Here is a 144,179-nt window from a genome sequence, read left to right as displayed (position 1 = left end):
TTTCAGAAGGACTTATCTGCTGGAGCCCTGAACAAGCATTCCTCTACTGGAAAAAGTGCTTAATTCTGTCTAGTTTTGATCCTACCTGGCTTTTCTATGTGCCAGAAGTCTGTGTTGTTCATCTTTTCAAACCTCAGAAATATAGTAATGAATCTACCTGATAAATATTGAAGTTTCTGTATGCCTATAGCCCCACATGGGCTGCCAAGTCTCCTGCTTTTCTCAAGGAACAACAATAGCCCTTTTCCTGGAAGTTTTGTGTGCTCTGCTCCTCCCTCCTTACAGACCTGATAACCCCTGCTATGACTTCTGAAGGGCTCCCTCAGAAGTCCAAGGACAGTTGATGGTAAAGCCCAGAGCAGTTCATCAAATGCAGAGGATGCCTGGACCAGGGAATGGCAACTAGCTTTCTAAAGGCCCAGCTGCAACAGACGAATCTATCTTAGAGCACAAACATGCAAAAGGTTAGTCCTCATGTCACATCTCTTACTCCCACACGCCATTTTCCTGTGTGAAGGGCAGAACACACCTCATCCGGTGCTGGCTGCCCGAGAGCTGCCCGTTCCAGCAGGCTCACCCAGCAGGCAATGTGGAGACTGTGGTATTTCCAGACAGCGATTTACCCCTCAGCCCTCTGACCGCCCAGTGCACAACAAACCTTATTCCTCCCGTGTTTTCCTCTGGCAAGTGCTTTCCAAACCCAGGGCCGAGGTGTCAGGGATGCCCCAGGGCTGGTGAGCCATGGGCAGGAAACCCACCTGGCTCCCAGTGGAAGGGTATGGGACCTCAGTGCTCATTAGGAGAAATAACTCACTTTTCTGAGCAATCCTTTTCTAAGGGCATATTTGTCTAAAAAACTACTTACTTTTCTGATGTGCTTGTTTGCTTAGTGTCATGCAGGAACCACAGTTCTAGTGCTGTGCTTTAGTTAGGAGGCTTTACAGGCATCCTTCCTGCCATTTAAGCTGTTCATACTGCTTCCATTAATAGCATGATGAAGGTCAGATGTTGAAAAGACACCGATATCACATAATGTCCACACCCAGCATCAGCAGAATAGAGCAGTCAAGAGCAAACCAGCTGGGTGTGGAGGCCATGGTCAGTGTATGGACATATTTGTGAAGTTACCTACAGAGCAACGCGAGGTTTTTCTCTGAGAAGAATGTGCTGATGCAAGATGTCCATGATGAATGATCGAGCCAGGCCTTTCTGGCTTCCCAGGGAGTATGTGGGTTTGTAAACTACTCACATGAAAAACTTAAATCTTGCTCTTGAAGAGGTAACAAGGAAAAATACCCAGGTGTTCTCTGACATTTCTCTTCCTCCAGCTTCAGAGGGCAACATCTTGCCTTGAACATTAATTCTCCTGGGACCTTTGAAGGAAGTCAATATCATATGCTGATTACCCAATGAAGAACAAACTGTTGTGCCCTGAATGAACTTTGAGTTGCTTAGGGTTTTTTTCTGTTGCTGACAGCTAGTCCTTCTAATGCTTGTTGTATTCCCAGCCTAAGGTCTTTCCAGAATGCTTTTCCTCAGCTGATCTTCCCTTTAGCTCCTTTAGTCCTTTGCAACTTCACACTTTCAAACATAAAAAATTTCCATGTTGATCATTTAGATGGGGCACTATATTGCAATGTTCTAGCAGTATTGTCTTCAGTTCAGCAGTAAATCATGCAGCTCCAGGATATGGGAAACCATGGACACAATTTCTGATAACACACAGTAGTATTCCTTTCTTGTTGACCTTGATTTCCCTTTCCTTCTAGCAGAGCTGTGTGAAAATGTTTCTGATCCAAAGGCCACATTTTGAACTCCTGTGGCTGTCATCACTGTAAGGGAGAGAGAAGTCAAGCAGAGAAAGTGTTGTGGGCACAGCAATCAGCAGCTGCATTCATTTCACCTACACCTCTTGCAGTCCTGTCCCTCAAGTGCAGAACATCGTGGCATGCCCCTGCCAGGTATTCAGAGACTGAAATAATGCTAGGAAGGGGTTCATATAGAGAAAAAGCCTGTATGAAAAAGGCAAGTGATACCTAGCTGACATGTGAACCAGTCCTGTTAATATCTCCCAGTCCTGTTTAATATCTTTGTCAACAATCTGGACGAGGGGATCGAGTGCACCCTCAGTGAGTTTGCAGATGACACCAGGCTGGGTGGGAGTGTTGGTCTGCTGGAGGGCAGGAGGCTCTGCAGAGGGGTCTGGGCAGGCCGGACCGATGGGCCGAGGCCAGCGGTGTGAGGTTCAACCAGGCTCAGTGCCGGGCCCTGCCCGTGGGTCACACCAGCCCCAGGCAGCGCTACAGGCTGGGGCAGGGGGCTGGGAACTGCCCGGTGGGAAAGGGCCTGGGGGTGCTGGCTGACAGCCGGCTGGGCATGAGCCCCCCGTGTGCCCAGGTGGCCAAGGGGCCAGCAGCGTCCTGGCTGGTGTCAGAAACAGTGTGGCCAGCAGGGCCAGGGCAGTGACCGCCCCTGTACTGGGCACTGGTGAGGCCGCACCTCGAACCCTGGGGTCAGTGTCGGGCCCCTCGCTGCAGGAGGGACGTCGAGGGGCTGGAGCGTGTCCAGGGAAGGGCAGCGGGGCTGGGGAAGGGGCTGGGGCACAAGTCCTGTGAGGAGCAGCTGGGGGAGCTGGGGGTGTTCAGCCTGGAGAGGAGGAGACTCGGGGGGAATCCTATCGCTCTCTACAGCTGCCTGAAGGGAGGCTGTGGTAAGGTAGGGGTTTGTCTCTTCTCACAGATAACTAGCAACAGGACAAGATGAAATGGCCTCAGGTTGCCAGGGGAGGTTTACACTGGATATTAGGAAAAATCTCTTCACGAAAAGAGTAGTCAGGCATTGGAACAGGCTGCCCAATCACCATCCCTGGAGGTTTTTAAAAAATGCATAGATGTGATGCTTAGTGACATGGTTTAGTGATGGACTTGGCAATTCTGGGTTAAGGGTTGGACTTCATGATCTTAAAGATCTTTTCCAACCTAAATAGTTCTACGATTCTATGATTTGTATTTCCTGGCTGCAGTTACCTGACTCTCAGGGCTACAGATGATGATTTTCTGCTGTGCAGCCAGGTCTGTGTCCATCTTCTACAGTAACTCCTGTTTCACCATGGATATCGGCACTTCCCTGTCTCCAAAGAAGACAGCATTTGCCTTGGATTTGCGAGATTTCACATGCTAACCTGATATAATGGTTTCCTCTGTAAATTTTGGCACACATGAACATTAATGAGATATAGGCTTTGTAAATATATACTTAAAAGAATTTGACTGTAGTCAGAATAAGAGGCATCCTGGAGACATCCTGCATCAAGAGCTTAGGGGAGATTTTCCACATATAAAGAGCATAAGAATGATTTTATGGTTGAGGAACTAGAGAAAGACAGAGAGAGGTTTAGGCTCCAGCTTTGCTGCAGACCTCTGGTCCGACCTGAGCTGAGTCATTCATTCTCTTTCACTGTTTGTTGTTCGGAAATGTGCAGAATTAATGCTTTTTTCTTTCTTTCTGACTTTCCTGTTCAGCCCTGATTTCTCAGATTAGAAAACCTTCTACTTTATAATTCTCTTATTTTGCATTTGTAAAGCTAGAACATGAGTGGACACTGAAGTACAGCTGTATTACTCATAATTACTTTGTCACTTCTATGCTTCACTTGACAAGGAAGTCAGTGCTGCAGAACACCCAGTTAGACACTGGTTTAATACGATTTATTTATAACTGTTCAACAGGCCTGGAATAGCGGGAGTCAGCAGCAGCATGTAAGCAAGAAATAAGAAATTTTTTTCTGAGGATGTCAGACCACTTTGTCTGCTGCAAGAAAAAGATCTTAGCTTTGAGGGGAAGTCACGCTTGACCAACTTGACAGACTTCTATGATGAAATGAGTGGCTTGGTAGAAGGGGATGTCGAGCAGTGGATTTTGCTTACCGAGACTTCAGTAAGGTTTTTGACACTGTCTCCTGTAAGTATGGGCTGGATGAACAGTGAGGTGGACTGAAAACTAGCTGAATGGCTGGACCCAGAGGGTGGTGATCAGTGGGACAAAAATGTAGTTGGAGGCCAGTAACTGGTGGTGTAACCCAGAGGTCAGTAGTGGGGCCTATCCTGTTTAACATTTTAATAATCTGGATGATGGGGCAGTGTACCCTCAGCAAGTTTGCTGATGGCACCAAACTGGGAGGAGTGGCTGATATACCAGATGATTGTGCTGCCATCCAGAGGGACCTGAACAGGTTGGTGAGATGGGCTCACAAGAACCTTATGAAGTTCAACAAGGAAAAGTGCAAAGTCAATTGTTGGCAGAGCTTTCCTTCAAAAACTGATAATGTGATCACATGCTAAGAAGGGGCCTGTGCAGGAATGGTGACATGCACTTATTCAGGAGCCTGCAGTTCTGGAAATGGAAGAAACTCTTACACTTTGTCACTGCAGAGTTGTCCACAGAACCACAGAATGGTCAGGGTTGGAAGGGACCTCTGTAGGCCATCTAGTCCACTATACAGGTTGCACAGGATTGTGTCCTAGTGGGTTTTGAATGTCTCCAGAGCAGGAGACTCCACAGCCTCTCTGGCCAGCCTCTTCCAGCGCTCTGTCACCCTCAAGGTAAAGCAGCTCTTCCTCATATTCAGATGGAACTGCTTGTGTTGCAGTTTGGACCCATTACCCCTTGTCCTGTTGCTGGGCACCACCAAAAAAAGCCTGGTCCCGTCCTCCTGACACCCACCCTTCAGATGTTTTATGCATTGATAAGATCCCTCTCGGTCTTCCCCAGGCTAACCAGGCCCAGCTCTCTCAGCCTTTCCCCATAAGGCAGATGCTCCAGCCCCTTCATCAGCTTTGTAGACCTCCACTGGGCCCTCTCCAGTAGTTCCCTGTCTCTTGTGAACTGGGGAGCCCAGCGCTGGGCACAGCACTCCAGATGGGGCCTCACCAGGGCAGAGGGGAGGACCATCTCCCTCCACCTGATGGCCATGCTCCTCCTGATGCACCCCAGGATCGCATTGGCCTTCTTGGCTGCATGGGCACACTGCTGGCTCATGGGCAACTTGCTCCCCATAAGACATTCTGCTGGGATATACCTCTTAAAAATTTACATTTTCCAATTCATATACTTTCTAAAATTTTCTTAGAAAACTATTTTACTACCCAAGTCATGAAGATTTTTTGCCGCTTTATGTCTAAATCAACGCATTTCAAACCTGTGAAATTAATAAGGCCCTGTTGCTGAGGCTCCAGTGATACACAGGGCCATGGGGAGTGGTTTACAGCTGGTCTCTGGGACATCCGTGACATACAGCTTTATAGTATTTTTCAGTTCTAATTTGATGCTCAGAGAGCAGGGTGATGAGCTGAGTAGTGCCGCTACCTGCTCCAGAAAGCTGCGGTGCATTGCGGACGGGACGCACAACAAAGTCTGGTTTAGGATGGCAGAAGACAGTGGAAGTCAACGTAACTCCTTTGTACTTCCAACCAGGACTTCCAAGCCATTTAAAAGGCCACCCAGAGAGATTGTGCGCCCAATTTTATTATCAAACAAGTTTACCTGGCTGCTGGCAACTGAAGTGAGTGCTTCCCACTGACATTCTCACTACGCCCTGCCAGGAGTTACTGCCATTTCCTAGTCCTGTGAATTAAACTAAGTAAGAAACGAACTAGATTAGTCATATAAGGCAGAATATAGTCAAGTCAGCTCTAGGATCTGGAGCAACGGGGGTGGTTGGGCCGACTGGCCCCCACGTTGGTGTCAGTGTTGTAACCACGATTTCTGAGTGATGTTATGGCACTGGAATGTCTCTCCACACACCTTCCCTTCAGATACAATACTTTTTGACTGTCTTAAACAGTAGAAACATTTTTGGATATACGTAACTAGAAGATTGGATGGAGAGTTGAAGAAGTGTCAAAATTGACAGTAGTATTTTCAGACTTTTCCTCCTATATATTGGCATAAAACAAAGTCTATAGCTTAAGAAAGTTAAAATTAAATAACCACTAGAAATAATTTTAGAAAAGAATTGGAGTTGAACTTTTTGTATTTACAATTTTAATAACACATTTTGAATTCACTATTTAAATTTTTGCTATTTTTTTTTTTAGCAAAATAACCAGGTTTAGTTTTCACATGAGTTTAGAGATGGAGGTGGATACTGACTGCACGTCCCGTTTTCAGGGGATGAAGCCTCATGCCCTGAAAAGACACTTGTTCTAAATGAAACCAGCTGGAAATACTTGCACTTATTTTAACTTCAGTTTTTCCTGGTTATCTAAAAAGATCACACAGTACTTGCTTAAACAAAACATTTTAAAATGCACTTGTCAGCCATTCTATTCCTCCTGTAGCTGAACACTTTGTTGTTTTATAATAAATGGTGACATTAGTTCATATCATGTGATTAAAAAGGATTCACCACACATTAGAGCCCATAATCGCAGCCTATAGTCTCATTTTAACATTTCTCACTGGCATATCCTACTTGACCCTGCTTACTGCAGCACTTCTATTATGCTGTCTAAAAGGACAAGAGGACTGAACAGAAACAAAAATGCAGGGGTGAACATTGCTTTCACACTCACAGCTATGTGTTCAGTACTATTATAGCTCTAGATGAATAGAAGAAATCTGGAGTCTGGCCAACACCACTCGACAGAAATCTCCATCTTCCAAAAAAAATGTCCTGATGTGTTTAAAATACACTGAACAACTAAACCAGCGAGCAAGAACCTTCTTTCCCAGAAATACAGGACACCCTTCAAGACAACCTGATCTAACACAGTATCAGCTTCATACTTTACACACTGTCACTGTTTAGTGGTGTTTATGTTCTTTCTTGGCATGCTGGTAATATATGATGAGGATAAATATCAAAAGGTTGAAGGCTACCAATTAGATCTTTCTGTCTAGGTTTGTAATAGGTAATGCAGTGCTGACATATTGCTTAGGAAAGAAACGAAGCTGTAATGAAGCAAAAGCGCACCTTCATGGTTCAGCTTCGTTGATAACATCTGGAAGATAGTTTTCATGTCTCTATTGAGTGACACAACCAACCAAACCAGATCTTTCCTGGTTTAGTTCTTTCTTTTTTCCTCTGTTTCTTTTAAGAGATCTGCATATCAAAACAACGTGAAAACATAAGGTAGCGAGGTGCTGCCTGAAGCTGTGCAAAACAAGCTTTGCTAGAGCTGAACTGCTGGCAGGTTTGTGCCATGGGCTCCCAGGGCCGGCGGAGGGGCAGGGAGGCTGCTGCCCAGCTTGGGGTGCTGGGGGGCGGGAGGGGGGCAGGCAGCCCTGCTGCAGGCGAGGGAAGGGGGCTTCGCCGCTAGCCTGTGGGGATCTGGCACCGTGTGCTGGTGCCACAGCCTGTTCGTCTTGTGTTTTGCCCCAAAAGCTTTCAGGTGGAGATATGGTAAGGAAGCCCAAGCTCCAAAGAAACCTCAGCCTGAGGTTTATCACAGATATTTCTGTTTCTCTGCTACTCACACTTAGTTATCAGTACTCATCATTACTCATTTAACTCCTAATCAGTCTTAACATTTGCACCTATCAGTTTTCTTCACTTGTTGCCCTCTTTTACTCACTAAAAAAAGCCTATCTAGGAGCCTGCATTACCCTTTTCACATTGCCATCGTTTATGCTTGTTTTTCCCCTTGTGGCCTGTCTGATGGGCGTCACCTCCTGACAGAACTGAAGTGGCAGACTGTGACTGTGAGGGCCAGCATCTGATGTCCATGCTGCTTCCTTCCAGGCTCTGCCACCCACCTGTCCACTGCAGACCTGCTTGAGCCAGGGCTGGCTCGGAGCACGGCGGGTGCTGTCTGCCTGGTGCCTCAAGGCTGGGGATTTGGTCTGGGCTTTATTTTATTTACCAGTTTTAGAATCGCCATAGAGAGTAGCAGGTCTGAATTAAAGCTGTTGGGCAGGTGCATGGTGTGGTTGCGGTGAGGCAGTAAATGTCCCTCTGTCCTTGTAACCCTGCTTCTGGGCCCCAAGCATGGCCACCTGCAAGCTGCCATGTGACACCTTTGGCTGAGACAATGATCTAATTCATCTTCTGAACCAAATCTTCTCCAGCTTTGCTGAAATCCAGGTGCTCAATAACGGCCTGTGTCTACCTAAGAGCAGTTCCCCTTCCTGAGGAAAAAAATCCTGATCCATCTGAATCACAAGACCTCAGTTTCTTCATTTTAAAACCCTACTCTACAGGGCTTATCGCTCCTCTCTCAATTGCTCATGTTTTCTTCTGGGAAGAAAAGACAATCTGTTCCAGTGGCCTCTTTTTACATTGCAAAATTATTATACAAACAAAATTTATACAATTATATTGCAAAAATTATACAAACAAAAAAGTTATACATTGCAAAATCAAGCTAGACTCAGGCTTTAACCAAACCTCTCATAGTCTTCAAAAAATGTGTACAAACTCTGTGCACAGAACCACGAGACATTCCGACATATTTTACACCTCCCCTGGGGGACTTTGCTTGGGTTTTCAAAATTAAACAAAATCTTCCCAGCTAATTTTGAAGAAGGTAGTTATTCTGGCTGGGACTTTTTTCACATTAACGTATTTTTTGTTGTATCTTCAAAAGTCCAGGTTCCAGGGCTGCCTTACAGTGGATCTCTTTTATTTGTTCAGTGTGGCTGATGATATCCTTACCTTTCCATAGCTTTCACAGTTCTGTTGCATCATGGCTCTCTTCCTACCTGGCTCCAGCCCCATGGGCATCAGTCAGCCACCATCCCTTTTGGTTTGCACTTAATCCACAGAGCTTTAACATGTGAAGAGACTGGTGTGGGAATCGGTGTGACCATTCCTGCAGCTGTCGGAGGCTTCCTCCCCACAGAAAGGGAGCCCTTTCTCATCTCCTGCCCACCAAACCCAGATCCTTGTGCTGGCTACCACAAAGATCTTCCATTTCTTCCAGAATCCATACCCTCATGGTGTAATTTTACCATTGCATCAGCATTTATTCAGTAGAAGTGATAGTTAAACGATCATTTCAAGCAGTATCTAAGTACTTATGTGATGGTAGTCATGGCAGCATCCAATCTCCTCCTGCTCTGTAGCACCCAGGCAAGGAAGGGAAACTTCATTCCTTTGGTTTTCCGGGGGGGGTTCTTTGTTTGTTTGCTCATAGCCATACAGAAAAGCCATAGTGCAGCCAGCTCAGGACACCCACGTTCACATGGTCTATGAAAACACCAGACGTGATATGGCTATTAACACGGAAATATTCCTCTAACACCCCTCCACAACAGCTTCTTGATTTTGACAGGTCAGGATATTTACATCTATTACATTTAGAAAAAGAAGTAGAGAAGATAAAAAGATAAGAAGATAAAAGAAATAGAGACCCTGAGAATTATTTGGGTCATTTAAACACATTTGTGATGGCATTCAGCTTGTCTGCGAGGAGAAACAGGCACTTCTGCAGTGTGATTCATCTGATTTGCTTCAGCTATCTGCACTGGGATTTGCAAAAGAGAGCGCTGTGCCCCAAAACTGCCTGTCCTCTTACTGAATTTGGAGGGAGCCAAGGGGGTGAGCTGTGATGGAGACCCCAGCATCGCAGGAGGGGACTTCTCTCCTCACAGCCCTTAATCACTGCTCTGTTAATGGAGCATGGTGGTGATATAAAACACTGAGTGATGTTCAACCTCTCTCATTCCAAGAGCCATCACCATGCTGCGTTCTGGTCTGAAAAGCCACAATGTTTTTTCTGTGTATCTTCAAGTCACGAAAGGTATCTGTTATCCAAGTATCCCCCATTTGAGCCTGCAGAGAGCCTAGAGCAGGTCAGGCTGAACCCATGAGGTGGCTGCCAGCAGGCAGCAGAGCACTGGCTTTCAGAGTAATTTTTTCCTTTCATTCCTTTGGAATGATTTTCTTTAGATTTGGTTCTTCAGCTTTCTGCTTCAGTCACCAGTGTCACGAGCGCTGGATAGGCACCCCCAGCCTGAGACCCCATTCCCTCCCCAGCCTCCCCCACATCCTTTTCCCTGGTCAGTGGTTTGGGTGGCTCCAGACCACACCATTCCTTACTGCTGCTGTCCTGAGTCACCCGGGTCTCTCATCTTCAGTTAGGAGTTATACATTCCATTATAACTTCTTCCTGCACCTTCGCCTGAAAGACCCTGTTCCTCAGTTGTGATGAGTGTCTGTGGGGCTCGAGCAGAGACAACTTAAGGCCACAAACACAACGCTGCTCCAACAGTGATCCCAGAAGTGTGCACCTTCTTTTTATTGTGATAAAGTTCCTCTTCCCTGATGAAAAGCATTCCCAGCCAAGACATGCTCTCCATAAAACACAGAAGGAAACGTGGCTAAGGCTTCCTCTGGCCTGCAGACTCTACCTGCTCTGGGCTCCAGGGCCATGAGCATGGCCAGTCTAGGCCAGCAATTTCTCCTTGCAAGAGTACAATCGCCTTGCATGCAAGGGAGGAGGTGGTGATGTTGAGTGCGAGTCATCCCAATTCACCTCTGAACATTTCCCAAAACCGCCACAGACAAAAACTGCAATCACCATCCAAACCTGTCCACAACATGGTGCTCCCATATATGCTCCTGTGTGCATGTTGCTCCAACATGTGGTGCGTGGTCCTCAGCGTGGTGCTCCTGTGTACAGGGTGCATGGTCCTCAGCGTGGTGCTCGGGTGTACATGGCACATGGTCCTTAGTGTGGTGCTCTTGTGTAAGCTGTCCATTGTCCTTATCATGGTGCCTCTGCAGTGTGGTCATGGCCCCCGGTGCAGTGCTCCTGTATCCATGGTGCATGGTCCTCAGCCTGGTGCTGCTGGGACTCTGCACGTGGAGGGAGCTCGGCCCCTGTGTGGCTGCTCACAAAGGAAGGTTGGGAAAACTGCACTAACTTTCACATGAGATGGCAGAGCATTCCCATCAGGCTGGAACCTTTCCTATCTCAGACCCAGCCACCCCTCCCAGGCCACCAGGACTTGGTGCTGTCTCCCAGCACCTCTACTTCCATGCCGAGGGAGTCAGATGTCAAATCATCATTGCCCAGGTCATTCTCCTCCAGGCCAGGTGCCCCCATGGCCCATGGCTGGGGGGGAGCTGCAGGTCTCCTGCAGGACTCCTTTGCTTTGCTTCACTTCTTCCTAGTCTGTCAAATATGAAAGAAAAATGTGCAGTGTAAAATTCCCACCACCCTTGCCCCAACTGCTTTTTAATTGTACATTTTTGTTTGAATTCGTCTGGTCAACATGGGCTGTGTCTTGTCCCGATTTACTGTAGCACAACTGTATGCCTGGAAAACAGCAGCATTGCAACAGAAGTTCAGGAAAAGAAGGGAGTTGAAATTAGATTACTGTTTTCTCGCTCATTCTTAAATCAAATTGATTTTTTGAGATCTTTTGGTTGTTAACAGTACTATGTAATTAGTGTATCTCATTTCACTTTAATATGAAACCCTCTGAGAACTGCATTGTTCATGTTCCTGAGTTTTCACGGAGTTAACAAAAATGTGGTTACATCAAGCTTTCATTGTGTGTGGTGTCGATTATGCACCGCGGGCTTTGTTAGGCACTGGCTGTGCGTGCACCCACGTGACCATCTCAGACACTTCACACAATGGCATAAAAAGGCTCTCGTCTTGTCAGCAACACCAAATTTGTTGAAAAAAAAGAAAGAAAAAGATTTCAAACAATTGCCTCCTGTTGCAAGAGCATATACTTTAGTAGATAGCTCTGATGCATCATTTATCTTTTAATGCAATTGACACAGTATCATTTTAGGTGCTGACAGCATCACATATTATTTAAGAAACTGATTTTCATTACCTGAATTCATATATGAAAATAAAATCATCACCAACTGCCACGGACTTGTGTAATTCTGAAATTTTCCCAATCTGTTCTTGATCATGCTTGTCTGCCTCGCTGAGAAACGCATGATGGCCACACTGTGGTCTGCCTTCCCTTGTACATCACAACCTATTTTGCCTGGCACTGCCAGTGAGATTCCTGTTTAGCAAAAATCTCTTTTAAAACACTTGGAAGATTGAACAGCTGAAAATTATGTTAACAATGAGGAGAAATTACAGAGTAGCATTATATGTAAGGTACTTGCCCGCTGACACACACTGTTTCTTCTGTGAAGATGACTGTTGAACTTCTTCTGACCTAAGTCAAATCTGGCAGAGACTGCAGCAACATATAGTAAACAGAGTTAATGTTCCCACAATACAGAAAAAATCTAACTGATTTAAGTCTCACTGTAACCAAGAAACATAATCACCATAATATGACCACTGAGCTATGTCCAAAGCTCATGGAAACCAATGTTACTGCTTTCCTTTCCTACAGTCACCACTGGATCAGGACCTCCTGGCAGCAGGCGATGCAGCTGCTACGAGATGAGCTTCTTACAAAGGTTAAAAGACGTGTAGTATTTTTGTATTAAAGAAGTACGGTTTGATACTGGAAAGAAATACAATTATTTTGCCAAATGCTCAGTACTAAAAGAACATTCTCTGTTAAAAGAAAAAGTCTATTTGTCTCAGGTGTGTTATACTTGCTGAGAGATTGCTAATGAACATGATCCTGGTGGGAGAATCACAGAATCATTGAAAAGTTGGAGACCTTTAAAGATCATCTAGTCCAAACCCCCCTGCAATGAGCAGGGACATCTTCAACTAGATCCTGTCCAACCTGACCTTGATAATTTCCAGGGATGGGGCACCTACCACCTCTCTGGGCAACCTGTTCCAGTGATCATTTCTGCGGCCCTCCTCTGGGCTTACTCCAACAGGTTCATGGCCTTCTTATGCTGAGGGATCCAGGGCTGAATGCAATACTCCAGGTGGGTCTCACAAGAGTGTAGTAGAGGAGCAGAATCACATCTCTTGACCTGCTGGCCACACTTCTTTTAATACAGCCCAGGACACGGTTGGCTTTCTGGGCTCCAAGCACACATTGCCTGGTCACGTCCAGCTTCTCATCCACCGGTACCCCCAGGTCCTTCTCTGCAGGGCTGCTCTCAAGCCCTTCATCCCCAGCCAGGGTTGATACCAGGGGTTGACCCAGCCCAGGACCCTGCACTTGGCCTGGTTGAACTTCATGAGGTTCACATGGGCCCACTTCTTGAGCTTGTGCAGGTCCCTCCAGATGATACCCCATCCCTCAGGTGTGTCAACTGCACCGCTCAGCTTGGTGTTGTCTGCAGGCTTGCTGTGGGTGCACTCGATCCCACTGTCTATGTCACTGATGAAGATATTAAACAGTACTGGTCCCAATATGGACCCCTGAGGGACACCACTTGTCACCAATGTCCATCCAGATGTCAAGCTGTAGACCACTACCCTCTGGATGTGACTGTCCAACCAATTCCTCATCCACCAAACAGTCCATCCATCAAATCTGTATCTCTCCAAATTGGAGAGAAGGATTTTGTGGGGAACAGTGTCCAAGGCCTCACAGAAGCTCAGACAGATGACATCCATAGCTCTTCCCTTGTCCACTGATGCAGTCACTCCATCGTAGAAGGTCATGAAGATCGTCAGGCAGGGCTTGCCCTTGGTGAAGCCATGCTGGCTGTCTTGAATCACCTCCCTGTCCTCCATGTGCCTCACCATAGCTTCTGGGGGATCTGATCCATGATCTTCCCAGGCACAGAGGTGAGGCTGACAGGTCAGTAGTTCCCGGGGTCCTACTCTCTACCCTTTATAAAGATGACTGTAATGTTTTCCTTTTTCCCATTGCCAGGGGCTTCACCTGACTGCTGTGAATTTTCAAGTATTATGGAGAGTGGCTTGGCAACTACGTCAGCCAGTTCCCTCAGGACTCTGGGATGCATCTCATCAGGTCCTATAGACTTAAGTATGCTCAGGTTCCTCAGGTGGTCATGAACCTGATCTTCTCTTACAGTGGGAAAGACTTTGCTCCCCTGATCCCCATCTTGTGGTCAATCCACTTAAGAGGTGTGGGAAGAGAGATTGCCAGCGAAGACTAAAGCAAAAAAAGTTGTTGACTACCTCAGCCTTCTCCTCCTCCATTGTTACCAGTTTGCCAGTCTTGCTGATTAGAGGCATACGCTTTCCCTGACCTTTTCTGGCTGACATACCCGTAGAAGCCCTTACTATTCTTTGCATCCCTTGCCAAATTCAGCTCCAGCTGTACCTTGCCCTTCCTGACTCCATCCCTACACAACTAGGCAATGTCCCTATACTCTTCCCAGGATACCCATCCCTGCTTCCACTGCCTGCGTGTTTCCTTCTCGCCCTTTAGTTTGACCAGTTGGTCTTGACCCAGCCATGCTGGTCTCTTGCCTTCCTTGTGTGGCAGTTTCCCACTGTGCCGTTCTCTGGTTTCACATGGTCAATCACCACCAGGCTCTCTCGTAACCAGCAAACAGGCGATGCTGTGGCAGGTACAGACCTCTGTTCCCCCTGGCTTGGAAATGCTTCCTAGCTTGCCAAAGAGTGCTGGTTTTGGCTGGGATAGAGCCAGTTGTCTTCATAGTATCTAGTGTGGGTCTATGTTTTGGATTTGTGCTGGGAGTGTTGATAACACAGAAATGTTTTTGTTACTGCTGAGCAGCACTTACACCGAGCCAAGGCTTCTTCTGCCTCTCACACTACCCCACCAGCGAGTGGGCTGGGGGGGCACAAGGCATAGGGAGGGGACCCAGCTGGGACAGCTGACCCCAACTGACCAAAGGGGTGTTCCATACCACGTGACATTGTGCTCAGCATATGAAGCTGAGGGAAGAAGGAAGGGGGGATGTTTGGAATGATGGCATTTGTCTTCTTAAGTAACCATTAGGCATTACCCAAGTAACAGAACCCTGCTTTCCTGGGGATGGCTGAGCACCGGCCTGCTGATGGGAAGGGGTGAATGGATTCCTCATTCTGCTTTGCTTGCACACACGGCTTTTGCTTTACCTATGAAACTGTCTTTATCTCAACCCAAGAGCTCTCACTTCCACCCTTCTGATTCTCTCCCCCATCCCACCAGGGGAGGTGAGAAAGTAGCTCCGTGGGGCTTCGTTGCCAACTGGGGTTAAACCACAACACAAAGAAGCAAAGGCAATTTGAGGAATTTGCACTGCAGTTCAAGTAAAAGCTCCCTGCCTCTCCCTTGTGAAACACCTTCTTTTATCAGGTTTCCAGTGCTTGTATCATGCATTTAGTAACTAGCAGAAGGAATGGACCTGTTTTGTATTCCCAGTGTTCATGGGTCTCACTATCAGGGCCAAAGGAGGGTTGTCTCACAATATTCCCACTAGCAGAGGGGAGTATTAGCCCTTAGAAACCCACAGTGATGAAGGTGGGAGGTGGGTGGGTGACACAGGGTTTGGCCCCAGGAGTAGCTGTTTGGTGGTGGCCTGTGCTTGTAGCAACACGGTGAGAGTAACATGGCAACTCCCCAAATCCCTGACTTGGTGCAGAAAGGTTTGTGGTTTGATGAGTGGGTTCGGCGGGTTGCTCTAGGCAAGTTTAGAGGAATTTCATATGCCTGGAAGAACACATGAAAAGAAACCAGAGCAGCCCTGCAAACGGTCAGGCAGTTGTGAAAAGGGAGACTATTTGGGAAAATAGTTTTGCTAGCAGTCACTTCACAGACTCCTTTTCTCCATGAGCTCAGGGTGAGCTCTTGGGAGTAGAGAAAATATGCTGAGGTCCCTGCTCTGTGGCAGCCAGAAAAGGCCTCTGTAAAAAGGTGCTGACAAGTTTCTGTCCTCCCTCCCTTCCACTTTGGCCACCCAGGCTTATGCCATACAGTAAAGCTGGTGGCAAAAAATGCTGATGCACCAGTCAGCAACTAGTCTAGTCCTAAAGGGCACGTCCAGGTGCACCTCGGGTTGGTTGGTAGTCACCAGCCAGTCAATTTTCTTTCAGGCCACATGGGTCTACAGCAAGGATGGACCTTCTCCAATTGATGGGGCTCCACCCAGTCTGTCAGAGCAGTCATGTTTTGGCATAGCGCAGGCAAAGTCTCTAGGACAGATAAAGTGTAAAATGAGCACAGCTGGGGGTCAGAGCACGAAAATAAAGGAAAGGAAACCTGTGCTTTCTTCCCTATCATGGCCACCACTTACGTGTTGTATTCAGTAACAGTTTCACATACAAATTCCATAAGCCTTAAATCAGTTGTGTAATAATTTAGAAAAATATAGGCATTTCTTTTGTTTGTTGGCTATTGGGTCCACACCACTGATAAGTCACGTAGATGCCTTCTCACAGAGGCTATTGCTGACCAGCTCAGTTCCAGGGAGTGATGTAAACTACCATGGGAACAACTCCGAGATGAGATTCCTCACTTGATGAAGGATGCACTTGTACTTCCCTCTGAGCGTCAAACATCAAGCAGCCCAGGTAGCATTTCCTCTTTTTCTATGATACTGCAAATTACCTGCGGGGCGGGGGGTGCGGGGTAGGGGAGTGGGTGGGCAGGAAATGAAAAAGAGAAAAGAAAAAAAAAATAGAGTTCCTCTTTCAAGATCAGCATTCCTTAGCCAGGCTTTTTTTCCCATTCACATAAGACATACCTCAGTTTGGGGTAAGCATAAAGGGCTGCCTTCTAAAAACATCATAAATATGATTATTTTTTAACCAATGCCACATACCAGCTGAAGAAATCTGCTGCCTCTTACCCCTGTTAGAGGTACAGTTTTGGATGAATTGCTGCAAGACAGCAGCACTTCTGGTATTTCTATTGAAAATGAGGAGGTGGGGAGTCTGGGTTGCCTGGTGGGCAGCAGAACATCTCCAGAAGTGTGCAGGGGGCAAAAGAGCAATCACGACTTCGTTCAACAAGTTTGACACTCGAGGCAAACAAAACAGCCCAAGTTCTCCATCTCAAAGATCTGCTGTGTGCTGGTCAGAAAAATACCAAGAGCCATAACTGTTTCTGACATTGCCTCCTGTCACATATTCCTTGCCCTGACCACAGAAGTTTCCTTCTGAGAAAATGTATCTTAGTGAAACTGATAGCAAACATGCATGCTACATGTGTCTGCCGTTGGGTGACGCTTGCCCTCACAATGATATTTATCACCTGGTACGTCCATAGGAAATCAGCTTTTACTTGGGAATTCTGTATGACCAAACCCAGTTGCTTGTGCATGGAAAATGATTCATGAAAAGATGAGGTTCCTGTGCTTGATCTCCCCTCCTGTACCAAAGAGAGATTTTTCTCAGAAGTTAAAACATTGTGATGACAACATTGGGGTTTCTTGAATCGGACCAAATTAATCTGGTACCTTGCTGGGCATTCCGGGATAAACCCTTCCTTTTGACCCTGGCAATATTGCCTTTCTTAACCACAGACAGAGAAACGGACCATTTATAGAGTCCAAGCCATGACTTGGTATAGTCATGATCTCAATTTGCAAAGCACTAAAGCCGTTTCGAAGGCCTTCACTACCGTGTTAGTTCCCTTTCTGAAACAAGAAGCTTGGATCTATTGATTCCTCTAGCAATAATTGAGCAAAACGACTGTCATGAACTAGAAACAATGGACTACAAATGCTCATCTTCAAAATGCCCTTGAAGGATTCCTAGCACTCTCCTTGGTACCTGTGTTTTCTGTAAGATACAGTTTGGGAAGCTGAATGCCAATTTCCCCCAGAAGTTGAGAATCACACAATCCCAGGCTGTGGCAGAGCTTTCAGAGCTGCATTCGAATGACCCAGCTCATGCCAAATTCCTTATCCCTCACAGGCACTCCTGAGGTCTGCCAGGGGCACTGCCGTTAGGGCAGGCTTCTCTGGGAGATGTAAAAAAAGACTAGAAGAGAGGTTCTCAGGCATGGCTGGTGCATGTGGCTACCCACTGCCAGAGACACCCATAAACACATTTTGCTTTTAGTATTTTGCTCTTTTTAACATTACGGCACAACTCTAACAGGCACCGTGATGCAAGTGAGAAATCACAGCAGGTTCTGGATGGATATACCTTCAGGCTCTGCTGGCACAAAACATCAAAACCCTGCCAGGACCAGTATGCCCCAGGACTGCAATGTTAAGGCAGATCACCTCCTGCAAATGATATATAGGAGAGCAACACATCTACACTACAGCTCGCTGTCTTCAGCTCCCACCCTGAAATCCATTAACATCTGGGGCATCTTGACATGAATCTGGACTAATGCCCAAATCTACCCTGGAGATTTTGGAAGGAGGTCTCACACCATTCACCCTCCTGGCCTTGCAGGCTCATGTGGTTCCTACCACAAGCCCTGCAAGATCTGTGATGTCCCAAGTCTCCTGATGGCTGCTTCCACCACTGGAAGCCTGTAGGCAGGGTACACTGGTCACCCTGTGGCACCAGGGTGGAGCTGTCACTGCTTTGCCCCTTGTGAGTGGGAATCTCTTCCAGCAGGACATGGGAATTACTTCATTAGTGAGAAGGAACTAATGGACAGGAGCAGCCAAACACAAGAGAACACAACAGTGGGCTGGAGAGGCACTTTCCAGGGTGGGCACCTGCAATCCTGCCGGCCAGCAGCATGGTGCTGCAGCTCCCAGCCTCTTCCACCAGCCCAAATGCAGCCCCTGTCAGTGCACCTCTAGTCCATGGTGGCAGTGGGGATGCCAATGGCACCAAGGAATCTTTTTCCTCCTAGTAACTCTCATCTTGGAAGACTACAGCAGCGCAAGACAGCTCCCCCTTGATGCAGGAACCTCCTTCCCTGTGCTGGGAATGGCTGAGCCCTTGGGAAGGCAGAGCATGAAACAACTCAATAGATGGTCTGGCTCCTCTGAGACCCTTTTGCACACCTGTTTCTCTCTGCACTACAGAAATCTGTCCCAGGGTGCTGCTGGAGGAGTAGAAGGAGCTGAGTTACTTGCTTAAAAAAACAACCATGGGCGTGCATTTAAAAAATACAGAGTGATAAAAAACTACATTGTTTCTGCGATTTTTCTCCTGATGCAAAAAAACTATCCACCCTTACCTACAAGACTTAGCACGGCTCCCCTCCAGGGATCACATCCCAATGGATTTCTGTGGAGTAGCAAAACATGCTGTGAAGGGGGGGACTGCTTTTTTCTTGTTAATTTTGAATTCTTTCACTTTGACAGTTGTAGTAACACCCTTGTAACTCATTTCCTCCCTACTGAGCTTAAACAGTCTAAATTGCTCAGTCTTTCTTCCAGAAAATCCTTTTCACATCTTTGCTAGGCTCTGATCCTTAGAAAGTTCAGTAATTGCAGCACAAAGGCCAGTCTCTTGTTAAGCTGACTGCAGAGCTACCAAGGAATTTTATAGGATTCTCTCTTACTCTGGCAACGTACTGAAACTTAACTCACCTAACTATTGCCTGTGGTTCTGGGGATTTAGTTGATGTGAGGAGTTACGTGCTGACTGGAACCTCCTCCTCTCTTCCTTTGTGGGACTCTCCAGTTGAAGCTGAAGGAGAAATCACATTATTTCATGATGAGACACCAATGACACAGACATGAATGTCCACCCCTGGGGATGAGCAAACCTTTTTTTTTTTTTTTTAAGCATGTAAAAATAAACGTTGGGCTTCACCTAAGAAGTACTTTTTGCCTGAAGGTCAGCAGAGACTACTGCTTCAGTGTAACAGGGTCATCTTTCTGAATGAACAGTCATACATATATGAATACCTAGTGCAATCTATAGGTATTTAAGTATATCACTTCAAGTACATTGTCTATAGGAGCTGTCCCAGATACAAGAACATGCGTATGAACAAGCCTGTACATTGCAAAAGATACCTGGGCTCCCGTCCTCCAGCCAACCTGAACTCAATGGACACGCTGGTGGAAATTCAGATTATTTCCTTTTCAGTTCCTGCAGCCAACGTGAAGCCCATCAAAGACTGCCCTTCCTCCTGTTCTCTTTCAAAACTTGTCTTTTTTCATTTATTATTTTTTAAAACCTCCAACTTCAATCCCGATAAGATCACTGATACAGCCAGTACTCATCAGGAAGTTTTATTTCTTAAGTTAATGAATAATCAGACTGTAAATCTTTTGATACTTATTCTTTTGATTACCACCATAGAGTTGTTACATACTAATGTGGATGTCATGTCTGGGGCTAGAGAAAAAGACAAAAAGAACATGTTTTTAGATGTAATGAGGAGGGAAGACTTCTGGTATATTTTTTTTTTTTTCCCCAGAGATACCAAGGCTGATGATTTTGCAGTAATGGTGGGCCCCTTCTTCTGCCTTAGTCAAACCGCTTTATCCTAAGCTGAAAAGCTTCCTCTTCACTTCCAGGTAGGGTATTCATAACAGTATGAATTAAAGATTAGAAATGCAAATACTACACTTACGTTGCCTTGCATAATACCTGCTGAAAGCAGAAATCATTCTTTGTGACTGGAGGAAGCATACCACTTAATCAGAAAACATACTAAGAAATAAATAACATTTCATATTTTAAACCAGTAAAGCACTTTTAGTGGTTTGGCACAAATGAAATGTCAGCAATTTAAATTACACAGATGACAAGGATGTTCCTGTTCATTTCCCAAAAAGGACACAGAGGTTGCACGTTTTACGAACCAGAGCTTTAGTGTAAAACCAAAATATAGAACTTACAAGTATGTAGGTGGATTGTATGTGACACAACCCACTCCCCCACGCCCACCCCGCTGACTGTGAACCAGGAATGATTATTTAAATAAATACATACATACAGAAATAGAGGAAGAAGATGTTAATACATGCAACTCTCCTGGTACTGGAGAGAAGACCTATCCTTGAGTTCTTCTGAGAGGAATCTAAACAGCCTGCTTGTGTTTGGGAAGAACTAGCCATCAAAGCATTTTTTTAATGATTTTTTTTTGAAGTGTACAAACTCAAACTCCGCAAACAACCGCAGCTCAAGGAAGGAGCTAGTTTAACGCTAGGTTTTGTTCTTTCCAGACCTCTCAAGCCCAAGGTGCTGGCTCCCCTGCTCAGCACCAGCAGGCCTGAATGTCCAAAGCTTTCACCCCCGCACAGCTGTAAGCACTGGGAAACAGAGGGACACGCATTTGCAAGTATCTCCCCTTTTGTCAAATGCTCACCATTTTGGGTCAAAGCAGGTAAAAACAGTACAATAAAGATTTAAACTTGGGAAGCAATTCTGGGACGCTTTCAGCACTTGTGTCAGGAAGGCAGATAGCAGCTTTGCTGCTGCCTTGAGATCACCCCCTGCCCCAAGGCACAGTGGTAGCCAGAAATGGCCCTCACCAAGTGCCACATGCCACTCCTCCAAGAAACACCACATCGCAGAGAAAGAAAAACTCAGGTCATGTTCAAGTCCCATTCATATTCACATGCTTGGAGGTTGAAAAATTATTTGAACAAGGAATCAAAATTGAGCTTGATCTTCCAATTTTCTTTATTTGCTTTTTGTGAACATCTGCAGAAATTGTTCTGCATAACAGTGTTTCCAGGACTGCCACCAGTACTGGTTTGCCTGGGTAAACCCACACGTCATGAGGGAGCAAGAGAGTCCATGCAGCTCTTCCCAGCTATGACAAACAGGAGGGCTACCCTGTGGCTCCTTGCCCGTAGCCAGCTCTCACATCCTCCTGCGAGCTACAGAGGAAACAACCGATGGCATCCTTGAAGGATTTTTCCAAGGACTCTGCTACCTTCAGAAATTATCTCCTTTCATTTCACAAAAAAAAAAAAAAGGACACTGGAGATAGAAAAACATTTGATTGAACAACTTGTTGAAGTGCTGTGATGCCCAGCAGTATTGGTACCTGGGACGCAATACAGTGATTTAACTGTACCCTTCCCTACCTGAATTATACACTTGCAAATGTGCCGTGACTGCTGCATTGGTGGCTTTGCTCCATAAAGACAACTAGTTCTTGGGTAAGGAAATAAAAATATTTCCCAGATATATGTGTTTGGAAACACCAACATATAGATATCCTGAAAATACAACTAGCCAGGCTAAGCCCTTTTAAATATATACCACATCTCCATGTCCACTGACAGCATACAGCAGCCACCGAGTGAGATTCTTCAAGCCAGGCTAACACGGCAAAAGTTGGAACAGGTGACAGAAGCTCAAAAGGCACCATCAGTGTGCGAATTAAACCTGCACTTCTAAACCTCATTATTGTTCTAAATGGATACAATCAATCTTTTCTGTTCCTTCCCGCATATGTGCTTACTCCCCCTGCCCACCAACACCAACATTCCTCACCACCACAGGTCTCTCCCCTTCCTCCCCGCCCCAAGCTCTTCACCATACTAGCATCTCACTCAAATCTTTTCTGTTGGTTTTTTTGTTGGGTTTTTTTGTTTTGGTTTTTTTTTTGCCTGGGAGAAGGGAGGTTTTTGTAAAGGTAACATTAAGGTGCAATTACGCCTTACTAAGGGATAAGGAAGAGGTGAAATTATCACTTCAGCTCCTTCCAAGTCCAAGACTCCTTTCGCACCCACTCACAAACTCGGCTCACGTTGCAGACACACATTTTCCATCACAGACCAACATCTAGAAACTCCGAAGCGCCCAGGAGCTCCCTGGCAGCACAGGGCAGAGCAGGAGAGACAGCAGCAGGCGCGGCGTGGGTCCTGCCCTGCCCGCAGGCAGCAGAGGGGCAGCGCTGCCCACCGGTGCCCGGGGCCCTACCAGGGCTCAGCCGCTTGCCAGGGGCTGGTGGCAGGGGCTGCTGGCTCCCACCGGGGCAGCACGAGCAGGCACTGAGCAGGCACTAATCCCCACGTCATCTCTGCGCATCTGCAAGATGCCTGCTCTGTGCTCACGGGTGTCCAAAGAGATGGCTAATTAGCGTTGCAGGCGCTAACGCCAGCCTAAGCTTTGAAGCACATTCCCCATTACACGCTGGTTTCAAGCATCCATGCCACGGCTTTTCAGGTTTCAACATTTCAAATTTAAAAGCTGCCAGAGGAAATATTTTTTTGTCACCCAAGAAACTGGAAATGGCCACACTTCACCAAGCCCCTGGGGACAGCGTGTCCTGCCCTGCGGCCACACTCACAGCCCTCAGAAGACACAAACCCTACGCCGTAACGCAAACGTTAATGGTTCCAAAACGTCGTTAGCGTTTGCTGTTACAGCCCAGAGACTCTTGTTTCACATACGATGACAGAACAGCCTCTTAAATCTTGATGACTTCTTGGACTTAGAAGCTTTCAATTTCAGTTTCATTGGAAGCCCCCACAGTCCTCGGTGCAAGAGAAACCAAGAAGCTCCCACTCTGCATCATGCTCAGTCCTACATGTAACACATACCACATGATGCACAGCAGGAGTGTAACGAACTGAGAAGTGAATGTTTTCAGAACTGGAAATGAAAATATTTAACTGCAATTCCTAACAGTAACAGACAAAAATGGGAAAGCGTAAAAGAAAAAACCCAAGCTTCTATATAATAAACAAGGTCAGCAAAAATGGAAATGGGTTGAGTGCCCACCACCACTCATGCTTTTTCTCTTCCACTCCACACACCACCTCCTTTTGGGACCACAAGGTTTATGGGCCACCCGTTTTCCCCACCTATTCACACAGCCTCACAGCAGAGTCACACATACTAGGATTTTTTTTTGCTGCATTATAGTCACACTGTGAGCATTTTAAAGATAATTGATACTGCAGCACACTGGACTACTCCACAACCACAACCTTTTGTTGAATAAAATTTAACTGCCATAATTTATGCTTAGTTTAATAATTACAAAAAGCAGCACTTTCCTCAATGACTGTACATAATTATTTATAGAAAAAAAAAAAAAAAAGACGACTAACAAAGCAAATTTATTTCCTGACAACGGCACGGATTTTCCACGATTTCTCACACTGAACTATATTTTCTATGTAATTTGCCTGCTGCTGCCACCTGATTTCCTTCGTATCTTAAGGCTACCATTTCACCTGTGAACTGCTCAATATTGTATCACAAACCGAAGGGACACAGAGCACACGCTGGCATGATTTGAGAAGTTTGGGAACTCCTGCCTGGACTGGACCGCACCGCCAGCGCCACCTGCAGGGCTCTGTGCGGGCACAGCAGCACAGTCCCCGTGCCACGTTTTTCAGGTGAGCCCTGCCAGAGCTGACAGGAATGGCCCAAGCGGCCAGGATGCCACTTCACACCCTCCGAAGGCTGAAAGCAAGGACAGGTTCCCGACATGTATTACTACCTTGGAAGCTCTGTGTAGAAACACGGGGCATCACGTTTCCCTGCACGGTAACCTGCAGGTAACTCCTTGATACCAACCTGAATCTAGACCAGCTGCTGACAGTTTTACAAAGAAAAAGTATTTGCCCTGAACTCCTACTATAAAATTGCATGTCTTTGCTTTTTCAGAACTAAGGCCTTTTATTGCTTTTTGCATCACCATTCAAATTTAGGAACAAGATGCATACAGTGAACCATGACGCATTCTTGACTGTAATACCTCCACAGTTTACAACATCCAATCTAAATGCACCAACTGCTTGAAAAACATTATTGCTGATGATGGAATAGCTCCACCTTCTGGGATAGAAGTTATTTTCTTGACAACCACCTTCGTATTTCCAACACTGATATATATGCAAAACTTTCCATTTCAAAACCTAACAAATATTGTTACTGATGGAAGGTGGAATCTTGGGTAGAAAATGGGAGGAATTTAGGATAATAATGTGATTTCTGATAAACTTTGGGAAGCATTATTTTCTAATGACATTCAAAACACATGTTCATCGTTCAACCTGCCATATTAAAAACTGACATTACTTAAGAATAGCTGTAATCTGATTATGAGAACAAGAATTCAAACTCAATGTTTAAGACAAAACACTCAACACACTTTAGTTTTGATTTAGCGTGCTTTAAGCTTCACATTAAAAGTTTGTAGTTTTACAAAAGTGTGTTTGTGGTTAAACATGGTCATGATCAGGGAATGACTGACACCCTGCTGAAGTACTTGAACTCCAAGCTACAGGGAAGGGGGTGCAAGTGATCCTTATTGCTATTTATCAAAACACTTGAAATATTTTATTTAAACACACGTTTAAGTTAAGGACACTATGTGTTTCAGGCAGGTAATCAGTAACAATGATTCCCATATGTAAAGTTTAACTTATGGTCAAGTCAGGTGTTCAAGTGGACAGACCAGAACAAAACTATGATTACAATTCCTGATTTCATACTTTTATGTATTATGGGCACATTCTGTGGCTGTTGCTTGAAAAAAAGCAAGTGTTAATGAAGTAAGTTTTGTGTCTTCACTCACAAAGGGAAAAGGGCACTGAAACCATTAGTGATCTGCTCACTGCTGCTGTGCAGTATTTCTTGTTTTCACAGGAAGGGTAGAGCCACCAGAAAAAAAAAAAAGAAAAATTAAACATATACATCTCAATCTACTTTTGGAATAGTGGTATATCTAAAGTTAATACACACTCACGGACACGTAAGATTAGCAGAAATTTAAATAAAATTGCTTAACCAAACAAAGCAACTGAAGCTTTATTTCTCTATATAGAAAGATGCATCCCTATGTGTGTTCTTTTAAGCTAAGGAAAATGAAAAAGCCATGCAGCCCTTGCAAGAAATAAATCCTCAGGTGGTAATATATATACATAGAAAGTTTCCCCTTTAGTAGATGATTCCTCTCAGCAGATGCTTAATGCCATTTAGGAGAGCCAAACTTATGACTACTTTAGAGTGGAATATTCTACTACATTTTTTTCAGTACAACAGCAAACCATTGCATGAACCACCATACTGCTCGCATCAGTTAAACCAGACCAAGTAACAAAAGTTAAGCAGCTAAACGTGTATCCGGAAATCAGACTCCTTATGCAAAGTAAGCACAATGAAAGGATATAGAACAAATGAAAGGACTTTTCTTCAAAAAAAAAATCATCTTTCCATTTTCTGCAACTTCACATCTCATATGGCTTTTGAACGGAGGCATTGGGTAAAAGAATTTTCCCACCCATAGTCAAGTACTGACTGTATTTACATATAACAATGCAAGGACAAACAACAAAAGTTAAAAATTTAGCATACTGTATTACTTTACATAATACAGCATAAAATCCCTTCTAAGGCTACAAAGGACAGATTTACAGTAATATGAGGTACTGGTATTTATGGTCAGAAAAGTAAAGATGGAAAAGAATTATGTAGCATTGTCATCAGACATTTCTTTTTCTTTTTTTTTTTCCTTTTGTTTTTTTTGAAGGGTTTTTGGTTTTGTTTTTCTTTTTTACAAAATACATGTCTTGATGACCACATGCTTTAAGCTTATATTCATTTATTTTTTTATATATATATATTTATTTATTATTTGTAGGGGCAATTGAGAGAGAGTCACAAATAAGGAAAGGACACTAAGGTTTTAATAAGGGCAACAAAAAAAAAAATAATGTTTTCACCAGAATAGATTCACATTACAGTACACCAATATCGACAGCATTCTCTTTTGTCTATTTTTGGTACATAAGATGGAATCTCTCTACATAACCTTATAAGGCTTCAGTAACTAAAAAGTAAAAAACCTATTAGTTTACAATTCATTTAAAAATTCTGAAAGACACAGCAAGTTCTAAACTTTAGTAGTGCTACCCATACACAACCATCCGGTTTAAGAACCCATTAAAAGAGCCTCCTTTCAAGGGAGCTTCCAACAGCAGATTTGTGCAATATGAATGTCTCTTACTACAAGGGAAAAAAAAATACACATGGAACATTCTCATTCATATTTTGCAATGTAAAAAGTTACAAACATATCTAATCAAATAAATAATAAAAAAAAAAGAATCTGAAATGTGTTTGTTATGTATCCTAAAACCACTATGCAGAATAATGGAAACTTTCACTCACGGACTATTTACATGGTAATACCCAGCTGAGGGTACACACTGCTACAAAACTCATAAAACAAAGGGTAAACTTGAAATATTTTCCATAGTAAAGGTCTAGCAGCATGACTATATCTAATGCTGTTTGTTTTCTTGATGGTTTTTGGAAGTTTGTTTTAATCTATGTCTTCATCCAGTTCATAATTGTCTTTATCATAAATATCTTTTACTAGAAGAACCCGTACGAGCATATTTTCCAAAGTGTTGCGGTCCAGTGAAGTCGCAGTGTACCAGATGGGACTCTCTGCAGAGACAGAGCACTCTGGCTGCAGATAGAACATGTCTGTCCTCTGATTCAGATTCTGTGGGCTGCAAGGGGGAAAATACAGGGGGTTAGAAAAACACCCTCACAAGATAAAACAGTATTAGCAGTTTCAATATCCCGCAAAACCAAAACTCTTAACTGTACACCTCAGCAAGTTACCAAAAAAAAAAAAAATTAACATGGAGAAATGTGGTCTCGTCCATAGAAGGAGCCCTGCTGGGTCTGGCCCAAGCCCAGCCAGTCCCACCTCCTCAGAGCAGCCAAAAGCAGGTGCCTGGGACTTAACAAGCACACAGGAGACCACAGACTCTTCCAGCTTTCAAAAATTTGCAGATCCAGGACTTGCTAAACCAGACAGTACTTGCTAGCTATGCAGGAACCACTGATCGACGTATTTTGGTATCAGTAATTACTTGCACCACTGCCTGATATGGCTATCTCTGCATGTGGAACCTGGGGTTCCCTCGAAAATCAAGGGCAGCAGTTCTGCACAAAAATACAAGAAGGTGGTAAAATCCATCCTTTTATTTTCCTTGAAAGGCTGGTCATTTTAAGTCTTAAAATCCCTTAATTCCTGACGCACTATACTTTCAGTTTGATCCAGCTCAGACACATAATCTAACCCACTACACAAGACTCCTTTAAGGAAATTCTAGTATTTTGTCCATTTAGGCAAGTTTCAGAAAATAATTTGCAACCCTGCCTGTGGAAGTGTTCATTCATGCTCCCTCCTTCATAAATACTGCAAACGTCAGGAGTCAACTCCATTTCATGTGTCTTTGGTAAAATTTTTACCAGCTCATCTTCCCAAACTGGCTGGTAAGGTATCGGGTGCTCTTCTTCACCTGCTAGGGGAAGTGTTGGCTTGTTCTGTTCCCACGTAAATCAGATTAAGAATCAGGTAAGAAGCAAAATATGACTGTTCAAAATATTCTAATAATTTAAATATTTTAATCTCCTTCCTACATTTTTGACAAGCCAGTATTTTTATAGGAACAAGCAATGATACAGTCTCGATAGCTGTGAATGAGAGGATCTGGACAGCTGCAGCTGTCCACTAGTTGCCAAGTATATGTCAAACAGCTAGCATTACCTTAAATTTTACAATAGCTTTACAGTATTACCTTAAATTACAACAGCAGTTTAAATTTTGCAATAGCTTTTAAAGTGTAAAATATTTTATTAAAATTATTTCATGAAAGGCGGGAGGTGTATGTTATTAGAAGTGGAACCAGGAAAAGCAGTCTGCTGCTCTAGTTAGCAATGGTGACCAATATCTGTAAGACAGCAGGACTTGAAACCACTCCATAAACGATACTCCAAGTGAGCTTAAGTGCCTTCTTCTCCCCAATGTTGAGATGTTTCTAAAAATAAAAAAAAATATTTGTTCTCTCCCCACTACTGGCTGTGTAACTCAGTTCAAAAATCCAGCTTCAACTTTTTAACGATATACCCTCTCTGAACCATGACCTTTTGTGTGAAGGCAAAAAACCCCTCCCTGCAACAGTCAGAACTGAGTTTATGAAAAGCAGGTCCTTGCATTAACGGACCACAAGCTTCTCTTTAAATGCTTCTTTCTATAACATCACATGCTTGCACTTCTACCTACACTGTGTGCAACTTCTTCACCTTTAAGAGTAAGATGCTGTTTCCTAACACACATTGTGTCTCACACTTCATTTGATTTCCTGTGTTGTATACACAATGTGATTTTATTCCTTTGGTATCACTTGCCTGTATTTATGTAACTACATTAAAATCAGTCGCTTGAATGGCTGTTCTAATTAAAGAAAAGTATTTCCCCTGAAATCCTGTTTTCAAACACTACCGAATTATTGGTTTTAAGAGTTGCCAAAGCTTTTCTTTTTAATGTATTAATTTCTGTGCAGATTGGAAAGTAACAAGCTATTCTAAATGCTGGGCTACTGTCAGTAGTATCTTTTCTGCTACAAAATATTTTAAGCACGCTTTCAAGCTACGTATCTCAAAAGCATCTAAATTTCAGATTCCTGATGACTTAAAATGAAGCAAATGCATTGTCTCAATCCAATTTTTACTGAAGAGACAAGGACCTCACAAATGTAACCCTCAGCAGTAAAACCTACCAGATCCCTTGCTGGTAATGCTCTGCAGAGACACTTGGTGTTTCCGGTTAAGAAAACTGAATGATACTATCACTGCCAGATGAAGTCCTTGACAACTTACACTGAAGTACTCTGCTGCTTCCACACCTTCTGCATGCCTTGTCCAGATACAGAACAGGAGATTTCAATGCTTTCATTTAGGTATTTTTCAGAAGATTTCAATCCATTCCCTTTACTTGGGCATCTTTCATGTTGCATAAAAATATTTGCCTTTTGTACCTAGGTCTACCCCAGACCACTTGCACATCACCCTGTAGCATGCTTACCTTTTAGACAGATAGCATTCAAACATTTTCACAGGGCATCTAGCCGGATCAGACGTGTTTTCAATTTGTTCAAATATTGGTTCATCATCTTCGTGTTTCCTTTTTCCAGTAGTAATTTTATCTTTAAGAAGAAAATCAAGATCTAAGCTATAACTTGAAGTTACTTTACATTTTCAGTAAACTTCCCAGAGTGGGCAGCCCACCAAGTACCGCAATGCGGTTGCCACAACTATGCATATCTGCACACTGGAAATGCAACCCACCGCCACAACGAAGTCACAGCATTTAGCATGGAGACCAGTGGGCTCAGGGGGATCATTTAACACAGAGACCCTGCTGTCTCCATGGACCACGCACTCTGATTATAAAGATTGGGGAGCTGAACTGCTCAGCTTTACGCAAAGGCAGACCTCTGGCTCCTGGCAAGATGCTCAGGTGTCCCTCACAGGATCACAACGTGGATGCTCCTGCAATACTAATTTTCAACTGCCATAGTACCTTCACTATCAGCTCTGCACAGGGAAGACACTTGGTATCGAAGACAAGCTTTGCTTTCCATTGTTAGAGGATTTTTTTTCCACTGTCTAAAAACAGTGCCAAAAGAAAGTCTTAAGTGCTGCTCCACTGTCTTCAGGCCAAAGTATTTAGTGTTAAAGTAGAACAGAGTATTCAGAAGAGCAACTGGTGAATGTGATCCTAGCTGTTTAATCCTCCAAAGGTAATCTTCTTCAACTCGAGAGAATATTGATCCTTTAAAAAAGAATATTAGAGAGAATACAATGGATTAGCACACCAATTGTCCAGGTGCAAGAGAATCAAGTTTCTGTTTACCATAATATTTAACAAAAGGATCATGAAAAGCCTCTAATAAGCATATTTAATTGTATGTTCACACCCCCAAAACCACCTCTTAAAGACAGACACTCACTGTTCCAGTAAGAGACGGGTAATGGGAAATACGAGTATAGGCCATTTCACACGGAACGTATTTCTGTTTAATTACAACAGCATCGCTTACAAGCAGCTCCATCACGTTACTACATAAAACCAAATGTTCAAGGGGCTAATCTTAAGCCCTTCATAAACAGCGTATTTTTAGTTCATTTTATTCTGCTCCGGCAAGGTGTTTGAATAGCTATACCTTCTTCTTTCTTACTACTAATGGATATTTCACTTGGAAAGCGCTTCTGGACCATATCAGGGTATAGGGAGGACCCTATACAAAGGCGCTCTAGAGCTATACAGAGAAAAGACAGTGCCAAGGAGAGAGAGGAAAGGGGCTGTTCAGGACATGGCCTGTAAAGAGAATTGTGAGGAAGATGGAAGAACAGTGGATCCTGCAGTTCAGCACCGACATTGATCTGCTGGGGAAAATTCCTGTTTTCTCCATGAACTAATGATCCTTCTGAGCAGAAGCTCCATAGAAGAGAGTCCTCCCAACCAGCTAAGAAAGGCTAAAATACACAACTCTTTAGCCCTACCCACACACAGCCCAGCACCTGCCTGCCTACCTGCTTCCCATTTGGGAAAGGAATTGGAAAAAAAGTAAATTCTGCTCAGGTTTAAAGTACAGGTCAAAGAGCAGCTGTTTATCCTAACTTTCTTTCCTAAAAATAGATAGTCAATTTAAGCTTAACAGGCAGTGGCAGACTCAACTCTTGCAGCATGGATTACCAAGAAACAGGACAGTAAGAACATGTGCAGTCTTAAATGAACTCTTAGATGGTATCTTTATGATTTTTAATCAAATACTATTGCAATGCATAAAATGTTTGTATATATCTACATGCTTAAGAATACAGAACTATTAAGAGATGAAAAACATACATGACCAAAAAGAAAATTACCATCTGGAAGTATGCTTGGTTGCCAGCTTCTAAGGATTTTATTTAATTCCTGTTCAAACGTCTGGTAGATTGGATCAATAAATATGTTGTCTTTTCGATTACTTCCATATAAATACTACAGAAAAGAGAGAGAGACAATATTTACAATTCCAGATTAAAACAGTTCCTGTGCTATAAGGTGGTTCTTCAGTGCAATGCTTGCACTTTTGTAAAAAAAACACACACAGTTAGCTATAAAAATAAAGCAATGACACTTTTCCAATATTTAGCAGTTAAAAGTTACCTCCAATATAATATATGTTGTAAATGTCTGACTGAATATAAATAAAAAATTAATTACAACTTGACCATTGTTCTCTAAAATTTCCTAAGTGCAACACTGAGTCAGTGAATAGGGAGTTATTAAAAAAAAAAAACCAACAAAACAACCAACCAAAACCCACAAACCCCAAATCCATAACTAATTTATCTCTTCCTCCACCTAGATCTTCAATGAAAAAAACCCAACCATTTAGCAACAATCTGCCACTTTAAACGGGAACTCTGGACACTGACAAAAGCACCTTCAACACACAAGTGAAAGCAAAAAACCACTCCTGTGTATTTGTGGTAATGATATACAGCAGTGCAAGAAAAATGATAGGATGGTGCAAGGCACCCGCCTATTCTACAATCAAATTATCCTAACCCGCTTGATCTTACAGAAACTCTTTTGAACCTTTACCAAGAATTAATGGCTGAGGGATACACTAGTATTTGATGCTATCCTCTCTGGAGACACTTGTAAGAAACGGAGGACTGGCTCCTTAAATTTTCCGCTTCAGTGTTATCTGTGCATGAACAAGCCTGTTGTTAGTGAATACAATAAAAATGACAGACAAAAAATGTACTCACTTCTGGAAATGGCATCTGTTTCTGTACACGTAGTTGAAGTAACATTAAACACAGCACTTGTTTATACTAGGCTGTTCAGCATACCTTGACTTTCTTATCTTTGCATTTAGTTTTATAATAAGGAAAAACGAGTAAATACCTTTCCTACAAGTCTCCAACACATCTTCATTTAGATAAATATATATAAGTTTAACTAACTCTTCAAAGCACAATATTCCCCAAGATGTGCTTGCTTCTACATACCTCAGTTTTGATTTTCATAAAGCAATTCTAAACCAGACAATACAACTCACTAAAAGCTTCACTAGGTTTGCCTCTCTGTTACCTGGCACATTTTTCCTCTATGAATTTTCTTTTTCTCTGGTTTGCATTAAAGACACTGAATGCTGGCAGTGGAACTGAAATTAAGACTGAAATTTGGTTCAAAAGTAATTCCCACACAAGCTTGTGAGAACTCAGCTGAAAATATTTCCGTTTCCTGGTTCAGAATAAGTGTTTGGCTAAACCTCAACATCCCCAGCAGAAACCTGTGAAGCATCCTGGACCATTAGCACTGCAGAATCTACAAAAGAACGATGACATGTTGCAGTCTTCCCTGGCACACAACACCTAACATGCATCCACAAACCTTCTTTACCACACCATAACATTGTGCTCTGCTCTCTACAGACACTAGCGGACCCAGGATCAGCCTTAGTTGTTGCCACCTGAGATGAGTTCTGTGGAAACCACAGACACCTTCAGGCAAACATCTGCCAAGCTCCATCAGCCTGAATTTTGCCCAGACAACCCCATTATTATGGGTGGGTGGGGGTGGGTGGGAACGGGGAACGAACAAAAAAACCCAAAACCCACCAAACCCTCCCAATCTGTACTGGGACAAAGAACGAAGGCCACGATGCAGCAGGGGAGCAAGGCAGGCTAACGCCTTCTGCCAGAGGAATCCTCTCCACTAGATGCCCACCTGACCATGCAACAACCTTTTTCATTTTAAGTGTGCTGTTTTTTCAGGATCAGTACTTCAAAGTTACCAAAACCATTACTGAACCATTTCTGGCCCGAAGCAGAACAATTTCAGCTGCAAACGAACCTGAACTGAGAAAATGTATCATTTGACTCAGGGACCAGTTTGCTGGAATAGATTTTCCAAGTGCTTCCCTTAAGAAAAAGTTATTTTACGAAGTCAAAAAGCCAACTGGAGATTTAAGACTCCTGAGCACCTCCCCTGCGCTCAAACCGTGTTACTGCCATGAGGAAAAGCTCCAGCCTGAGCCCGTACTGGGCCACAGCAAGTGCAGTAATTCTGGCGGAGAGGGAAAGTGCTCTTTTTCTAACCTAGGGCTTCCGCATTCTCTTCCTTCAAAGAGAAACTTACTCTAAGTCAGCAAAATATTGATGAACTTTGGCACAACTTTAACCTTAAATGGCATCATTTAAACTCCTCTGAGCCCCTTTGAGTTAAACAGAGCCAATACCTTTTATGCAGTAGCAGACAATTTATTCTCTTTCAGGAGAGTACCCACGTCAGGGTTGTCAAGATGGAAAGAAGTACTAAGAAAATACCAGAAGGCAACGGACTTTTGTTGCACACTGCAACAACTGTGTTGCATTTAGTGTACCATTAACTGGTTTAAACCTGTTTCTTTGAGAAGGGTAACGCGTAGGCATATACATCATACAATTTGCCATCCGCGCACAGATGCTGGCTGCAACCCTTGACAGCTCACATGCTTGCATGTTTCTGTCCCTCCCTCACTGCCCGCCCTTGTGAAATGCAAACTCCTCAGAACAGGGCACATCTTCCTACCAGTCTGAATAGCAGTGGCACAACTGGGCTGAATAAATGGGGCTGTTAACATCGCCTGAATTAAATACTGGACACTAAGTATAAGCATAAATTACAGTGAAACAACTGCAAGTTATTCCTCTAATGTTCCAGTGTTGTGTATGTGTATTAGGGCACGTGAATATTGTGTTGTGCTACACAAACTTTGGTTATGATGCGCTAGAAAAAAACAAAAGTTGTAAAAATAACTAGTTTTCACAGTAGACAAAACAGACTATGTCAAAGGCACAAAGAGAAAGGTGAAAAAAGAGAAAATATTAATTTAATTCCATTTTATAAACACGTACCTCACACTGTGTATTGTTTATCAGCTTAATAAGAGTATTTCCAATTCGACAGAAAGATACAGAGACACAGTTTGTCATGCAAGTGCAGAAGCAGAAAGCTAGTTGAATTTGAAACATGCCTTGTAGCAATATTGACTAAAACGCCAAACAATAAATGGTCGCCGCTCAAATTTCAGTCATGAGGTAAAGGTATCAAGTAACTCCCTAATTTTGGATACTCGGGATATGGAAAAATTAGTATAGGTACTATTTATTTTAAAAATATTTTGATTAAAAAAAAATTGTTAATTGATTCTCTGCCTTAAGTATGAAGCACTTTAAGCAGGACTGCAAAGCCTGTGAGCAGCTTGCTTTCCACATCATATGCAATTTTTAATGCCTTTTAGCATGAATGAAATGTTGTGTTCTCAGCTCTGAACACTGCTTATTTTATCTATGATTTGCCTTATGTACCAAAAATTAAAAGACACACTCTGCTTAAAAGGTAAGTTGCAGAATAGCTTTTCTAATTATCTAGTGATACGTTATTGCCTTCACAAATGATACCCCTAAATTGACTCCCTTTATCTTTGAAATACAATGTAATTACAATTTGCCGGCAGGGTGTATGTCTAAGACAGTCGATGTAGCAGAGTTTCCTGCACTCCACAAAGTAAAGCCTGACTGCCCACAATCTGCAATATTCAGTACATTACTCTGCCAAAAAGACACTTCAAATAGCTCATTTCCACTATGTGCTAAGTATCTGAATTAGTAAAACATTTACAGATCATGCCTTGTTTCATTCTGTTTTTACATTAAGCCATCTTTAGCAACCAAAATGAAGCACAGCATTCAGAAAACCTGTCATTTTAAACTGCAAATTCCTTGCTTTAACCCAGCAAGAAGCTTAAAATTATTACAGCATACCAGTTTGCATTTGAGTTTTCATGATGGGTCTGCAATCCCATTTTCTATACAGACAGCTTTCTACAATGTGATTTACACAGCAGCCTCTCTGTGTTCCAGATCATAGCCATTATATTAAGAATAGCTCCTAGCCAATAAATCCACATTATCTCCATTCTTCCACTGAAATGGGTTAGTCAAATCAGTAGGTCTGCTTCCCAGCCTCTACTAACCTCCTGAATCCCAAGACACAGATAATAGATGCTGTCAGGTGCATAGTTCTCTCCATTTGGCCTTCGAATTTCATTGACAAAATGTGTCAAACCATAGTTTAACTCAGCTGAAGTATGTGATAATAGATCTTCCTTTAATTTCACAGACTTTACTGTAAAATAGAGAAAAAATGCTACATTACACAACAGAATGATTACATGGTGAGGGTAGGATGGGGTATTTTTGGACTGGAAAGTGGGAAACTGGCTTGTTGTCCTCTCCACTAACCAATGAACAAGTCTAAAAGCACCAAGTACTTGAAGCACTAGGTCTGTATTAAAATAAACAAGGCTACCAGAGTAAAGTCTAGTTAACCAAATGCAGTTATCACCACTGACGAACGCACTGTCATGCTGACATGCACTTCTCTGAAAAAGCTGAGTGCAGAAGTGGCCCAAGACTCCGAAGCGAAGACAGTGCTGTAGAGGGAGACCTTCAGGGGAAATGGCAGTTTCCAAAGATCCAACAGTGTAATGCAAAGGTTCTAAGACGCATGTGGGAGCTGAAGAACAGCAGGAGTAGCAGCAATCCAGCAATCCCCTTTTCCCTCACGGTGCCAATGTACACACAGAGGAGCACTGCAGAAAGAGCAGTGAAGCTCCACAGGAGCAAAGGCCACCTCGTGCCAGAGCTCCACAGCCAGATAATGCCAGCCTCAGATGCTCTCTTTCCAGCACAAAGAACAGAAGAATAGGATGCCCCTCCCTTGCAATTTAGAAGTCCAGAAAAGCTGTGAACTCCAAGGCAAGTTAAAATATGAGGAAAAACAGGATACAAACAAACAAAATAATCAAAACGGTCCTAGAAAGTCAGAAGAGGCAGAAGGGTGCTGTCCTGGCTTGCATGAGAAGCATGAGACCCAGCACACTGAACTAAGTAGGGAATAGTAGTTAAACAACATAAAAACCCCAGACAAACCGAAACGAAACAAAACAAAGAGTTTGGCAACTCTGTGGTAAAATAATCCCAGTCATTGTGGGAACATTAGGCACATGTGAAAACTTACATTAGAAATTCCAGCTGAAAATCAGACAAGTACAACAATTCTCCCTACCAAGTAAGAATTGGGATGCCAGATTTTTGGAAATACTTACTTGATTTCAGTTCCTCTAATTCTGGAAGCTCTTCGTCTAAATACCGAGACTTTACCCAGTGCTTCCATGCATTTACACCATACGTATATTTGAATGGAAAACTACACTCCGAGTTTTCAGAGCTGTCATCGTGAGACTGGTATTCTGACACTGCTTTCCTCTTCACCCCCTGCCATGGAAACACAGTGGTTAACACCACTGGCAGCAATAACACAGAAGCCGGGCAGAATAAGCAAGCTGCATGCCAAATTACAAAATGTTCAGTGCAAAGAAACACACGCTTCATTCAGTAGGTAGTTTCTGTGTTGAACATACTTCTAAGGACAGTGTTCACTTAAGCTGACAAATGTTTCTAATTCACCTTTAACACTGGTTCCTAATGCAGACAGAATAATTTTTGATAATGGAGCTGCTGCGTTGGTTACATCATATTAAGCAACAACCACATGATGCACCAAATAATTCAGTGTATTTATAGGATTTCATTGTGTTAATGTGCAGAAAGATACAATTGCTCAAATCTGTGTCAGAAAGTCAACATTTAGGTTCAACTGAAGCCATCAATGAAAAACCCAGCACTGGTCCCAAGTTAAAGTATGTCCAGGAGTGGACATGTGGATAATGTCCAGTGGATAATACCAACAGTTTAGACTCCAAGTTTAAAACCAGAAAGATATATTTTTTCTTAGAAGTTGGATGGGTCTTTTTTTAAAGCTATGATACCCGCTGTAGTTACTGCAACAAAACTGTTTCTACTTTGTGCCAGGCACCAGAAACTTTATTTCTTGTTAGCTTCCTTCTAAATAAAAGAGAATGGCTTATTTATTTGCAATATCTAAAATAAGTTTTTTGACTGAAAATAGTATCTGGGAAAATCACAAGCAACTAAAAAAGTGGGGGGTTTAAACTATTTTATACAGGAGATGCTACAGTTCCCACTATAAGCCATGGTAATGCAAACATTCTTCCATTTTACTATCAAATTAAACCAAGACTGTTTTGTTCAAACCAGAAGAGAGAAACGCATTACTAAGAATACACAAATTATATACACACTAGCACATCACGTCAACAGTTCTACAATGTGAAGCAAAAATGGGATCACAATTTAGAAATGACACTCCTATTTAACCAAACAGTTAACTGCAACAGACAGGACTGAAATAACTTTATTATTTGAAACGTATCAACTTATATCATAAAGATAGGGTATCAGGTATGAATAGGCAGTAACACATTTTAGATCAGTATGAACACTAAAACCCGAAACCCCAGCATATTATTGCCCTCTTAAATTTTGTGGGGTTTTTAAATTTTTTTTATTAGCATGACAAAATTACCTTCTTTTTAGACCGAGGCCTTGGCTGTTCCTCATATTCTTCCCCAAAAACGGGAGGTAACAAAAACTCATTTTCTGTATCAAGCTCCTCAGTTGCTGAAAATACATTAACAGAAACTTACTTCTAAACATCTTTTGAATAATATTGACTTGGAAAAAAAACCCCAATGAACTGTATCAGTGTTCATTAACATAAGGGGTCCACAAAAGCACATCTATAAACATCACCAAAGATCGGATTTCAGTAAGAGGAAATAAAGCTATTCTTTTGAAAGTAAGGCAAAGCTATCAAAATGTTTACTTCTAAACAAACTGTAAAGGACACAATGCTCAACATTTCCAAGCACTATCTCAAGTCTTGATGGCAGCATTTCTTACTACGGACTTTAAACAATTTTTCCTGCCTAGGCAGTCTTCAGTATTAAGAAGTTGAAGTTGTAGTGAGAATGAACTATTATAGAGAGAAATAAGTGGAAAAAATACACATTAACTTACTACAGGCACTTTTGTTCATTTATTTCCATAATTTCTACTCATGTTTTGTATTTTATATAGCACTTTATACTTGGTTAAAAACTTTCAGGCAACACAGTGGAACGAGACAACACATGAATGGATTTAATGTTGCAAGTTTCACCTTTATTTACTTTACTCAAGATGGTTCATCCCTCATTTAGCCATCAAACAATGTCTTCATTCAAAACTGAATGCTCTTCTAACTGGCTGACTTCACCACCTTACTAAAGACACCATTCAAACCGGCCCAGAGGAAATAAACAGCACTCGCGTGCAAAGTTTTGAGAGATCCGCCTCAGACTAAACACCAGTCCTTCTCCTGCTACCACAAAGAATCGTAACTTGGAAGCGCTTCAGTGCAATTAATATCTATTACAAACTGCTATTATTTAGTATTCAACTTTTTTTTTTCTTCCATGGCTTTTTTTTTCCTCATGTATTGAGCCTCACTTATATAGAAAGTTAAAAGTCTAGTATACATCTGGCTAATAAACTCCCTAAGACTAAGGTCAGACTAAGTCCTAGACTTGGCCTTTAAATCAGACATACAGCAAACTGGGAAACCCAGTCTGGGCATCTAGTGCAGATATCCACAGCACAAGGCAAAAGGAGCCTTTCAACATCAGCTAGAGAAGCTATTCAGGGGAGGTATGAGAGATACATGTCCAAGAGAAGCTATGTTGACGCAGACACTAGCTACAGCCAGGAGCTTTCTCAGATCTTGGATTGATTAGAACATGGTATAAGGAAAGAGTCACTGTTGCCTGCATTCGATAGAGCGGTAGAAATTGTAATACATAAACCCAAGACCTTCTTTCAAGAAAGATCTCAAAGTATTGATGTTCCTGCTAATTCAAATAAGGCTACCTTTTTCAAATACAGGTACAAACATTAACAAGATACTAAAAGGCGACACCAATGATGTGCAGCACACCAGCTTACAATTTTCTAACAAACCTGAGTGGGAAATTTGCCCTTTCGCCATTTCTGCTCTAAAACACCACTTTCCATGGAAATACCTAGTGACCGAAGAATGCATTCGTTACTGTTACATGCCATCCGAGCCTTTGAGCCTTCAAAATAGCTTTGTTAAATCCACATCCAAAACCAAGTGGTGCAGTCAAGTTCATCTGTGAAAGGTTAACTCCCCTTTTTCTTTGAATTCTGTTTCAAATACTGTATTTTAAACGATGGAGGAACTAATTCAGGAGCCTCCAGTCTTGCAAAGACATTGCAAAGCTTTACTTAACAGTCAGGTGGATCTTGCAATCAAATAAAGCTCCTCTGAAAGGATGATGAAACAAGGTACAATAGTTACCCACAATGTCTACTTCACAATATTTATTAAAATGACAGAAAAAATACCTCTTGGAAAGTCTATTTCAATATCAAGGTCTGGCTCATATGGAACATCAGGCAAGCTTGTCCGTGCCTCTGTTTCTGAGTTCAGAAGATCCGACTCTACTATTACACCTGTTTAAAACAAAACAAAAAAAACCCACCACAAAACTCTTGTTATTTTAACCAACACATGCAATCCATGTGTTGGTTATTTTTCTACACGATTCTGCCTGCAACAGAACAGACTTTCAAGTCTGTGAAAGAGATCCTACAAAAGTAAACAAGGCAGGCAGAGGGAATCAAAAGCTTGACCTCTTTCCAACATCTGGCAAAGACAGATTTCTCCAAATTCAGTTCTCTGCAAATGAGCAAGCTCTGATCCCATAAATCTACTCATTTAGCTAGCTTGTACTTAACCAAAAGAGAACAAGGAACTGCTAATGGCAACCTTGTAACACTACCAGAAAAGCCCAGCTTTAGTGGGGGAATGGCAACAGTGTGGAAGAGGATGTGGCTCCTGGAACTGCAGCACCACTAGCCTCCTATACACCAGGCTCAAAGTGTAAGTTCGTGTCATTTATCAGCATCCTTTGAGACACATTTAGAAAGAGCTTAAAAAAAAAAAAAAAGAACAAAAATCTAGTTTTTGGAAGAGAAGGCAAATTCTCCTGGGAAGATACAGAAGAGACTTGAGGATTTTGGCAGGCAGAGACGGGGAAGAGGGGCAGAGGTAAGTGCACTGCAAAAACAGCATTACAGATGTGCAGGATTTTTTGATCTTCAGCTGTAAAGCTGTCTCAGACAGTTCTGTCCTTTTAGGTGACCTGGTTGGATGACAAGCCATTTCAGCATCACAACTCAAATGATGTATCAGCTGAAGCATTGCTATCTAGAAAGAGATGATCCTTGCAGGTCAGGATCAATCAAGAGCAAAAGCTTCACCAGGTCACCTGGTTTTGTTGATCACAGTTCCACTTGTGCAATTTATGTTTCTCTTAGTTTTAACAGTCCATGCTTCCCCATACCTGACAAAAAACGTGCCTAGTAATGCATTACTACAAAGGGATGAGACCTCTGTACAGAGAAGTTGGGTTCACACCTGTAAGCCACAGCTACAGAGATCACTTTCCCTAAACTTCTGAGTTGAGTTTTTCTGGGAGGATAAACACAGTGGTTTTGGTTTGTTTTGAGTTATGCTGGGAAGAAAATGTGTTTGTGATCCTGGATGAGTGCCTGTCATCAGCCATGGAGCTGGCCCAAGCAAAGGGAATGCCTGTGTTTTTAAAGACAAAGGTCTGGTACAGCACACCAAAGCCACGCAACATACTTCGGAGAGTTTTCTGTATTTCAAATGCGCTAAAATTATCTTTTACAATATTTAAATAATTAAGATTTCCACTTATTAACAACTCAATTACGGCACGGTACCAACCAGAATCTTTCAGTAAAATAAAAAAAAAACCAAACAGCTCCTCTCTTGATTCACACCCACACATACACCTCAACGCTCCAAAAAATCAAGAACTCAGCAGGAAACTCACTGGTCACATCAGAAGCTTCAGTTTTTCCATCATGTTCAGGTGCCATCTCTGACAAGTTCAGTAGCTCAGTTTCCAGAGGATTTGAGGGGACTTTTCCCCTCAGCTCTTCTATTGCTGCAAGGATTTGCTCACTGCTATCCAGAGTAGTGGGTAAAAAAACTGGAACTGGCACCTATGCAGACAGGGAAGAAGAGATAATTAAAAAAGAAAAAAGCATCAACAGCAGTCAACAAACTCTACATCCCTCTTCTAAAAGACACTGTTAATACAGAGAACCATATTCCTTCAGTGTGGGCTAACAAAAGAATGTTCACACGTTAAAAAATTCAATATAAATTATTGATAACACAAGTGAAAGCAGGAAAGGATAAAGTTAAGCATGACAAAATACAGTGGGTCAAAATAAGAACAGAAGGGACTTTGGAAATTCAAACCTGCCTGACTATAACTTCAGACTAACAGTTTGGACAAGTCAACATCCTATTTTAGTGGCTTGCTGGTAGAACACAGAATTTTAGGAATTCAAGGTTTTTTCCACCATTTGGATGAGATTTGGCACTTAAGTGCTAACAAATTTAATTTACTTTCTTTTGCTGGCACAAGTTTCTTTTTTTTTACTTTTCTTCCTTCTGTTTATCCCCCTCTACCATCCCTTCCCAAGACAATCTTTCAGTTTCCCGTTTACCAGAACAAATCTTGCTATTTAATGCTTATTGAGCAAACTCAAAAGCATCACTCAGAATTGTTCCTAAAAATCTCAGCAGCACAAGATTTTCACACTGAAAGCAGGCAGATTATTTCCTCAATTTTAGTACTTAAGTGCCACTGTCACACTTCTAATGCCTTCCCACTGAACAGGGCTGCAGCACCCTGCAACCCTTTAGATGGAACAGAATGAGAACAGTCAAGAATACAAAGTGGTCCCACACAAGCATGTGAATGGATGCCGATGTAAACATGAAGCTGAAGTCTCACTTACAGGAACAGGAAGCGTCGTAGGAACAGGAACATTTTGACTATACATATTCATAGGCACCGGAACATAGACAGGTACAGGAATAGGCACTGGGACATACTCTTTTTTCCAATCATCTTCTATTAAAAGAAAAAAGAAAAAGGCAAACACTGCCAGGTACTTAAATATATTTTACACCTGCAGTTTAGGGAAAAAAAATTAGAATATTTGCCGTGTGTTCCAAGGCAGTGACAGTTGAAAAAAAAAATCTGCGATGAAGAAATTAGTAGTTCCAGTACAGTTCAAGAGTTACCTGTCTGACAAGACTTCGTCTGCATATGAGGTTTACAGTATGTGGCTTTCGTCATTGTCAAAGGCTTGCAGAGAACTGCCTTGTTCTTCATTTCTCTGTTAGGTGTTGGAGAAGGTGGTGGTGCTGAGCCCTACAGACAAGCAAATAAGACAATGTGCTGCTACACTACACTGATTCCAACACAATGTTCTTGATTTAATGTATCAGTTGATACTTTTCATATGAGATACTGAAGAGGAAGCTCACAACAGCATAAAACACCAGCACCAACTATTATTATTTAATTGCAAGCTACTCTACATTTCTAGTAACGAGCTGTAGCTACCAGGAATGTAACATAGTTGTATCTTGCTGTCAGGCCTAGCACTTTGACAACTTCTGGCTCATTTTCATTTATTTTTTTTTTAAAGTTTAAGATATTATTTTTTTATATTCTTGTTTAAATGGAATTGCAATTTAAGCTGTTTTATAACTTCAAAATTAATTTTAGCTGTAAAAAGAATTCACTATAAGTAGCATAACAAATTCCTGGCTCAAAGTCTAACCTCCCTGAACTATGCTATAATCCAAAGATTGCATTTTTTATTTTTTTTTAAAAAAAAGCGTTTCTGAAAATATGTCCGATTTTTTAATCCTTAAGTATGAGCTTCGAGCTCCCCCTGCTGGCTCTACAATAGTGACAACAAATACTTGGGAATATCCCATAATGCTCAAACTGCATCCTTACAGTCAACGAGTAAAAAACCCCACATCTCGGTCCAGACATGTTTTTTGTCACCTAGCACCTGTTTTAGAACCTGATTTACGCAGCACGACTGTCACTTATTTGGTCATATGCAGTAAGACTAGCCCCACATATCCTTTTAAACATGGAAGGGAAGTCAAGTCACAAGAACAGCAGCAGGCTTTATTTAACAGGTGTACATTTTCTAAAATAAAAAAAAAAATTACTGTATCACACATAGCTTTTATATGCTCTTTAAAAATTTAGGGAATGAATTAACATCATTAAATACTAGATGTTTGTAACAAGACAGTTTAGCTTGTCTTGTGTCTCTAGTTACCTAAGCAATCTTGTTTTGTCTTTCATTAATCTGTTTTATAATGCCATCAAAGTACTTCCACTTAAATCTAAAATTCAACTTATAGCAGCCTATCTGCATTAAAGAAACTAGTCCATTTTTTCATGGAAATACAGGCAGTTCCAAGATCTTCCATCTGATAAACTGAGTTTCAAACAAAATACACTAAACTAACTGAAAAAAATTATTATTAATAATACTTCTGACAAGCTGATAAAAACTGAAACGCAAAAACGAAGGCCGCTGCTCCACTGATGATTCCCACCCTCCCAGACAGTGATCCTGCAAAAGGTTATGCTTCCCTACTCTATCACCTGCAGCAAAGTCAATCAGACCTTGAGCACCAATTATTCTGCTCTTGGGAATTATAATTTAAGTTCTGAAGCTTTATTTTCAGCCTTTCATAGCTGAGATACAACCTTAATATTCTAACTGACCAGTGAAACTCTATTCCCTTTCCACACTCCATATTCACATATTTAGACTGATTAGGTGTGTTTAAGATACGCATAGTTGTGAATCAAGTTTTAAGCAACACTTCCATGCACTACAGATGTAAAATACATGGCTGATATTTTGGTTTTCCAAAGTGTCCAGAAGACACTGAAAAGACAAAATATGAATATTTAAAAATGTAATTTCAACTAGTGATGTGAAAAAGACTAAAAGCCTCCATAAATTTAGCTTAGTATCATGCAAATATAATAACTTTTTTTTAATAGCATCGTTTAAGCCATCAGGATCTCACATTTTAAATACATCTGATTGTATTATATGTATGTTAAATATATATACTTACTGTTATTTTTGTTCGGGGGGTTTGACAGCCCTGATCTAAAAATATAAGAAAACATTTTTAGAAAATTTTTTCCCTTTTTCAGAATCAAAGCAAATTTCAGTTAAGCAACTCAGACAACTTCTATCATCAGGATAACATCAAATTAACAGCAGTGATTAGTACTGTATCACAGGCAAGAGCTGCATGGGAGACTTCTCATTCACAGGCACCTCACCACTACACAAAGACAAATGCTCATCAATGCTCCATCCAGATGTGAATACAGCCTCATTCAAAAAAGTAAACACCGAAATGTTCAAATATGAAAATGGCTGTAGAAAGAAGTTGCATTGCTACAATTGCATTAATTAAAAAGCTGATTTATTTGAACTTTGCCTCACTTGCCATTTAAACCACGTAAACATGCATTCAGCCCCATCAGCAAATTTACATGGTACCTATTGCCAACAAAAATAAAGCAATGTATTCCTCTTATATAGATAATTTAATTCCATTCCCATTTAGTTCCATTTCATTTATTTCCTCTTAATTCAATTTATTTCTTTTTTCATTCCTGGTGCATTTGTATGCTCTCTGTGATCAAAACACATTTTGAAAATAAGTGTTTCCACAGAGCAAGTAATGACAAACCAGAGCACGACGAGAGGAAAACATTTTCTGTCCCCATGATAATACAACAGTAAAATTACACTTAACCTAAAAAGATGCTTCTTAAAAAGCAATTACAAAACTGTTTGATTACCTGACAACGTTTCAGTTCTTGAAAAAGCAATAAAATAAAGAGCTAAGATAAAAAATAGCAAGCAGCTCAATGATGCCTCTGATGCTAAAATAAAAAAGGGTAATCTCTAACACAGTTTATTACAACAAATAAATAATTCATGCAGCTTTAAATTTTTCATTTAAAGGAAGCATCTTGTTTGCCATTTAGCATCCATAAAGCAGCACATACCATAGTGTAAGTTCTCGGGTCCTTTTTGGGTTGCCAGATTTGGTTCGTTTTGTTGACAGTAGAAACGGAGCAAGCAGTGCTGGTCACAAAAGTGTTTCATTTCACCACGCCACTGCACTTTCTCTTTGAGAGTTCCTTGAGACTTACAACAGTCACATCGTGCAGCCTTAATGCAAAGGAAGATTTTGACATTTTTAAACAAGCCTCCAAAAAAATTATTTCTACATTTTAAAAGGTTTTGTTTTTAAGAATACTGAAGAATCATTACTGCCACACAGTCAAGTTTCGCTCAAGCAAGCTCTATGATAGTTACACTACCTTCTAACCGGTGTACACAGGCACATCTGCCACTTTATTTTCAATTGTTTGCTGGGGGTTAACACCCAGAATGAATCATTAAATCTTTAAAAATTGCTCACCTCTAGACAGTCAGCAAAAAGTGAATTTTATGCATCAATTTTAATTAATTCTACTTAAGCATTCTCCAAAACAAGAGCAGAAAGTGACTGAGACTCCTTAATGGCTCTCCTGAACTGACAAGTAGAACAGGGTTTTATCCCCCCGAAGTTTGGTGGTTTCTTTGTTTTAAGTGGCAAACAGAATCACTTCTCTGGGTATCAAATTGAAGCACTTTCATGTAAATAACTTTTATATTTTCATTCTTTTAATAGTTTGGCAACATGTAGATTCCAATTATTTAGTTCATCACAGTTTCTCTATGATTTATAAACAATAGCTTTCACACTAAAGAGGTTTCCACAAAAATCTAGTTAGCACATAACTTGAAACTCAAAACTTTGTTCATATGTATCCCTAGCTAAACATTTAAATAAAGTATCTTTCACCAGCCTACACGATAATTTCATGAGGCATCACTAAGACAGACATTGCTTTTCTCCAAAATAGATTCCACTGAATTTAATCAGCCATGCTGTAAGTAATTATCTGAACGGCAGTAGCCCCAGTTTCAGACCTTCAAGTGAGCAAAGAACTGTTTGAACTACTGCTCCCCCGATATTGCCTGCAACCTCCATTCTAAAGCGGTCCTTAAAAAAAAACCAAAAAGCTTTACAGAATCTCAGGAATCCAAAATAAGTCAACCTAATAATATAGCCAGGAGAGAAAGAGGGAAGTTATGATAATATGCAACATAAAACATTCATACATAAAAGCATACACAACATTGCAGTTATGCACAAGGTTCTGATGGCTAAAAAAAGCCACAAAGTTCCAACTGTAGTTCTCATTACTCCAAAAAAAGTACGAACAGGCCAATTAGTTCCAATTTAAAAGGTAATTAAGTGTTGAGTTCCTTCTCAACTTGATCAGTCTGGCACCATGCTCTGGCAACACAGAAAATTCAGCTCTCAGTTGTAATCTTCAAATACTTAAGATGATACACCGAGAGACTTGATTCTAACAGTACAACCAGTTCTAAATTGGAAGCAACTGAAGCTGTAACTTCAGGATCAACTCACACCAAGTGCCAGGTGCCCCTGGAAGGGCAGATATTTCTTCCCCGCTCCTCCGTGCAGGTGTCAGCAGTAGTGCTTATGCACCTGTAGGTTACACAAGGGCAGGGACCTTCCAGCACGGCATTTCCCTCATCCTCCCTCAATTTTTATTACATTTGTCACTGTGACTTTCGGCTGATGCTGACCCACAGTTCATTTTGCAGCAGAGATATTCTCAGTGGGATAAAAGAGCAAGTAGGTTGTATTCTTGGAAGGGAGCGGGGAAGAAGATGAAGTGTAAAGTGTTGCCAAAATAGCCTAGATTATCAGTTCAGGGAAACTGTGAATTCACACCTTTAATGCAAATGCATCTTTCAAAGCCACCAAAAGGCTGAAATACCAGTAGAAAAAAAAGATAAAGTATCATTCACTCTAACTTTAAATCTCAAGCCCACCTAACACTGATTAAGAATGACAGCTGACCTGTGTACGGAAAAGCCCACATATTCTAACCTGCTACGCGCTGCTTGACTATCAAAGCACCACTATCTGCTCAACTTTCTCACTCAAAGAAAAAAAAAGGTGACAAATTTTGTCAAATGCAGCAACTACAGCCCTCCCGCAATTGTTTTCTCCCTCCCCTGTTCTGCTTTTTTGTTTAGATATTTGAATAAGTATTACTGTCTCTCCTAGGCTGCTACTAAGGTATTTATGTGAAAAATATTTTTGTTTGCTTCCACATGGAAATTACTCTTCCTTAGCAAGACCAAGATTCTTTTATAAGGATGCTTCACTTCGCATCCCTGCACCTGCTACACTGGAGTTCTACCATTTCCATAATCATGGTAGCAGTCAATACCATACATCCTTCCATGCAATGAACCTTCCTACTATCTGCCTGCTCTCCCCAACTTCCCTGACCATGAAAGTTAACTGAAAGCAGAAGTGTGAATTCATGATCTTTCTGCTTTTTCCTTCCTTCCTTCCCCTTTCTCTCTGGGTAACTAGCACTACATGTTAATTGAATCTCCAAAATACCTGCCTTCAGGTATTTTGCTCTATTTCTGTGTTGCCAGAAGTCCACCCATACTCTCTGTGATTCAATTACACATAATTTCTTTGCCACTCATGACTGCTTTTTAGCCCAAGACTTTTCCCCAGTCCAACTTCAACACATTCAAATGGGCATGGTGTTTAGTATAAATCACTAATGTTTTCCCCAAACTTGGTTTAAAAACAATTTTTTCACATGTGGGGCTTTTATTGACATTTTTAATCCCCCCCTGACCTGTTCCTAAATGTTCTCCAATGGTTTGGATGGCTACTAATTTGACCTAATCTCAGCTGTCTACAGTAAATAAGCAGCAGGAGATGTTTCCAGAGAGTGACTGACTATAGAAGAAGGGAGATCAGCTGTACCGAAACAGTGCCTACTTGAAATTGAGATGCCTAGATATACAATGCCTAAACTTGGACAAGGTAAATTCCACAAGGTTGTCTTGCTACCTTTACCATTTAGATCAACGCTGGCTCCACAGTTTCAAATTGTACCCCTGCTGACAATCACTGCCATCTGAGCTCACCAGCCACAATGATTTTTCTATTCCTCAGACTAATTCCCCACCTCCTACTTGGTCTTTGCTGAAGACACCTGACCTCTGCTGGGTACACAGTCATTGCTGTACATGCTCAGCCCAATCAATACTCCACTGTAGCCTGGAATGACCTGTAAGCGCACTTCAGCTGTGCTATTTTCAGCAATGTTTCACAATGTATATTTAAAGAAACATGTTTCTGTGCTGATCTCGGAACTGTATACTTTTTCAAGTTATTTTCAATGCTCTAGTATAAGTAACATTAAATGATTGAAATTCTCATCAAACATGAGGCTACTAAAATATTTATATAGACATTTCCTAGATATTTTTCAGATTAACATCCAAACCATGGCATGCAATTGAAGTTTACAGGAGGAGCTCCAATAACTTGGGGAACTAACCTCAAGACACCAAAAATGTTACCTCTCGTTTTAAAAGATGCATGGACACCATACAGCAGAAACTTCCTTAGAACTTGGCACCAACTGATAACTGTAGCTGCCACCCAACAGACGATTAGGACTAAGCTATTCTTTTACATTTCAATCCCTCAAATTAGGTTTGGAGAACACTTCTAGGTAAGTTTGATATACTTATAAATAACCGTCTTCTACCACTGCTACCTTCTTCTGGCTTTTTGAGAATAGAATTTTGGCATTCAGGGATGTTCTCCCATAATACTTAATTATTTTTAAAAGTTAAGATGTTTTCCAGATACTATTACATGAGAAAGATGTGCCCGTAAAAAAAAGAGTAGACAAGGAAGATGAAGAAAACACTTGCTTAATGAACACAATGATGGTGTTAAAACATTACTACAGTATTGCTACTTATTTCTCTTCATGTATACATTCATTGGAACTCCAGGGTAACACGGGACATAGTATAGATTAGACAAAGCTCATACATATGTGATTTTATTCTTTTAAAAAGCTCACAGACAAAACAGCAAATGAAGTACAAGTTCAGGGAGTGGTTCGTATCTGTTCTGTCTTCCTGTACTTTGATCATTATCTATTTATAGCTAGATAAGAACACCAGTTAACAATGCACTACCAAACCTAAGGTATATGGAGTGTCTTATAGAAGAGGGAGAAGTTACCAGCAAGGATGTGGAGGGGAAAAAAAGACAATTTTAGCAAAACATGCAACTTCCCAAAACCTATTACATGCCTTCCCCATGTAATAAATCCCAAACTTTTATAACCAGAACTGAATTAGGCAAAGGCCTTAAGAAGTATTTGAAAAAAAATTACTATCAAGAATTCATCATCACGTAATGCTAGTCCCTCTAGCAAGTAAAAGATTAAAGAAGTAAAAACACCTAACACTTCAGTATCATCAAAAGTATCAAAAGTTGTTACTCATCAGCACATCTCTTCAGGTTAAACTGCCATCTCATAGCATCATGTCTAACTTTCCTCTACCACAGTACCAACAGCAGTACCTTCAGCAGACTTAACGGGCCAATTATGTTATTGCTTTATCCCACAGATCAGAGGGATAACCTCAAGTCAAGAGTTTTCAAGTGGTTCTCAAATCTGAATCAGAAATCAAAGCTTCCACAGAAGTTTATGTACATGAAACTAGTTTGGTAGGCACACTTCCAGACTGTATTAGATTTCTAAAGCACACCAAAGCGTTATTCAGTTCCCTATCAGAAGGCACTTTTTACCCACACCCCAAATTTTAAGACATATAGATTAAATATTATTATATGAAGTTAACATTTTAGTAGGTTTAAGAACTTTGTAGCCAAGCTTTATCACCCTATTTTCACATGACACAGGAGAAACACATTCTGGTCTTCAGTAGTTTTCTTTCAGGAATGTCTAACAGGACCCTACATATGTTATTCAAAATGAAGACTTTATAATGTTTGGCTGTAGCATTTCCAGAACCAGCCATTCTAAACCAACAGTATGTCTTCAGATTCTCTTCTTTTATGGTAGGCAAATCATCTTGAATTACAGGACTTCTATCCAGCCCTCTAACACTGCAACCTTCCAAGCTGTCTACAGAGTTTTAGGAAGATGATTAATTTTGTACTGCCTTTTTTGCAATTGCATCCACAAGTGTAGTTCTTGTTTTAATATTAGTGTAGCTTTCAGGGATGTTCACACCAGAGATCAAATATTTTATCCATGACACTAATCGCAGGTTAAAGCCAGTCCAATTTCACCTTTATTTCTTTCAAAAAATAAACCCAAAAAACCTCTTAACATGAACTCTTTGTTGGTTGAGCTTCACAAGGTAGTTAAGCTTCCAGAGGTTTAGAAATACCTGCCATCTGTTTGATTTAAACTTTTATTAGAAATCCATTTGGTCTTGCTTTTCCCTTTGGCATCCTTTCCACTGGGAAATACTGAACAATGAAAGCCTCTGCACTTCAAACTGAGAGAAGGGAAAAGGCAAAAAAGGAGGCAAAAACAGGAACAAGAAAAACTAACCTAGTTTATTGTCAGTCAACTCAAGGTATCATCCAGCTCCTATTAACAGTGTTTTCAACATTCTGAATACACATTTAAGAAGGTCTGACAAGAAAACTATGGTATCATTTGAGAAGAAAAAATTGGAATTGTAAAGAAACAAATATACATAGTAGTTTCTTGGTTTTCTGTAACTCAAGACTTCCTTGCCAAACGAATTAATAAAATCAGATGATAGAAATGCTGCTCTAAGATTTAAGAAAACTCAAGCCATGAAATTAATACATTTGCTTATTGTATAGCAAATGCTTTGCTGAAGTAATCCATTTGCTGCACAGTTCTTGAGATATCCTCATATGTGCATTTTTTTTTTAACTGCAGAGCTCTCATCAAAAATTCTGAGTTACTTGCCTTGTAGTACCAGTCCTGAAATTTTTTACAGCACTCTTCACTGCAGAAATCTCTCACTACACCATCAAGTTCCTTAGTTGCTCCCTTTTTGCACAGCTGTGAGCAGTAATTACAAGAAACACATCTCAGTCCTAACCGTCTTGCAAAGTCTTGTTTATATAGCAGCTTGCAGCCTGGAAACAGATTTTAAATATTAGGAACAAAGGAATTTTTACAGAGAGATATCACAGTTAAGAATTAAAAATATTGAAAAATAAATGAATACAACAACAGCTAACAATTGGGGCTTCAGACAAATTCAGGTTGCATAACAGACTGTATTTCAAGACATTTTTACCTGAATACCTTTCCTGCACAAATCTATGGTTTCATGTGGCGTCCATATCTTTTTCAAAACACTACGCTTGAATCTGTGCTTATCAAATCCCAAATAAACAGTCAGAAAAAATACATACTTTTCTTTTCATGTAGATCCATGCAAAAGCATTGACTTGGAATTACATTGCTCAGTTACACATTCTCAGAATGCTAGATATCCAGAAAATGACAAGCAGAAATTTTAAGCCAAACACCACCATGCACTAAAACAATACCCTATCTTCAAGGATCAACTTATTTCTATTACTACTTTTATTCGTATCAATACAACAAACCACTTAAGACCACTTCATTTTTAAGAACGCTAATAGGTACAAGATGACCTAAGAACCGAGGCATTTATTAAAAATTAGAACTATAAAGTAAGCAATGATCAGTACTGAGAATAATTATGCAATCACAGGATTTTACATATTAAATTTGTTTAGGATTTCTATGCAATTAATGTCTTGTATTTTCTTTTCACATCAGGTGTTTGGTTTTGGCTTTTTGGTTTGGGTTGTTTTTTTGTTTTGTTCTGGTTTAGATTTTGCATTTGCTATGCAATCATAATTTTATGGTTGCCATAATGAGAGCCATATTTTTCAATAATGTGATCCTCCCTCAAACAAATTAGAAAAGATATTCTAAGATATTAAATGCACTGAAAGATGAATACTGTAGCTATTGCATAGGCAATTTTGAGAATATAATGTATTTAAACTACCTCAAATCTAGCGTCTATTCAGCTGACGCCTGTATCATCCACTCTGTATCTCTTTAATTGTGCTAATTTTACAGAAGAAAACAGTATGAGAAGACGAAATAGCTGTTTATATTAAACACTGGAGGGATGAGAAAACATCTACACAGACCTCCAATCTAAGTACTGCACCTTTTTTTATGATCTCTCAAATATCACAGTACCACCAAAGACCAGAACTCAAGTCTTCCAAGTGCCCATTCTGCTATGGCATATCATCTAACACATGCAGACTTCTTTACTTCTGTTATGAAACTCAATATGTAACATACATGCTGCACCTCCTCTGGCATACAGAATACAAAAATACTATTTTTACAATGTATTCAGTATTTCAAAGAAATTACTTGTACCGTTGCCTATTAGGATAGAATTGCCTATGTGTGCAAATGAGATACAATTTTTAAAATCACTAAAAGCACAAGAAAACAAGTGGAAGCTGCAGCAGGCAGTTATCTTCCAAAAACAGGTTACTAAGGAATTTTAACTCGCAATGCTAAAAACTTTACTAACAAATTAGATTTGCTAGCAACGTCAGAACAACTGTAGAATATCGTACAAATAAGACACTATAGGTAGTAAGTATGTTATAAACTGGTGGGGTTTTTTTAGTTATGTATCTGATTCTTTAACAACAATATAAACACACAAAACAGACAGTGCAGATTTCAAGTGCCAAATCAAGCAATCATCCTTACAGTGCAACTAATTTGGATGTTAAATGCGCCATTCTGAAGGAAATAATAATCCTGAAGATAGTAGTGTATGCAAACTATGAAAAGCACCCCTTAAAGCACTGAAAATTTCTTGCCAGTATTTTTTTCTGATAGCTGTATCCCTCATTATTGTGCGGGGCACCAGATTCTTTTCAGTTCTCTACAGTTCGAGATAGCTCAGCACGGCAATGTACCCTCCTCTTCAGCTTTGTCTTAGAAGAGCCATTCAGTGCTGCACCAACCTTTCAAGACTATAGATTCGTAGTACTCTACCATCAATGAGGTGAGCTATGTGCACCTGGCTAAATAGTCTACAAAAAGGAATTGACCTTTTTCTTGGCCGCTAGACCACAGGAAATAAAACTGAAGATGATACCACTGTTAGATTAAAAGAAAAAAAGAAAAAGCAACAGGTAAGAAATTTTCCATTTGAGAGTCAAATATCTTCCACATCTCCGCGACTCATGGAAAATAATGAGCAGTGAATATTAAATCAGGGGAAACAAAACGTCCAGAATTCCAGCCCTTAAGACTAAATGCCTGAAAGCCACGGGGCTCTTTATAGACTGGTGACTGCAGGGCTTCTTGCTGAAGGAAGCCTCTACAGAAGACAGAAAATCCATCTTCAAAAAACTTCATGTTGACAGAAGATTGTTACAACCCTGAAGACCTCCAAATTGGGTACAGGCCTTTCCTTCTGCAACATCATGAGCAAAATTCTTCATATTTGTCTGATACTATTTTATGTCTTTGTAATAGGTAACTTAATCCACCTGATCACAGAACATTTGGTTGCTTCAAAATCTTGCCACTTCAGACAAAGGGAAAACAAAATGCCTTTATTTTTATAGCATGTATTTTAATTAGGTCCTTGGTGCTCTGTGCATACCTATGATATAACTTTTTATTATAATGCTATGGTTTTGATTAGAATAGTAAGACGTTCTTTGAAGTATGGAAAAAGGTATTCACCTTTGGCAAAACAGATTCTAAGCTTAAACAACTTGGTCTTCATGGTACACAATGTAAATCCTCAATTAACAGAGCAGCAACATCCATGCTGCCTTTGCAGATGTGACCAAGAAGTGGGCTTTGACTGATAGTATGTTGAGGTTGAGCAATATCAAATGCACCAGTTTTCTGACCTTGCCAATATTAACACCAAAATCCTGAGGGTTTGGTGAGCCTAACCCCCGTGGTGACTTGAGTTTTGTGGGTATAAACACTGCCTAAGGCAAACAGGTCACAGCCCCAACATTTTGAACAAAAAGATAGAAGTAAAAGCCTAAGTTCCTCAGGATTTCTGCTATAACACCAGACATAAGTTACAGTGTGACCACATGGAAATCTCTAGTGCTTTACAGTGACACTAGGAGAAAACAGCTCTTATCTGGAACAAAAATGTAACTGCAGGTCATTTCATTCAAGCTACACAGGTAATCAATTACGTTCTTTAGCAACATTCTAACAGACCACCACCCTGCAGGTCAACTGTCTCAGACAGAACAATAAGGAGCATTTTCAGATAAAGTATTTCCTACTCAAATCTGAACAAAAAACCAAGCAGCTGAGTACCTGCTAAATCAACGTAACACATCCTTAATTGTGCTATTAGAATTCTGCCTTCCAATCAAAACTCACCTCAAAACCTACTCCTTCCAACAGCCCTGAACTTTGGCTCCCCACATCAGCTCTAGAGAGAGGGTAAGGACTGGAGCACATGCAACAGAAGCTTACTGACAGGACAACACACGAGAAGTTCCTCCAAACCTTTTCTTCAAGTGTGTTCCAGGTCAAGAGAGCATCCCTTCTCTTGGCAGACCCAAGAACTATCTGGTCCAGTCCTGCAGAGCTACCCACAGTAGGAAACCTGCTTCACTCGACTATCTGCAGCCTCAGAGCAAACAAGCTACTAACAACCTGACCCTACTCTACCAGCAGCAACTACCTGGATGAGGGAAGTTCTGTACATTCAAACAGCTGTGAAAAAGGAATGCTGAACTAAAAACATCTCCCAAGTCCTCAACACCAGTTTCTTTTTAGAAGATGTTCTTCTCTGTACTATAGAAAGCAACTGTTCCATCCTAAAAGCAATTAATTTTTTACCTTGGAAAGGCTGTACTACTAGACTCCCTTCTTCTCCTTCAAGCAACATACAAGACTTGCTGCTCTCTCATCTTGGAATAACTTCAACTGTTACCCTTTAGCAACTTCATCTAGAGAAGAACAACAACAGGCCTGTTGTATGACAAACCACCTGTAGTATCAAGCAGCCTGCAGCATCACAGGCTAGGTCTGGAAGATTTCTGGAGCTATGTTCCATCCACATCTTTATGCTGCCTCCATCTGCATTGATTTGAATGCAATAGCCCCCTCTTCCATACCCACATTCCTATCACCTGCTGTCTGTGGCTTCATAATAAACATCACTATCCTTAGGAAAACAGATGCAATGCCACCAATTTCAGGTCCTGCTTGGTTTACCGTTAAAAGAGACCCCATCTTCTCTGAATAACAGAAAGACTGTGTATCCCACTTCCTTCCTCGTCTTCTGCTTAAGAATATTATTTTATTGTTCAACTCAACTTTTATACATCCTCAGTTTATCCTACTATTTTCTAATGTTAGATACTAGCTCCTTCCTTTCTCCTCCCTCCTACTCCCCTCCAGTTAATGAGTTTTTGCTTGTTCCTAAGTCTTTTCAAGTTGATTATCCTTTCAGGTTAATAAGAAACATCTTTATAAGCTTTCTTCTTCGTGTGCTTATAATCTCAGCACCTTAAAATGCCATCAGTCCTTATCTGCAATATTCCATATTCGCTTAAGTAACTGTCTCAAACCTCTTCAAAGACTTAGTGGAATTGACACTGAAGAACACCAATATAACAAGAACTCCTGCAGTCAAACAATGCACAGGATTTCACTTTATATTCTTTACCATGTTAGAAATTAGCTCTCCATGAACCAAAAAATCTCAAGATTCAGCACAGCTTGTACTCAAAATTTAGGTGACAATACATTAACAGTATCAACGTTCTCCCTCTACAGACAGAGGCAAGATAAACAATCAATCTCTTCCTCAGCATAGTTCTGCCTTTTGACTTTTTAAACCACAAGAATGCTGCCAAAAGTATCAAAATCCAGGTTAACAAGTTAAAATTTTCAAGTAATTCCAGAAGATACACATCCAACAAGCACTCATTGGAAACTACATCCACACGATCAGACTCTTCCGTAAGTGAAACACTGCAAGAACCAGCTCTTTCACGTGTGCTTGTCTGGAAGGTGTAGACCTGTGCTCCCCTTCAGCATAGCCAAGGGCCTTCACTTGGTGCTTCTGCAGCAAGGGAGCCTGTTAAATGTTTCATAAAGGACTCTTCCCATTTAAATACGCTGTCTTTTTTTGTTGTTTTTTTTTTTCTTCAGTAACTCATTTTCATCAGCAGAAAAGTAACTTTGAGCTTTTACAGTAACACAATTTGTTCAGAACAATGCATGAAATGTGCGAGAGCTCTCCAACAAAAACTGCCGCAGCTCAAACGGAAGTCAGAGATTTCCTGTTGTAACTGTTGTCCATAGCAGACAAAGGAGATCATAGTCTCTCAGAATAACTCAAGAACCTTAAAAAATCCCTCCAAAGTTGACTCCCACTTATCTACTAACCTGATTTGTGGGAAAGGAATACCCTCCCTCAGTAACAACAAGACTCCTGCAGCTGTGAAGAGCATTTTTATGGATCATACATTTTACAGTATTTAACATGTTTTGCTTTTCACTTGTCTCCTTTTGCCAGGATATTCCAACTCAGCAACAAATAAACCTTCAAAAGAAAGCCACAAGGAAGCTGATACTTCAGGTTGGAATTTCTCTCAAGAGGGACACCGCCAAAGAACGCGGTCAGAAGCAGAATAAAACTGCCCAACACAGGAGGCTACAGTTGAAAAGGCATCATAGCAAGCACAGGAGTTTTTTAACATGGTAGGCCAACGTCAGAGCTGCAGAGAGGTAGGTAATAACAGGTCGGTGAAGCACAAACCCAAGAGCTTGTAACAGAAGATTTTCGTTATGTAAAACGCTTAACTGTGATATGAAATTTTACATATACTAAATATAATTTCTTTTCCCTCTAACTACATTCTATACTATTTATCAAACCTCAATCGCTTTATGAGGTCCTATTACAAAGTAGCATGCAGTTAGGGAGTAGTAATTATGCCTTAAGATTTTTCATAAAAACGGATGTCTTCAGAAAGTTCTAACTTCAGAAAGTATGCTAACCCAAATTCTGCACATTTTACTTTTATAAGGTCTGTCAGTGTCTCTAAAAAGAGGTAAGCTGATAACGTAAACTACAAAAAAGCTGTGTTTAAACAATTTCTGTTGCTCTCACATTTAACAATAACTAAACCAAGAAACAGGAATTAAGAGGTTCAAGCAGGCTTGATGGCAACCCCTTCACGCAGGGGAACGCAGGAGCTCAGCACAGCCCAGCATATAACTTTTCCTCAGTGCTGTTGTTTCTCCACCTACTGGAGAAGCCCAGCAACCAAGTTTTAACAACACTTCATATCACACATCAGTTTTGAAACCAGTTTGTTTATGTTTCTAGAAACAGCAGGAACTGCTATAAATTTCAGGTTATTTCTTAACTGGTTATGAAACATGACACTTAAGCATCTGTATAAAATTTAATGTGCTCGTGTTTAGGCTCTTTCCAGTATCTTTAGTGTTTTCATATACATCCAACAATTAAAACCTAAAAATTTAATAGCATACTTTACCAAACAACCCACTGTGTAGCCATGGTTGGAAAAACGCCACTGAAATCTACAGTGCTTTAACTATATATACACCTTTCCTAGACATACTCATTTCTGAAGTCACTTAATTTCCTAGATTTCTTTTTCTGCTTGTCAGCTCTACAGTGTTTCAAAAGGGATTATCTCTAACTAGATGAAACATCGTAATAGTCTACATTGAGTTTAACTTGCAGAATCCCTAATTCTATACTACCAAGATGACAGTACAGTGCTAGTTTCATAGCTGCCTTATCTGTATTATCCATTTGAAAGGAACTCCCAAGCATCAGATAACCGAGTTACTCCATAGCTCACTGCCTTCAAGCAGCAGACTACTGGATATAGTGTTATTAAAATTCGTATTATAAAATTATTACAAAGCCTGTGTTATTTAAATCATAATACTTAGTTCTATTCAAAAGACTAACGAAATGCAAAATCAGTCTGCAAAAAAGTTATGGTGATACTCACCATGAAATAGTTGCATTGCTGGACTGCCAAAGACTGACCTATCCTAGAGCCTAGACCCTCAGAAGGGATACATATTAAAAAAACCCAACACTCAGTAACTTTAAGAATTCCCCAGGATTAAAAAGTTGCAGAGCCTGTCCTCAATTGTCATTCATGCACCTATAAGTACATACATAAAAACCCACAAGCAACTTCTATCTTCTTGCTTTAGCATATACAACATACACCTTATTTATTTAGATACTGGTATTGTGGAATGAGGCATTCTAGTGGCAAAACACCAGGGCAGTTTAACTTCCAAAGCCTCAGCACCAGGGGAACAGATTGAACTCTTTCACCTATTCCATTCAGGTTATTCTACCTCCATGTAGCATCTGAGTTTTGGACAGAAAAAGCATAGTTTACCCCACTGAAGAATTAATAATCCTCTTCAGTACAAATGACAGGTCAGTTCTAATTACACCTCACTGCAATGGAAGTTTCAGCTGGTCAATGCACATGTTTTTAAATATCTGAAGAGAAACATATAAAGAAACGGAGTTGAAATGAAACTGCACAGAAACACTGACCCCAGAGACTTTAATGTGGGTGCCAGGGTTTTTGTGTAAATATATACATATTTGCATGTGTAAAAAAACCTCAGGTATGAAGAATGCGAGCAGAGGAATAATGACATCTTCAGTACCCCAGCTAGTCCAGCTAGGGAATCATAAGCAATCAAGGGGTCTTTGTGGCTGATCTTAATATGCTTCCCCATCAATTTGCTTGGAGACCAACAAATAAGCACTCTTACAGAAACTTCCAACACCTGTTTAACTTCTGTGGATTTCATCTAGGAGCCTTCTTCTAAAAACACATACCTGAAATTTTCCAGTATTTTCCCTTTAGAGTCCAATTTCTTCCAAAAAATGCCAATAACTTTTGTGACTAAACACAAGATTATTTCTTCTCCAATTGTAATATTTTTGTCTTCTGGGGTGAAGAATAATTCCATGCTCAACAAAATAATCTATGTTGGTAAAGTTTCTTAAACACTTCACAATTATCAAAACCAGCATGGCTTCCATATCCAACAAGTTTGTTACGTCTACTAGTTTTTCTACTTTACACAGTTGTATATATTTTTGGAAAAAGGTTATGACATCAAGGAAGAACAGTGGTATTTGGGTGCCTGGAAAAAGGGGAAGAGAAATTTATCACCTCTGATGATGGAACTTCTATTTGTTGACATCCACTCAGTCCACCTGAAGACCTGGCCCTCTCCTCCCCACATCAGATCTAAACACTGTTACCTCTTGGATCCCACTATTTCTGCAGCAATCAATGACAGCTCTTGGTTTTCCCTTAAAATACAGGGCCTAGGCTGTTTGTACAGAGTTTCTGTCCAGGTCAGCAGTTTACCTTCCTTGGGTAACACAGCCAACTTTTTTTTCATATGCATCATAAAAAAGTAGACCTAAGCTACAGCTAGCAGATGTGTGCCATATTTATTCAAGTTACAGTCTATTTCATGGTGCTTTTGACTACCTTCTCTCTACTATTCAGTGGTTCAGATCATCACAGTAAGCTGATAAAACTTTGTTTTAATGGTAACATTTGGTGTATTCATCCTCACAGAGACCATCTCTGCTCTCAAGGTGGCAATCCAACAGATGCAAACTCAGGACTTGCACTAAGACATCCAGCAACAGATTCCTCCATTTAGTAAATGTATTTACGCAGGAGAGAGTGTTTTTATTTCTTTCCTTCCTCAAATTTTTGAATAGGAAATGCAAGTCCTCACTTATTTCAAGTCTCCTCATACAAAAATATATCTATGGAAGTAGCAATATGGCATAGCTCACATTATCAATCTTACTGATTTCACAGCCTCCAGGCTTTAAAAGAAAGGAGTTACAAGCATTCACATTCATACTGGCATATACTTGTAATCTCCAGACCAAAAAGGTTTGCTCTTGTCATATAATATATTCTGTGGAATTGTTTTATTCATAGAAACAATTTCTAGCTAGATGCTACTGAGCACTGCAATGATACACTGTAAAACCAGAAGGCCTGGCTTTGTCCTTTCTTCCTCTCCAGATCTCACTTTGCAGTCCATAACGCAAGAAGAAAGTAATGGTGGCAAGAAAACTAAGCCACCACACTCCATTCAACAGAAATACAAGACCGCAGAATCCATCGCTATACGGGGAAGGCACAGAGGGAAGGCTGCCTCCAGCCCTGCATCCCACCTCTCCAGTTTAACAGGATCCTGCTACAAGTAAATTGGCACATCCACCATTTAATCTGCTTGAAAGCAGAGATCTTCAGCAAGGTTTATCAAATGATAGTGAAAGCACTGTTATTATAACTAAAGAAAAAAAATATTCACTATTATCCTCCAGAGATAGGTCATCCAAACTTGCAGGTAAACGTCTAAGATCAGGATTAAATACCATTATTTAAAGACAGCTCATCAGAAGTGGAAAAGATAGGTTCTTGTCAAGACTGTATTTTGCTGTTTCTATTAACACAACATGCAACTTAATAGAATCTTATGCCCATATACCTCCTTTTTAGTTTGGTTTCTCTTTAAAAATCCAAATCATTAGTCAGGAAAATTATAACAACAGTAACCAACATACACCAACAGGCATCACTGGAGTTATTGCTTAAATAACCATTCTAAGCCACACAGAATTTCCACTGTTGTATCAGATTTTGAAAATACTAATCAAAGAAAAAGTTTGGCATTCCTCAATGCAGTTAGTGTTGGTATAGCTCCTGCATAAATTTCAAAAAAAGAATTTCTGTATAATTTTTTTGTGCATATTTATATATGCATGTACACACACACACTCTCTTAAAAGTCTTGCCCACTCTTCCTTAACCTGGAGTAAGTGGTGAAAAACTCAACAAAAGACCACAGAAGTAGATCAGATAAATTAATGGGAACATGCACACCACTAGTAATAATGAAGAAATTTCTGCTTCAACCTCAAGTACAACAGAGTTTTTTACCTTGAATTTTAACGTTAAAAATTAACATAGTAAGTCAACTGCAATAAAGCTACAATGACCAATACCTTAGAAAAAAATAAAACATACATACCTTCGCTACAAAAGGGCCTTTTAATGCCAGAGAAATTCACCGTCTCATGCAGCGTTTTCTCTTCTTGACAGTATTCACAGTATGTAACTATGCAGTGCAGTTTCTTATAATCATCACAACATGCTCTGCTGCAGAACTGATACACTTTGTTCTAAATGCAAAGTTGCAAAGCATCACAAATAGGGTTAATGATAAAATCTTAAGGTCTGGATAGTGCAACTCTAAATAACAGTTTGCCATTAAGACATGACTTGAACATGCAAAGTAAACAGAAGTGCAACCACACAATTAGGGTATGACTTCTAATGCTAAAAATTAACAGCTCTCACTCAAGCTGGCAGCGAGTGCTTCAAATACTTACCATTCCACATGAAAATTCTCAACAGAAAATATGCCAATCTTAGCATATCCTCTTCAGATACTTCTCTCAGTTCATGGAGAAGTGTAACAATGGTCTATTATATCTACAGTCATACAATAACTGAAGATGAAAGCAGATTCCAAACTTATAGCTGATCTGAGAAATTACATTCTTCTTTAAATTCCACAGATGCATTTTTATTTTTTATTTATGAACAAAGACTTCTGCTTTTATCCATACTGAACTTAAGTGGTATTCTACAGAACCAGGTAGATTTTATTAACTTAACTTTTAAAGCTTCAATAACTTATAAAATAGCTATCTAGAGAAACTGTGTTTGAGTTAAAGGTTTAAACTTTTAAACACTTCATCATTCTAAAAACACCAAAAGCCCCCTTACCTCCCATTCCAGTACTTCTGGCTTTGAACAAAAAGAACTTTTGCAATAATTACATTTCAACTGAATATCAGTGGGAGAAACAAACTGACCATTTGTTGAAGACTGCACACTGAGAGTCTGAAAGACATAAATATATATACACATCACTAAAAAAGTTACTTTTAAAATGTGTTTTTTCAATTAAGCGTACAGTGTTTGAGAATTTGACAGGTTATAAATAAATTTGGAAGCATTTCTGGCAAAAGCCCAGCAGGTTAGTCTTCTCCCTTGTCATCTTAGGTTTTCCAAGCTCGAATCTTTACCCTTGCTTCCACCATAATTACTTTAGGTCTTCCTTCTTCTACCTTACTTTTCTAATGGCTGTTATTTAGGGGTAATGACAAACGACAAATGCCAAAAAAAGTCTCCCCAAACTGAACACTTGTTAACCACAAAACATGTTATTTGCAGATAAATGCATTTCACTTGCCTTATTTTGGTCACAGAAGTTCAAAGACCAACAAACAAGTATTTTCTAATCCAAACTTCACCAAGGTAGATGATCTACACCTTACTTAAGCATATCACTTAAAAATACAAATGCCAAAGTAAAATGCCTTCAGTGAGAAACCCTGCATCTGCTCAGATTAAGAGAAAACTAGCTCACAGTCCTAGCTGATCTCAATCACTAAGGCAGGAAGATGCAATCATTAAAGAGCCAGCCCCTACAAGATTAAGGGTTTTCAGACTGAGAAAAATATTATAGATTGCATTTGTAGTAGGCATAAGAATTTAATTCTGGACCCGAGTAATTCACTTGTGTATTTTTGAGGCAATAGGTAGATAGAGAACTCAGTTTTACAGTATCTGTAGTCTTCCTGTAGGTCTTGTGTGCCTATAGAACATTGTCTTTTGGACATTCCTTACATCAAGCAACAACTATTGGTGTATCACACATACAATGTTCAAGACAAAATCTGAATCACTAGTGATCACAGTCACTTCAAGAATCTAGAGGACAAATTTCTTACATTCGCCATCTCAACAAACTTTCCCACATCATTTGCAACAAGACAAATATATTTAAAGACAAGTACTCTTCAGACAAGATTTGTTACTGCCTCTCCAACTCGTAACAGTGAAAATGTACAACACTCCTGTTACAGGATACTTTTCTTCAGACTCTCATGTTACTAAGGGTTCACCTACACTAAAGAAAAAAAAAGTGTTGTGATAGCATTGATTACTCACACAAACCCTCACGTAAGTGGGCCGGTACAGCTAAGTGCTAGCTAGCAGTGCAGAGTACCATTTTATGCAGATGCACCAATTCTGTACCAGGGGGTTGCAGATATTAAGCAGGCATGCACATTTCCCAATCACAGACAGGACCCGAGAACAAAATGCCATATACAGCAGAAAAGATGCCACCTTTATCCCAACAGTCCATTGTCCCATAATAACTTTAGCACAGTCTGATGCCCACATACAGTATTGCCATATTTTTCCCACGATAACCAGCAAATGTCCCTGTGGTTGAGAGAGGTTTGCTAGACTCTGGCTGCTCTAAACAGGCAGCTGAAAACTTGTACTAACAGGGGAGCCACAAAGACATTTTAAGTTCAAGGTCCAACCTGACTTTTGCAAGGTTCTTCCCAGAGCAAGCACCATGCTCAGCACGTGCTGCCATGTGGGTTATGAAAGCACAATGTGAGTCCTAGGAGTTCTGGCTGAAAACAAGAAGAAATCAAGAAGCAAGTATACCCACCGCCCCCAGTTCAGGAATGATTAAAGAACTAGCAGATGTGACAATTTGTACAAAACACTGAAGACAGAGGGAGGAACAAAGACTAAATGCATCAAATGCTCATCAACTGAGGAGCAACCATATTTTTTGACGTCTGTAACCACCTTTAAATACGGGATGAAAACAGCCTATTGTGAGGGCTAGAAGTTAAAAGCTACATGTGTTTTTTTGTTGTTTTCTGATATATGACACTGTTGGCTGCTTTTATTTCTTTTCCCAACTGTTTGCTGTGGTAGCATTTCAGCCCTCAGTAGTTTGGGGGGTAGTAACTGAACAATAACTAAAGCTAGTGATGAGAAAACAACAGGACTTGAGACTGTTTAAAACTTGTTTTAAAGATTATTTACATCTAAAGTAGACCCAGAAAATCTCAACAATTAAGCATTACTATTTCTAAAACAAAACCATTTTATCATAAACTCCTAAGTTCAACTAAGTATTTTCCCACAGAAATTAGTAAAGAACCGAATTCATATTACTGAAATCTCTAAACCAAGTAAAAGATGGCTGTAAAACCGAGTTAATCACAAGATGATTCTGTATACCTCCTTAAAGTTCCATTATACTGCTTACAATTCAGAACTGCTTCTGTATAGTATTTTAATGAGTCAAAATGACATGCACACTATTTTCATCATCTTACTTTGCCTCTAACTTACAAGGTGCTTAAAGAGTATCTCTAGGAATTATTTGGGAGCATTATTACACACAGTAACGCAGCAAGAACATCATAAATTCATAAAAATATTTCACAGGTCACCCCACACAGCAAGGTTTTATCGATGTTGTGCTTTATCAAAAATATCTGTGAAATATATGTATATGTGTGTGTGTGTACATGTGTCTTTTGTGTATCTTAAATTCAATCAAAAACCAGTTGTTTAATCTGACTTTTTGAGTCTGCCCTGAACAAGAGCATGGGAAGTGCCAAGCAAAGGGAAAAATTGTAAAGCCCTTTTCAGCCTTTAATACAACCACCTCAAACTGCTCTCGGCTGCCAAATTACTAATGAAGAGTAGGCAGGCACAGCCTAGGACTCGGCTGAGAAAGCCAGTGTAGCAGCACGGCTTCTGGCCTGCCCCTGTCCCCACAGCACAAGCCACTGAGGGGCTATCCTTGCTCACAGCAACACAAAATCAAATTGTGGAAACATTTCTGTACATAAATGTATACGTGGGTAGTAGGTAACCAGTCTGGTTTGGTTTTTTCTAGTTGAGAAAAAATAACTTTGAAAGAATAAAGTAATTCTTAGCGTAAAAAGAGAAGCAACTACATACAAGGTATCTTTTACACGTGGTGATCCACTATGACTGTTCCACAGGCAAAATCAAGGGCACTAAATTAAGCAGGGAAGGAACCAAACACTCCCCTAATGCGCTCACACACAGAGACCACCTTCCAGCCTCAGCGTGGGAGCCTCCATTATTTTTATTATGATCAAATTTGGAAAAGTATTTCTGTGACAAGAACGACAAGCTTCCTCCATGCTCCCTGCTGCAAGATACTCCTTTTTTAAAATACATGTATGTGTGTGTGCAAGAAAGATAGAAGGTATGTAACAAAGAACACTTACAGACACCATAATGATGGTGAAAGATAACACAATATTAGTGAATAACTAGAGTGAGTAACTTGCTAAAACCTGCTGTATTTAAAATTCTTACACATATTGGTCCTACAACACTCTAGATACACCCATAAATTGAAGGGGGATGGGGATCAAATCTTTAGCACACGTTATCTGAAAAATTTTGCAAAGACTTGTGTTTTGCAAGATAGCTTGACTTTTAAGACATTTACACAGTTGCCAACTTTGGGAAGACACTCATAGTACAGCCTCCATGTTTACAATAAACAAGTGAGCAGTTTATTTTTCCTTAAGAGACAAGTTCAGAGCAAGATCTTCAACTAACCCAGTAAAGGTACTGATGCTGGCTTAAAACAATACAACTTTGGAACAGTTCTGTCCTTAACTCTGCTGTATCATCCCCCAATACAAAGCATGAAAGACGACAAGATACAGTCACACTATTCTACCACCAACTACCAAAGAAAAACCACATCAAGCAGGCTACTCTCCCTATTTTACCCTTCTTTCTTACAAGGATGAATGCTCTTGCAAGCTGTCCACACAAAGGAGAATATAGGTATGGATGCAAGTTGCACAACAAGCAGTTCAACTGAATCTTTCAAACGTTTTAGTACGTTAAAACAACAGTTAGCTAGAAACACAAAAGGTTTTTCCTAAGATAAAATGACAATCAACCCTAAAGTACTGTGAACAAATTGGGAATTTAAACATTCCAACTCATTTGTAAACCAAAAGGACTAAAATTTTTGCAGAAGGGAGAGACAGACCTAAAATAGCAGTTACTCGGTTCTGAGAAGGTAATCCCTAACAAAAAGAATTGTCATTCATAACATATGGGAAGAACAGGCACAGAAAGAAAAAAGGATTAATATAATGCCATAAAATTAAAACAAAAGTTATCTGCATTAGTAAACAGTGAAAAATATGGAGCACCACAGCAAATCAGCCACTCCTCAAAAGACCATTACAGAAAGCATTGCAATTGACCAAATGGATTAAACCATTTTCTCAATTTAGGTTCAATCTCTTAACATGTCACTTAAGATATAAAAAAAAGCCTCAAGGAAACACTTACAGTCCAATGCTCACATTGTGGTATACTGTCCTTTCCACCTAAATACTAAATGAACGGAACAAAGAAGCTGTTGTCATACAATCAATTCTTATCTAATGGTTAATACATTTTATTCTTCTAGACAGTGAATATATGAAAACTATCAAAAGTTAGAATCTGGTAGAATCGTTTGAGCAAACTAAGCAAGCAAGCGACCACCCATCCATTCCTGGTCTTTAGTGAGAACTCACAGACTGTATGGCTGCTCTAATTAAACTCCACTACAACACGGAAGAGACAGATCTACATGTAGCACTGAAACCGCAACAGAAGCATCAGGAAGGTCTCAGTAAGATCAGAAATCCATGATCGGCACCAACTGATCTAGCAGTTATATTCAAAAGTGTTGCTTATCTGCAAATCCAAGAAGAGCCAGGCTGTATTTGTCACTCATTAGCTTTATTTTTCTCACTCAAGTAACAGAAAGGTTTTGTTCTGAGAGTTCTCAGGGCTGCAATCAATACTAAAACCACGTGGAATAAAATAAACGCTGAATGAGTTTGCAAGAAGTATTACAGATTTTTCATTACATACCAACAATCTCCATCCATTTTATAATCAGATGCACTGACAGACATCTAGTCAATTACTTAGGATGGAAACAGGGAACAGGGCTACATGCTGGACATCCTATCCAGAGTATATTAAAAAGAAGTGATTAAGAGATTGCTTTGCTTTCCAGTTAAGAGAAAACAGTGAAGTTTAATGACAAATGGGAAAACCCTGTGTGGGTGTAACTGTTCCTCAACAACACGTGAGGTAATCACCAATTACATAGTGCACATCTGGGAAAACTGTTTTTACATACAAAAACTGAAACATTTTCTTTAAAAATGTTCTTTGAGCACCTAATCACTGTAACACATTTTACATATGTTTTAACCTTAAGTCATATTAAAAATATGACATCTTCAAGAAGCATAGTAGCCTCCTCCACTGTGCCTATCATCAGGCTTACAATGCTCTGGTTTCTGGATGTACTTTAAAGGGCTAGCTTCACCCACAAATGTTCTAATAGCTTAGGCTGTAACTTCTTATTTTGGAGACAGTCACTATTCCGCACGACACACCTTTGTTAGTATAATGTTCAACATGAGAATGTTGTTATTGTGTTTAGTGTAGAAGAGATTGAATTTGTTCATTTTCAATGCAAATCAGCAAGGCTCATCTCCATAAAGAGGCAGGGGAGGTAAAAATAAGATGAGCAGTGATATTGCTTTATGTTTACTTATGATATCAAGGAGAAATGGACTGTTATTATCCAATTTTATAAGTTTAAGACAGCAGCTAATGTTATTATTATGAAACAGTACTTTGATCAAAGAAAACTGTTATAAGCCAGAAGCATTTATGTTAATTGTAGCTCATAGACATGTATATACAAACAAGTTAGTTTAATATTCAAATACTTAACACAAACACAGGTACACAAATATTTAGGGAGGAAAAGATTTAACACAACAGCTAACCTGAAATTTAGCTACACAACTGGAACTGCAAAAGTTGTACAGTTTTCCATCAGGCATTGTGGCTTGATATTGAGGTAAAGAGTTTCGATTACAAAAGTGGCAAATAATTCCCATACCTAAAAGAAAAATGTAGTTTACAAACAAAATAAACACAAAATAGTAGTAAAAAAAAAGGGGGGGGGGAATATGAAATTGCACCTTCATCTATAAAATTCACTAGAGCATGTTCAACTTCGAGTTTGTTGAACTGATCTATGCCTGCTTTGCATATTGAAGAACACATGTTTTGAGTTATTTACCAGATCCTTTCACCCAGATTAAAAATTTTACCTAGAGAATATCATATACATTGTAACTACCTCTATCCTCGCACAATTTTTGCTTGAGGAGATAAAATGGGGCAGATTTGGAGCACAGACAAGAGAATATTAATCCATATGCATGAAAATTGCACTACCATTCTGTGACACATCACAGCACATTATGTCTCAATATTTTTTCCTAGGGTGCCTTAAGACAGTTCGAAAACTGCTTCTGACATCAAGCAAAAAAGCCAGTGGTTAAAGTGATGCCCTACGGGTCCATTTACTAGTGCTGAATATAAGATGATTATTTTTTTTTTAAGTAAGTTTAAAAACCCTATGAAGTGACACCTGCATAGATGAATTCTAAAACAAAACCACCCCTCCCCCAGTGTTCAAACTTCAAAAAAGTCTACTCTTGTTTATGATGAAAAGCCATCATCCTTTTCACTTACTTTGTGATTTTGCATATTTTGATTTGTGTGTGTTCATGCATACAGTTGAGCAGTATGGCTCCATATATCCATTAGGTCCTATGCACTGAGTCATGTCAAAAAACCTGCACTGAGCTCTGCAGCCAGTGCAAGATGTTAATTTGCCATATTTCTAAAACATAAAACAAAGCAAAACAATGCATTAGTTAAAACTATGTTTGGCTTTTGGTTTTAAATTATGGCGTAACGAACACAGAGGAAGATGTGATTATTTACTTCTGCAATTTGCTCCCCCAACAGAAACTTCCTACACCTCCCTCCCTCCCCAACTAACCTTCATGATCATCTTCTGAAGAGTATTCAGCACTATGGTGGGGTCTCTTACTCCTGAGAGGAAGCTGGCTAAACCTGAACTTCCACGTAAAGACAAAAAACAAATACACACACCCCCAAAAAAATACCCAGCCAACCAACCAAACAGAAAACCCATACCAAACCGCCATCTGCAAACTCTGAACTGTGGTACGAGTATACAGCGAGTTGTGCTGAGCTGCAGAGTTTGAAACAAGTCTGCCTCTTTCCTCGTTGATGGGACAATGGTTGTAAGAAACGAAACAGGGAATCTGGCACAGCAAAGCTGAAGAATAAATAGCAGTGCTAAACTTTTTTAAAAAAGGGTACTCTCTAAATGATATCATCTTTAATATTATCAAGTATGAGTTAGACATAGCAGTTTCTTGCTAACAGCACTGTTGGGAGAACCTCTAACTTCTCAACTCTCCTAGTTCCAGTCCTCCAGGCAGGAGGAACGCTGAAGAGTTCCTATGCTCCTCATCAGATCCAATGAGGAACTGTGATTCCATGAACCCAGTAACACACTCAGTTTTGACATCTCTCAATACAGCTGTCAGTCAACCAACAGTTCTCCACAGGAGGGAACAAGTGTTCTATAAAAAGCACAGAAAAGCTGCATCAAACAAATACCAATACCACAGTCGACACACAAAATCAATAGCTCAGATTTCCTATTTGTATTACATACTTCAGTGTTAAGGAAGTATATCATGCACCACAAAGCAAGGGGGGGTGTGGATAAAAATAAAAATGCCTATGTGCCTTCCCTGTCCATAGAAATAGTATCATGGTTTTGACAGTGATCACACAGAATTCCTCATTTGAACAGTGATGAGTGTCCTGTCAGACAGACTCTCCTCCTATGGAGTATTAAAAAATAACCTGTTGAGACTTAGGCACTTAAGATTTCTTCCCTTCTGTTGAGGAATGATTTTGGCACTACCTCTCCTTCTTTCCCTTTTCTCAAGGGCTGCAAGAAGAAAGAAAGTTAAAGCGTGTTTCATAGGTGCTTTACTTTGTTCAGAGTAACAGAAGCTTCAGTGGTTATCTTTGCTCTTCCTATTTTTAGCCACTTACATTTCAGAACCAGCTACACCCACAGTCTTACAGCCAGCCAGAGAAGAAACTTAGGGTTCTATAACATGGATCTTCCTCCCTATATTAAAAACATGTATATAAAAACATAGAAATACACATGTCCCTGCCACAAATTGGGTGTAGCACCTTACAGAGACCAGCAAAATTTGAAAATACCACACAACTTCACAATTTTCACATGGTGCTTTGAGGAAACCTTTTCTGTGGAGTTCCTCCAAAAAGGAGTATCTGGCAACTTAACAAGCTCCTACCTAGAGGAAGGCATTGTATACAACTCCAAGATCCTTCCTTCCCACCTTACTTCATTTTTTATGTTTGCCTTTAAAAATGTTACCCCCAGCACCTAACAATCCTCCTAATCAGCCACAATATTGACAAAATTCACGCTAAGTTCCAGGACCAAAACGCAGCAATTACACTGTTCTATGACCTGGAGCTATTCTACCACTAAACATTCATCTCCTCTGTCAGGCTAACAGACAAAAGCAGAAACCAAGATTACTTCAAATTATATTACCAGTGAGAATACAGAAGCTCACAATTTACAAAGGACTTGACTTCTTGGAACAAGCTCAATGGACAACAAACACCAAAAAATCTCTGTGCACAAATAGCCCTAGTACCTCTAGAATAAACCAAATGTAAATCTAGAAGCCCTGATGCAAATATGCTGACAAACAGCTTAACAAAGAGCATTCAGGGATAAAATCAAAAACAATACACAGGTAAGTGAAGCTTTCACAAGCTCTATGTCTAGAAGAAAAAGCAAACCGAGGCCATGATGACTTTGAGAGACTGCAAGATGAAAATACAGGCTAGAAGAGATTAATTAATAATACGCTGATCAGAACATAATTGGAAAAGATTCACTGTGTCAACAGACTACATGTTTTGAAAAAAATCCCTTGAAAGCAGGAACAGCTTTTGCTAACCAGCATCTCAAGTATCTCATTATTTAACTGATGGCCAGAAAGGACCATGCACACAAAGTACAGCACAGAAGCACGCTCATCACTTCTGAATTTCAAATATCCTTACAATACTGGACTCGTTCACCAATTTCACCCTAGATCTTTCAGACTTACAAGCAACACGAAGAACCTTTATTAACATCTAGTAATAATCTAGCAAACTTAGACCTAAGTTATCAAGACTACAAAGAACATGAATTTCAAAAAAAAACATCATCAAGGATGCAGAAGATTCTGTGGATAGAAACAAAAGCAACAGCAAAGTTCTCACTTTACTCTTGTTACAGCAACTGACAAGTTTGAGCATTTCTGCATTATTACAAGTTGCACAAATGAAGGAGCTAGGATGCCAGTGAATGAAAAGCCAACAAATTAGAAGGCCCAAAACCTCTTCAAACTTATTACTGCTCCCAAAACCTCATAATCATTATCTTCAAGCTGAACTGTCTTCCTGCATTTTTATTACTCTTGCCAGCCCTCCCCAATCTTACAAGTTTGAATATTAAAGCCATTCAAAAAATGAGTACAAGACTATTTTAAAAAAAAGATTAGTCCATACCTGAAAGTCTTCATCAATCAGCATCATACAGGTGTCTCAAATATTTATTTTTTTAATAGTCTAACTCAAAGGCTTCCTCCATTGACAACATCAGAGAACTTTGTACTGTACCATTCCGTATGTTTTTAGATAGCCACAATGCAAACCAAGAATTTTCTCTTGTTCTAAAGTGTCAAATTTCCAGATGAATCTCTCTCTTCTCAAGATTCTCGGGTAACTTACATTTCTACTCTCACATTCATCACAACATGTTATCTTTCATCTCTAAGAATCTGCAGTATTAATTTCATTCCGTAGAAAAACTAACATTTGAGAATCCTTTCCCTAGAACCTTCTAGCTGCAATAAACAAAACTGAAGAGTCACTAAAACTAAGGAGAAATACAGTAATACATGGGGTCAAAGAGCATTCTTATGAGGCAGAGGGGGGTTGGCCTGGAAACAAGATGGTTTATAAGAGGGTAAGGACAGAACCAAAAATGGTGCAACACAAGGCACTATGGATCGATTGTTCATTGCCTTTTCTAGTATTGACAGCTATGGGAAATCACATGATTATCAACAGAAGACATTTCAAAAGAAGGAACAGGAGGCAGCTCTTCACATAACAGAGCAGGTCAGCAGAACTTCTTACCAAAGAGCATCATGGATGGAAAAAACGCTTCTATGTGTTCACAAGGAGATTGGGCAAGCACTTTTAAAGAGATTTGCTAAACGTAGCATACAGGAACACTGTAAAGTTCAAGACATCTCATAATCTTTACAGACTCTTAAGCTAAAAGAATGCTCAGGGGGAAATATCTTAAGTACCTGCCCTGTTGTTACTCTGCCCTGCATGCCCACTGACTTACACCGCAGGAGTCTCAAACTCTGCTTGGAACCAGATCAGCTGAGGCATGTTCTTACTACAGAAACCCTCAAGGAAAAGCAGGTGTTCAGAAAAGAAATTAAGGAAAACATAAAGATCTATCGACATTGTTGGTATTTCATGGCAGGAGACAAAAGAAAAGAACTTCACTGGTAGAGATAAGCAAAACAGAGAGTACCAAAATCTCCTTTCTGGTTAAGTAAAAAGGGAACAACAACAACAAAAAACACCCCTACAAACAAAACTTCCTGACTCTTTTAAAAATCACTGCTTCATTCTTCATTTTGGAGGTACAGAATCACAGAATCATGTAGACTGGAGGGAACCTTCCAGAAGTCAAGTGCAACCTCCTGCTCAAAGCAGGTCCAGACCTGGCTGCTCAGGATCTTCTCCGGTCAAATCTAGGCATCTCCAAGGATGAGCATTCCAAAACCTCTCTGGAGGATTTCACTGCCCTCGCAGAAAAAAAAAAAAATCCTTCTAATTAAATCAAGTTTCTCCTTGTTTTCAAGTCGTGTCTGTTGCCTCTCCTCCTTCCACTGTGCACCTCTTCTAAGAAGAGTCCAACTTTGCCCTCTCTATACCCTCCTCCCATCAGATAACTAATCCCCCTTTAGCCTTTTCAAGGTTGAACAAAGGTCTCCCAAGCCTGTCCTCCTATGTCATGTGCTCCTGCTCTCTAAACATCTTGGTAGCTCTCCAATGAATTCCATCAGTATGTCAACACAGAATCAATATGTCATCCCACAGAATCCAAAAGAGGACTCAGTGTTCCAGATGCAGCTTCCTAAGTGCAGAAGGATGGCGGGGGACAGGGCATGGAAATCACTTCCCTTGACCTGCTGGCTATACTCACTAATATATCAATAGGTTGCCCAGAGAGGCTGTGGAGTCCCCATCCTTAGAGATATTCAAAACTTTGATCAACACAGTCCTAGACAATCCATTCCAGGTGATCCTGCTTGAGCAGGAGGGCAGACAAGATGACCACCAGAGGCCCCTCCCAACCTCAAGCATTCTGCAATACAACTTAGGATGCAGTTGGCCATCTTCGTCGCAAGGGCACACTGCTAACTCCTGTTCAACTCGTCATCCACCAGGACACTCAAGTCTTTTTCTCCAAAACTGCTTTCTTGCCATTATCTTCCATTTCAGATTAAGTACTGTCTTCATCTTGTCCTCCCCATGATACTTCAATAGCAGGGAAAAGTGATTATAAACAACCTACACATTGAAACTAATCTCAGTTCCAAGGTTCCTTCAAAAACAGAATTAACTCAGAATGAAGCCACAAGAGAAAGTACCAGGCATTTTCCTTCTATGCACCATTTGCGGGAAATTCAAGTTTACAGTGTCCTATGAAAATACATGCATTAAGGACTGCAATTTTAAGGGAAAATTTAAGTAAGAACACTGCTATCAAATTAGTAAAGAAAACTATATCAATTTCTAAGTACAAAAAAAAGAAAAAAGTTAATGCAAAGGCAAAATTTGCACCTAGATTCTGCACTGAGATGACCTAATTTTAGCTAGATCATATTGCATATTTGACCTCTTCCAAAACATAAAGTCTAAGGTAAATGCATTAGCCTGAATATTCCTCCAGTCTTACATTAGATTCTAAACTCACTCACTCTTTCACAATTTGTTTGTATACCCTACAGTTCTAGAAATCGGGTCTACTGCATTGCAGAAATCTCATGATATATAACTGAGAAGAGATACATTATACAATGCTTCAGGAAATTTGAAAATTCTTACAAGTTAGTAGTTCTATATACATTTCAAATCTTCACAGGACAGCGTTGAACTCAAACTGGCAACTACAGAAGTGGCTATCAAGATGCAAGACAAAACAGATGAATGGGATGTATTCCAGAAATACAAGCACTGTTGCAACAGAAATCCAAATTCCTGGAAATAGAAAATTCACTTGGAGAGTTTCTGACAAAATTTTACTCTTGGCATTATCAGCAACAATCATTTTAGAAGGAATCCTGATCTTCCTTTACATCTTACCGAAAGGATCATGAAAGCTGAAGTCTAGAGCTCTTCTTGCACATACCTGACTAAGAAGATCAAGCCTCAAAATAAATATTAGACAATACTGTAACTCCATAGTATTTTAGCAGTAAGCCTCACTTCTGTTTGCAACTGACACTAATGAAAGTCTCTGTTCCTGAACCTTCTGGCTGCAGGAGTATTTCAATAAAGCTATTAGTGCCTTGAATGTAGGCATCTGTGCTACAGACTTATTTTGATTGAAAAAAGCAGTATGATCTGCTTCACATTCCTTACAAAGAATAGTGAGCAGGATGAAGACCATGCCTGCAGTGTAAGAGAGCATTCTGGCTACAATTTCTCCCATGCAAGGGCCAGTCGACATAGGACACCAGAATACCAGTTGATTGCTGCAACACTGTGTAGCAGCCCAAAGATCTGTTTCAAGCTGAAGGAAATGCTTTGCAGTTAAGCTTATGTGGTCCGTGGTAAAACAGATCAGTACATACTTCTCGATCCAGGCAAACTGCTCTCTGGTAGCTTTACAGAATAACAATTTCTGATTAGAAGTAAGATAAATACTGGAAAAGATTCTAGAAAAGAATGTTCAGGGACTGAAACACAGTCAACCTGTGTTCAAACAGAAAGGTAAAGGAGAAAGATGATGGAAATTTTCTGTAAGTAGAAAAGCAAAGATATTCACTACATGGAATTCTACAATGACAGAGATCCAAGTAAGGCAATCAAGAAAATAGCAGCAAGACTACTTCAGATTTATTTGAAATAAGGAAGGTCCGGATGGATGCAGCAGCAACACACAAGTCTAAGAAAAGAACCAGATGTCAGCAGAATCTGTAACAGCAAAGAAAGAAGAAACTTTATTATTTATTCAGTTTTTTGAAATACCGCACCCAAAGCATCTCTCCTCCAAGAATAACTGCAAAACCATAAACTCCGATCTGCACCAACAAGAGATTAAGATTTGTAACACCTCAAGAGCATTTGCCCAAGTCTTAAGAGCAAAAGCTGAAGTAATTGCTTCAAGAGATTGCCAAGAGATTTGTGTTAACATTCTATCAGCTGAACTCTGCAAAAAGCCAAATCAGTAACTTGTCCAGTAACTTTTCTCTAGCATCTCCAAATTACCAGTGTTCCCTGTTTTTGCCACTTTTGTTCCAGCTCTTAAGACACTTGCCTTCACGCCTTCAAGAAAAGCAGAGCTGAAAACTCCTGCCTCAAAAAGCAAGTTACTTTTACATTTACTGAATGTTCCTGCCATTTCTGTTTTGCCTTTTCTCCCTTTATCCTCAACCCTGTCCAATTATTCTAGGTACAGCAGTGCACGGATGTGGTTATATCCATCCTAACTCCGATGTCACATCACCTCCTTGCTTCCTCTTCCTAAGTATTTCCTGTGCTCCCAACACAGATGACACTTCACAGTTTTGACCACCATAAGCACTTGTCTTCAGAACTACAAAGCTGTTTTAACATCTCTGATGTACCTACCTCACTTTATCTTCAAAAATACAGACAAAATTACATCCTGAACACTTACTATGAATGATATCCAAGTGCCTAAGGAAGCTGATTATATAGTTTTTATTGAAAAGCAGCAAATTCTACAGTGGAAGGCAGACAGCTGAAGCAGAAATAGCAAAATAAATGGTTCCAGAAAACAGAAGTAAAAGGTAGAAGAAAAGATAGAACAGAACAGTTTCTAGAAGGACTTAATTTGCATCACAGATTCAAGAAGCTGTGGGCATAAATACCAAGAGGCCTCAAAAAAACAACCCACACCACTAAGCAGCGAGAAAGGGTAATTTATTACTTCTTGGTTGATAAAGATTCCTGTCATTTAACAACAGTAGCTTGGGTAAAAGCATCTAGTTATCTCCATTTGTGGAAGTGTACATAGTATCAGACATCAGCATTATCAAAGTGTACTTAATACTAAACTAAGTATTACCTGAAGTGAAACAGAAGTGGTTTACCGTATGAGGAAGAGATTCCACTATTAAACCACAGTCTGAACTGGCTGAAACCACAGAACTTTGAAATGACCAGATATTTTTTTAAAAATAAATGTTTTGAAAAGACAGTATTTCTAGTATTTGAATGTAAAGAGCCTGTTCAACTCACAGTTACTGGTTTTGTCACAATATTTACTCTTGAAACCAGAATTTGGAAATGAGTTTACAAAGCAGTAACAACAGCACAAAGCAGCAGATTTTGTAGTTAATGGTACTATCAAAATAAAAAGGACGGATCTGTCTCAATGGCAAGGCAGCACAGAAAAAGAACTAACACTGCATGGGGGCAAGACAAAGCTGAAAATCCTACACGATTCCACCGAAGTACTAACATGACAACACATTCTATCACAGCATACAGTGATATTTAAACCAGTAGATAACAGAGCATTTTGTGAAACTGTGCTTAGTCTCACAAAAAAGTTTGTAGTTACATTCTAAGTAAGCAATGGATCGTATGCTGCAGAACTGATACGGATTTCGTTCTATATGGTGAAAGCTCCTAAACTTCTGCACAGATAAAGCAGATGAAAGGAGTTTTAAGAAAACTTCACAAAAGCAGCTGTTTGTTAACAAGCAGAATTCAAAATAAGGAAGCACAACTACCACGGTTGGGTTTTTTCTCTATTGGTTGCAAGTGAACAGCTTACAGGGATGGCACAGCCTGGTTAGTCTTGAAGCACTTATCAAGGAAGTCAATCAAATGCACTTTTATTCAGTACTGAAAGAAAATTTTCACTGTATGAAAAAACACTGCAAGCATCCTTCCCAACTCAGAAAGTACTCATCTGGCTTGCATTCACCCCGTACTCACTTCATTCCAGACCTATTAAGCAGCCTACAAAGGAACAGTAGAGCTCCTTCCCCGCTTTTTTTTTGATAGCGCATGAAGACAACCGCTTTAAAGAAGCGCCTAAAGCAAGCAAACCCCAGGTCATAAGCTAACAAGAAGAATTTGTTACAGAAACAAAGCAAAACAAGTAAAGGAACACTTTAAGCTAGTAAAGCATTAAATACTTTTATAGCAGAATCAAGAGCACAGAATCAAGAACACAAAATCAAGCCTTCCCTGTGGACTGATCAGGCCAGTAAAGCAAAGAAGTTAAAGACTGTATTTTTAAAAGCAGACAGACTCGGCTTTGTCTTAGTAGAAAAGCTGAAAATTAAAAGGTATGGTTGGTTGCACAAGGCAAGTCACAGAATACACCAGTTCCCAAGAACAAGGTTGTCAAGCCTGTACCCAAATTCGGCAAACCAGGACACAAACATTGCAACTGCCTTGAAAAGGAAGTAGACTTAATTTTGTAGAGCTAGAAGATACACAATAGTACCAGAGGCACTGAAACAACACATGTATGTGCTTTTTGTTACTATGTCTTCATGGCAGGCATATTTGGGCCTGTTTCAATTTGTTGCTACAATAAATAGATACTATTTTTTAAATAAATCACTACAGAATTTTTTTTAATTGTTACATCCTCACTTTATATGAAATGCCTTCTCAAGCAAGTATTTCGGCATTTGCACAAATACAATTTAGCCACCTCCTTGTCAGATATGATTCTCATTCTCTTCTAACACTGTTTTTTGTTTTGTTTAATGTCATTAAGTCCCTCTTGCCCCTCTATGTATGAAGAGTTTGAATGAAACTCAGTGCAACAAGTAAAGAATTTATGATCTAGTCGTAGTAGTAGCCATTGTCTTCTTCAGGTTTAAAAAAAAAAGCAACCTTTCAATCAGGGTTTTGACATTGTATCTAAATTATCACAGTGTTTTCATTTTTGGAGGAAGAATTTTATCATTGTTTTCTCTTTTTTTAAAAAAGCTTGACTTGCACTTACATCTTCATGAATGGCTATTGTGCCATCAGAAAATTAACATGCTTTCGCATATAACCACAGTGAGCATCAGTAAGTCTTTTTTTTTTTTTTTTAGTTCTTACACATTTTATTATTTTTCATAGTTTTTTTTTAATGTGAAAGAAATGTAAGCTCTGTAATCACTTCAGTTTTAGGTAACAAAGAACAGCCATCACGTCTCAGAAAAGCAGAACACAGGATGTGGTATTCAAGATTATTTGTGTCTCAGTTTTAAAGCAGGTTCTGAAACTGGTACATGGAAAATTAAGTGCATCCACCACCTGGAAAGGTGACTGACATTTCAGAAAAAAACCACACCTGCTCCTCATCCCAGGACTCACACTAGATCTTACTCCCACCAATGGTCTAAAGCAGAGGAAAGAGACTCTTTGTAGCTGATGGATTTTTTTTTGTATTCAGTGCCCATTCCAAGAGCACAGTAATTTTTGTTACCCACAATTTTAATTTTTTAATTCCAGGAAGAAAAGATGTCCATGATAAGTTACTGAAAATTAACTGTTCAAATCAGTGTAATATTTATTAAAAAAAATAGGGATTAAGTATATAGATAGGTACAAGTAATAATCAGTTTCCATTTATTACTACTACAAATGTATAGCATATTGATAGGTGTATGACATTTACAATATAAACTGCTTAATACAAAGCTCATACCAAGAAGACCTATGTATTTTACAACTGTTCGTAAGAAAACATTTGCTAAAACTGTTAGGTGATACACAGTAATGACTTGTACAACACAATGCTGTAATCAAATGATACATCATCTTTTCCTATATTATTCATTCCATTAAGTTTATTTCAGTATGTAATAGCAACTCTTCCATGTTCTCTCCTTCACCAGTTCTCCTTCAAAAGCAAGATCTAATTAAAAAATTTCCAAGGGAACATGGTTACGACTGAACAAAGCAACCTACAATTTACCAACTGTGGCCCAGTAAGTTGTCATTTTCCAAAGTTTAAATTCCTTTTTTAAAAACAGAAATCCTTGAAAACATTCAGTTAAAAAAAAACCTTAATGCAAATGAAAGTTCAAACCTAAATAAATCCTGCTAGACAACTAAACATTCTCAAATAATTGCATCCTAAGCAACTTCAACACCTACAATACACACTAAAAAAAAAACAATTCCTTGTTTCATAGTTTGAGTTTCTCTTAGTAGCAAAAACACCCCAAAACCCCCACACTCCAGGAACATTTGAAACCTACCAATTAAGAATTACACTTAACCACCACTCCAAACTAGATGCCCATGAGCACTCCAATTAAGCTTCTCACAGACTATTACAGTTGCCCAGTACCAAATATTTCCACAAAAGAATTAAGAGCTTGCTTGAATAAAGACTTCTGTCAGAACTGAATGCACCAAAACCAATGTGTCTCAATTTTAAAGGCTGTCTTAAGGATCCTCGCAATAATGCACAATACCCAACACTACTTGTGAAGATGCCTGGTACTGCAAACTGTTCCTCCTCCCCAGATCAAACCAGAACATACAACTTGCTACCAATATCCTTCTCATTCTCAAATACATATCTAAACACAAAATACAAGAATATCTGAACAAACAGAGTACAGTCTGTAATGAGAGTTAAGTACAGATTTATCATTTGACCTCTCAAAATTCCATGTTCATGTCATAATTCCATGGGCAGTGCATGTTATACTGGTTGTGTGGGAATGTTTCAAGTTCAAAGTTAATCTCATGCCTTTTTGTTTCTTCGAGACAGTATTCAACGTTTCTTCAAGTCTTTCCATGGCTTCTGGGCATGCCTATGTTTTTAGTATCTTGGTAACCTATCCTGTCCCTTTTTCGTACAGCTGTGACAAAAGAATAATGCTTGTGTTATGTTTTCAGTTACGCTGTTTACATAAGCACTTTTCCAGACTTGCTGTTTGCACATTGCATATTGACAAGAACAGCCATCCCCAAAAGCATCAAAACTGAATGTCCGAAGAGAAAATACAAACATATATGATGCAACATTAAAGAACTTAAAAACATTCAGTACTGCACTCCTTTTTCTCTTGGATCATTGGTTTCTTAAAAATGGAAAGAGATGAAGAAAGAACCCAAAGCCATGTGCAGCACTAAGGCCACTCATATTCAAGTGTGAGCTTCAAGATCAGATAAAGAAATTTCTTGCTAGTAAAACAGTACTTTGACATTTCAAAACACTATCCCCTACAAACTCAGAGCAGAATGTATTGGGGGCGGGGAATTCCCTAAATGGCATATCCTCCCTCAAAATATAAAATATTTAGTATTTCAGAGCTATCCTATTATACCATAAATACTGTGATTAACATTTAAACCTTCCAGCCAGCACTAGGAATGTTCAGAGCTAAGCTCCTTTGTAATATGTTAAAGACATCAGCATCAGATTTATTGATTTGGAATTATTTTTAACCACAACAATTATTACTACCTTAACAACCTTAAGAATAAATATACAAAAAAGGTAAAAAAATGAAAGCACAAAATTTAACACATGAAAGGATGAAAGTAACAATAAATTCTAAAATCCTATGCTGTACAGTGAAGGAAATTAGACACAGTACAGGTAACACAGCCAACGTGTAATCAGTCAGAGCACGCTCACAGTAATGTCCAACCTGTATGCTCTGCACATTCTTGAGTGTTTTGATTGCATACAAGTGAACTTTATAGCTAAGAAAAAACATCCCTTAAGGATCAGCAAGTCTGTGTGTCAGACTTACTATTAATATACTTATGATACACCCATTAGAAAGAATTAACAGAAAGTTTAATTTATGATATTTTCATTAGTAACAAATAAATATTACTCTTACAGCAACATCAAAAAAAGCCAGTACTAAAAGGTCCAGCACTACAAGGTCCATTCCATCTAGTTTGCCCTCACTGTCAATAATTTAATTTTTACAAGTCTTTGTGATTTAAGACTTCTAGTAAGAAGTAAAACTGTGTTATGAATAACAGGATAGATTTAAGGAGTATAATGTTTATTTAAGTCATAGGTAAAGAAGTAATTACCTGCTTGTATTCACCAACGCAGTTCTGACAGCAGAATCTTTTCTGCTGACCATCAATCATAAGAATATTGTTTCCAGCTCCTTTGCTGGGCAAATACTCCCCACAATGCTCACAGCAATTCATTATTAAACCATTTGCCATCCTGTATCTATTGAAGCAATGGTCACTGCACAGCTTATGAGTCATATTTTTAAAGCTAACTTCATGACGAATCTAAAAGATAAAAATAATAAAAGTATTCTATCACCACACAAGCACAAAGTTGCCTGAAACTACCAGACAAGTCTCACATTTGAGTACAATAACTAAAACCAGATTATACTAGCTCACAATTTAAAAAAGAGATGCTTGAAATGACCATGAAATACAGGAAGAAAAATCGGTGGCTGTTGTCTCTGAAGTTCTAGAACAGAAATCTTGGACCTATTTGCCCTTGTAGCCTAGAAGCAAATACCACAAGGAAGGATGTAATAATTGTATATTAGAGCAGAAGGTCGATTTATGTGATTTTTATAAGATACCCAATTTGCAGGCTAACACCATGGCATATCAACACACATGGCCAGACACATATACTGTGTAAAGTAGTAGCCTGAACTACAGTGAGCCCAGTAATGGCATCAAGAGTGAATTAATACATCCATGAAAATTTAAAGTTATGTATACTCTATGTATCTCTAAAAACATTTGCATAATCTTTCAAAACATACAGTAAAAAAAATAAATATACAATAGATCTTGGCTTTTTTCAACAGCAATTCTATGTAGGAGATACCAGTTGTAACTACAAGATTCTACACCTAATAAAATTGTTGACAGTAGCAACAAGGTATCAGCAAAAGGCACTTTTAAGTTTTTGAAACAAAAATATTAACCTCTCTGAATTCTTCCTTCCTTCAGTTACTCTTTATGAATATTAAGGCAGCATATTATAATAGCTCACTGTATACGAGAACACTGAATCATATTTTAAATATCCGTATTTTCAGCTTGCTTATTTCAGAATGTAAGTTATTAATAGTCATTATTGAGAAAGACAAGACAAAAAAAGTTAACCAGACCTCAGTTAGTTTACCACAGATAGTGCATCTTGATTTATTCAGAACTCCTTTCGAGGGATTCTGTTTGTCTTCATAGAAGGATAAACATGATGTACTGCAAAACTCCTGGAAAGACTCACTTGAATCAACTTGAGCAACAATGGTACCTTTCATTGTTGTTATATCTCTGAAAGAAAAAAAAACCCTCTAGTGTGCTTGTGTATAAATACGTTTATGTTTTTAAACAAGAACACTTCACATCTTACAAGATCCATACTTCCATTTAATGCTTACATTTCAAACTGGGTTTGTGGGTGTACAGTTGTTAGTCACATGTCAAACACCAAGTTTCCTATTTCTACAAGTACTGTAAGTACTGCACGTACAATGTCTTTCCTGTGTAAAAACTTTTTTTCTTTGAATTGGGGTTATTTTTTTTCGCATTACAGTATTCTAGAACTAAGTGACACTAATGTACCATTAGGTACCAGCTGTAGCAAACTCAAATCTTACACAAAAAAATAACACATCAAATTTGAACTAGCCCTTTCACAACTTTCACAAAAGTTACATTTAAGTTTCACATGAAAAAATCAGATTTGTAGTAAAAGGCAAGAAATGGTCTTTATATGTTTGTAACTCCACCATTTCCAGTATTAACGGCAGGACAGGATCAGAGAAGGTTGTCTTCTCGTACTTATAAATACAGCAAAAAAACTTAAAACTTACCACAAACTTGTCTGTAAGTTTTAGCATTTAAAATTTTTAAAGGTAAATTCCATCATTACTTTAAAGTTCCAAAGCACTCGAACAGTTCATGCAGTTGCCTATGAAACTGCACCAGTTTAATGCATTAAACCAATAAACCATCAATAAAATTCATTTTAAACAGAATAAACATTCTTCTAAACAAACAGACTTACACTGCTTTTCACTCAAGTTAATTCTAGACTTCCTTTATCTTCAATTGTACGCTGCACACACTGCAAACTTAGCAAAGTCACTAAACACCATGCTTGTCAGTGCACCTTTGTAATCAGGTCTACCAAACTTCAAACGTTATACCATAAATTAGAAGCAGTAAGGAAAAGAAACAAAAGCCTCCCCCTTCGCTTTCTAAGCAAAAAACCCAAACCTATTCTTGGCATACAGAAAATGCTATTGGGCAGAATAAATAAAAAAAATTGACTGGGCACATCTGGATCTCTATTGACATCACATGGATCACTGGTTGGAAAAGACATGCCCCAACATTCATACCTAGGAGCCCCAAAACTAGGACGAGTAGAAAACATTGGAAAAATGCTGTATGCTTTCCTAGACACACTCGCTTGAAAATAAACTTGTACCACTGCTGGATATTAACACTTACAAGTCCGCCTTCTTTCATCAAAGGAAAGCCAGCAGATTTTGGCTTACCCTTTGGCAAGCTAGTATGGATTTGCACTGGGGAGTGTTATCACTTCTGCTCTGCAAAACAAAGCCAGAGCTTCTGCCCTGAGGAGCTTACAGTTTCTGGCTGGATTCCACTAGGACTTATAAACACTTATAAATATGTATCAAAGTGCATATTAACTTTATCAAGGGAGACAAGTGCAAAGTCAAAAAAAGTAACACAAGTCAATAAAAATAAACACTAAGGAGAATGCCAGATGTTCCCTACACTTTCCTTCTTATAATTCTGCATTGCTTACATAGTTACAAAGGTTCAGAAGAGTGCTACAAGAGTGGTTTATGATAAAATACGTAGGAATTCTGACTTTTCAGATAGGGTTATGTAATAAGTTACTATAGGCTTCACTTTTCCACTTAAAGTATGTACGTATTTAAAGATAAATCTGAGCACTACCTCTGAATTTCTGACCTATGACCTGTCAACTATTATCATCTATCCAACCTACATTCAAGATCGCCTGGATTTTCCTAGAGTTCCCTTATCCTTTCGGTGAACCACAATCTGACAATATTATGTCTGCTTTAATAGGAAAGAACATAGACATAAGTACAGAGCAGAGAGCACCTGGTTTGCCACCAACAGGTAGCAAAACTTTGGCAATAAAGTGATAAAGGCTGGGTGAGATTGGGCTTCACTACAGAGGAACAGTTTCATGCATACACTGCTTTCCAATTAACTGTGATAGAGTAAGCAACTGCATTCTAGTGGACGAGTGAAGACCAACATCGCCTCAAAAATCAAAGGTGACTTCACAGAGGCTCCCTAGAAATCAAATACACTAAACATATTTTAACTACCTCCAAAAGCTACAAATAAAGTATTTTCCTCATCATTCAAAAATAAAGCCTTTTCATTTAGGGCAGTTTTTTTATGTAGCCTCTTACAACACACAAGTAAGTACCTCCCAGGTTGCAAGAAGAGCACAGATTCAGCCTTAAGTTTTCAAGGTTTCAGTCAGAAATAAAAAGATTAGACTAATCTTCATCGTTATATATAATACAGCTAGCTGAATATGGTAATCACCAGATTACTTCTGGAAAAAAAAATAAAAAAACAAACCAAAAAACACCCACCAGTGTATAAACATGTACAGGCCAACAAAGAGTGCAGAGTGTTTTTAACTAGCTCTGTAGAGGTGAAGGTTGAGAAATTGAGCTTCTACATGTATTCAGAAAAAGCTAAAGTTAGTTAAATCTGCTAGGTTTCCAGTGTACCAAGGTATACACAGGATATCAATATATCAATACTTTTTATAGTTTATTTTTACCAAGTCTCAAGAAAAAAGAAAAAAGACACACTCATAACAGTAGTTTACATCTCAATACAAACCAACCATTAATCCACCGCACTGCATACCAAAGTAAAATTTTTCACCAAGTTTAAATCTACGATCGAACAAAGATCGCTCTCTCCAAAATATACGTTAATGAAGGCTGTCTTTACTGCAAGCCTTCTTTAGTTCAGCCACATTTCATCATTAAACCAGTGTTACTACAGGGTGTAGTGGATTGAGACTTTACTGAAAAATATGAAAAAGTGGTATCTCAGTAATCAGTACACTGAAAGAAAAAGATAGTACAGCTATTTTGTACACCTAACACTAGAATAGTATAATTACAGAAGACTTCCCTTTGGCAATTTTAAGTTTGGGAAATAATGAAAAATTACAAGTCAAACCAATAATTTAGCATAGGCCACTTCCAGGTATGCTTGTCACTCTCTGTACTGCTCATTTAGGGTTATCTTCAGCTTCAAAAATTCCCATAATTGCCCCAACCATGGGGAAAGTCTATGGCTTCCCCTCTCCCCCACACTGCCAACAGTGTTTCTTTCAGCCTCTTGCAAGTATCAGTTCCTCCTTCTAAAAATCTGAAGATTTTGTATCTTCATTTATCAAAATGAATGCTTTCTATACAACACAAGGTCCACTTTTTTTTCATAAAAGACTTCAGATATAAAGAATTTATGTTGTCACAAGATGACTACAACTTGGACACCTTGTCTTAAAAAAAAAAAAACAGAGTAATTTTTAGTGTATTGGCTCTCATAGAAACAATCTGCCATACTCCAAATTCAAAAGCTGAGAGACTTTTCAGTTTGTTACAGCAGACACAGTGAATTCAGCATTTCCAAACTACATTAAAGCGACACTCTACAAAGCGCTTGTGTAGTCAGATTCTGTATCATTAATGGAGCAATTTTTATACATGCATGAGAATTTCAAGTATTACTGGATTTAGCTGCTAATATGAAACAAAATTAAAAAAACCTTACTTTCTGCACATAACACAAAGTTTCTTTGGAGTGGGTTTGTGTGAGAATGATGAGAGGCAGGCAGTAGAACAAAAAAGGTGAGCTGATCCTTTTCGCTGATATGCAGTCTGTCCCTTTTGTAAAGGTTTCTTGCAGTTTGCACACGTGACTTTAACCTGTTTAGAAGGCTGCTGCTGAGCAGAAGGCTGGAAAATCTGTTTAGGAAGTGATGCTACAGGTGACAAGGAATCCACACCTGGTTGCTTCTGATTCCTAGGGAAGGAAGCTGACTGGGATATCCAAGAATCTTCAAGACAAAAAAACCAACCAAACATAAAAAGTGAACAGACATGTACATATATATAGTAATATACACAGATATATCATAATAAAATATTTTTTCTGTTTTAACTGACAATTAACAGAAGAAAGATTTCAGAAATGCAGGTTTAAAGTAAAATGCTGTTTGATGGTACCAATCTCCATTGCTACAAAGCTTCAGAACATGAACAAATTGTTCCCATCAATGGTCCCACCCTACATCCAGTGACATGCTCTTCAGACCTCCATTGAACTGCACTGGGTTTGCAAACTGGCCATCTTATCTTCAGACAAACAAAACCACGGTTACCAACGGGGAGGTAAAAAAAAAAAAAAGTGATACCAACAGAACATGGAATTTCTAAACTAAGGTTTGAGATACAAACTGCGCAAATTTCTAAGAAGATGAAATCTGAGATTTTCATTACTTATTTTGTTCTAAAGTTTTAACAAGCATCATGTGTCCGGCCTCAGTGATAAACCCTAGAATTGCCGTTCTCCATACTAGTTTTCTAGTCCAGCCTGCAGCCAGAACAAACCACAGTGACTCCACAGCTGTGATCTGCATTTATGTCACTGATTCCTGTAAGTGTTCCTGGTTTTGTCAATAACCTTTTCAGTACAATGAATACCACTTAATGTGCGAACTGGCAGTGTCATGAGAGTTCCAAGTCTTCCTCAGTAGAAATCAGTGAACCTAGAAAATAGTATTTTATTAAGTTCTGGCAGTACACAAACCCGTATTGCTCTATTCCAGATTCCACCAGTCTTCCATCTGTATTCTTGGACAAGACTACTAGAGAACGAAGTCACCTCTGCCCAATCTTTTGTAGCATAACACACTACAAAGTAACTTCCATAACATGAACTTCAGTAAAACTTTTTCCTCCACCAAAAATACATCTCCAGAAATACATCTAGAAAGATCACATGCTTCTGTTAAAAGACATGCCTGGTATCTTGGTTTGGAGCAGAATATACAGTTCTGGGGGAAAAAAACCCCCACACAACAAACCAATAAAATGCAACTTCTAGGCTTTTCTTCGGAACATAAGCTTTCATTTTAAATAATTATCATCAGAATGTAGAAAGTTGAGCTTCTGAAGAATGCCAGAAATCATACATTACTTAAACGTGAATTAAAACCTGAACAGGAACATCCTTCCATTATAAAAAACACTGACACGCATTTTCAGTCATATGTGTCAGCTATCCCAAATACTGTCACAGCACTTGGGGCTTGTCTTTCAAGCTTTTTACTCCCAGCATTGAGAACAGTACTTCACTGTTACTGAATAGTTAAGACCTGCATAAATATTACTGTATTAGGTAGTACTTTTGCTACTACTTCTAAGTAAAGAGTAAACACAGCATTTACTGTAACTAAAAATACTCAAGTCTTGAATGTCTTAATACTCAAGTGTATTCCTGGAGTGTTATCACAACTAGTATTAACAGCCAAATATAAGAAAAAATATTTTAAATTCTATAATTTCAGATAACAAAAACCTTAACCTATAAACTTCAGCAACTGCCCATACCTTGTTCGTAAGGGACATTTATCTTGGTCCATAATCACTCATTAAATAGAAAGCACCCTTCCCTCATCCTATTTTCTGAAGTCCTGTCTTTCCCCATGAGAGTTTTATTAGCGACCTATTCTACTGCATAGTTTTACAATTAATTTTAGAGACAAAGTTCCAAGAATCCTTGTTATAGCAACAAACAACACACATTCCTCTAGCAAGTACAAGATCATTTTCCAGTGTGACTTTGTAGCTGTCAAGGCTGTCCTATTTCTCTGACATGTAAAACAAGCTGGAAATTTACCCATTGTAATGCTTATGGGTAAATATAAGAGCTGGAACAAAGGGATGAGAGGAAGAGGGAAGGGAAGCAGAACAAAACACACTCCTCTTGAAATCATTATTACTTTTGAAGGTATGAGTATCCATACTGCCAAACTAAGGTATGTTACACCACAGCTTAAAGTTAAAATCCAACTGAAAGTCCTCTTCAAACTTTCCTATACTGCTATGTCTACTACTTCAGATATATTCATATCCTAGTAGTACCTTAACACCTCAAAGTATTTTGAGATTCTCTTCTTTTCTCATAGGTTTCAGCTGGGAGAACATTGCATCCCTTACCAGGAACATACAGCACATGCAGTGAAGTTACACATGCTTATATATCCAGTAGCACTCAACTGCCACTCATGAAAACCTGAGTTTGCTAGGCTCATTTGGGTTTGAAACTTATAATCACTTCCCAGTGCCTCATCAACACTATTTCAGTATTTCCTTGGTATCTTAAGGCTATAGGTGGTCTCCCTTAATTAACATTTTGTTGCATTTCTCCTTCCACAAACATACCACAACAGTTTCTTGCCCCTCTTTTTTTGCTTTCACTTCTACACCACATGTTCATAGATATTAATTTTTATATTGTGACTTTTCTTCACATCTTGATTTTTAACCATGTTACCTCCTCCACTTGGCATTCCCTACAAATGTGTAAAATCTGTTTTTCCTGTCCTTGAACTGAGGCGGTGTTTGATTCCTGATGAGTTTCTACACCTCACTGCCCTTATGTCTTCATCCTTCAGGTTCCTATCTTCAATTCCTTAACAGCCAGGTTTATGAGACTGTACAGTCTCACATTCCATTTCTTCTTACTATAACGGTTGTTCAGGGTGTTCCAATTCTTTCTCACTCATTCCTGCTCTAAACTGCTATAAATTATTCCTTACTCTCTTTTGCACCAAAACATTCATTTGTGGACCCATCTTGAAAAAAAAGTCTCAAAATTATGCCTTTTTAAAAAAGCTGAAAAAACTATCAGCACAACTTGGGACAGAGATGGGAAGAAAGACAGTACTAAAGTTTTACAGAGGTATGCAGCTGCTGAAACATAATCAGCTACATCTGCATTAATGACCTGGTTCATATCAGGGCAATGTGGAACTGCATCCTCAATTTACTAGGTATTGGTTCTGGTTTTGGAGCAGTTTTGATGCAAAAAACCCAGATTCCACTCAGAGAAATAAAACCTACGTTTCAGTCCAAAAGCACCTGAAACTCATGTACATAGACTTCTCTAAGGTCTTTGATATGGTCCTCCACATTCTTGCTGCTAAACTAGAGACATGGATTTGATGAATAAGGAATTGGATGGATGGTTGCGTTCAAAGAATTAACAGTTAATGGTTCCATGTCCAGGTGGAAACCAGTAAGGAGTTGTTTTACTCCTATGTGCGATGAAGACACTATTTAGTATCTTCATCAACGACACAGGCAGTGGGATTAAGCGCACCCTCAGCAAGTTTACAGATACACCAAGCTGAGTGGTGCAGTTGATAAACTAGAAGGAAGGGATGCCATCCAGAGACCTTGATAGGCTTGAGGAATGGGCCCATGTGAAGCTCAACAAGGCCAAGCGCAAGGTCTTTCACCTGGGTCAGAGCAATCCTCAATATCAATACAAACTGGGGGATTAAGGGATTGAGAACAGCCCTGTGTAGAAGAACTTGGGGCTACTAGTAGATGAGAAATTGGACATGAGCCAGCAATGTGTTCTTGCAGTCCAGAAAGCCAACCATATCCTGGGCTGCATCAAAAGAATATGCCAGCAGGTCAGAGGATGTGATTCTGCCCCTCTACGCTGCTCTGGTGAAACCCCCACCTGGAGTGCTGCATCCAGCTCTGGGGTCCACAGTATAAGACAGACATGTGCCTGTTAGAGCAGGTCCAGAGGAGGGCCACAAAAAATGACAGAAGGCTGGAACACCTCTCCTGTGAAGAAAGGCAAAGAGAGTCAGGGTTGCTCAGTCTGGAGAAGAGAAAGCTCTGGGGACACCTTATTGTGGCCTTTCAATATATAAAGAGGGCTTGTAAGAGACATGGGGACAGACATTTTACAAAGACCTGTAGTGACAGGGAAAGGTCAACGTTTTTAAATTTAAAGAGGGTAGATTTAGATTGGACATGAGAAATAAATATTTTATGATGGAAGTGGCAAGACACTGGAACAGCTTGCCCAGGCAAGCCGTGGATACCCCATCACTGGAACTGTTCAAGGTCAGGCTGGACAGGGGGGGCTTTGAGCAACCTCATCCAATGAAAGATGTCCCTGCCCATGCCAGGGTGGTTGGACTAGGTGAAAGATCTGTTCCAGCCAAACCCAATCTATCAAACATCCTCCAGTGCTTACAGGGGACATTCAGTTCTGAATTAATATGTTGGAGAGAAGTTTCTCTGCAATACACTTACTGCTTCCCATACAGTAGAAGCACTTAGCAGAGGGGAATATACTAACACTGATCCAGAAGAAGTCTTCCAAACATCATACAGAATCATTAGGGTTGGAAAATACCCTTATGATCGAGCTCAACCATTAACCTAACTCTACCAAGTAAATCCACCACTAAACCACATCCCTAAGCACCACATCTAGACATCTTTTAAATACCTTGAGGGATGGTGACTCAAGCACTTCCCTGGGCAGCCTGTTGCAATCCCTGACCACCCTTTCAGTGAAGAATGTTTTCCTAACATCCAACAGAAAGCTCTCCTGACACAGTTGGTGGTTATTTCCTCTCATCCTATCACTTATCACATGGAAGACGTCACCAACATCCACCTTGCCACAACCTCCTTTCAGGCAGCTGTAGATAGCGATAAGGTCTCCCCTCAGCCTCCTTTTCTACAGACTAAACACCCCCAGCTCCCCCAGCTGCTCCTCACAGGACTTGTGCCCCAGCCCCTTCCCCAGCCCCGCTGCCCTTCCCTGGACACGCTCCAGCCCCTCGACGTCCCTCCTGCAGCGAGGGGCCCGACACTGACCCCAGGGTTCGAGGTGCAGCCTCACCAGTGCCCAATACAGGGGGGCAATCACTTCCCTAGCCGTGCTGGCCATGCTATTCCTAATATGAATACATGTAATGTATTTGCCAAAGCCTCACTATCAACAATTTTGATCTACTGTTTTCTAACAACATGTATATGTCGTAAGTCCTACATTCTTTGCCACTAGGGGGGTGGAGTTATTATAATATTATACCTACAATTCCCCCCCCCTCCAAGCAATTTCACAACAGAGGGGAAAAAAGTAGTGGAAACAATAGGTGTTTGCATCTTCAATACTTAAAAACTCAAATATTCTATATAGGAAGCAAACATGAATAGGTCTTGTTCAAGACACAATCTAGAATGTCTTCAGATAATGGACTAGTTCAGAGACTTGCAAAACTGCTTTGTAAATTGATGTATTAATTCCTTACACCAAGTTTTGACATTCTACAAATGCTAACTAGTAAATCCCTAAAGAAAGCTGAGATATCTGTGCGAAAAAAAAGTTTCCCATCCAACTTCTTACATTCTATTTCTGAATTATAAGTAGTATTTTTCAATCCATGATCTTCCAATCATACAAGTCAAAGCATTTTTATGATCAGTAGGCTTAAATTAACTAAGCAGGAGTCTCCACGTCCATTGACAAGATTTTAAAAATCTGAAAGTCAGAACAGATGGAACACCACCACTGATCCAGAAAGATTAATCTATCCTTAGCAGTCAGACTGGAACTGTGTAGAACGTACTAAACATATCCAAGATCAAATGCTTCCTGTCATATTGCCAAAGTTTCTAACAGGCAGAGTTAACTTCTACTGACAAGATTTTCTAGAAGAAAAAGGAGGCAACTTCCAGGCAAAAAGAGCAAAACTGAAATTCTTATCTTGAAAAGTTGTCCATCTTTTTAAGTACAAAAACCTGTAAACAATCTGCACCTACCGTGTTTCAGGCTTTCTCTTGTGTAAAAGCCATTTCCACTATAGCTGTCTTCCCTCTTCCCTCTTGTTTCTTCTTATGTTCTTTGTCATTTTTCCAGTTCCTCGTTTGGCATTTTTCTTCTTCCCTTTTACCTGTGACAACCTTTCCTGCTTCCTTTTGAACCTACTGCTCCTTATTTTTCACATACAAAGACCACAGTCATAAAAAAAAAATCCTATATATGTACATCTTGAAATACTTCTCTCATATCCACTTCTAAACTTATTTTTCCCTCCCTTCTGAGGGAGTCTTTTTCATCAGGTCCCTACAAGGACTCCCAGTCACTACTCCTGTCTCTCTGAACTCAATCTATTTCAATACTGCTATGGTCCCAGCCTATCAGACTTCATACTGGCAAGAGTCTGGTGTGTCTCTGTTATTCGCACCAAAAAATAAAAAGTTCAGTTGTTTATAAAGGAAAGCACACACTAATTTTCTTAAGATGTACTTTCCCCAACAAAAACAAAAGCACTATTTTAAGGTAATGTAATAATTTCAAGTTCTCATCCACAACTACTTGACTATCTGTGATAACACAATAATCATACCCCATGTCCAAGGGATCAAGTAGCAGTAACAGGAATGCTGGTTTTAAAAGATTACAAACTGAATTTCTCAGTTATTCAGTGAGACATCCAGACTATAAAAACTTCCCAGCTTTCAACTTCAGAAGTCAAACTCTGAAATCAGTTTCAAGATTAACACAAAAAACCCACAACCTAACATCCAACTTACAAGTTTAGTTTCACACTGCCACTTCCATAATACAATATGAAAAGCATTGGTAATTGTGCAAAGAATACATTTCCTAACATATGACCGAATTGAACCGTGCTATTTAAATATTAGTTGAAAAACAGCTTTAAAAAAATCCACGTGTTTTAATCAGTGTATAAGTTAAAAAATTGTTCATTAGCAAGGGTCTATTTTACTTTATAAATTTACTTTAAATTTTGAAGTAAAATTATAAACTAGTCTGAAGTTAAACCTGTAGCAAAAGTGGTCATTTGGCTTTTTCCCCCACTTCTAGCCTACCAGGGCAGCAGAGTACCATGTTAGAACTTGGAAGGTTTGAAATTGCTTATGTGAAAGCTTAAATTCTGTAGAATAGCAATTCCAGAAGACCACACATCACTGCTCCATTTGGCTTTTAGCAAACTTTTACCTGTTTACTTGCTAAGTCAGGAAACAATATGCTGCTATATGCAGATATTGAACAAACCCAGCCAATTCAAACTAATTAATATCCCATAATACAAATACATATTATCACAGGTGACTACTTATCAATTATAAAGCGTGTAAAGCTTACTGCAAGAACAAGCAAGTCTACAAATAACTTGGACCTCATTTTGTTAAGCATTGTAAATACCAAGAATTGCTCAGTATGCAATGAAATATGACAGCTAGCTACTTACAACTTATGATCAGACTTTCAAATTCAGGTTTTTTGCATGACAAATTATATACAGATGGCAAGACAACAGATCAGTAAAGTAATACTTTATATAACTTTGATGCGTTATACTAGTCATAGAACTCCATTAAAAAGTTCAAAAAAAGTACAAAAGTTACATATATACACTAACATTTATTTGCGTCAATTAAACCAGTACACTTAAGTCACCAAGAAATCTTTGCTTTAGATACAAATACTTGTGTCTCAAAACATCTGAAGGTATTGCTAACTGTTAAACCAGGATAATTTACACTACCTGATACATTACATCATGGAGTATATTTCATTCGAGAGTCATAGATAAGGTTGTAATGGGGACGAAGGGAGCCAAGATCTTCTATATGAATTAAGCTAAAAAACCAAACAGTGCCACTGCCAAAAATATTTTAATCAATGGTTCTATTATTTATTTTCAGCTTTTAAGGAAACGTTCAGAATTGCAACTTACCAGGATTATGATGAGTCACAGATTCTCCATTTTGAAATACATCTCCAGCCACATTCATTCTACCAGGATTGAAAGGTCCTACACCAGTCTTGGTCTGTGAAGTCAAAGATGGGGTGTATGTTTGCATATTAACACCAAAATTACTTGACTGCAGTCCGTTAGACACATCTCCCAAGTTGGCATTCTGCAGTGACGTTACATGTGTAATCATTAAGTTCATGTCACGCCCTTGAGCATTTTCTAAATGACCAGAGCTCACAGCACCTGTTTCTAATGTAGTAACATTAGCAATCTGAATTTCAGAGTCTGGTTCTGTGGTTATACCACTATTACCTATTCCTGAATTTACCTTACTTCTTGAAAAACTGGAAGCTGAGAATTCCGTATCGTTGGTTCTATTTTTACACTCTGGAAGTCTTCGTTCGTTAAAACTGGAAGCATTCTTCTCTTGTCCTTGATTTGTTTCAACATCTTCTTCATCATCAATAATAATAGTTTCACTTATACTCCCCTTCTGAGAATTTAAGTCTTTTGGAGGAGGAAGCATTTTGCAATCATTCCCTTGCAGTTCTTCACTTTTTGATGATGTAAACACAACATTCCTTTGATCTGCTATCAGTGATGTAGAATTTTGCGGAGGTTGTATAGGTTCAATAAAAACTACATCATCGTCATCTTCTATAGGTGAATTTTGGAATTTATTAGGTCTAGATACTAAAGAACCTGGTGGGCCTCCAAACGTATTTCCTACATTTGCAAGACCTGTTGCCATGGTGGTATTCCCTAGTAGACCAGGAGTATGTTCAGACAGTTCTAATCCTCCCAGAGGACTCGTGTCCATTCCAGATCTGCTGTTTAAAGAAAAATATAAAGCAAGAAAAAACACACCCAACTTCAGAGTAAGATATAACTTTTCAGTAACTGTTCTTAAAAATAACTACAGAATTAATAGTTCCAGATTTTACTCTTTCTTCTTCCTGAGATCATGTAAAGAAAAACCAAAGTTTCTCTGTGCTCTTCTTTGGATGTCTTAACATTCATTTACTTTCTAATCCTATACTGGGCAAAAAAGTACTGCCATCATCAACATTTCCCACACAATAGCTACACATCATTATGTTTAGCAATACACACATAGGAAATAGAATTTTTCATAGTATGTATTACATGATCCTGATTTCTCAGTCCCCTTCCCACTCACATCTACACACAGTGATCCTGTAACTCTGCTTTTGCTAGACTGCAAAGCAAGATCAAGTGTTAGACATGCAGAAAGAAAACTTGAATTCCTATGAAATTTCATTCCTATTAAAAGTTAGTTTCAATATAAATAAATTTATACAATAAAAGACTGATGCACATAGCAACCTAGCAAAGAAAACCAACTAACCAACACCCAACAACAACCAAAGAAACACTCCCAAGCAACATCATTTTGCGTATTAACAACTCTGAAATGTGACTGATTTTCCCCCAACCCTACACTACCAAAGCTCCTTAGGTGGCCCCAATATAAATCAAATACAGAAGTAAGCAAGAGATACAGAACTACTACACATAACAATAATAGATAATTATTGAGCATCAGAAGGTACACAACAACCTCTCATTTATAGCCACTACCAGAGGCAGCTCATTTGACATCCTGACTTACTACCTCATGTTCCACTGCAGCTTTCAACAACTTTCTGTCTTTTCTTTTTAAGAGCAAACAGTGCTTCCTCAGGCTCCATCACAACAGCTACTTTGCCTGGGGACTTTGTTTGCTTTTAGTAATTGTTCCGTTCAGGGAATCTGTTGTTTATTGTCAATTTTACCATTAATTTACAAAATTATAAAAGGCAACCTGAATATACTATTTCTGTACCTGTAATTCCAAACTGGTGTATAATTGGTGGTAAAGGACTTAAGACTTATCTAAAAAGCATCTGTATTAAAAACTGGTAAGTTAAATTGATCTTGATATACACAAGAAAAATACAGTTACATGATAATTTGGGTATGCCTTAGAGTATACAGCAATGTGTGACATCACTGAGATTTTGTTGAAAGGCTAGAAGTAGCTTTCTGTGCTTTTTTATAAATTCTTTATAAGGGAAGGTAAATAAAGGAAGTAGAAATATCCTGCTCATCAATACTTACCCATCCAGAAATCCACTGCAATCTGTTTACCTTAATAAGCTGCTCCAAGAACTTTTCTTTCCTTTGAGGAACCAGTCTTGTATTGACTTGCTGCCCTCCACAAAAGCACTGTGCTCTGAAACAGGGGTAAAACAAACATTAGGTATTCAGAACAGTTTCTTCATCTCAAACCTCTTCTACCAACTAAACTGACTTCCTTCTAAATTTACAGTTTAAGTTCAAACCTGACTTTCAGCACTATCATCCTACAACACTAGAAAGAGAATGTCAGTCTGTTGCTGCCACGTGTAAAGCAGCAACAGTACTGTTTATTTGAGATTTTCCACTCTGTCACATCACATTTCCAGAATTCTTTGTTTGATGATTTATAGATAGATGGAAAAAATACAGTGTTTGGTAAGAGACAGACAGACATACCTGCAATTAAGTAATCAAGCATTAGAATTAAGAAGTATATCTGCAATAGACTATTAAGGAAATAAATGGTTCAACTAAACTGAGCTACTGAGAAAAAAAACCTTAGCAGATATGTTTCTTTGCTTTTTAGCATTTCAACCTCCTTGATGCTTGTAGCAGAACATACTGTGGTAAAATTAAGATAGAGCAATATGAAAATTACAAAGCATGCATTAAAAATCAGGCTTTCAACGCAATATAAACCTTAAATTGCTAATAATTTTCAAATTGTATATATACACTGCAGTGATACTTAGCACAGATTTAGGCATTCATAGCTTATATTAACATGTGATCACTCACAAAGGGACTGAAAATGTTCAAAGTCCAGACCAGAACAGTTGTTCGGTTTCCCACACATGGCAGACATTTTTTAAAACACAGAGTATCAACTTGTGTAATTATATACTGTTTGAGGACAGCCCTTAAAAATTCTTCTATGCATTTACATTATTCGCATCCTCTTGTCTGTTAACTGCAGGGGGGGAAGGGAGGGGGACATGGGACAACAACCAAACAGCAAAGCTGTGAGCCAGATTAATCCTAGAAGAGAGGCGACCACCTTTTAATTCCTTCCTATGCTAGCCTTACAGCCAAATGCCATTATGTAATAGCATTTGAACTGCAATAAAGGTAACATTCAACTGGAATGAAAGAGGTTTTCTTACCAAAAAAAAAAAAGTATTATCAATGCAGTTGGCTTGTACCTCCTTGGAAATCAGTCAGTTACACTAAAGATTAATTTAATCCAATATTCTCTTTTACCTATCATCTTTTTCCCCTCTAGGGCTAAATAACTCAAAGTTAGATTTTCCTACATCTCAGCTTTTGCTGAAAAGAATTAATTCAGCTCATTGATTCTTAAAAAGTTTCCCAGGTTTATTCCATATATTTTCTTTCTCTACAAGGACAAAAGCATCACAAACACATAAAGCTTTATAAAAAGTTTTAAATATACCTGAACAGATGGGAGCAAAAAAGAAATGAGACTATGCCAAGACTGTACCTCAGGCCTGACTCAAACCTTTGCTATTCCTGTTTCAGATCTTTAGCAGAAAGACAGACTCAGGCTGTATGACAGTACATCCACATCATATGTAGCAGGTAAGACCCAAAACATGTATCTTTTTGCCTAAATGTATTTACTTTTTCCACAAAGGCTCTTAAAGATTTTAATGACTTGTATTTGTTAGGTATGACATAAAAATAAGAGAAGTTTGTGCTAAACTGTTCGTGCACAGTCATAAATAAAATCTGTGTATTTCCTCACAACTATCAACTCCTACCACTGCAAGATTCAGCAACAAAACTACCTCAAATATTTTTTTTTCCAAAAAATTTACAAAGTTAGGTAGCTTGTTTTCTAAAAACACTAGTACCCAGAAGAAACACAGAAACTACATAAGCAATATCACGGTCAGTATTTCTAAATGAAAAACTACCAAAAAAAGAATGATCCACATACAGAGTGAAAAGTACAGGTTTAGAATTGGAAACCGTGAAAAACCTCACACCTGTTAGCAGTGAATGATGTTTAACAATAGAAATACCATTGCTAGAAGCCTGTAAGATTGATTAGACTGATTACTGGATGTATTGTTGAGACTTGGGGAAAAAACAACAGAACACAAACTGGTGAGACTTAAGTCTGCAGAAAATACATGTTTCAACACTGCTGCAGAATGAGCTCAAGGCTTCGTAGTAGCTCACAGGCACCAAAATTACAGCTGGATGGAAACAGATGCACTACCAATATACAACTGCCCTTCCTGAATCAGGTTTTGTGTGTCCTCCTTTTAAATTAGGCTACATCACTCATGTATAAAAGTCTTCAATGCTGAAATAAATTACAATCCCACAGCTACATTTCAGGCTTAATTGCTAGAAAAAATAAAAGGCAAAATGCATCCTTTCTCTATAAGGATGGCAAATACTACAGCTTTTTAAGACAGCCAGCTAGGTAACGCTCCATAGACCAAGTCTTAACTCCACTGCTGAATGATAAAATAAAATTTTAAATTAATCATGTATTGAGAAGATTTACATGGGGGGTGTGTTTACCCCCCAAAAATTAATAAACAGCTCCACTTTAAGTAAAGCAGGAACTGGAATTTAAAAGCCTTTACAGTAAGTGCCATTAATGACACCTGGGATAAAGGTGACAGAAGAGCACAGTGGTTATGTGCACTTGGAGAAAAGTCACAAAAAAATCAAAAGAAGTCACTAAAATCCAGCCAAAACTACAGTTCCACTAACACAAGGCGCTTGAAACAGATATTCCAAGTAGGACCAGCATGTGCAAGTGCTTCCACATAAAGGTTAGAAGCCTATGAATAAAAAAAGGAAAAACTGAAAAACTGCTTTTGAGATAATACAGAAATGAGCCATCTTCAAAACATGAACAAAATTCAGTAAACAGTATTAACTAAGGTACAAACACAGGAACAAGAAGAGAGGAATTTATTTGCCCTAGTGCATGAATACCACTTTCTGCTAGGAAAGCACAGTATCCTAACTAAATTATTTACCTCAACAGGTACTGTGCTGCATTTAAAGCCCATATGCAAGCTAGAAGAAATATCATATTCGGGAGGAGAAGAGAAAATGCCCACAAAAACACACCACCACTGAATGACAACTCAGTCAACTGCAACCAGCAAGTAGGAAAGCCAACTCCTCCTGATCTAACTCTGAACCATACAACATAATTCAAGATGTAATTATCCAGGCAGCACTCAAGAAAAACATATTTAAATTCCCAGAGGAATTAAAAAGAAAACAAAAATAATAATTTATTACTTCAACATTTGACTTAAAAAATGAGAAAAACGTTAAGTGTGAGGAACGCAGTTAACAGAAACAAAATGGAGCAGCTAGGACAACTTCTTGAGAGCAAGAAGGCCATTTAAAAACTGACCAGATGAAGTCTACAACCAATCTAAAAAGACCCCCAAACCCCATAAAGACAAGATCAGGAAGTCTCTGAGCTAAAAGATGTTGGAATTATACACAAAACTTCCCCCAGTACGTTTGCCCTGTTATTTACCTTTTGCTAGGTATGCCTCTTCAAGACAGGCTGCTGAGCTATATCACAGCAAAGGTTTGTCTAAAATGTCATTTCTTGCCAATTTTACAATTGTAAAATTTTCTTAAAGAGTACCCAAGAAGCCTGAACCACAGCAGAAAACATGGAATAAACTCGTTGCATTGATGTTCAAGTAAGGAAAAGATCAGGGAAGACCACATCTAAGCTTTCTTTCTAGGGGTCAAGTCAGAGGAAAAATGTCTTATCGAAGTGCCAACAGAAGAGGATTTTAGAGCAAATCACTAAGGCAACATGGCATTCACTTGAGATTTCTAAAGTCAGTCAGAAATTTTATATTTCAGTATCTGTAACCAATTACTTAAGCAGAAAATGATAACAATTACCCAAATAATTACAGACTGCAGTCCTATCTCTATCACTGAAGAGCCTGATAGAAAGTACAACTGAGTAAATACGCAAGAGTAGTGTATGGGGAAAGAATTAACATGAATTTTGCAAAGGAAAGGTAATGCCTCAGAGGACTACTGGAGAAATCTTTTGAAGGATTCACGTACTTGTTGATCAGCCTTCATTAAACCAGTATACAGCACTTAAGACTTCCAAAAGGCATTAAAACATGTTCCTCACTGAAGACTGCAGTGGAAATTATCTATATTAAAAGATTTGAGAAAGAGTTCTCTGGGGATTTTTTAATTATATAAAGAGAAAAATATCACGTGTTGTTTGCCGTTATCACAATAAAGAGAAGTTACCAGAGGGGTTCCAAATTAAAATTATATAGGTCAACATACATAAATCAACCATAAGAGACAGTGACTACCTAAGTGACAGTTTCCTAATCATACAAAATTATTCACAGCAGCTGGAAACAGAAACTGGTTGTAAAGAGCTACAGAAGGCTACCACAGTGCTGAATGCTCAGATGGTATGGTAGGCAAAAATCATTAGTGATAAATGCAAGGTAATGAACAAGGAGAGAAGATTAACTACATACGTAGCAATTCCTCCAAAGTGGAAGTTTAAGATCCAAGTTGTAACTCTACACTCTTTCAAATCAAACCTACTCCATCACCAACAACCAAAGAGGAAAAACAATATAAAAAAAAAAAATCAAGAACAAAACAGAACACATTTGTCACTAAAGCAAGATGTTGGTAAATTTTTTATCATGAGATGTTCAGGTCACCCCCTTCTCAGAGAAAAACAGATGAGTTACATGAACAATTTATTCTAAAGGCAAAGTCTTCTTATTGGAAGAGAAAGATGATAAATCTGCAAGGGGAAAAAAAAAAAAGATATAAAGCTATGCCTAGTGTCTTACCACACAATAAAACAAAAAGGCACCCAGTGAAGTAATTAAGTAGCTTTGATAATATATTGCACAGGAAAACATTTTCTTTTCTCAATTGTGACAGTCGCTGCTGTAGGCAGCTACAGAGGCCAGAAATGCACCCAGCTCAAAAAGCATTAGGGGAAACATGAAAATAAATGCACTGATGACTGCTAAACACTGTGGTCCAAAAGCAACTCCATGAACACCAGCCAGCTGCCAAAAACCAGAAAACATATGCAGAAAAATCATGCTGTAACTGCCAGATTTGTGTTCCTAGACATCACTGTCGCAGACAGGACACTGGACTATCTACTAACTTAGTACAGCAATTAATCTAACCTAGTAGAGGAATAATAATATTTTTATATGTAGAAGAAAAGTCACTAGCCTCACGAGGCTTTACACACCCAACATTTGAATTTTGGCCTATAGCTGTCAGGCTGACTTCAGTTGGAGGATGGGTGTCAACATTTAGGCAAAATAATCAAGCAAAAGACTAATGTGAACAAGCCTCCATGTTCTGTGAGGCTATATGGTTCTAATGATCAGTTCATGACCCTGGTATTTCTTTGACCATAACATCATTTAATTCCTTAATTCAGCTACTCCAAAGAATTCTTATCCTTCTTTATTACAGAAAGTCACTTTTTATCACCAGACTTTTTGCAAGTCTGATGATCAAAAAGTCAGTTTATTGCAAAGACTGTATGCTGCTATCAAAAAGCTTTCTAGCTTAACAATATGCTGTAATGTCTTGCTACAACTCAGGAATGTTCATTCCCTACGCAATCAGATGCAACCTATACACCATGGCTTTCTTGGGGTATAAACCACCAACTGAACCCCAGTGCCTGACTGAACATATGCCACAGTTCATCCCAAAAGCGGAAGTAAACCAATTAAAATCACCTTTTTGTAGCAATTTAACACTACAACTGAGGCAGTCTAATAGCCCAACTAGACCAACCCTTAAGTACTTAAAAGTGCTAGAAAAGCAGAAATAATCCAACATTTTTAAAGGGCTGCCATTTAAAACAGCTTGAAGATAAATCTGAATGCTGCTACTGCAGTCCAGTCTCAATTTGGGTAGAAAATAATATATACTGCATATGGACAAACATCTACCTATGTGATTAGAACTCTATGTTAGGGGGAAAAAAAAAAAAAAAAAAAAAAGGAGTTGCAGGGCCCTTCTGGGTCATCCGGCACACATTCAGCATTTTTTGTTGTGGGTTTTTTGGTTTTGGTTGTTTTTTGGGTTTTTTTGAGGGTTTGGGGTTTTGTTGTTGCTTGTTGTTTTGTTGTGGTTTTTTGTTTTGTTTGGGTTTTGGTTTTTGGGTTTTTTTGTGGGTTTGTTGGTTTTTTGGTTTTTTTTTTGGGGGGGTGGGGTGGGTGGTGTCCCTCTTTATATCCTTCCTGAGGGATTATCTAGTCAGTCAGTGTTTTATGCTCAGATAAGACTCAGATATGTGGTGGCTCTGATTTACTCTCAACTCGTACATCTTCAACTTCAACGGAAGATTTAACACTTCTGAAGGTCCACTTAGCTATCAGGCCCACAGACTTATTTTGTTATGCTATCAGGTGGCACAGCTATTTCTGCAGCCACACATAAAACAAGACAAAAGTTGATCCAGCTGACAAGAGACTTGCCTGCTAGAGTCTTTTCCAGCCAGATCAGTTTCCCAAAACAAAAATTTCTGTGGGACAACACTAACAGCTGTGCTGTACAGAACCTGAATGTAGCAAAGTTAGTGCCACAGCTCTGAACTTCAGTGTGGAGATCATTTTAGCAGACAGGATTGTAGTGACAAGCTGAAAGCCACAACTGAACTGCACTACCCTGACAGCAAGTACTGTGTAAAACACTCCAAAACACACATGCCAACTGATAATGAAGCAAGCAGTGACAGACTGAGTATTAAAATGTGTATATCCACTTGTCACAATCAGTAGGGTATCTGGAATGTGAAAGACTTTAAAACAAACGAAACATACTACATGTAAGGCCTCCATGAATCAAGGATTTCATCACTCTACCAGCTTCACACACAAATCATGCCAGCGAGTTCACCGTAATTTGCATACTTCAAGCTAAACTCAAGCACAAGTATTCACAACATCAAAGTAAAACAAAGGTCTTTCTTAAAGTACTACACACGTTAATTATAAATATTAACCAAGAGTCTGAATAACATTTAACACTAACCCATCAATGTATTTATATTGCTGTTTCATCAGAACATAGGTAAGAGTTTTCAGGAACAGGGTACTAAATTGAGGTCCACAAATCTAATCTATCCCTTCTATCATTACAAAAGCCTGAGATCTCATTACTTCAGCATAGACACAACTCTAGAATTTTATTTTCTAGAACATTTGCAGCTGCTTCAAATTTCATTCTTTCCTCAGATTTTCAGGAGTTGCATGGATGGATTGGAGAAATTAGCTTACCAAGATTCATTATGTAACACTCAAAATGTGTTGTTACACAAATTTCAGAAAATTTAAGGTAAAAAAAGCACATGCCCACAAAGACCTGTAATCCAGCAAAGACAGCATCTAAGAACGGTAAAAAGCCAAGAGCTACATAGTGAAAGAAGTACTTTGAAGCAGCTGAGGAAGTTTTGGTTTTATTCAGAAGATAAACTATTTACACACAAACTAAAGCTTACTGAAAACATGCAAACTTCTACATCTTAACTGCACTGCAGCCACCAGTGTTACATGTGAATGCTGACATCTGGTTTCTAACTGATGCTTCCAGGCACATTTGAATACCTTTACTTAATACAGCCTCTTCCTTGAGTCTTCCTACTCAACTAGTGCCAAGAATTGCTCCCCTGTATGCATGAAAAGAATCAAAATTCACGACCAAACACAAACTTGATTCTGTGCAGGGTCAATCTTGAATGCAAGCATATCCACACCAAGCACTTACCATTTTCAAGATTACTCATAGGGGAATAAGCAGCACTTGGCATAGCAATTCATGGCAAATCAAAATCACAATGTTGACATGTAAGTTTTAGGGTAGCCATACTGACATGTATCTCCCCCTTATACACACACTTAAAATATATTTTATGGCTGTTTCATCATGAAAAGGTGCTGATCAGCAAGAACATAGCTCCACTGCTAGCCTTAAAAGCCATTATATGTAATGTGGTCGACAGTACATTTTATCTCTCTACTACTCAAGCAGCAACATGCTGCTTAAGGATATCCTTTATTATAAGTGGAATAGAAAGGTGAAACAAGACAAACAACCAAAAGGAGCCACAGAAGAAGTTAAATCTAAATGCTTTTCTATTACTTATATCCAAATGCATATCTATTTCCAGGAAAGGAGGTAACACTAGACCACAGCAACAGACTTGAAAGATGACCTAAGTGGAAAGGGAGCAGTACAGTAAGAGCAGAGAATCATTATGCTAAAGATAGGAAAATAGGAAAAGGGCAAGTAAAATACTGAAAAATAAGAAGGAATAGTAGAAAGTGGCCTCAACACAGCATTCAAAGAGGCCAAATTGTCATTTGAGGTATCTTAACTTTTAAAAAAGTAACTTTTATTAGGAAAAAAATACATACTGAATGGCTAGATCAGAAACAGATCTGAGAATAGTAAAATTATTTAGATGTCTGGACTGGGCAGTGGAATACAGGCCACAGATAAGCGTCATAGGTCACAGCACACATTTCAAAAACATGCCTTACTCTGGCACCACAGGGACCAATGAAGATCAATTGAGAATTCCAATCTATGAAGTCCCTAGCTTTTGCCAGCATTCAAGAAAGTAAATTGAGATAGTAATACACAAAATAATCTCTTTAAAACAGCATTTATTACAGGTTGTAGGAAGCATGGTCGGAAGCACTCTGTTAACAGATGTATTACAGCAAATGCTACAAATTTAGTATAGATACTAATGAGAAAAGGCTCTGTAACTAAGCAAATACTCTATTTCTCTGTCTTTCGTAAGACGTATAGTTGCATTGGCTATACTTTTGATACAACTGTATCATGATTATAGTGACTATACTAATCTATAGGCACCCAATATACAGAAGTAGCAGGTAATTTTTGAATTTGTAGAATTACAAGAAACTGGGGATACAGTTAATCACATATAAACCAATCAAATCTGAAAAAAACCAGAAACAGGAACTCTTAAGTGTGAGAGGATGAGGTCTACTAGATCTCATGCATCCTGTACAACACTACATGTTCAGAAACAGACCAATTTATTAACTACAGTAATGCTAATTCTTTTAAGACATTAGTCTTTCCTGTAAAATACACACACACCCTTTTTTTTCCCCGTCAGTATATTAAGTGTAAATTAAAAACACAGTTTTAAAAACAGTATTTCATGCATTTACATTTTATTAATAATTTTACCCAAACAGCACAAGTTCTTATTTTTTGTATTAGTTTTCTTCAAATTAACTACAGTAAAGCACTGCATATCAATGGAGAGCATCTTCCTGGTCACTAAATGGTATCAGACTTAGCTTAAACACTGCAAATTTAATAGAACTGATGTTGTAAGGGACCTCTGGGTATCACCTTATCAATTCCACCACAGCTTAAAGCAGTGATAACTTAAAAATTAGACCTGTCTTTGAAGTTAAGTCAGGTTGTTAGGGTTATATCCAACAGAACTTTGAATATCTACAGGGACATGGGTTTCCCAGCCTTTGGACACCCGCTTCCAGTGTTTGATTATCTTAGCTATTCAGAACTTCCCTTGTTGCAACTTACACCCATTACCTGCCAATCTATCAGTGTGCATCTCTGAGAAGAGCCTGGCTTCATCTCCTCTATACTTTCCCATTAATTAGTTGAAGACAGCAGTAACATGTCCCTCCAGCCTTCTATTTAGACTGAAGACACCCATTCCTCTCAGCTTTTCCTTCCTTGTTATATGCTCCAGCCCTTGAAGCTGGTGGCCCTCCACTGGGCTCACTCCAGTGTAGCAGTATCTTTATTATAACAGGTTCTACCCAAAACTGGACTAAACACTAATGGTCTCCCAAGTATCAAACAGTGGGGAACAACCACTTCCCTCAAACCGCTGGCTACAGTATTGCTTAATGCAGCCCAGTATGCTGTCTGCTTTCACTGCTGCAAGGCTGCATTATTCATCTTCAACTTGCTGTTTGCCAGGACTACTCAAAGCTGCTTTCCATCCCATCCATGCCCAGCCTGTACTATCCCCATACATTCTGGAAACAAAGACACTTTACTACTTGTCAACAAGGACTTTTAATGTTATTCTTCATTAGTCCTTCCTCTTAGTTCATCGGGATTTTTTAAATTTTTATTTCTAACTAGCATGCAGTCTGCATTAGTATACATGCATCCCACGAAACAATTAACTGCATGGGTAACCAGTAACCGTCATGCCTAATGGCACACCCAAATTCCCAGTGCCTGATCACACAAATCTTTTTTACTACTGTTTTTAAAATCCTTTATTTTCACTTTTGCATGTGCTTAGAAAGAGGGAAAACTGTCATGCCATCATTTTTAAATGAGTAAGAAGTTTGTAGACAGACCATTTTCCTTGCCTTTAACAATAACTAACATCAGTTAGTAGTCTCAAACAAATTTTTCATCCCTGAAAAATACCCAAGCTAACAACCTGATATTTTGGCCCAGTATGCACAAGCTTCTTCAACACAATTTACCTGCAGTGATTAACGTGCAATGCATCTAGTAATTCAGAACAAGGAACACCAAATTTAAGAGACTACGTGAATACTATGCTACATATAGAAGGGAAACCCGCGTATACTGTGGCCAAGTAAACAGCCAATGAAGCTAAAGTGTAACAAAGGAAAGAAAATCTTACCATCATAAACAAAATGAAATAAAAAAAGGAAGTGAAACAAAAGAAAAAACAACCACAAAATAGTTCAAGTTATATGCTGAGGTAAGGCTGACGGAATATGGGATCCAAGGCAAGAATGGATGCAGTCAGCAAGACAAGTATGATAGGTTTTCACAGCTGCACCTGCTGGCTGGCTGCAAGTTACGTTATGCAGTTAAGACTCCAGCTTATTGAATCAGCGTTAAAAAGTAAAAGGTGGCTTTATTTTTAAACAGTAAGATGCATATTGTATTTGCTGCAGTTCCACAACAATAAAGCACACCCAGTCTAGGAAAGGACTACTGTGGTTTTGAATTCCCACTCCTCTCTCCCACTTTCTCCAGCACAACTCTTTCTCCCTGTTTGTGGGTCCTAACAGCCAGTCAGTCCATCATAGAGGCTAACATGGTAGAAAGCTAAAATACAAAGACCAGAGCAAACAGCCACACCTACGCAGTCCCCCCCAATAAAAATGTCATTGTGATGATTCATGGAGCTACACTGACTCCCAAGACAAGAAATAGAAAAGGCCAGTGTTGGTACAAAGAATAGAGGACAACGACAACCCTAAGTGAGGCTGGTTTAAACATTATGCAACCAAGCCTATATGCTTATTCAAATTTAACCCCATGAAATATATATATATATATATATAGCATTTGTTCTAAGCCAATATTGTCTTTTAGGTCCAAATCTGCAACTGGGATAAACACCTGCAGAACATAAAATGTACTCCAAGCCTTAAAACAAAAAATCTATTTAACATTGCTAGTGGGTGGGAAGCTTTTCAAATAATCTTTAAACTTTTGCCTACAAAGAAGAAAGCAATGCTTCAATAAAGTATTTCAACTTTTAGTTAACCCAACTCTTAGTTATCCTACCTGCTTAACGGTTACACACTGTTGCCCATCTGAATTTGTATTGCTCAAGTAATAGTCAGCACTCAGAAATTAAGCCTTTAACATTGGGGAGGCAGGAAAAGCACCCTGTTATCTAATACTTTATTGGGCACACAGTCTCCTAGACCAGGATTAAGTCACACCCTAACCTATTCTCTTTTAACTGAGGAATCAACTGCATTTCTTAAGTCTGTTAATAGCAAGTTTTCCACTCCTTAAGTCATTCTTGTAGGTCTTCCCCAAACTCTCCAATTCTTTTTAATTATTAATAAATGCTGGCCTTAGTTCAGATCATAATTGCTATACTATACACAGTATTAGACCATCTCAATATTTCTATTTGTTAATTCTTTGGCTAGAAGTATACATAATGATGGCCAAACACAGTAAAAAGGGCAACAATTCCAAGATACGTCCAACATTGATGCCTGGTAAAAAACAGCCAACCAACTCCTGTTGCGCTTTCCATTTTCAGTCACTTCTAAATTGCAAGTATTTTTTTGTTAGATGTATGATAGAGAAATTCTTACCTAGCCTTTCTACATGCTACTTGGCTTCTTTAATGAGGCACTATATTATATATAGTGCCTCATTATATATTATATAGGGCTACAGCTTGATATATCCTCACTACCAGAACAAAACTTCACCTTCTGAATGACCATTTTCCAAAAGTAACACAACCACCACCACAAGGCAAAACAAAACAAAGAAAAAAACCCCCAAACCCATGCACACAGAAACACTAGCTTTTAATTCAAAAGTTGTCTGGTAAATTCTTCGAGCTTAGGAAGAATTCTTAAATGTATACAGGTTGGTATATTAATCATTCATTCTTACTCAAACAAAATGATGTTATTTCAGGTATAACAGAATACTAGATCTTGTTCCCCTTTCCACACACACATATGTTAAAAAATAAAAATTTAAAATAACACTAATACCACACCCAGATACATCACAACTCTTATCACAGGCTCCTAGGAGCCAAAGTTGCAGACCCCATTATGCTAGCCACTGTACAAACACAGAGTAAGACTGTTCAGAGCAAACAACCTAAACATAAGGGACAACAGATGGAGAGAGCCAAAAAGGATAATGCAAGGAAAAAGCACTACCATAAACAACAGTTAGATTTAGTTCTTGTTCGAAGGATGGTGTGTTCCGAGTCCCAGAGTGACAGGAAATGTGGTGGTTTGGTCTTGGTTTTGGTAGGCTTTGTTTCCTAAAGTTAGCTTCTTCTGCATTACCTAGCTTGCAACTGCTTTAAAGGGTGCACACAGGGAACTTCTCCAAGCATGAGGAGCATCACAGGAGAATGAACAACTGTTTAACTGCCCGTGATCTCACTTTATAAACAGCACTTAAAATCTCATCAACAATGCAAAAAAACATAGGTCAAATCCTTCACAGCTAAACCCCAATTTCAAATTAAAGGCAAGTAACCCGTTACTTTTACAACCATGAAATGTAAGATGCAAAAAAACCAGACAGCCAAAGCAGAAGGCAAGGAAAGCACTCTTGTTCAGGATTCTGAATCCATTATAAACAGAGCAGGATCATTTTTACCACAACCATAAGGAAAACTTTACCACAAAATACAGAGATCAAAGGCAAGGTATGAGATTTAGTCATGTGATTTACTAACACAACTAAGTAACAAACAATTTAATAACAACTAAAAGACAGCTTAATATGTGGAAGGAATCTGCAGTCTGTAGAAGAGTAGCATGTACTGTGTTCAAAACAAGGCTAGATTACAGGCTCAAACGAAAGATGTCATGACAATGCTGTCCACAAGTGGCAGACAGCACTGAGAGGTTTCCTTTTGGGGAGGAAGGATTGCCTTTGCAATAGTAGTCTGAGCTCAAGGCCAGGCATCCACAAAGAGAAGTCATAAGCACACAGAAATTTAACTGGTATAGAAGGCAGCAAGTCTAGAAGAGAGAGATTTGAAGGTCACTCACATGAGATGATAGCTGGGTTTATGAATGAGATTAACAAAATAACTTTTAGAGAAATTTGATGTAGTACTAGGGGTAAATGCCAAACTGGAGAGGTCTTACAGGGATCTGACCAAAAGGAATTCCAGAACAAAGTAAGGTTTTCACCAAGGTTAAATTTCCAAGAGGACCAATAAGAAATTAAAAAAAAAAAAAAAGAGAGAGAGAGATGGCTGCATTCGTGAGTGGGCTTTTGTTTAAAGTTCAGTATGGTTATATTGCACGAAAGAGCCTAAAGGAACACAAGATGCCAATATGCTTCCAACAAATGTCTGCAGGAGGAAAACAAACAGGTTAAGAGTGACCACAAGCCATAACAGTCCTAAATTAGGAAACCGTGCACAGTTATTCTATGGGTTATGCCCAATTCAACCATCTTCTTCCAATGCCATCTTTCACAAAAGAACTGAGGAAACTTCATGCAGAAACCAATACCAACACTTCCATAATGCCACTGTCACCTCCTAATTATCCACTTACTTTGCTGGCCGCCCAAGAGTTAGATTGGCAAGCTATGGATCAAGTGTCTAAGCAGTTGTTGTCCTATCAGTTAACAGACTGTGCAACCAAGTGTACATCGTTACTTTGCACAATCTATTAAACAGGGGGAAAGGCGGAATTAAGATGACATCCTGCTTAGCATGTGTCAGAAAGTATTACAACTGATGAGTAGGGACTATGCCTTGATAGACTTTTGTACAGCACTAGGTGCACAAATTTAGGTATTATGGCTTTTAGAAGTTAGAGAGATACAAACTGAATGATTCCTACACTCTTGTAAGAGTTAAGGAAAAAGTTTATGAACCTTCACATACAGTTAAGTACAGAGTGCTTAATTCATTTATTTTAGTATATTACTGCTTCACTTTACCTAAGTGTTAAGTATTTTAGACACCTAAAACTATTCCTTCTGCGCAACAGCAATGCATGATTGAGTAGTCTCATCTCAGACAAACAAAGCAAATGAAAAACACACCACAATCCCCTTGTGCTACTGACAGTGTGGTTGGGGAAAGCACTGGTAATACCAAGTACATGTCAAACCATTACTGCAGCTACTCTGCTCGGAACACTAAACACTTGCTTCTGCACCCTTGTCTCAGTGATGAGGGGGCAGAGAAGGAAGCTATGGTGAAGGCAGCTCCAAAAAACTTGGGAACCACATACAAAGATGGAGTGCTTAAGCATTAGGACAAACTTCAAAAGCGTAAATACCCTCCAAACACAGAGCAGTTTGAAAAACACATTGGTGGCAATCACATCACTGTTAACCTCACAAGAATTAATAATCTCTGTTAATTTTATTTATGTTGCACTACTAAAACCAGAATTTGTCCTATGAATTATAACCACTGATTGAAATAATTTGTTTCAATAGCAAACTGGAGTAAGAAAACAACTTTCATCATTGACATGTCCAATCCATGAGCTACCTCAGATGAAAGCATGAGAATCCCTCAGTGGACAGTTACGATCTAATCTGTCTATAAAGGACAGTCGTTGATCTCATTATTGCAACCACTGATGTTCTCATCCTTACAGACACACAATCAATACAATCAAAACTTTTTGTATGTGTGCGTGAATCCTATTAAAGTCTAGTGGCACAGAGTTTAAATACAGGTTTTGTCTTAAAATTTATAATTTCTGGAAGCTCACAGAAGACAAAAGCCTTAAACTGCCGAAACAACTGAAGTATAAATAAGTGGCATTGAAATCACAGAATCATTTGGGTTGGAAAATACCCTTATGATCATCGAGTTCAACCATTAACCTAACTCTACCAAGTAAATCCACCACTAAACCACATCCCTAAGCACCACATCTAGACATCTTTTAAATACCTTGAGGGATGGTGACTCAAGCACTTCCCTGGGCAGCCTGTTGTAATCCTTAACCACCCTTTCAGTGAAGAATGTTTTCCTAACATCCAACAGAAAGCTCTCCTGACACAGTTGGTGGCCATTTCCTCTCATCCTATCACTTATCACATGGGAGAAGACATCAACATCCACCTTGCCACAACCTCCTTTCAGGCAGCTGTAGATAGTGATAAGGTCTCCCCTAAGCCTCCTTTTCTACAGACCAAGCAACCCCGGTTCCCTCAGCCGCTCCTCATAGGACTTGCTCTCTAAACCCTTCACCAGCTTCACTGCTCTCCTTAGGACATGCTCCAGCACCTTTATGTCTTTCTTGCAGCGATGGGCCCAAGAACGAACACAGTGTTCAAGGCACAGCCTCACCAGTGCCGAGTATCGCTTCCCTAGTGCTGCTGGCCACACAATTTCTGATACAAACCAGGACACTACTGGCCTTCTTGGCCACCTGGGAACAATGCCACCTCATATTCAACCAAGCCAACCAGAGCAGCAATGAATGTTCCTTAGCCATCTCAGTGGGATTAACAGATGGAGATCCACACTACAGCACAGACACAAGGCTTGCTGATGCATTAGAAACCACAGAAGCACCTCGTAACAGTCACATAGGAATTAGGGCTTTTCCCCAAAAACAGGCGTCAGGCTCAACAGCCCAACTGAAGTGCATCTATACCAGTGCACACAGCATAGGCAACGAAGAGGAGGAGCTGGAAGCCATCATGCAGCTGAAAAACTATGATATAAAATCAATATAGTCAAAGTGTTAACTGAAGAGGACATAGCACGCAACTGCATTCCAGAAGTCTCACACTGCTCCCAACTACCTTAAATTTCTCTTGTAAGTACAAAACACTACCTGATAAACTTATAAATCTTTGTCCAAATGAAGAATTTTAATACTAACATCTAAATCAAGCAGATCATTCATATACCAAGTCAGCATCTACTGCCAGCCATATTTGGCAGCAACATGTGGGGCAGGCTACAAGTATGGAAGAAAAGCTAAGTTTCCTCCAAACTCTAATGTCTCAGAAACCCAGTTATCCTCCTGGAGCATTCACCTAGCAGAATTAAATCACTAAAACAAAGGTAAAAAGAAGTTGCGAAAAAGGCACTTTCAGCTGTTGAGTTAAACTCAAGAATTCCAGCAGACAACAAAACTCCTGTAACATACAGGGCCTTAGGAGCCTCATAAGGCAAGCACTACCTCAAACTTCTCAGGAAGGACAGCTTACTAGTCTTTCGAACTCTTCTGAACTTCAAATCTCAATCCCTTTCCACAGCTAGCTTAGGTTCATTGTTATTTGTGATGTACCGGTCTCCTGGAAAAAAGAAACAGTTACCCATGAACCATGGATTTTCCACTGGCAACTATACTTGATATAAATTCTTCACAGAACTCCTTATTCTGCTTTTGTTGCAGGGTATATAAATTGGTTGCAAACTCTGACACAAAATGATAGAACTTCAGTAATTCTGTATTTAGTCCTTGAAACCAAAATGAAAGCTACTGTAGCAATGCAAGACTGTTCATAATGCTGCTGGATGAAAACACACTAACAACCAACAAGAAAAAAAAAAGCCAGAAAAAAATCTGAGAAGTTGTATTGATTTTGGTTCCACATCCCTCTGTATACTTGAACAAGCTCTGTAGAAGACAACAAAGAAATTTGCTTTCACTTTTTCACTGGCATTTGTACATACTTGCTAATGCAAATCCCTCTTAGTATATTATCCCAGGGTAAGCAACAGCAGAATGTGATCATATATTTGGGGTCAAAGAGGATTAATAACATAAATACAAAGCAAATTTATTAGATACTCCAATTAAGAGTCTTTTCTTAAAACATGTTATTTAGTTAACTACCTAATAACATCCCATCATCGTCTTCATTTCACAAACCGTGGCGGAGGAGTTTGGTTCCTGGAGCCGACTTTGCAGCAGTGAGCACTAAATACACTCCCTCACACAACAGCATGGCCTACCACGTGCCATAGATACACTTTTTACCTCCAGCCCTGTGCTAAAGAAAAGACTGTACCACCACCACTATAATTGGAGGAGGACAATGTGCCATCTACCAGGATGCTTTTGTGCAAGATGTTAGTGTAATTCACAAACCAGCTGGCAACTGCTTATTGAGGTTTACTGAATCTTAGCTATACAGCTGTTCTTGGCAGTATTCTCATCTTTTCATAGGCAGTCACATAAAGCTGCAATATTTTTTTTCAAACCAGCTCCAGTACACAACATCCTTTTTCACTCCCTTCCAACACAACAGCTTTCCCCCTTCCAAAGCATTATTTGCCTTGATTGCTCTTAAGAGTAACTTTTTTAACATGAAGAAGCATCAGAAAAAGCAGAATAGCCATTAGACGGGAATGAATAATGAATCGGAAGTAAAATCAGATGGTTGCCTTACATTCAAGACATGGCACGAGTCAAAAAATTACAATTAAAATTTAAAAATTACAGTAGTAAGTCAAGGTTTAGGACAGACCACTTTAATAACGATAACAGGCCATTGAAACTCTTAGTGTCTTTAATGAGGTCGGTAATTTTAGCAGCTCAGAATAAATCCAAATTTGACGCCTTCCTCCCAAGGTTTTGCAGAGAACCACTTCTTCTTTGTATATGTAAGCCACCAAAAAGTGACAAAGAAAGTTGCAAGCTATGCAAATCTGGGAAATCTACTATGAAATATGGTAAGGGAGGGGGGAAAAAATGTTTCAAGATATAAGTGGTGGGGAAGACTACAATACCTGAACCCTGTAGCCAAGTGAAGAACCCAAAGCGCAAGACAGGCACTGCCTTTTTGTTTTGTTCTCCGGCTGCACATTACCCACCCGACCTGCCGGGGCCGGCTGCGCTTTCCGCGGCGGCCTCTAGCGGCGACAGCCCGCGGACGGCGGCCGCATCCGAACTCAAGAGCCCCTAAACCTCTCCCCATGCGCACACCGCCTTACTTTCTCCTTCGATGCACTACTCCGCGATTTCAGAATCCCCCGTGCAGGAAAAGAAAACCCCTGTCGTTAAAAGGGGCACAAGCCAGAGTCAAATTACACCCCAATCCTACGGCATGGGTCCGGTAATCTGCCTCTTTAGCTGAGATCAACACCCAATAGAGATCACAACCTGCTCTGAAAATCCCACACAGGTGAAACACCAAAAACGCCCACTGTTAAGAAGCTGTGGGTTTCCCCAGTAACCTCCAACTTTTTGGGGAAGGGGCAAAACAGATGGCTCAGAAACCCCACCAAGGCACATAAACTGCCAATGGCGACCAACAAAATCACCCAAGCTAATCTGCGGGCGTAAAGAACCAATCTCAACTCACAAAGAGAGGACACTGGCGTACGCTCCACAAATTGCTGTGTTATTTTAAACCTCTCATTCTTCTTCTTAGCTTCAAGATATGCAGGGCACAGGACTGGAGAAAGAGGAGGGGGAAAAAAAATTAAAAGATGGCTAAAGGTGTCTCGTCACGGATTTTAATACACGCTCTAAAACTCTAGAGGGCACCCGAAATATGCCCTCCCCCTCCCTCCCGAGCCGGGTAACGTGAGCAGCGGCAGCAACCCGTCGTCTGCTTGCCTGCTTGCCGGAGTTGGTATTGCAGGAGCGATGTCTGCAGCAGCAGCGCCCACCCCGAGGAGGAGCCGCCTCACAGCCATTACTGGGGCTTCGCCCCAGGGCAGCAGCTGCTGGACCCAGGAATTTCCCCACCCAAGCCTGGAAGCCCCTCCTTCTACCCCTGCCCCCGAAGAATATTGGGGGGTGGGTCAAGCCCTCTCGAAGCAGGTCTAGCAGAGGCAGAAATGGATACATAAATAGCACTCACAATGGAGCTCCCTCTCCTTGTTGGTCTCTGCCAAGGCTGCACCAAACTGGGCTGGAGCCTAAGGGAAAGACACGGGGTTAACAAGGGGCAGCGAGGATCAGGCAGCGCCCCCGAGCAGCGTGTCCTTCGCCTCGCCAGGGCAGGTACCGCCTGCATCACCCACCACTTCCCTCTAATCCCAACCCTTCAATAAATAAATAAATACATACTGCCCTCCCCGGGGGCGGCGGGGTACCCCTCGAGCACTCCCACGCCGTCTGTCCCCGCTGAAGGAGGCGGGGGGTGGGGGGGACACGACGACGACAAGGAGCGGCCCCGGGCGCAGCTGCACCGGGGGCTTCTCCGCGCGAGTGCACCCACAGCGGGAGCGAATATTACCTGCTAACTTGCCTAAGGGGCCCTGAACCGGCGCCCCGGGGGGTCGCGGGGCCCTCAGCACCGGCGCCTCTGCGCCCTGCGAGCGCCTCGGCCCCCCACACGCTCCCGCGGCAGTTGCCCCCGGTCTCGGGTTTGCCCCCCTGCAGTCGGCCAGCAGCACTGCCGCCTCCTGTCCGCCATTAGAGAGACCCAGCCAAACAATACGGGAGGGGAGCAGCGACGGCGGCAGGATCCGCGGAGCGCCGCGCAGGGGAGGGAGGCACCCGCGGGGGGGGGCGGGAAGGGGGGGGCGAGGGCGGTGGGTGGGGGAGACACCGGGGCAGAACAACAGCCGAGGGCCCGGCGGGGAAGGGAGGGAGGGAGTTAAAATAGGAGGCGCTAAAACAGACCCGGCCCTTCCCCCAAATGCCCCCGTCCCCCCTCAGGGCCGCCCCCGGGCGCCCCCCATTTACCCCCATCGCCCACCTCCGGGCCACGATGGTTACCCGCGGGACTGTCGCCGCTGCCGCCCGCGTCCCCGTCGCCGCGAGCGGTGGCGGCGCGGCGGCGACAACACCGTGGGGTACTTCACCCGGGTAGCTCAGAGGTACGGCGGCTGCTCTCCCATCCCCGCCCTGGGGGCAGTTCCGCGCCGCCAGCCGCCCGCCAGCCCGCCCCTGAGGCGCTGCACCCCGCACCCCCACCTTACCCGGCTCTCAACCGTTCGCAGGCACGGACCCCCCCGCGGGGAGCGCACGCACTCTGCGCTACTCCTCTGGCGTCTCAACTCTAACTCGGTCCAGTCCCGGGCGAAGCGCAGCTGCTAGCGAAGGGGAGGAGGAACCGGGCCAAGGGAGCTCGGGGGAGATCCGCCTCCCCGCCCCGCCATTGGCTCCCCCAGAGGGCGGGCTCTGGCGCTGGGCTATCGGAGTGGGTGGGCCGCCCGTCCGTCAGAGCCGCCCGCAGCCGGTTGACCCTATAAACTGCCAATCTTCCTCCTGGCCATGCCTGGGGTTCTTCCCACTTTGATCCATCAGGTTTGAGAAACCCGGATCGTTGCCCACCGGCTCGTTACCCGCCTCCGAGGGCTGCGCTCGCGCTCCCCGCGCTGCTCTTATTTTTTTTTTTTTTTTTTGACAGCAGCAACTTGCAGAAGTTTGCGCCGCCGCTGGGCCGGCCTCGCGCTGCCGGCGGGGAGCTCGCGCTGCCATCCCAGCCTTGCGCTCGGTCCCTGTGGGCGCCACGGTCCCGGCCGCGGGGCGAGGGCTCACCTCTCCCCCGCCGCCCCCCGCCGCGGGGCGACGGGGCTGACAGCGCTCCTCCGCGGCCCGCCGGGAGGTCCCACCCCGCTCCATCCCTCAGCGGGGCTTCGAGCCTGGGGCCATTTACATTAGGGACGAAGCGTGGATAATGGAAGCGCTCCCACAGGGAAGAGGGAGAGCGCACGTATGCCAGGGAGGGCGCCTCGGCCGCGCCCCCGCAGCCTGCCCCGCCGCGCAGCGCCTCCTCGCCGCCCTCGCCCTAGGACGCCCTCCTGCCCCCACCCGCTGCGGGGGAGGGCGCCATGTCAGCTGCCGACATGGCTCCTGGAGGAGCTGGTGGTGGTGGTAGCAGTGGTGGCGTCCTCCATTTTGTCGGAAGCCGCTGCGGGGAGCTTGGGCCCAATTCGAACCAACGTGAGGCGCAGCGGGGCGTCCATTTGAAGCGCCTGTGCCCGGCTTCCCGCGGGAAGAGGAGCCGGCTGCCCCCGGCGGTGCCGCGGGGTGGGGAGGAGCGCTGCGGCCGGCGACGGCGGCCGGGTGCCGGGAGCCAAGCTCTCCGCCCGCCCTCCGCCAAAATGGAGGATGCGCACTTCCCTTGCGCGGCTCCTCACCGCCGCGCTGGCCATGGCACTCACGCCCGCTCCTTCGAGGACCCGGCGAGCTCAGCCGCCCGTCTTACGCGCTGGTCCCGCCGTGCCCCACTTACTCATTCTCCTCTGCCCAGAAGAGGGAGAGAGAGAGAGCAAATACCCGCGCTTGCCTCCTCTACCCGGTACCGCTCCGTGTCAACCACGCGGAGCAGTGCCCCTGGGGAGCGCCTCTTGCCTGCGCAAGGAGCCGGGTCCAAGCGGCCGGCGCCATTTGCAGCCCCGAGCCGGGAGCCTCCCGCGGGGCCAGCCTGGCCAGCCCGCCGGGCAGCCTGCCTTGTCCGGCGGCGCGCAAGTCGCCCAAGGGCTGGCTCCTTCCTCCGTCACCCTTGACGTGTCTGGTTAATAATTTTCATGTATGGGAGAGACCAGATATTTTCTACCGTCTATTGTCACAACAGTACACCTAATGTCTTCCTAATGCTCCCACCCCGAGACACAGGCTTCAGACAACAACTCAAGCCAAAAGTTTTTCCAATGTTGTACGACGTTGATGAGTATTAATGAGTGGGGTTTTTTCCCATGCCATCCTAGCCGTCAGATGAAGCTTGGAAGGGCTACTTGGTGTGGGGGCAGAGAGTTACTTCAGGGCTGGTGGCAGCTTGCAATGCCGTTGCTCGTTCCTGAAAGCAAGAGGTGAACTGGTGGTGGAACAGTTCTGGTAGGACCACTGCCAAGGAAGGAAGTGCCGTGGAGATGAATCAGCATCACCTGTTTGGAAGGTCTTCTCAAAGTTGCCCTGTAAATTCATAAACTTTGTCCTACAGCATCACACCATCCAACTCATTATGATCCTAGTAACCAGAAAGCTGTTGAAATTTCAGTATTGAACCCCATACGCTCCATCAGGTCAGCTAGCTCCTGACCATTTCCATTACTAGCCTTAAGTATCTTCTAGGCTGCTAAAAGTCAAGTGAAGTCATCCTCCACATTACATATTTTCCAGCCCTTCTAGTTGCGCGTCTCAGGAAGATGTCTTTTGTTCTACAACAGTGCTTATCCATGAACAAATTAAGTTCTCATGAAGTTCAGAAAGAAATTCAAGACGACTTAAGCACATGTATTTGAGAGCTTTGATGCATCCAGAGATGGATGGTAGAAAATGAGTGCTTTTCTAATCTAGAACACGTTAAGTGAAACCTATCAGTCTTATTAAAAAAGTAACCAAAGAACGCTTTCCTCTTACCACAGATCCCTAGCAATAGATATTACCTAAGAGTGCTATCTAGAACTTCTATGTAGCAATGTAGCAATAGACCATTTTCATAAATGTTTTCAGTTATACAGTTCAAACAAATTTTAAGGGTTTTGCTTGCATTTATGGAACTGTACCGAATTGTATTTAAACATAGAAGTCTCTAACTCCAGAGAACCCTTGTTCCCCTATAGATATGTTAATATCTATATCTATATATAGATAGATAACGCTATTTTTTTAATTTGTATGTTAAATTGTAGACAACAATAATGAAATAAACAGTGAATTTTCCAATATTTTTTTCAACTGACATCAGGAGAAAGGAGAAAGTGTTCAGACACCTATGTAAATTCCTCTTCATCTGTAAAGCCATGTATAATTCAGATTATTTTTAAGAATAATCCAGATCAAGTAATTATTTTTTTAAGGTTTGAAAGAGTTAGCATTAGCTTAAACACTAAGCAGTAAAATCTCTTCATGAGCACCAGAGATCTGAAATGGATGTATTTATAGGCTCCATACCACTGCTTTCATGGACAGGCCTGATGTTAGCAACTTCACTAAAAAATGTCAAACGTATTGACTGGCAGTAGATAAATTCAACAAAGCTGAACCAAGAGTATGCTCAATGACTCACAAGAAGAGTGACATCTTTCTATCTGCCATGAAATAAAATTATCTCAAAAAGCAGTCAACTGTATTTGAACTGAGAAGCAGTAATCCGATGTATTTTAAAGAGTTTGTGTTTGAACAAGAATCTTAAGAACACTACCAAGCCAACCTTCAAATGATGCATGGTCTATTGTAGGAACAGAATTAACATAGTTTAAACCTACCTCCTATTAGCAATATTTATCTATGATAAAGAATAGTGGCATTTGTTCAATTGCTTTCCATTGGCTGAAGGACTTCTTCAGCCTGAACACTGTTTAGGTTTATATCTATCTATTTGTCCAGGTGTCTATAACAGACTTCTGAGGAATGAAGAGGAAATGCTTGAAAAGGTGTCTTTCCCTACTTCGTATATGTAACACTTGGAAAGTAGAGGTTCATGAAACCCTTTAGGACACAGGGTTTTTTACAACTGATTTGAAGATGGGCTTGGGAAAAAAATTTGGTTTTGGAATGCAGCTAAGACTTATGTTTATAGAAATGTCTGTGTGTTTCCACAACCTGTGGAAGTGAAGAGTAATCCTTTGTAAAGTGTGTGACCCCAAAATTTCTTTCCTGTCATTGTTGGCTTCTATACTGACCCACCCCAAAAACCTCGTAATCTCTGCCTTACACAGTTCTATTTATCTTATTCTTTTCTCTACTTTCTTCCCCTACCATTTCTACCAATTTTTCTCCTTCTTTTCTGTCCTTGATCTCTCATCTTTGCCTATTTTATCCTCCATTCCCCTTGGCAATCACAAAAAGGAAAGATGTGGGCAAAGTGTATTGGTTGAAGGAACATGTTGTGTTTTCATGGTCATGGCATAATGGAATTCTGGTCTACTAGTTGGTTGCCCAACACAACTTCAAGAAATAGTAGTGGAAGGAAAAAGATTAAAAAACCAAAACCAAACAAAAGAAGTAGACTCTTAAAACACCTATGATCAGTAACACCTTGATAATTTTGGTTTTATTATATAATATTCCCCTCTATCGGTGCCCCAATTTTTGAGTTTCATTAGGCACTGCAGCTATTCTTTATAGCCTAAAGCTCTTAATGAAAAGTTACCATATGTGTGTATATGTTTGTACTGTACATAACAGAACCCATACAATAAAAAAACTGGGGAAAAAATGCTTTCTAAAAAACATTACCTGTGGCTTTCATTATGGTTGTTGAACTAAATATACTTTTCATAATATTTATAAACAAATCAATATGTATCTCTAAATTGCATTCAGCTGTTTAATTTTCAGCTTATTTAACCAGAATTGATCTTTCAAAGGGTCAAATAATGAGACAATATACACTATCCTATAAGATTACTATCATTGCATGATATGATATGTCTTCAAATGACCTTTATGCCACATCCCATATTTCAGTTTTGAAAAAGTAAAGAACAACTTCTGTTCTAAACTGGGCAACCTCCCCACAAAAGACATTCCAATACAGTAAATACTAAAAATGTAACACCCAATAAAGTGTTACTCTGAAAAATGAGTTTAACAATAATTGACAATTTTTACTTGCCAAATATTTTTTATTAGTTTTTAAACATTTGGGGGGTTTAGTTGGATAAATCTCTTGTCTTTATAGAGAAGAAATGACAGTGCAAAACAGAATATAGTACCTTAAGACTGGAGACTGACTCCCTAGGTCACTCAGTCCAGTTTCTTGCTATTACAGGAAACTGTCATTTAATCCCTTCCAGAAACTTTTCAAGCTCCATCTTAATGGTAGTTTGATATGTTTACCCCCTACTCCTGTTGCAAATCTATTCCACAACTTCATTGTTTTGGTGGTTAGAAACCTTCTTCTAATTTCCAGACTAAATTTATTCAAGAATCCTTTTGCTTTTTGCCAGTGTTTGTCCTTTGGTTTAAATAGTTCTTCTCCCTCCCTGGTGTTTACCCCTGATATATTTATAGGCAGTAATCATATTTCCTCTCAGCCTTCCTTTTGCTAGACTAAACAAAGATCTTTTAGTCTCTTCTCGCTCAACAGATCTTCATTCCACTGGTCATTCTACTAGCCTTTATTGCCACCTGTCCCAGTCTGGACTGATCTGTCTTGAACGTGAGTTCAAATTCCCACAAAATTTCTTTTTAAATTGAATTACTACATTGGTACAATACATTAATATTCCCATATCTTGATGAAATATCACAGTCTTGGGTGTGCAGTTGCCTTTTTGCACAACTGGTTAGATAATCACCATCTATTCTACTGGTACCTGTGTTCTTTTCTACACCACTAATTTACTGGGAAAGTACTCTGTTAACAGCAATATTTTTATTAGCCTCCAAGTACATGACCTTGCATTTTGTATTATAGCAGTTTGTTTTGGTTCCATTAGTTCAATCATCAAGGTCATTCATTGTTTTTCCATATGATATCCCATTGCAGCTGTGTTGATGATGGTGCCTAATTTGGTGAAACCAGCCAGCTCAATAAGCTTATTTTCCCTTCTTCGCTGAACAGTAAGATCAGTCCCAAGAATAACTCCCGGAGACATCTTCTAGCAGACGCTCTTCAATTTGACACTGTCCTGTTCAGTCCTACTGACTGCCATTTCCCCTCATTCTGCTCTGGAAAATATCATCTTATCTCTGTGCTTCTCAGTATGTAGCAAAGCTTTTTTGCTAGTCAGTCCCTCTTTACCTGAAAGCTCTCTGCTTTATCTCAGTTATCCTTTTTATGCACTGTGTTAGCACCTGCCCCTTGAAGAGACAGTAAGTCATTTCCATTTCAAACTCTTGACTTCCTCAGTTCAGTTGGCTTGATTAACTAAGTCCTGTAGTTTACCAAAATTTGCTTTGTGAAATCAAGAGGCTTAGATACAGACTTGCTTTTGTTTTCTTTCCATGCTATTTACACCAAATCAATTTGGGGATAATTTTCTACAACTAACTTTTCTATACTGTCCTCCAACTGTAAGTCCATGTCTAAAATAGCATCATTTTGTGTTGGTTTAGTGACATTTTGCTGTGAAAAGCTGTCAGCTATGACATTCAGCTATATTTGGGGCCCTGCCACCACTAATAGCATTTGTTCTCCAACTTACTAAACCAATAAAGGAAAAAAAAACCCACGCAAAAGGCTTTTTGCCACCTTAGTGAGTTGAAATGACTTACCTGTCAAAGAGGTACTGAAGCCCCCACAAAGACAGCACAGAAAAGCGTACAGCCTGAGGGAGGGCATTACGACTCCATTTCAGCAGGAGGGAGCTGTTGCATGAACCCAGCTTCTCATCTTACCATAACCTGTCTTGGAATGGCATCTCTGTATAGATAAAAAAATTTGCTTATTCTTTCTAAGTCCAATTTCTTTCTAGGTGTTCATTAGTGGATCTCCAAAACTATTTGATCACAACTATTAATCAAGTGCTGGATTTGGTAAATCAAACCTTTTCTAGTCTCCTCCTAAACATAAGATCTTTCTACTTACAGGTTGAGGATCTCCTCCCGTGGGGTCTGTAAGAATAGCATTGAAAGAAAGAGCTTCAGTATGCAGGAACCTTCAACTCTGTTTCTTTCCATCAAATCTGGCACATGGTATTCCTTTATTTTCCTGGTATTTCTCATACCGAGGACCTTGAATAAAATCAGGCTCCACAAGGTTTTAGTATGTGGTTTCACCACGGTCAAGTTGCTGCATGATAAAGCTGCTGCCAAAAGTAGCAGTGCTGTCCTGTCCTCAATGACTGGATATAAAATTCTGTCACCTTTCTATGCTGACATGAGCGTTCATGTGGCTGAAAATTGGCCAATTTTCAGTTGGACCAACACGTTGATCTTGCTGCATGGGCAATCAGATGAGTGAGAGTGCCAGGTAAGGGGCTGCAGTGGGAAGCACAGGGGAACAATGTCTATTCCATTTGTGAAACTCTAACGCCAGCCTGCATTGAAGTGATGCTACATATATGAAAAGGAATGAGTATTTTTTGACTGGTGATCTGGCTGCTGCTTTATCTCAGTAAGATCCACAATGTTGTTTTTCATTGATTGTTAGCATTGCTTAGACCTGACTGAAAGAAAAAACCTGCAAACTATGAAATTGTGAAGTTAATTCTGTTTCATAAGGCTTAAAATTGGTCAGTTTTTAAAACATTCTTTAAGAATTTTCTTCTAGGAAATCTAATTTTTAAAATTATTAAAAATCATAATAAGATTCTCTTACTGCAAATCACTGTGATGATAGTTTTGAACAATATTTTGACACATACGTCATGGCCAAAAACTGGGAAAATGGTAATTTTTTTTCCCAAACTTCTCATTTTCAAAGCAAAGCCATTTTTCTTTGGTTTCATTCAGTGTCTGAGCCTGTTCTAGCAATGAACCAAGTTGCTTTTTTAGGCAACTTGTCCTTTCCTGTTGGATGAGGACTGTTCCATGGTCATCGGTACCTTCAGACTGGATTAATGCATTGCTGTTTTGTATGCTAAAAGGCCATTTGGAAAAATGAGTTAGGGCAGGACACAGTCAGGAAATTTACTGCAGGATATTTCTGCCAGGACTTCATTGAACTGTAAGGTGGATGGGAGAGTATGCTAAACAGCACAGTCCCTCCCTTGGTATGAGACTCAAAATATGTGCCGTACAGAGCCTTGCAAATGGGAAGGATCCAGCCCTACTTTCCACAGAGACAAGACTGTGTGATGAGACTGTCATGAGACTCCTTACTGACCTTACCATTTCTTCCTTTTGAATACCTACAAAATTAGACTTTCATTTGTGTCCAGAAAACTATAACTCGTGTTCTTTAAACATCTGTCATCATATTGCAGCTTATTTTCCACATACCCCAAATTTTTCTTCCTTCTTAATTTCATTAACCAGTGCTTGATCCTCAAGTTCAGTCTCCTTATTGTGCACCCCCCACCCCCAATTCTGAATCTGTTGTGGTCTTCTATTTACTTCTGTCATCCTCCAAAGATCCATTATTCCCTTTTAACTTTCTAGTGTCTCTTAAGATACCTTCCCTTCTTACTCTAAAACTACAATTTTCTTTCACAAACATTTCTTCATTTTGCTCTAAACTGTTCTTGTGCTCTCCGTTATAAATAAATGTTACACGGGAAAAAGTAATTGAAGCAATATTAAGTTTGCAAAGTCAAATGTTTACAGGTCAGGAAATGCAACATTTCCTACACGGCCATGCAACTTCAGTTCAGTTCTAAAAAGCCAACTGAAAATCACAGCCTATTCATGACATGCTTTTGAGAAATGCCTCCCATGGTCTCCACTCCCTGGGGTTGCTATCTCCTATCCTTGAGTCTCAATGCCTATGTTCAGCTCAACGGGCAGCTCTTCATCCCACTTTGTCAGCTTATGCTGAGTCAGACTCAAAAATCCCCACCCTATGATCCCACTTTCAGACCCGCCTTATGCTTTCCACCTCTTGAACTAGATATTAATTGGCAACACACATTTGAGTGTACGCATTATGTCATATTCCTAAATTGCACTAATACTCCTTTTTCCGATCATCTCTGTCTCATTCAGCATATAAGGTGAGTGACCTTCATGAATACCCTTCAACACTTTGTTTTATCCCCATGTTAGGGTATTCAGTTCATGCTTTGTTTAAGAAACGCCATTCCATGCTCGGAATAATTTTGCTTGGGATGGTGTAATACTGGATGTATGTATATACTAGGGGACAAGAACCTGGAGTGAAGGCACAGCCCTGCAGAAAGGGATCTGGGGATTATGGTTGATGGGAAGCTCAATATGAGTCAGTAATGTGCCTTGGCAGCCAAAAGAACTAGCCATATCCTGGGGTGCATTAGGCACAGTATAGCTCACTCGTCAAAAGAAGTGATTGTCCTACTATACTCATCATTGGTGTGGCCTCACCCTGAGCGCTGTATGCAGCTTTGGCCTTCACGACATAAGACGGATTTAAAAATATTAGAAAGTGTCCAAAAGAGGGCAACAAAGACAGTGAAGGGACCAGAGGGCATGACTTAAAGGGAGCAGCTGAGGATACTAGGTTCATTCAGCCTAGAGGAAGCTGTCGGTGACCTCATTGCTGTCTACAGCTTCCTCATTAGGGGAGCAGAGATGGAGGTGCTGATCTCTTCTCTCTGGTGGCGTGTAAGGGAATGGCTTAAAGCTGTGTCAGGGTAAGTTCAAGTTGAGTATTAGGAAAAAGTTCTTCACTGAGAGGATGGTCAAGCACTGGAACAAGCTCCCCAGGGATGTGCTCATGGCCCCAGGCATGTCAGTATTCAAGAAATGTTTGGACAACGCCTCTAGATACATGGTTTAACTTTTAGGTTGCCCACTGTGGAGTCATCAGTTGGACTCGATGATCCTTGTGGGTCCCTTCCAACTCAGGATATTCTATGATTCTATGATTCTTTTGACACCTGTCACTGGCAGATGACAGTTTCCCAAACATTAGTTATTTATCCCCATTTTATACACAGAAAACTAAGGTAAACTATATTAGTGTAAAAAATCTGTGGTATTTTGTCTGCCTGTTTTGGATGGCTACATTTTTCAAGGATATAGCATTTATTTTTACACTTCATTTGGCAATCATATCTGACATCAACTTCACATGCAGTTGAGAAGGCTCCAGAGCATGAGGTGGGTACCTAGAAAGTAAAAAATAAATATCTCTCATCGCCTGTCCCAAATCTGAATTAAATGAGTTTCAGCCTTACGCAGAATTCATTGAAATGAATCAAGGAGATAATCCAGTTGTTCAGGAGATATTCTGTCCAAAAGACATAACCAACTTTTCCTTCTTGAAATCTTCTGTCTCAGTCACTGTGCTGTGTAGCTTTTGTACTAGATGAGGAAAGGGTCATACAAACAACAGGCTACTTCATGGCTTCATACTCTGAACACTAGGTATCCTGTGTACTGAAGGAAGGAATGGCCTGTGGTAAAAATAGTATGTGATCTCATAAATAAAAGACTGTATCATAGTACATATATTCCAGGAGTTTGAATTAAGTGTTCACAAGCAGCTTGAGTTGGAGGGCTGTGTACTTTTGAATGTTTTAGTTTCTGTAATCTTAGTACTCCAAATTACTTGAGGAGGTAGCTTCCTAAAAGGCAATCTAGCAAAACAACCATCAGAAATTCTACCTTGTTGAAGCAAACTCACATCCCTGGGGCTCATCCAAAAAGTTCAGAAGTCAGGAGTTTGTAGAACAAATTCTGGTGACATGAGCTAATAGCAAATAAAAGCAGGAGAAAATTATCATCTGTGAATTCTGTGCAGCTCAGTCATTAGAAAGAGATAAACTAGTATTTTATGTTGTCTCTTTACCAGGTAATTCAGGAATCCTGAATCCTAATCTGCATTCAAACGGACCGTGCATTCCCTTTTCTTCTCCATCACCACCTGCCCTGCCTATGTCCCAGTCTTCCATCTTCTCACATGCCCTAACTTTCAATCTGAAGATGCACATCCTGGCAGATCTGAGGGTTGTATCCTAGTCCTCTGCCTCTTTGAAACCTTGTTCCAGCTCCCCTCCTTTCCTCATCTCAGTAATCATTCAGTCACCTCAAGGATATCTTCTCACTCACATTTCCATACTCCAGTACTGCTTCTCTGCTTTTAGTTCTTGACATTATAGCAAACTGTTCAGGAACACTTACAGAGTTTGCACCTCAGATGGGGTGTATAGATGGAATCTAAGACTTTATCTATCACAAGCTAACTTGTGCAAACAGAGATCTTTCAGGCTTACAGGAACACAGAAACATAAAAGCAGTCCAACCAAAAGTCTTTTTAGCCCAGGATCCCATCTCTCGCAGTGGCCAATGGTGGACATCTAGAGAACAGCAAAAGACAGCACTAGGGTGATAAATACCCAGGTATTCTCTCAGCCTCCAATTTTTAACTTTTGCAAATGCAGGTTGGTGGATAGAAATCAGGAAGGAGAGAGGTGGGAAACAACAGGTTGCATATATTACCAGGGTTCATAATTGTTAAGTAAGTAGTTTTCAAGGTTTCTTTTGGAACAAATAGGAGATACTTATGGATTTCTGTGGGCTCTGTCCCATGGCTTTTGGATAATGTAGCTACCCATGTGTTATGTTTTAAAGATTCAGGATTTCAAGATGCCTAACATTGACCATATTATCAAAACAGACACAACCAGCCTGAAGTCATTGTTCTGCTAGAGAAGAGATGACCCACTGAGGTAGGTAGCTTTTTTCTCTACTCAGAAGTGAGATACCAGTTAATTGCTAGACAAGGAAGATGTAGAACTCTGATGTATCACATGAGAGATGAAGCTTACAACCAGATGACCTGTAGGAGAAAGCTTTATCTGAACTTAAAATATTGTGTGATGGGTCACTGATAATAGCAGCCAAATTTAGGATTACATAATTTAGAGAAACTCTTGCTTTATCTTCTGTGGGGACCAAAAATAAGAGATGAGACATCACTTTTCACTGTATACAGAAGCAGCACATAACACAATGTGATCCATAAAATGTAATTGGGGTGGGGGGGTGTCTTCCTTGTTTTTTGACTATAAGCCAGTTGATTAATACAGTTAATCTGTAAGGGCATGTCACATATAGAATGACAGAATCATTTAGTAAGAGAGTACCAGAAAGAAATAGGCGTTTAAATATTTCTACGTGCAAGCTCATCAGCTGGGAAGACTTTTTACCGTCTTTAAGAGTCTAAGGTGCTCTATCCTGTTCAGTGCTAACTGGGTCACAATGAAATATGATCCTTCGGCACTGTCTTGTAGGCAAGAGGACCATTATGATCCTTAAATATATAAAGAACAAAGTATTAAGAGGTTGTAGGGAAATTATATTACAACAGTGCTTTGCAAAGTTGTGGACAACTGCTGAAGTCCATGGTCCGACACAGGAAAAAAAAGACAAAACAAATGAGAAAATTATGGATAATAACTAAGAGAGTGAAAAATTTGACTTACGATGTGGTTTTCATCTCACAAAACTGCACTGGTCTGTAGATGGTGCAGTATTTCTGCACATGCTTTCCTCTCACCATTGACTGTTTAGGGTAGTATTGATGCTTATTTATTCTAAACGCCCAACTTTTTGATGTCTGAAGAGAGCAACGCCAGTCTGTAGTGAGAGACACGATTGTACTGAGAAGATTGGATTACTTTAGCTTTGTATGAATCCTAACTGTATTTAAGATTTCTCTCATGGGAAACTTATATTTGGTAGTACTAGAGCTCCTTGTTTATTGCCTAGAACAAAAGAAAGGCACAGGCTGCACTGTAAATACTTACTGAGCTTTGGTATGGATTCTTCATCACTACAAATGTTTTAATCACAGTTAACTCTTTTTTCCTAAAAGTTACAGTGTAACTCACATGGGAATTAATTCTGAGAAAGTCTTTTATTTGTTGTTGTTGATTAGGCAGCCAAGGGTCTATTTACAGAATCAATCAGGAGAGGGGACACAACAGCCCTTCCTAGCTTTCCAATCAGTGAAGCCATCCTGGATATCCTTTGGTCATTAATAGGGCCCAGGTAGTTTAACTGGAATGAAGAATTAGGAAGAAAAATGGAAAAATGTCCAGTGATGCTTAAACTATATGTGGTCTGATCATGTTGTCAGAGGAAGACTGATGAGTTTCATGTCACTGTTTATTTAGATGTGATTATATGTAAGTAGATGGTACATCAAGGAACTGGGGAGAAAGGAATTCAGAATGCAGAACTGCTGGAGAAGAGTTGCCATCACTTTCTTTTCTTCTGCTATAGAAGAAAGATAAATTTGTTTATATGTTCCTAGAATATATCACTTTTTCTTTCTTTGGAAATAAGTGGCATTGCATCAAGAAACACCTGACTTTATTATCTGTTTCTCTTCTGGAGGAAACAAATCAACACCTAAAGTTGTTGGGGAAAGCCACTGAGACTAAACAGACATATTGTATTTTCCGCTAAACAGCTTTTTGGGTTTTGTTGTTGGTTTAGGGGTTTTTTGCAGCAATTATTCGTTTTGGTAAGAGATCTCTTCAAGGATGGTTAAAATCTAAGATAAGCATGACAGGAAAAATGTGTTTTATTTACAAGGAACAGTTCATAATAATTGACCAGTTATTCCTCCTGAATTGGGTTTTATTTCTTAATTCTGATTTTCCTCCAGCAACAAACAGCAAGGGCCTTAATTTTCTTCACATTTACCTAGATGCAAACTTAGATAGATATTTTAAATTAATAATTACATTGTTGTCAACTTCTATATTTGCTAGAGAAAATAATCTTTTTCAGACTTTTTTTGTGGATTAATGGGTGCATTCAGAATTTGTTGCAGTTCTATTTCAAGTCTGTCACTGTTGGGAATATCATCATGGCAACAAATGTATAAATCCAATATGATGCTTTCAGAATTAAAATGAAACAATTGTACTAAAAGTAGAAGCAGTTATGTAAACAGAAAATTGAACAGTATAAATGAAATTGAATGCAAAACTATTATTTTTATATTGTAAGATGTGCACTTCTGTAGTAAACATTTCTCAGTTATTGGAGTAAAAGTCACAAGTGTTTAAATTTTCTCTCTTTCACTGACTCAGAAGGGTTCAGAAGCTTCCTACCTGAGTTTTCCTCAGTTCTAGAAACTCTAAAGCAGGTGGTTCTTCAGCATGCATCACTTTTAAATTTCAGACTAAATGTGAATCATGTAAATAAGAAAAAAAGAGGGAGATACTGTAGCATTTTCCTGGTTATCATTTTCTAGTTGTCACTTAGAAGTTGATGTATTGAATATTTCCAGGTTTATACTAGCTGAGGTAGTGGTTGTCTTGTACATTTGGCATTGACCCAGGGAACCGTTATGCTTCTTTGCTATGAAATGAAGGAGTCATGTACTATTGGATAGTAAGTGATTGAGGAATATTCAGCTATGTTCATCATTCTAAAAAAGACTCCAGAGAAAAACAGAATTAGCTAACCTTTTAGAAAAAAATCACTATTGTTTTTTCTGCATAGAACAGGACTTTTAAACACAGGAATGCGATATTGCTTGAATATATAGCAAAGCTAGTCCAGTATATTTTGCATTATAGAGAAAGAAACATAAAAGTTAAGTACTTGAGAGTTTTCATTTCATATGCAAGGTTAATAATACTTTCTTGAGATCAACCATTTTTGTCTAAAATACTGCATGTATTTTCCTTATTAGTTGTTGACAAGCAATACTCCAAGATGAGTCTAGCCCAATCCAATGGATACTGAAAGCAGTTATAAGTAGCTTTTTGAAATTAAAACACTTAAAACCATGTATGTATTAATAGCTGAGAATATGTGCACCTACTATTTCTCAACAAGCAATAGACCATGCAAAATAGGCCACAGCAAAACCCACAGGTTTTCACTGTAAACAAGGAAGATGCTGAGCTCAGGAAGCCACAACTGTCAAAGGACTTACCATTCAAGTAGTCAGTCAAGAGTATATCCACTGACAAAGCTAAAAAGAGCCAAACGAGGTTCTAGTGTGTGCAGAGGATGGGGATGATCTTGTCAAATACCAGTGCCACTACTGGAGTGGGAGTGGAAACAATACAGGGCCAGAAAGCAGATCTCTAGAATATCAGTAAGGGCACAAGAGAAAAAGTCAGGAGTATGATTACAAGTGAAATGCAAAGAGCAGCAAAGATTTCCAGTGCACGTGTATTGGGTTTGCATGGCAAGGTTTTGGTAGTGGGGCTGCAGGGGTGGCTTCCCTGAGAAGAGGCCAGAAGCTTCTCCCACGTCCGATGGAGCCAATGCCAGCCGGCTCCAGGATGGACCCACCGCTGACTGAGGCCAAGCCCATCAGTGACGGTGGTAGTGCCTTTGAGGTAGCGTGTTAAAAGGAGGGAAAAAAATCTGTTCTAGCAGGAAAGGAGTGAGACTATGTGAGAGAAACAACTCTGCAGACACCAAGGTCGGTGGAGAAGGAGGGGGAGGAGGTGCTCCAGGTGCCAGGGCAGAGGTTCCCCAGAAACCCATGATGATGCTCACGGCGAGGCAGGATGTGCCCTGCAGCCCATGGAGGTTGGCGGTGAAGCAGATACCCACCTGCAACCTGCGGGAGGGACCCACACTGGAGCACAGTGAAGAGCTACAGCCCATGGGAAGGACTCAAGTTGCAGAAATTCATGGAGGACTGTCTCCCATGGGAGGGACCCCAGGATGGAGTAGGACAGAGTGTGAAGACCCTCTCCTGAGGGGCAGGAGCGGCCGGGACTGACCACAGCCCCTGGCCCCAGCGCCCTGTGCCGCTGTGGGGGAGGAGGGAGAGAAATCAGGAATTAAGCCCAGGAAGAAGGGAGGGGTGGGGTGAAGGTGCTTTCTCTGATTTGAATGGTAATAAATTAAACTTATTTCCCCAAGTCGAGTCTGTTTTGCTCATGATGGTAATTGCTGAGTGATCTCCTTGCCCTTATCTTGACCCAAGAGCCTTTTGTTGCATTTTCTCTCCCCTGTCTGGTTGATGAGGGGAGTGATAGAGCAGCTTTGGTGGGCATCCTGCATCCAGCCAGGGTCAACCCACCTCAACATGAAATGTATGGTGTAGATTTCCTTTAAATATAGGGGACAAAGCTCTGGGGTCAGCTTCTAGCTTGTCCACTTGTCAAGAATTGCTGTGACCAGCTACAGAGCTGTTAGCTCAGAAAGTGACTCCCAGAACAATCTGACTGCAGGATGCAACAGAATGTAATCCTTAAAGCATTGATGCTACTTGGATTTCTCAGTGGCACAAGTGAGAAACAGCACCTCTACATTCAAAAATATATTTTCGGTTGAGTATGGTCTTAGAGTGAACAGAGCAAAAGGTTTAAAAAAAAACCCAAAAAACAAAGTAGAAGTTCCACTGTGGACTGTGGCAATACCACTGATAAAAATTAATTCCACCCATAACATGTAGTCTACATATATGTACATGTAGACTATACGTCTACATATAGACATATAGTATATATCTATACTATATAGACATTTTGACTGTATAGTATGATTTGTTTAGGTTTGTTTCAGGGAATTTTAGTCATTGCAGCAGCTCCATTACCTATCACTGGGACAGAACAGCTAAATTCAATTGAAGCATAATACAGTAGAGAAAATTTGAGTTGGTCTCAACAGACCAAAGTTTCCAGTTGTCATTAAATTTTTGTAATCTGAAATGATCCTTTCATATCATAGTACATATTTGCATATAACTTGTCATCCTCCTTTGGAGACAAGATAAGCAGTATTTTTAAATATTTTAAGATGATACTGAAGGCTTTTATATTTTTAACTCTAAACCTCTTACCTCTGTAGAACACAGCCATGTTTGCATTGGTAAGAAGTTCTGAGAACTGGAAAAATATCACTGGTATCGATATGGAAAGCAGCTTCCTTCACCTACAGCTAACATCTACAAATTTTAGTTTTCAGGGTTGGAGACAGCTCCTGCGTTGAGTGGTAGCTGAATCCAGGTGCCCTCTTATCCACCACAATAGAAACAGTGCACCTCAGCAGGGATGCTAATGGGATACTGGGAAGGAAGTTAGGAAGGATGTGACTTGGACATTCTACCCTGATTTAGAATTGAAAAAAGGAATACCTGGAATGGCAGATGTCCAATTAGAGAAACAAGCGGGTTTGGACACTTGCTGATAAATATACAGAGATAAAAAATAATGACCAGCAGAGTAATGGACTTCTCACATTTGCTGTCAGTGATGGCAGCTGAGACTATCAAGATACACAACTCGAAGCAGCTCATCAGTTGTGTATGGCACAAACTGAATCCAATGGAAACAAAGAGACGCAACATGAAACGAGAAGTGTGCTAGTGCTGGCTCACATGTATGGTATTAAAATGAGAAAAAAGATTTGCTTAAGTGAACAACTTATTCCATCTTTATTTGCTTAAAATTACAGTTTAGAATATACCAAAGATAGTGTGAAGCCCCAGAACAGTTATTCCTGGGAAACTTACCACTGGAAGTGGTAAAAATGACAGTCATCGTTACAGACAGAGCGTAGTATCTTCCACAAATAAAAAAGAAATGACAAAGTCAAGGAGAATGACAACCACAACACATGCAAAAGAAACTGTCTTGCACCTTCAGGAATGGCTAATTACTCCATAGCAGTCTGTGCACAGTGAGTGATCGGAAGGGGGTCAGCATGTGACAGTATGCCATACCAGCTCTTTTTGGAACATCAAACAAATATTCTGGCACTTTTCAGATACTGATTGAGAATGAATAATTAATTCCATTTCAAGTACTGTGCTGTATCTTTAGGTGCAAAAGGTGTCTAAAATAGTCTTAAGTATTCTATGCAAAGAACTGGAAATAGTGAAAGTAAGAAGGCCCCTGTGCAAGAATTCCCTGACAGTGGCTCAGTTCATGTATGAAGAGTTACAGCTGCTTTTCAAGGACATGGTATCAAAGTGACACATCAGCCTCTTACCCTCCTGCCATGAATGGATTAGTGAAATGATTCATTCAGTCATTTGAGAAAGCAATCTGTGCTCGGTTCCTGCATGGTATTAAGCTAGCTAGCTCAAGCTAGTTAACAACACAATGATCTTCTGTCTGTAGGAATACGGTCTAGCACTATTATTTATAGGACTTAAACTTAAGACCTCACCAGGATGTCCTAATCCTTAATCTACAGAAGGAGACTGAAAACAAATATTATGACTGAATAGTCACAGTTTTCATGTTTAGAAAAATTAAAAAAAAAAGATATTTCTGAGGCAATTTGGAAAGATGAAGTAATTAGGACAGAGACTGGTCCTCCACTTCACTAGGCTGAAATCTCATAGAACCAATTAGGTTGTGGAGAAGACATGGAATGCTAAGGCTGAAAGAGATCTCTCAGGGTCTTGTAGCCCATTGCTTTAGCCCAATGCAAAATGAATTATCTCTTTATCATTCCTGCCCTGCTCTTTAAAACTTTAGTTAGCTTGTTTTTAATCAGTCTGCACAACCTCAAGAATTCTATTCCAACACTTCAACACCTTCAATATTCAGAAGTTTTCCCTAACATCCAATTTGAATATTTCTTGCTTTTTCAGAACAAATATACCCAAACTATATTTCTAATTTCTTTCAGACCATATTTTCTACAGCTGTAGTCATTCTTTTGGTTTTCTCTGGACACTTGCTAGTTGATGCATGACCTTATTGAGTATTGAGCTGAACTGAATGGAACTCAGTATTACAGCTGAAGAGTCTCCAGTGTCATATAATGTGGGATTATTTCTTCTCTTGTAAGACTGCATTTCTGTTTATCCATCCCACTATTGGTGGTTTTTTTGTAACACCGTTGTATGTTGGCATTACACCAGGAGTCCCACATCCTTCTTTGTAGGACAATCACCTGAGCACTTCACTGTTCTTCATCCTACATTTGGTTATTTTTGCCCAAAGGTAGCATCTTACAGTTTTCCCTGTTGAGTTTTATCCTTTCTTTTTCTGCAGGTGATTTCTCTGATTTATACTTTTGAATTCTAATCCTGACTAAACATAGTTAAAATCTCTCCCATTTTTGTATCATCTGCAAAGCTGGATTTTCTATTTAACTACTCGGGTACCTTTTGAAAGAGAACAATACTGGATACTGCTGCTGCAGGACTTCAGTCAATACATTCTCCACTCTCCCACTTGAATGAGAACAATCAATAACAACTGTATTAGTACAGTTTTGCATTACAGTGGTTTCATCTAGGTCATTTTTCTCCAGGTTATTTCCTAGACTTCCACATATAGGAATATCAAAACCATTACTAAAGTCAGTATACAAAACATCAGCTGGTTCTTCATCTGTACGACCCATTAACCTGACACAAAACAATTAAACTGTCTTGCTATGATTTGCTTTATGCTGGCTGTAACTTTTGTTCTTGCTGATCCTTGTAAGTAGTTTGTTCCAACATTTTTGCAGGAAAAGGCATTAGGCTGAATGGTTTAGAATTCCCTGATTTGTCTTTTCCCCTTTTTAAAATTTAAATATGGTGTTTTCCCTTTTCTAATCTCTCATTACTTTTCACGATTTTTTCAAAGATAGCTGCTAACTACTTCACCCAGTGCTTTTATGTATCCTAGACTAAGGTTCCTCAGGTTCAGACAATTTGAGAGTACACAATTCAAAGTATTTTCTAATCTGTTGTTTCTTATTCTTGGCTGCATGCTTACCCCTTTAACTATGGGTTTGGTGGTTGAAGCTGATGTGAAAAAAATGCACTAAGCTGTTAAATCTGTTGATAACTTTCTTATGTATTGATCACTGGGCTAATTCTTTTCTTGATATTTGTGTTACTGCTGATGTAGTTAAATAAATATATACTATTCCTTGATGGTCTTAGCTCACTGCCTCCTTGCTTTTATTTTTCATGTGTCTTGGCCTCTCTAACTTTTGTACCTTTATACTTATGCTATATATCTTTATTTCTTCCTTGGTAATTTGACCTATTTTGTACTTCCCTTGTTGTTTAAGAAGAATGAAGAAATCCTGGTTTAACCAGGTTGTTCCCTTTGTACATTTACTGTTTTTCCTACACAATGAAACAGTTCACATTTGTGTACATAAATTATTTCTTTCAGGAACCAGCAGCTTGTCTCCAGATTCTGCTTGCTCTTATTTTCCTAAAGAACTTGAATTCCTATTTCCTAGTTTCTTCTTTCTAGGTGTTCTCCTAACATCACATTTTCAACTAGTTCCTCTGATGGTTAAAAATGTGTCTAGTAGAAGCTTTCTTTAAGGTGCTTTCCTCTGCTGCATCAAAAAGTTTTCATCAGAGCATTGTAGGACCTTAGTGGACAGTCTGTGTCCCACTGTGTTCTTTTCCCAACAAATAATAAGCCTAATTAATAATCTTCATTACTATCAAATATTTGCTCTGGATCACTTCTCTACTTGCCCACAAGGAGTTACAACTTTTGGTTTGCTGATGTGTAATAGGTTCCCACAGTAGTAACACCCATACATATTTCCTGTATTCTTTGTCAAAAGATCTTCAGCAGATGTCCCTCTATCATTCGCAGCTCATAGCAAAGATAAGTCTTTGCTTATTTCCTTATCTGTCCTTCTACAACAGGTTTTACACCATTAGTATTCTAGTTCCCTGAAAAACAATACAATCTGTTATACCAATTTTATCATAACTTGAATTATGTGTTAAGACTTAAAGTTCTTTAAACACAGTCATTTAGAACAGTTGTATTTAAGTGGAGGGGTGAGGGATGGGGGTGTTCATCTTCTAAGATCAGGTGAAGACTGAAGATTCATGACTGCTTACACTAACCATGAACACTCAAGGCTTCTGGCTATTTTAAGATACCCTCATCATCCTGTAATTTTGTATACCGCAAAGACTCAGAGGCTTCTCTATTCATTTTTATTCCACAGTGGCAATCAGCAAATTCTCAGCCTTAAAGACCTGTGAGACAAATCCAGGTGTACTATCCATACATTCTTGGGGCATCTTCTCCTAGCCCTTGAAGTAGTGTATGAACTCAGGTATATCATGACATGGGGTTCCCATTAGCTTTGCTGTGGGTGCTTCAGAGAAGTAGTGGTGGCAGGAGTTACCTTCCCCACCATCCTGGCAAGAACACTGGAAGAGATTCTGTTATCTACTCCCAGACAGGCCTCAGGGGATAAGGAACAAAGAAGTGACTACAGGAATGTCCACCTTCCTTCAGAGAAAGAGCAGGAGCAGGAAGAGGTCTCTGTAGCCAAGCTACCATGCCTCTGTGTTTGAAAGAAGCCATCTGTGACTTCTTTTGTCTCCTCACAGGGTTCTTTCACTAAGTGGTAGTTGCCACTCACACTTCTTTTTTAGGCTAGGAAATTAAACAACTTCCATCAGCCATAGCTAATTACGATTGCAGTATTTCCTTCACAAACCACAAGACTGGAAATTTTCTTTTTAAGTTCTAAATGTAAGTCAGAGATTTTTATTGAACTACATTGTTCCAGGAGGTAGACAGCAGGCACTGAGATACTGATCTGAAGAATCAGTCAGCAATATGCAGGCGAGCGGAGGTTATCTTTATTCGGCAGCGCTGGGTGCATGGGGGATCGCTCCACCAAAGTCATGCACACCGAGGGGACTTTTCAGTCCCCCCCTTTATACAAGCTACTCATACCTAGTCACTAGTTTCCCAAGAAATTGTTTACATATTCATTACAACTCTGAGAATTCATTTACATATCTCGTGCCTGCGCAGTGTCCTTGAGGAGTTGTCTCTACGCAGACTCTATTCCTTAGCGGCCATGTTTAAAGTCTCCATCTTCGCCACGTTGCATGTACAACAGGAATCTAAGACAAAATGTCCCTTCTAAAGATAACCAACCCAAGGACTTAGCAGTCTGTACATCCATCATGTGGCAATAAGGGTCCTTGGACATTTCCCGACTTTTAACTAAACATAGGTGCGTCATCCTTTAGATAAGTGGTACAGCATTTACGATTCATTCCCCCCTTTTCTATCAACTTTTGCAAATTCTTTTGCAACTACAAAAAATCATTATGCCTTATGATCATTCTTCGATAGCACCAAACAAAACATTGAAGTAATACACATATTAATATTCCTAAAACTACTACAATAAGTATTATAACAAAAGCGTGTTTTAACCATTCTAAGTTAGGTAACCAGGAAGTCAGTTTGTTCCATATAGTTTCAAAACTCCATGATAAATTGTCTTTAGTAATTTCATGCAGGATCTGCACCGTGTTCCATATCTTATGGGTTTCCAGGACATGCTCCTCCTGTCTTGTTTGAGCTTTCCGATGACAGTTATTATCACTTTTCGTAACTACTGTGGTGGTTAGGTTTAATATTTGTAAATCAAATCTGGGACCCAACTTAAATGTTTTATTATCAAATAGGCAATATCCCCCACCATTGTTTGGCTTTTTCCAAAAGTCTGGCCAGGTAGGCCATTTATCATCGACATAATTCCAGTTTTGAGAGGTCACCCCATGTAGGGTTGTCATCAAGCCTCCTTTAGGAAGAGAGGTACATATCCAGCATTCCTTAGCTTTCGTAGCATTAACAATTATTTGTAATGTTTGAAGATGGGTATTGTTTACCCATGTTTCAGTTTCTAATATCTCTACGACAGTTACAATTAAGATCAGAATAACTCTACACAAATATCTCTGATTCTTTTGACAATCCGTTGTGTTTCTAGAAGTTATTACAATTAAAGAAATTATTATTATTACAGAAATTATTACTATTACAATTATGATCTAATAAATCGTAGTTTCATGGGTCCTGCTGAGGTGATGGCCCATGATTTCTCAGGAGCTTTCTTTATCCGCGAACATTGAATCCAGGCTGGTTGTTCTCTTATCTTGACAGTGGTGAAGGTTGTCAGTATCACCTGATAGGGTCCTTCCCACTTTTCTTCCAAAGGTTTTCCGGAAAAAGTCTTTATATACACATAGTCACCAGGTTTAAAGGAGTGAATTGGTTGATCTAACTCCCTGGCCCTTGTTCCCAATATTTGTTTATTTATAACCTTTAATTGTCCCTGGAGAGCCTTCACATAGTCACACAAATATCCCTCTCCCAACTGTCTTAGATCTTCTCCAGCAAATTGTAACTGGTACGGTCTCCCATATAATATTTCAAAAGGGCTTAAATTTTCCTTTGTTTTTGGCTTAGTTTGGATTCTTAATTATGCTGAAGGGAGAGACTGTGGCCAAGTTAGATTTGTTTCTTGCCCTTTTTTTGCTATTTGTTGTTTAATTAAATGGTTCATTTTTTCCACTTGCCCACTTGCTTGAGGTCTGTAAGGAGTATGTAATTGCCAATCTATTCCTAATACTGTACTCACTTGTATTATTTTGGCACAAAAGTGTGAGCCTCTATCAGAAGAGATTGTTGCTGGTACCCCAAAATGGGGAATAATCTCATTCAACAATCCCTTCGTTACCTCTCTTGCTTTATTTGTTCGACAAGGAAAAGCTTCTGGCCAACTGAAGACGTATCAGTCATAACTAATAAATATCGGTACCCCTCTTTTCTTGGGAGTTCAGAAAAATCAACTAGCCACTGTTGTCCTGGATAATTTCCTCTACTAATGTTCCCTAGTTTTATTCTATTAGTTACATTGGGATTATTACGTAAACACACTTCGCATTGCTGAGTCACCTGCTTTATTGTAGTGTATACGTTTTGCCCTATCGATTTTTGATTTAGACTTTTATATAATGTATCAGCTCCCCAATGAGTCTTATTATGTTCTGTTAGGTCTGTGGTCCATATTAAATTGGATGGTACCACTATACAGCCATCTGTCAAATAAGCCCACTTTTTTAATTTTATTTTACCATTCATGTCCTGAATTAGCTTTAGGTTTTCTTTAGAATAGTTTGGTTCCTGATCTGCACTTACAATTTGGATTTTACCGTCTGGTATTAAGGATAATTTTTCTTTTTCCCACCTCCTCTGTTACTTGTCTAGCCTCATGGTCGGCCGGGCGGTTTCCAATTTCCACATCAGTGCCTCAATGGGCCATCTTACGTTATTCCTTCCTGGATGACCTCTTATAACAGAGGGGGCCATTCCTCACATCAGGGTTTGGCATGGCATATGTTCCCACCGCTCAACGCCTACTGGGTTGCAGCCAACAGCAGAGCTCAAGATTCTGCTTGGTGGCAAACACGGAGGCCAACCCAGTCTTGCCCTTGACTATGGTAGGAGGCACTTGACCAACCTTATTCCTTGTACTTCGTTGTCAATGCAGAGTTTCATCTGCGCATCCCATAACAAGTCACTGTCGTGGCAAAACACGCAGATTTACTTTAGTAGTAGAACTACTACAGAGTGTATTTTAGTTTAGTTTTTATGCCAATATCCCCCACAGCCCTGCTGACCAAGGGATATTGTTTTATCTGAACTAGGCAGGCCTCCCGCTTATCATTTTTACTGTAACAGGGAAAGCATTTTTCTCCTTACCTGGAATTTATTTCCAGATACACCTGGTTATGGATCTATTTTACTTCAGGGAGGTCCTCTTTTCCACTTTTCTGATGAATTAAAGATAAGCTCAAGATTTCAGTTAATTGATTATTTTTAACTTTTGGTTTCATTTCTCCTTTTTTAAATGTCTAGATGTTCTAATAAATCCCATCCCAACAAAGATTTTGGTGAATTTGGCATTCTTATTGTTTTCTTAGTTTGTACTTTAAAGGTTTCAGGATGTTTTCCTGGTGGCCAGCAGCTCCCACAGCTGTAACAAATACACGATTCAATACAGTACCTATGCTTTAATCCTACCCTAAACAAAGTTAGCTCTCAGTGTCCTAGAAAAACTCTAGAATCCATTATCGAGATCAGGTAGATTTTCTGTCATGTTATTTGATAAGCTAAGAATAAGATAGACATTGATTAAACAACTGTATTTTCAAAAGTGACACCTGATAGTTCCTAATGAATTTACTGGCAGCTTCTGATGCCTATTGCCCAAAATCAAACAACATATTTAGAAAATTAAATATGGACAGGAGATACTAATTTAGATTTCCACTAGAAAACTGACATTTTTTAAAGGATCAATAATGTAACTGTTTCCAGTACACCAAAACCCCCTGAGATTAAATAATGAGCTTTCCATATGACACATTCTCTTATGAGAATGAAAATTTACTTGGAAATGTCCCTATTTAAGTAATCTTCACAGTGCACTAGCTCAGAATCATTCTTGTTAATAATCTTTATTCAGTGCAGCTGAAATTGTTACTCAGGTGCTTTAATAAAAAAAAAAAATTATTCAGTTCTGCAGTTGGTTTCTGAAGACACATTTCCTCTGCTTGAATGATAGGAACAGACCATAAGGCCATAGTTTAACAAGACTGTCAATCTCTTTTAGGAAATCTGGCAGTATTGGATCAAAAACATTGCAGTCATGTGATGCAAAGGTTTGAGTTGATTGTTACTAGGTAATCGTGATGTGGAAAAGTTGATAGAAGGAACAGGGAACCAGGGAGCGTGTATAGAAGGTAAGAGAAGAGCTCGGTCGTGCTAAACTGGTAGAGGAGATGAGGCAGAGGCAGAGGAGGAATGTCAGGCAGAAGTGAAAGAGTGAATCCCTCTCCTATGGGATCAGATCAGTGTGCATATTGTAAGGAAAGTGGACACTAGAAGCGAAGCAAGATTGCCCTAAGCTAAAGAACCATCGGGGGTTCCCGTGACTGGATTAGAACTAGACTGACTGGGACCTGGGGAATCTACCCTAGTGGGTCCACTGGTTAAATTAAAGCTAGGGACTAGAGAAAAACGAGGTGTAATTTTTAGTGGATACAGAAGCAACTTACTTTGTGTTAAACTTCAGTGAGAAAATAATTTGATCAATTAACTGAAATCTTGAGCTTATCTTTAATTCATCAGAGAAGTGGAAAAGAGGACCTCCCTGAAGTAAAATAAATCTTTAACCAGGTATATCTGGGAATAAATTCCAGGTAAGGCAAAAAATGCTTTGCTTGGTACAGTAGAAATGAAAAGGGGGGTAGGGGGTGTGTGCTGCCCAGTTCAGATAAAACAGTATCCCTTGGTCAGCAGGGCTGTGGGGGATATTGGCATAAAAACTAAAATAAAATACACTCTGTAGTAGTTCTACTACTAAAGTAAATCTGCGTGTTTTGCCACGACAGTGACATGTTATGGGATGTCATTCGACAACTCAGAGTTGGAAACACTCCTGAAACAAGTGGAACAGCTTAAGCTTCTCAAGGAAAAATATGGACTTGATTACAAGCCCACAAAAAAAAAAAAAAAAAAAAAAAAAGTGCTTCAGATGTCACCTACAAGAAATGGGTTTCTGCTTTGAACTAGCAAGCATCTCTGTGTTTAAAAAGAAGCCTTTTTGCCTTGATGGAGATAATTTATTCTGTATTCTGTATTTATGCTGTATTCTGAATGTGGAAATTGGTTGGGACTAGGAGGCTGGCTTAAAGGCATTTTGCAAATGGGATTATTATTTTTGATCATTATTGTAATAATAGTTTTTTGATCAAAACCAGCCAAAATTATTTGTAAGCATTAGGCATATCTGAAGAGAATGCCTTTATTTGAATCAGCAGTTAAGGTGTAGTTTAGTCTGATGCTGTGGTTTTATCTGCTTCTGGCAAATTTTTAAAGTGATGAAATCAGAGATACTAAGAGTTATGAGGTAGTAAGGTAATAATCTAAGTAAGGGTGCTGTCTTTTATATCTACAAGTGCAATATGCTTTTATGTAGCAGAGAGAAACTTTGACAATAATGTTGCTTGAGCGAGATGTGCATGTGACAACTTGGGAAAAGGGATATCACAACTGGAGTGCAACAGTGTTTCTATGTCTGGCAGAGTGAAATCTTTCAAGACCTGAGTTTAGACAGTCTAAAATAAATTGTTAGTATTCAGAAAACCCATCTTAAGCCTCTTTTGCTTACATAGTGTTATGGAAGTCAACTGCTATTGTAGAGAATTAACGATTTTTTAATACATATTAACAAATACTACTATTTTAACTTGAGGCAGTTGAGTGAGAAATACTCAAGTGTAGCATTTGAGTGAATGTCAGCATAAATCGCACTTACAGTAAGACTGCATTTTTAATTACTGTACTCGTTAAGATTCGATGATGCCATAAGGCTAAGGCCTTTTATCACAGATTGGTTCTGAACTAAAAGGTGTGTGCACATGTAGATATGCACATTTGTGTTATTTTCCTTAATTGGCTACAAAATAATATAATTAGGTTGGGGACTAGATCTTGGGATTTTACCTATTATACTTCTGTTTGTTAAGGAACGTGCATAACATACAGCACCCATGTAGGCTTGGCTTGTGGCATAGTTGTCAAATTTAGCATAGACATTCAGACAGATAAGCAAGGTACTCTTCTTGTGTGTATCACCTACAAGCCATTATGGCTTAGTGTGTAAATCTGTATCTAACTGTTGAAAAATCCACTTATGAATGTATATAGCTTAGAACTAATTTTTTCCCTTTGTTAATTCTTTGATATCAATGAGGTATT

The 144,179-nt window shown here is 39.8% G+C and overlaps 1 protein-coding gene across 21 annotated transcripts; it reads right to left on the bottom strand.

Moving 5' to 3' along the window:
• Window positions 1-25,384: 25,384 nt before the first annotated feature.
• ZMYM2 (zinc finger MYM-type containing 2) lies at window positions 25,385-142,805 on the bottom strand. Of its 21 annotated transcripts, none has more exons than XM_080377221.1 (26): window positions 117,132-141,078; window positions 116,066-116,123; window positions 115,562-115,654; window positions 96,731-96,845; window positions 94,589-95,436; window positions 86,551-86,836; window positions 82,842-83,007; window positions 81,781-81,993; window positions 69,022-69,172; window positions 68,265-68,380; window positions 62,305-62,421; window positions 61,544-61,694; window positions 51,344-51,516; window positions 45,452-45,617; window positions 44,500-44,534; window positions 42,619-42,748; window positions 42,330-42,445; window positions 41,351-41,522; window positions 39,834-39,941; window positions 37,954-38,048; window positions 36,614-36,782; window positions 35,480-35,631; window positions 31,332-31,446; window positions 29,983-30,234; window positions 29,485-29,605; window positions 25,385-27,118 (listed from the first exon to the last, which is right to left on the bottom strand). In XM_080377221.1, exons 5-26 carry the CDS (start codon window positions 95,427-95,429, stop codon window positions 26,926-26,928), a joined length of 4,038 nt encoding a protein of 1,345 aa, XP_080233347.1. In that variant the 5' UTR covers window positions 95,430-95,436; window positions 96,731-96,845; window positions 115,562-115,654; window positions 116,066-116,123; window positions 117,132-141,078; the 3' UTR covers window positions 25,385-26,925. The 21 variants fall into 21 exon arrangements, 18 of the variants coding, with proteins under 18 accessions (XP_080233347.1, XP_080233349.1, XP_080233348.1 ...); XM_080377223.1 differs by having other exon boundaries at window positions 96,761-96,845; XM_080377222.1 differs by lacking the exon at window positions 115,562-115,654 and adding an exon at window positions 113,431-113,545 and having other exon boundaries at window positions 94,589-95,439; window positions 96,761-96,845.
• Window positions 142,806-144,179: the final 1,374 nt, after the last annotated feature.

This window comes from Falco punctatus, assembly GCF_963210335.1.
Source record: "Falco punctatus genome assembly, chromosome: 2".
In the NCBI taxonomy this organism is placed as follows: Eukaryota; Metazoa; Chordata; class Aves; order Falconiformes; family Falconidae; genus Falco; species Falco punctatus.
This window is presented reverse-complemented; position numbering and strand designations above follow the sequence as displayed.

Coding starts and splice junctions, on each gene's coding strand:
- ZMYM2 (XM_080377221.1), bottom strand. CDS start 95,429: ATGGACACGAGTCCTCTGGGAGGATTAGAACTGTCTGAACATACTCCT. Junction 68,381..69,021: donor AAAATATGCAAAATCACAAA/GTAAGTGAAAAG, acceptor TTTTTCTTTTAG/GTATGGGAATTATTTGCCAC. Junction 61,695..62,304: donor CAGAAGTACTGGAATGGGAG/GTAAGGGGGCTT, acceptor CTTTGCATTTAG/AACAAAGTGTATCAGTTCTG.